Source organism: Anopheles stephensi, chromosome 3 (assembly GCF_013141755.1).
Source record: "Anopheles stephensi strain Indian chromosome 3, UCI_ANSTEP_V1.0, whole genome shotgun sequence".
In the NCBI taxonomy this organism is placed as follows: domain Eukaryota; kingdom Metazoa; phylum Arthropoda; class Insecta; order Diptera; family Culicidae; genus Anopheles; species Anopheles stephensi.
In genome coordinates, this window is record NC_050203.1 from 77,647,481 (window position 1) to 77,782,386 (window position 134,906).

At 43.2% G+C, this 134,906-nt stretch overlaps 2 protein-coding genes across 5 annotated transcripts; both read left to right on the forward strand.

The window, feature by feature from the left end:
- The first annotated feature begins 508 nt into the window (after nt 1–508).
- On the forward strand, nt 509–90,512 carry LOC118514629. 4 transcript variants are annotated; one of them, XM_036061627.1, is made up of 8 exons: nt 509–750; nt 12,982–14,338; nt 76,229–76,434; nt 78,899–79,034; nt 79,850–79,983; nt 87,596–87,718; nt 87,819–88,023; nt 88,167–90,512. In XM_036061627.1, the coding sequence occupies exons 2-8, from the start codon at nt 14,239–14,241 to the stop codon at nt 88,355–88,357; spliced, it is 1,095 nt and encodes a 364-aa protein (XP_035917520.1). In that variant the 5' UTR covers nt 509–750; nt 12,982–14,238; the 3' UTR covers nt 88,358–90,512. The 4 variants fall into 4 exon arrangements, with proteins under 4 accessions (XP_035917520.1, XP_035917521.1, XP_035917522.1 ...); XM_036061628.1 differs by having other exon boundaries at nt 509–739; XM_036061629.1 differs by having other exon boundaries at nt 509–725.
- A 39,504-nt stretch (nt 90,513–130,016) lies between these two features.
- On the forward strand, nt 130,017–130,748 carry LOC118514630 (low molecular weight phosphotyrosine protein phosphatase 1). The gene is made up of 3 exons (XM_036061631.1): nt 130,017–130,092; nt 130,158–130,507; nt 130,579–130,748. Exons 1-3 carry the CDS (start codon nt 130,068–130,070, stop codon nt 130,678–130,680), a joined length of 477 nt encoding a protein of 158 aa, XP_035917524.1. The 5' UTR covers nt 130,017–130,067; the 3' UTR covers nt 130,681–130,748.
- The last annotated feature ends 4,158 nt before the right edge of the window (nt 130,749–134,906 follow it).

Consider the following 134,906-nt stretch of genomic DNA (forward strand, 5'->3'; position numbering starts at 1 on the left):
TTCACGGGACCCTATCGACGAGACTACTAATATGAGGTTCCTTATATGAGGGCCCTTATAGGAAGTTGCTCTTGCGAACTCTCTTAAGAAGCTCCTTCGTGTGAAGCAGTCGGCAAAGTTTTAGATGATCACCAAATTCACCCTTATTTAGATTTGTCAATGCAGGTTATATTTAACTAATTACAACAACAAAACTCATGCTAAACATAAAATTCAAACCTCAAATTTTAAAATTCAAAAAAAACCTCCTTCACCACACTAGCGCTATCTAGCGTGAACGACTAAAAGCGTCATTTAAAGGTTTCTGTCCTTACTTCGAATCCCCTCCCCTTCCAAACCATCCATTTCCACACAACCCACGTGTACGACTACGAATCCTTGGCCACGTGCCGAAGGATGCACCCGAACCAAATCAAAACAATGAGGGGAAAAAGGCGCAGCGTCTGCGCAACAGAACCGTCCACACGACCGGCTGCGTACAGGATAACAACAGTCGTTGTTCGTCCGCCCGAACGTTCACGCGCCCGACGACCGTGCTGTCGTGGGCATCGGAAGTTGACATCCGCTTCCGAACGGCAGTTGCATTCGGTGATTCGCATGAATCGGTCGCACTTTAATCGGTCGTGCTCCGGGGTCCGTTTTCGATTGCAGTACGCTTCCGGTTGGATCCGCGGTTTTTGAATCGAGTGTGTGTGTGTGCGCGTGTGTTTGTGGGTGGAAAACAGGTACAGCTTTTCCAGTGAGTGAATGGTTAGTAAAGGGGATGAAAACGAAGCTTAAAGTGCATTAAGCTCGAACGCATTTTAACGAACCAACGGCAAAGTGTCACTAAAACAGTTCTACATTCCAATCAAAATCAGGTCGTGCACTGTATATCCCCCTTTCCCAGCCCGGTCTGCTAGGTCTGCCCTGCCAAGCCTCTCGGTTGAAAGTTTTGATGTGTCCACAGTTCCGGACCTGCATTCCGGCTATTCCGAAAAAAAAAAACAGGGAAAGAAAGCATAACGGCACACGGCCCACGGTCACGGGAAAGGAGAAAAAAGAGATCAAATGAAACGGTAAATGTGAAAGTTTTTCCTTCCCTTCCCCCATCGGTGGGTGGCTCAAGGGAAAGGAGTGAACGGTGTAGTGTAGAACGGCAACGGGGTGGTAACACGAACTCGGACGACCAACGGAACGACCGTCCGGCATACCACCAAATCGTTAGTTGTGCGACAGTGGTCATAATTAATCATTATTATTGCCCGTGTGTACCGTTCCTGCTGAGTGGGTGGGGGAAGGTGTGGGGGAAGGGTGGAAACTCGGGATGGAGCACACTTACGCGCTTATACGCTCATAAACGCTCACACACACACATACATCGAAACGCCGGCTGAAAGTGTGAATTAAACTCTTGTTTTATGTTTGCGCTTCAATGTGCTTTGGTTGACTTATTTCACGCCGACAGCGACCGGCCCGACCGTCGGATGCGCTTTCAGCGGGGCGGAAGGACCACCGGAAAATACGGTCACGGCTACAGTGAGGGGGGGGGAAGGGGGGGGGGGGGTTTCCCTTACTACGCGCGTGCTAGAAAGCTTGACAATGCGGACGAAAAACCCACCGATAAAGATGAAACTCGGTTGGAAAGGAAATGGAAAAGCAGGACAACCTTGAATGGTGATGTGTATGTGTGTGTGTCCTGAGAAGGAAAATTGGATAATTGATGAGCTCAATGAGGAAAGTTTAACGAAGCCTTAGCTTATCACATACCGAAGATCTTCCCTTCCGAGTCGAATTGCTTCAAATTCTCAATTTTAAATGATTTTTCTCCGGTTCTTTTTCCATAGGAAGGACTCCTTACATTCTTATTGCGAACAATTATTTAGATTCATTTGTCGGTGTGTGAAAGAGGGAGAGAGAGAAAAGGAAAACAAGAAGTGTTAATTAACTAGCTCTTAAACAACACAAGAGTTCCCACCAGGAAAAATCCCTGCCCACCCCCAATGATGAATGTACGGATTTTGACCGGCATTTATCAAACGGAGTTCACTCTTTCTATTCAACCAAGTGGAAAACCCGCTGCCACGCTTTCCACTTTCAAATTTGCATTTTTCTTTTCGTTTGCGGAGGAATAATGCCTACCGGGGGCAAATGGAAGGCCTCCGGAAAAACTGACCTCGGGGAGGTTTTTTGCTTCTACCTCACTCTTGCAATAGACAGAGTTTTGCATAAGCCTGCAGCAAGTTTCCCTTTGATGCAAATGGAGAAAATAGAAAGTGGAAAGCAACACTAGAACTAGCAATAAAGTAACTAAAACTAGAGTTTTTGTTGAGCTAAAACAAACGAAAAGGAAATAAAAATAGTAAATAACACAAACACAAAACCAAAACACACAGCGAACGATAATGAAGGTGAACATGACAACTCGAAGTACTAAAAACGGTGCCATTTTGATTGTGTGACACACACACACACACGCAAGCTGTGACTCATTAAGTGAGGGGGGTACGGGTTTGAGTTTGCCAATGACTGATGAGGACGTTTTCATCAGACGAGCTTGTCTCGAATGTTAACCCAAACCCCGTTTTTTTGCCATCTCTTTTATCTTCTCTATTTTCAACTCATCGTTTTAGTGTTGCAAAAAAGGGGCTTTTGTTGTGTCAGTTGTTTCTTGCTTTTTCTCTGTGTTTTTCTTTTGTTTTCCTCTTTTTTCGATACTTTCTTTATGTTTCTGTCTCGTTACATACTTGCTTTCTTTTCCTTTTCTCCTTTTTTACAACCTTTTTTTTTGTTTTGTAAAAAAAAAGTCCGGTTTGTCCTTCGTTTTTTTGCATTTTTTTCTCCAGTTTTTTAAACTCTCCACGAGACAAACTGTTTTTTGTGAGTGTTTGTATTAAAGTTTCTCGTTTTTTCCTGTCCTAGCCGTCCTCCTTTCAATGGGTCACAAACGACCAGCTTATTGGAGCTCTTTTTCCTTCTTTTCTGCTTCATTTTGAGATGCTTTTTTGGCACTGGAAGAAGAAGTTTACTTTTCTATCGAACCTACTATCTCGAGTCTCGTTAAAGGGGGGACTCACTGTTGTCGCCGCTGGCTAGCAAACCGCCACTGACCGGTTACGGGTTTTCCTTTTCCGTCCTTTTTTTTTGTAATCCTTTCACTTCTCGCTCGAAATGTTGGCGTCTGTCTGTTATGCAGCTTAAAAGGTTGTATTGCTGTTGATGTTTTGTTTTGCTTTCCCATCTTCATGGTTGTTCGTTCTGTATCTGTTTTACAATTTTTATTTTCCATTTTCTTACACTTTTTGCTTCCCATGTAACCGCTTTCGAAAGGTGTTTGGTAAGGATTTTTTAATCTTTCTGTGCGTTAAAGACGGACTTTCTTTTCACGAGGCTGCTCTCGCCACAAAAATGCTCCCCAGTTGGCTTTGATTGAATTTTTTGCAAACCGGCGGAGAAAGAAGGAAAAAAACAGCCAGAGTCAGCGGGTGGTTTTAATTAAATTTTTCAAAATATGCCAAAAATTGTCCCAAGCTTTTAGAGTGACTCTTGGTAGGAAGTGGATTCGAAGAAGTTTTCTTTTTTTTTGCTAGGGGCTTTCTGATAATATTAAAGGATGGTAAAGCGCAGGAAAGAAAGCGGTTCTATGAAAAAGGATATTTTTATTACCGCCATGGATTGTCTCCACTAACCCTTCAGCTCTTAAATTGCATACATAAGTAGGATAAAGATTGGTTTAATATTTATACCAATAATACACTCTACCTCAAGTACCGCTGCGCTCAACTGTGGGTAAACCGTGAACGCCTCCGCACAATTGTCGAAAATGCCTTCGGAGACTTCGCTTGGTAAATCGAAAATGAAGCCCCAGCTTTAAGTGGCCTTCTCAAACTTCGGTTCATTCGTTTCCCCTCACGAGCGTGTGGGTGAATCCTTCCAGCAAGTGGCCTAATTGACTACCCCCCGAAGCTATCTACTAGGGGGAAAGCTAGCTAGAGGGTCAGGCTAGGTTCATCTCGTTTTACGCCCATGTCCTTTCTCGTTAGCATGCTCGACCCTCTGTCCCATCCCATCACGGGTGGAACATTACAGTTTTCCACCTCAAAAAAGAGACAGAGGAGCGGAGAAAAAGCCCCGAAGCTTGGTTTCGTACTGAGTTTTTCACTTCACTTCGCTTCGGTGTGAATAATTAACCCTTTTTTGGCTACCGGTGTTGCATCGGGCCAGCTGCACCCATTCCCAGGTGGATCGGCTAGGAGCATGGAGGTTTTGTATTACACCCGAACCATCCTCACACCCAAGTCAAGCGTTGTAATCGGTGTCGCCGAAGCCCTTCTGTCCCTTACCCGATGGGTTGTCAATTTTGATGCTTATGCTTATGAAATGATGTTGCCACCTGTCGGGACCAGCAGCTCGAGCGGTCCCCCTATTTATCCAACTCAGTCCCAGCAGTTGGGCAGGTAGCCGGCCGCTTTCATCTTTGTAAATCACGAAGGGACTAATCTAATTTTCCTAGAGCAAATAAAAGAAATGGCTCATGAATTATTTACCCGAAAACACACACACACTAAAGGGTTGACGGCCTCACTCCAAAAAGTCACCCAAATCATGCTGTCCATCGGTTGTCAGTGTTCGACGGATAAAAGGCACATTATACCGGGGACCTACTCTCTCTCTTTACGATGGTACGGTAATTTTCGACCTCGGTGTGTTTGGTTTGGTGTCTGAGATCGCGACTGGCGTGCCGTGATCCTATAAGCGAATGTTATTAGCCAAACATCAGCGAGAGCTCCCACTAACGATTGCCATCTTAATGGTGTCGTGAGCACGTCCGGGACGAAAGAACCGTTCACACGGTTGGTTGCGTTCCTCGAGTAGATGTGTGTATGCCCTGTAATTGTGATAATTGGACCACATTTCGGGTACATTAGTCGGGCCAGTTGGTGGAGTGCAGCGGGACGAGTAAATTGGACGAGCATGTTGGAAGGTAATGGTAGCGTTAAGATGCTGATGAAGGACACAGGACAGAAAGTAAGAGTCGAGATTACTTTCGGCGGATTTCTCATCGTGTAGAAAGTAACGATTATCGAACAATTAGTATTGATTCAGCTCAGAGTGGCTGTTCAGGAGTGGTGAGCTAATAGCTCTTTTTGCCGTCAGGCCAGTATTTCGGATTGTCCTTAAAAACTATCCTTTATAGCTGTGCATTGAAAGGACAAAAATAAACGAATAAACAATTTTGGATGTGATTAAGCTTCCAAAAATCATCGTCCGTGCAAAAAACCCTAAAGTTTCTGTTTGCAATGGCTTTTTGAATGATTCTATTACAATGTACGTCTTGTAAACGTTCTATGGCTTGAACTCTGTCATGCCCGTTGCATACGTTTAGGCGCAACAATCATCTTGGCCGAGAAAACAGTCATTAAGACTTTTGAATCGTCTTTGAAGATTTTCCTTAGCTGTTTTTACATGCTGTTTAAAATGGAACATTGTCATTGTAACTTGTATCTTATTTTTCAGGTTTCTTTATAAAATAGTGTTGGGGGCGTAAACTGGATAAGTCTTTTTTTCTTTAAGCTTTCCCTTAAATTCCTTCTCAAATCTTCAATGTGCCATTTCAAGCTCAAAACAGCTATTTAAATAAATCTTCTGTAGCTGAAGATTCTTGGATTAATCATATGCCTTCCACTGAATTCATTTCGAAACCATAGTTAGATGAGCCCAGCATTTCAAATTTTCTTTCCATTAACACAGAACTTTGTGACAAACCAGGTTTCATTGCTGGAGGTGATATTTCTCCTTGGACACAATTCTTCCATTGTTTCTGACTGCACTACGCTTCTTTGCAGTATTGAAATTGCAATGTTAGAAAATTTCCCACAAAACCTCATCCACATCCGAACTACCATTTTCATTAGAAATTCAAGCGAAATTCCATATCGAGGATTATTCTGGTACTTTCCAAGGATCTGTCCGTTAGTCAGAAATTCCATTATGACTTCTCTTTTTAACTTAGTTCGTAAACCAATCAATCTTTTTCGACCAAAAAAAGTACCGAGAAAATGTAAGGTTTTATATTGCATCTAGCTATTAATGGTTTTAATTTGAAACGTCTTTTTTGTGCCTTAATTTTAGTTTATCACGGTTTAGTCTACTATTGATATTTGAGAAAACAAAACATTGTTGTCAGTGAATTCATTATTCCTATCAGTTCAGACCCTCTTGAAAATCGAGCATTTTAGTTGAGCTCGAAACTGCTCTTTCTTAAATAATTCAAATAGGTCTATGATGATTTCCGTCAGTTTTTTGTGTATGTTTTAATGTTTTTCGGTAAAAATATATTGACTGGTTCTGCATACAAATAAGGAAGCAAACTAGTCTATAAGACTATTACCGTTTTATCGAGCAGATAAGGCACCAATGCCAATGCAAAAGAAGGAGTGAATAGGGTCAAGGAAGTTACAGGTATTCAGAGACTCTTATCTAGGTCAAGCTAACTAGTTTTGTTGAATTTTCGTACTTTCTACTGATTCATTAAAGTTCAATTATTCTGTTAATTAACCGTCATGGCATTTACGCTCAAAACGCATATGAAATCTTACCACTAGACACTGAATAAATTTTATATTTAGAACTTTAGAAACCCCGGTAAAATTCCTACAAACGTACCTCATTTAATCCTTCACTTCGCTTTCTTCGCATCATGAGCTCTCCAACGGTGAGGCACCAAAAACAAACCCTGCAGTCTCTTCCCAGAGAAAATAAGAAAGTACGCTAGTAACCCACTTTACCACCGGTTGATTATCCTCATGAAATATTAGTCCCATAAACTCCCGGCTCAACTGGAACAGGGGTTCCCCCCCAAAAGCCTCCCCACCAGTTTGCTGGACACAAGAAAAACTACTCAATTATGTGCGCTCAGTAACGGCTAGTTAGCCACAACCCTGGCCACTGTATGTGTATGCACGGAGCCTATGTGTTGCGTGTAGCTCAATTTCGTACCAAACCACCCCCGAAAAGAGGCTTGCGGTTTTGGCCGCCCCGGTGCCGGTAACCGTTGCGAGCCTAATAATTCTTTAATTTTCCTATTACTTATTTATGCTCGAAATTACTTTCGCCCTTCCCGTGGATGGTGCGCGTGGCGGAATGCTTCACCGCTTCTATCCCGTGGATGATGACCGGTGGTCCCTCCGGAGGCTTCCGGAGGTGTTGGGTGATCTGGTGCTCTGGTCTGGGCTTTCCTTTTCCTTTTCTTTGTCTGCATCGTAGCATTATCACCAACAGGAAAGGCTGGCGTTTCTGCTGGTTTCGGTTTCAAGTAGGGGCCGAAGCCCTCCAGGCAAATCCGTGTGCTCTTCGGCTGTGGAGCAACACACTTGGGGTTGGGTTTCGAGAAGCATTTATTCCTGGAACTGTTTAGAGCAACGGATAACCGGGGATGGGCTCTATTATCTATTTCATCTGTGAGTGAGAAGGAAGAAGCGATTCTTAGTTTAAATGGGATGCTTTGTTTCTGTGGATGCTTTTATCGTAATGTTTGTGAAGGTTCAAGACAAGGTTCTGTTTGAATAGCGAAAACTCGTCTTAGGGCACTTTGAAGGAATCTTTCAGAAATTAGTTTGGTAAAATCTTTATTAACATAATTTTGATCGCTAATAAGGATTCAGATTTCACTTCTAAAAAATCCTCCTTTCAAATCAAATCGTCAATCGAATTTAATCATTAAACCAACCAAAAGTGGACCCGACCTACCGAGCTTAATTGTAAGAACAACTTTCGACTCATCCGACCACTCATTTCATCGATGTTTAATCAAAACTTTTCTCCATGCTTTTATTTTTTCGCTTACCCATTTACATCCTTACTACACGATCACACACACACACACACACTGACGAACTGATTATCCACAGGTTTGAACGAAAGTGAACAGATGGCCCCAAAACTAACAAAATTCAATTAACGCACTTGACCAACTTTTGGCCGGAGTATGTATATGTGTGGGTTGTGCGTGCCCGACGATCTCCTGGAATCACTTATCCATTTGCCATGCGTCCGTTGGCAGGTTTAGCATTCCGTAAACGTGTGTGGTCAGCGGTTTTCGGGAGGGTTTTTTTTTTTGCTTCATCCTTGCCTATCAGCTGACATTGTTGGATGGAACTTTATCGGGGTTCGATTGATGCCTGAAGGGGTGAAATGTTTTGTTTAGCATGAGTAACTCGTTCACTGTGAACTTCAAGATGGAGGAGCTAGTTGAAGCGACCGTCAGAATTGGAGGGCTTTTGTTAGTATAAAAAGAGCAAAGTAGCATCTAATCAGGTTGGAGTTTTGGAAAGCCGAGGAGGAATTGGGAGGGAAATCAATTTCCCTTATTGTAGTCGACTTCAGACAACTAAAAAGCTACGCACAATATAGATCCGTTGGTTAATGACTGAGGTTAAGTAAGCCTGAATTTATGCTTTGCATTGAGAGAAGGACTAGACTCTTTAAAGATGAAGGTGCTGATGCCCTTACAAAACTTTACACCGATATGTTCAAGGATTGCATACTTTAAGGCGTAATAATTCGGGATACTTAAGGTTTCAAATTTTAGAAATCAAAATATTTGTTTCTTAAAACAAAAAATACTGGATTTTTTAACCTATAAATCACCCACTTACAACTGTTGCTTCAGCCAATGTATTATCATTTAAACATAACACATTGAAGCAGAGAAGGCCCAAAGATTCTGGAAGATTGATTATCCTAACTGAACTATTCTTTAACCAACTCCCACCTGTAATGGAATCCTTTATTCAACTTTCCATTCTACCGGAGGTACATCACAATTGAGCAAGTAAATTGAGCTTGGAAGCGAGCTTGGTCTAGCTTCCCATCCTGAAAAATCGGGGAACAGTGTCCAAAGTCCCTAAACAATGTTGTGCAACTTGTGCAGCGTTGTTCCATTGACAACACTGATCACTCTCCCCAAAGACCCCGAAGAGAAAGGCCCAGGTTGTTTTCGAAAGAATGTGGCTTCTTCTCACCTCCCCAGCTTTGGGACGAGTGGACGAGGTTACCCTGGACTAAGAAAAAACTTGGGGAAGAGGAGAAAGCAGTACATTTATTGTAAAGTTCCAGTCGTCCTTACGTAAAAACCACGCCGACGCCGACGGACAAGATTTCGGTTGGTACGAAGAAAACCCCATTCTCTCCACGCTTCACCACTTCACACAGATGAAAGACGCAGGTTAGCTTCGTAGCTTGTGGCCGGTTTACCCTTGCGAAAGTAAACAGCCCTCGTCTCTCGCACGTCCTGGTCCCTCGGACCTGCTGTGCAAACGAACTGTGCCCGAGAGTCACCAAGCTACTGCCACCATTTGAACTACCGACGACAACGACGACGAGGAACTACCGGACGGACGGTCCAAACAATCCGACGCGCACCACACAAGGGATATTATCAAACAAAGCCGACAGCAACACCGACGACCGAGGACCTTCTGCCTCTCCCGTGGGGATCTGCTTGTTTGCATGTCGGCAATCTTCAACAAACCGAAGGACACATCACAACGCCAAAATGTGAAGGATAAGTGTGAGTGGGGTGAACGGATTATTTACATAGTGCCAGTTCCAGTGGCGAACCTGTGGCGACGATATTCCGACCCGGTAGCAACACTTCAGGAATTGATGTATCCCTAGCTTAACCCGGCACGAGTATCGTTTTCTTGCCCGGGGAAGAAACGCTAACGAGTGGCAGGAGAGTGAAGGAAAAATTGCGGAAGCTTTCCATCAGCGGTAAATTCCAACCTCTCCTTGGTTCTCTCGGTGTCGGCACGGCACGGGTAAACCGCACACACACACACACTCGCGCTACACGGTAAGCCACGAGAGCACGGACGAAGAACTGCCGAATGATGCTAAATCTGATTATTCAAATGACACTGACACGATGCTGTCTCACGGATGCTGTTGCGACCCGTTCCGAGCCAAACGGCCCTCGGTCTCTGCTCCAGCTGACAATCGACACCGAACGGTTTCAGTCAAGCTAAAAAGGGAAAACAGGAATGCAACAACAAAAAAAAAGGGGGACCCAACAAGAAAACAGCCAGCCGCAATCGTAAATTCTGATTTTCCGATGACATTGACACTAAGCGAGTTGTGCCCATCCAACGGAAGATGGTGTAACGCTGAAACCCACACACCGGTGGTGGATGTATTATAAGCAGTCTTTTCTTACCTTTACTTTTCGTCGGTGTAAGTCGAGTGAAAATCGACCAAAGATCCGTGTACGTGTTGAATGGTGTATATGTGTTTGCACGTGAAAGATGATATAAATTACATTTAATCCCTCGCAAGCGCCACTGAAGCTGACAGTCTGCTGTCATCGACGTCGCCGTCGTAGGTGGGGCTGAGTTTTGCGGAATGTTTGAGTGTATGCCAAACACATGAGCTGACACGATTCAATATGACGCGAATGCATTTGTGTGGGGTGTGGTTTTGCATAATTTTGAAATGTTAGAATTCTTTCCGGGAAATGGGAAAATGGTTCGTACTGCGAATTGATGCGAAAACAAGCCGTGGGTGCAGACCTATGGCAGACTTTTTGGTGAGGTTCCGTTGGCGTTGAGTTGAATGTTGGACGGGGAATAAAATGGCTGTCAGTTTCGTCATTTATTTCCATGAAGAACGGTATGTTTGGGGATGTTTTACAGCCTTAAATTGCAGATTTTTGGTGAAATATTTGTACGATTATTTTAGAATTTCGTTGAAAAGACCTGGTAAATCGTTTAAATGCTTCATAAATTATAAAATCTTCATTAAACCCATTAAACTGCTGAAAAATCAAGTAAAGAAGAAAGTTGTAATGCTTATTGCATACCTGCTAGGCGTTCTGATTAAATACTCCTAAATGTATGCAATATGTAAAAAAGCTTATTGTCTTTCTGCATTTTTGCGATTCTTAGAATTTATTTCAGTACCATTGTGTTTTGGAAAGTATTATAAGTAAAAAAACTCTTAAAGATTGTAATATTTTCTTTAAATTTCGTCTTTATTTATATTTTTACCATTACATATTTTAAGACTTGTTATTTAAAGCTAAACCTGCGTGTAAGCTGTAACACTTTACCTCACTACTAAAAACATCAATTTAAACCACTCATCCGTATACACGTCATCCTGTCAACTGTGACGTTCCCACTGCAAACTACAACTGCACCGGCTAACGCTCGAATTACTTTGATGTGATTGTTTACCGGTTACGTTCCATTGCATTTTTCCCATCCACTGCTCCAAATAAATCCCCAAAGCAGGGGGGTAGGATTCGCCATGCTTACACTAGCAGCGAGTGAGAAGGATGAAACCCAAGGAAGGAAAAAAAACATCGACAAATCTCTGCTCTCTGAACAAATAAAATGGATACGAGGTTTATCGATCAGCAGCAAACAGAGTTACATTGGAAGTGATTGGATCAGTCTTTTTTATGGGAGATTGGTTGGTGGGTTGAGGGAAATGATGAAGGGAAGGAAGTGATGGGAAGAGGAAGCTATTTGTTGTGCTGCTCGTATCATCAGCCAACAATCAAACCATCAGCTATCATTTAGCGCATTAATTAGCAGGAAAAGAGTTTCGATGTCCAGCGGATTGCTACCAATTCTAGGAAATATTTTAATTTCTCTTTCCAAAATCGTACCGATGGTATTAAATATGTAATTGTTTGTTATATTCAGAGAACTTAATTTGAAAAAGGAAAATACTAATTGGCACACTAACGAGGAAAAATAAAATTATCACTCTCACAAAAAACATCCAACTAATGAGGCGAATTTAAACGAAAATCACAACAGAAAAGGATTGAGGAATCACGTCAATCAACGACTTAAATCTGTTAATATAATAATAATCCCCTAATTATCATACCTAAACGAGCTGCAATAAGTTCGCCAATAAGCACTCTTCAGTCGGCTCACGTCCATCGGGCGCGTGAGATAAAAAAAAAGTTATTAAAACTCCATCCAGCAAGTTTTAATTGCGCTACAGATTACGACAGGGATTAGTATGTAACAGGTGTACAACATCGGCCTGGGTGCGAAACATGTGGAAAATTACCCGGGGTGGGGTATTTTTTTCTTTTTGGTTGTGCCTTTGGATAATCCACCAGAGCTAACGGTTTAATACTAATAATAACAGCGATGGGAACGTGCAGCATCAAGCATTTTCGGGGCTGCTTCATTAATCACTCCGATGCTCCGCTGGGTGGGAAAGTTGATGCAGAAAAGGACGCCCCTTCGTTACGGTCAACAGCAGGGAGATGCCGAGCGAGGCAGATAACAGGACCGGGATATATATATTTATTTATCTTGCACCAGCACTTTGCACTTTTACGCTCAACGACCGACCGACACAGCGAGCGAGCCTGTTGTTGATATTCAATTTGGAGTGTGCTAAATTAAAGCGGACTGCAATTAGTGCAGCCCGTGCGCAACGAGTGTAGGTGGCTTCGATGGCTCGCAGCAGCCGCCCGGATGGATCATGTTAAATTGACTCGATGTTTGCCCCGACCGACGTAGGTTAGTCAACGTGCTCGGATGATGGAGGATCCCGGCAGATGAGCGCTGCCAACTGGTCAAATCCAAACCACCCCCCCCCCCCCCCCCCCCCCACCGGAGTGCGAATACGATAACGAGCCCGCGGTGTTGCAGCTGCTGGTTTACAAAGTGCATAAGCAGTGGCCCCGTTCGGTACAGACAAGCTCTTGATAGTCGCGTTGAAGTAGTTGCAACGTCCAATCATTAACCTTAGCCAGCTCTCCTCGGTCTAGGCATTGGGATAGCGGTGCTGTACTCCACCACCGGACAAGACAGACAGACAGACCGGGCCGGGAAGATCCTCAAGGATGTTTTATTGCTCGTTAATTAATTTGCTCACAGCCAACCTCACCCCAATGTCTGTTCCCTCTGCATTGATCCCCGACATCCGGTTAATATTCTTTGGTGTTTTTCTCTCTCTCTCCCTATCAAACAGATCCCTCTTTTCCATGTAGGTCCCCTAGCAAAGGGGTTTCGCAAGTTCAACCAGGATCAAACGCGTGCGTGAGTGTGGTGCCAGAAAGAAGAAAAAAAACAGGGAAAACCCTAGTGAAGCGATAAAACTGCAGTGAAGAAAAAGTTCATAACGAAGCGTGGGCGTCACGATTTTTGTTTTCACAATTCAATTCATCCTCCAAACGCGGGGTTGAACAGCTAGCCGGCTCCTCCCGTCTCTGGTGTGTGGAAAGTGTATGTGAAAAACAGCAAGCCGGACCTGAGCAAGGGTTCACGTTCGGGGCCGTTCTCGGAAGCACACCGAAAATGAAAAATCCCTCGGTCCCGGGATAGTGTAAATAATTAAAAACGATAAATGACAATTTGAAAATAATTACGTGCTGCATTACGTGGCGAGTTTCAAAGTGAACAAGTGCATGAGTGTATGTGTGTGTGAGTGCTCGTGTGTTCTTCAATAGCTGTGTGCGAGTGTGGAATAAATTTGGTGTGAGGTTTAAAAGCTTAACCCGTGTACAGCATGCGAAGTGCACGAAGCGAATGGAAAAAGCGGGCCAAGTGTACATGTATTAAAACCATTAATCAACCGTAAATCTTTTACTGCCCTGTGCGTTTGTGTGCGTGAGCTCTATTGAAGTGTGGTGTGAAGTACAACTCAACAGGAAGAAAAGAGGAGGATAATTTTGGGGCAAACATTGAAAAATTAAAAAAAAAACGGCAAATGCCTCTTAACTATTTTGAAATATTGAAACATAAATAAAACAAAAAAAAAAACAAAAGATAAAAAATGAAATAATAGAATAAAAATAAAGTAAAACAAGAAGAGCGTTTGAGTGAATAAATTGTTCGGAGTAGATAAAAATGCAGAAAAAAGTGTTTAAACTGAAAGTAAATGGTAAAAATATGAAAATAAGAAAGTGAACATACAAAACATGCAACTACAGCATTGAAAGCAAAAAACAAAAGTGAAAGAATGTGAATAAAATATAAGAGAGAAAGGAAAAAGTTAGAAATCGCAAATGAAATAAAACAAACTAGTGAAAATCGCCAAAAATGACGAAAGCAGTGAAACACACATTCGCAAAACAATGTGCGTGAAGTGAAAAACAAGTGCAAAAAAAAAACATAACAAAACAACCATCGAACGAGTTCGAAGTTCAACGCCCCGATCGTTACGGGTTGCATTTTGTAGCTCTGTGGTCCGGTCAGGCTGAATTTGATTTGGAGCAAGGCTGGCAAGATGGATTCTCGGAAGGCCACAACAGCAGCCGCATCGAGCGGCGCTCTGCTGATTCGTGCAGGATCGATATTTTTAATCGGGATCATCATTTTTGTACCAGGTAAGGTTTACTTGGGTTAGTGTCTGTTACTAAGGGATGCATATACTCTCTGTCTCTGCTGAGTGATACAAATCGGAGAAGCCAGCATAATGATTAGCTGGAAGGATAAGTTTTGTTAAGAGAGGTTTTCCGAGAGTGAAACAGAGACGGATCGAAAGGTTAAAATACAAAACTGAAAACTGACAGGTTGAAAGTATAACTCATCTCCCCAGCTGGTGTTCATTACCACTTCTGAATATCAACAACCGATGGCCAGAAGAAGAGAACGAGTGGAGTGAATTGAATTAACTGTACGAAAGTAATCAATTCAATGTTTCGATCTGGTAATAAAATCTCCACTTTTGCTACCGGCCACTCCGATTCCTTCCTTCATCTTGCCTTAATAATTACGGTAAAACAATCAAAGCCTCATAAAATTGTAATCTACAGCTTCGATTAGAGTAAGCGCCTCGGCTGGTTTCGATTTAAGGAACATAAATTATTCCGAACCCCTCGGATGCTCCTCTGATGTGAAGAAGGCACTGGGTCACCATGCTGCTGATTCTCTGTCCCAGAGACAGGTGGTTACCTTCCTTAGACGCTTTTAAATGATTTGCTTTCGTTTACATTCCGGTCTCGGGAGTTTTGTCAAGCAAGAAGAAGAGGTCAGGTCGATGAGTCTAGCCAACCAGCAAAGGGTTGTGGTGATAGCTACAACAGGTATCTTGTCGTTCCACACTAAGGAGTGAAAGAATCTGCACCTCCACTCACTTCTGCTGACCTATTCCTTCTTCTCCAAACACATTGCAACAGACCTCGAGGATAAGACCGAGATAAGACACCGTCCAGCTGGTTGGTTTGCTGAGTCGGAATTCAAACATTCCTTCTGCACACCACAATCGAGCAAGGAAAACGGAACGCCCACCCCACTCCGGCACGAGCGACCACCTTTTTACAGAGTGAAAGATTAGGTTGAAGAAACGTGAGCCAGACACGCTTCAGCTGGGGGGGAATGTCTGAGCATGGCAGCTGTGGTTATTTTCTTCCGTTTATGAAAAGCCGGAAAAGTCACGGAGTTTTAGATGCAGAGAGAGAGAGAGAGAGAGAGAGAGAGAGAGAGAGAGAGAGAGGTGGAACGGGTGTGTCTCGAGAGCAGGTCAAGGAATAACATCAGACAGCATCCTGGCAACAGGCAAAATCTGAATCCGTTTTTCCCCGCTGCTCGATTTCCCATTCCAAAATACTTCTCTCTGACGCTCGCTCTGTGTGTGTGTGTGTGTGTGTGTGAATCAAATGTAAATAAAATTTTCAAAAGGATTCTGTTTGTTTCAAGTTTTATTTACTTTGCCAATTTCCATCCAGTGCGGGGGTTCGAAGGGGAAACGATGGGAGGGACGAGAGGTGTTCCGAATGAACACTGGTCGGTTAGCAATTGGAATGTTGTTCGACATGGTGGCAGGAGTACGGGATTTTGCTGGTGAACCGAGCCACCTCTCGGTTAGATGTTTTCTATAGCGCCGAGATGTATGCAACTTGGGTGCATTCATTCAACTATTTCAATGGGTCTAATCAACGGACGATGTTTTGTAGGAAAAGCGTGTTCTTAAAGATGGATAACATCGGGAAAATAGCAATACAAGGCTTGAAGTAGCTTAAGTTGTCTTTATGTTACACATTTCAGATTTTTGTTTAATGGCTTTTTAAGATAATTTTAAAATAATTATTTATGTTTGCAACAGTATCATCTTGCAAGAGATATTTGCTCATGATGGTTTGCTGAAGTTTATTTGCCTGCTGCAAAGTTATTCTTCCGTCATTTTTGTCTTAAAATCTTCAAAGGATATTGTTAAATTTATTTTGATATAAAGATATAAAGTTTAATAATTTAATTTATCACACTTGAAAGCCCAACATGAAACCGGCTTTATCTTAATCATACTTTCACTCAATGTTAATCTATAAATCACCTACAACCTCGAAAGGTCTCGCGTTGCCATTTCTGGCTTTCTGTGAATTGATTTTACCCGTAGCAAGATAGTCCGTCTTTCGTACGTGGTTTGGATGGGATTTGATCCCGAGTCGATCACCGATACAATCAACCTATATATCAATCTATAAATCTAAGCCAATCAACATTCAAAAATCAATTAAAAACATGAATGACGCACGGCATTGCACCTCCTTGTTTAAACCTTATAAGGCCATGTTTAAAACTATTTAATCACGTTTAATATCAATCACAAGCAGCCTCATAATTCGCCAGCTTAACAAACAATCCGCCTACAGTTTACCTTTTCCAAGAATTCTCTCACTCTACTTCAACCCACTGGTAAATAATAAGCCTACGAACGTTCAGCAAACATTCTAAATCTTTCCAAACATCAACCGACTCTCGCATGTCGGTGTCCGAAAACCCTCGCATTATACCGCCTTCGGGAAAAACTTTTCCACCAAACGAGCTGTGACGGGCGTTTTCGTCCCATCGCTGGCCACCCCAAAAATGGTGACAGCGTCTTTCGCATCGAACCGCTTGGTTGGCCAAAAACGGGAAAATGCCCTGTTTCATTAGAGGCTTAATTTTAATCATGAACCATCATCAGTGGTTGCTCTTTCGCTCGAAGCAGCTTACGTGTACGGTTACTGTTGCGTGTTTCCTGCTAGCTTTAAGACGTTCTCACCGACGAGGCCGGATCTGTTACTCGTTCCCTCTCGGTGTATGTGAGCGTTGTTGTGTGCGGTTTGTGACGGCTTAGAAAATTGCTTTAAACCTACCCCAACCACCCTTTCGGAAAGATTCTGGCCGAAGAGTTTATGTTACGCTTTTGCACAGATTCCAAGAAAGGATTCATTGACAGAAACACACACACACACACGCTCGCTTGCTTGTACGCACGCTGTCTTCATTTCACTGGCAGCAAAAGGGCTGAACGAAGTTTTTCCGCAAAAACACAAACGAATCGGAAAATTAAACCCATAGCACTGCCGAAGCATTTGGGAAGGGGAGTAGCTTGCTCTCAACCTCACTCTGTGGGAGTGTGTGTGTGAGAGTCGTTGGGGTTTGGAAAGTTTGCAAGTTTTGTGTGGCAAAGAACTCCCAGTCCACAGTGCCGGGGCCCTTTTCTACACAGGACACGTTTGCGGTGAACTTTTCGACGCCGAAAGCGAAAGCCTCAGAATGCGTTCGAAACCGATACGAAACTACAATGTGGCAAACCGAATTACGAATGAAGGCAGGCGTTGTTCCGGGGTGCCGGAAAAGTTGAGCCGGTGGTTTTGATTTCTCCGTACGGGCGAGAAGTCATGTTGACTGTGTGGTGCTCGATTTTGTGTGCGATGAGTTTAAGTAACAAATATTGCTGAAAAGTGATACATTTACACAGCAGAAGGTGAAATGTTTTAATTAATAGCTTGCATTGTTTTTTCTTCAATAGAATGTTCAAATAATTGATTTAAAATAATAAAAACTCCAATATAAAACCCGCTTAGCTTTTGCGCCTGTGGGTATGCAATTTGCAACACAAGTCGTTATAATCATTTCTTTAACGGACAAATTTACTTCCACAAAATCTTATCCCACTAGAACTGAACCTTCAGCACGGTATATCCACTACCTTAAAGGATTGTTTACCGCAAATACATAAAGTCAGCCAGACTCATTCCAATAAGCCTGAGGTCGATTCCTTTTTATAGCACCAAACACGCGTCACAAATAGCGCCAAAGGAACTGACCTCGACTACTTTCTTCGGTCCGCGTGTGCAATATTCTTCACCACAGTGCCACAACGACTCTTCACGACTAATTCACGTCATAAAAACACATGTCCCGAAGGGGCGTGCAACACGAAACACGATTGCCCTTAACGATTATTCTTGACCCACGCGTCACCATCGTTCCTACTGCTCGTTTGCCGCTACACCAAATCTGCGTCACTGAACCGCTGCGAGCTCGTTCGTTTTGTTACTGGGCGTTCGTGAGGCCCACAAGAAGCGAAAACAAAAGGGCTTCAAGTGTGCAAAAGGTTAGAGCGTAAAGTGTTGTAACACGTCAGGACAAATTGAGTGGACAGTAATGGGTGTAAGAAACTAAACCTCTGCCTTGTGTTGGTCGATTTCAAGACGTTTTGTTTGTTAATTTGCGTTTTATTTACGCTTAAAACAAATAAGAATAAAAAATCAAACTAAACCAAAAAACAGGCAATCGTTGCGCCTAAAAGTATGCTACCGCATTACGTACTCGTGTGGGCGAACACTTTACCCCGAGCGTCAATCGATCTGTGGCCGACGCCGTGCCGCTTCGTGATTTTTGTCATAAACATAAAATTTTATGCTACACGACCCGTCTTCACACCTCCCCACAGCTCATCAACCCGGAACGAGCACCACACAATGCGCCAAAAGTCAAGTGCAATCCAACAGCCCGGACCAGTGGAACGTCTGGCACGCGCTCCGGTGTAGGGTATCATTTCGAAGTCGAGCCGGAAATTACCGAAACCACAGCAAAGCACCGAATGACATGGAAACATCGAACGGTCCGGAGTAGTTGAGCGACCACACCCGAAATCCAAATCTCGGGCGGACTATTCACCTTCAGCACCTTTTGTTTTTCCTCCGCCGGTGTGGCTTTTCTTCTTATCCCATAATAACACGATACGGTGTGGATAAAGGAACCGGTAAGAGGATACTTTTCGTTGGTGGAAACGCCCCGTTCTACCGGAACTTCCCCAACACCGGATGGTGCAGTTGGCATGAAAAGGAAAATGGGTGAAAATTAAAGAATATTTCCCGACCTATTTGATGCACCAGCACACTAGGGGCGATCGCATGGGTTTCGGTTCCCTGCAAGTCGTTGGCTGGTTATTTAACTTTTTCCACCACTTTTTTTTGCTGTTCGATATTCCCGGTTTTTACACTTCCTCTCGGCACGCTTTTGTGCTCATCCTATGGAGCGAATTTTCACTCCTGGCTACTTCTACTACTGCTACTACTACTAGGGCTACCCCGTTTCGTAGAAATTTTATTATCTTCATTCCAGGCGCGTGTTAAAACTTCGGACCGGCCGCGCAAAAGGACGCGGGGCCATTTTTAATTAAATTTTCATTGTCCCAAACACATCTCTCCCGGCCCGCGTTTCGGTACAAATAACTAACAATCCCTGCAAACGCCCGAAAGTCCTTGCACTGGGCGGGCGGAAGGCGCGTGTGTGGGGAATAACCGGAAGCGATGGCAAAGAATTTTCTTATCGTGGTGAACAAGCCGGATACCGAGCTTCGTGGTAGTGGCGGTGGTGGAGAAAAAAATTAATTCAAACTCACGTCATCCGATGCACTCACGGAAACACTTTACACGCCGATGAAGAACTGAAAGAAGGTTAGGATGAAGGCCATGGAAAGACGGGAGAGAGAAACGGTAGTATTATGTGGTTTGTGGCATTATGTGGTGCTGGTAGGGCAGGGATGAGCTTAATAAAACAATTCAAATAAAGAAAGTGATTGGGGCTATCGTTTTGCGTGTCCGCTGTCAGATATGGGAATTAATTGAAACTATCATCAGTACGAGGAAAAACAATGAGTTGACGGTCTTAAAGGTGAACTTGTGTGGGCTAAAAATTGATATTGGATGCGTAACTCCATACCACCAGTTGTTTTACTGTTCTGCACTGTTTTGAAGTAAATAACACAGCTTCAAAAAATTAATTTATAAACCGTGTAAAAATTTGAAAAAATTACAATAACGCCTAATGGTATGCAATAGCAATGATTGGATCATATGAAGATCCAAGTAAGATACCAAGTAAGATACCAAAGAGACGAGGTCTCTCTTTTAGAAATTGAGGCTTTGAGGGTGCGAAGCGGCTTCTTAATACGTACTATGAATATCTGAATGCTCTTCGAAGCTCTTTTTCCAGTATAAACCTCTGGTAAGACTTTGGTGAAGCTCTGCACTGAAACGATACTCTTAATAATTATCTCTGCCCTAACAATATATAGTTCGTATTCCTGGTGAATATCCCTGTGTTTTCTTGGAGAAGAGCTCGTGTGCGTGGAGCTTCTATGAGACATTCATCAATCACGTCTCCCCCTTCGGCTTTACTCAGTTTAAGGTTACCTATCAAATGCTTAAATTTGTCTTACAAACCTCCAAACAAAAAGCACTATAAACCGCAATGGTCTTGCTACAATTGTGTTAGTTATAACACCATCAATAATTCAAAACCTGATCATATTAGAAACAATTTCTCATCGGAAAACTTTAATTGAATGCCAATACAGTCGTACCGGATTTGCAACGCAAACTTCAAATTAATCTACCAGCAAACATGGCACAGATTAACAAAACACAACACTCATTAAAACGGAAACAATACGGCGCAAAGCACTTCAAGCAATTCCATTTGTGAGCTTAAATTGATGCCATCTTCGATACACGCCAGCACAATCCGCTCCCAAGCACAAGTCGGTCGCCCATTATTATTCGGACTTAATCCTTCCCAAGCATGTGTTAAGCACTGGCACAAGCACAATGGCAATGGGATGGCTGAGGATGTCCCCCTCCCCACCGGTTTGGGTAGATGTGGGATTTATCAAAGCCATAAATTGTGTTTGATCCCTCTTAGCTTCCCTTTCCCCCCTTCGGTTAGGACGACTTAGCACCGAAAACTGCGCCCAGCGAGAGAGAGAGGAGTGGCATCGGGTACTACCGCCCAAAAATCCTCATCATCGCCATCGTCCTTGTCGTCGTCTTCAACGTCGTCGGGATAAAGTTGTAATTGGTTAAACAGCCCGAGTGGAGCGGTATAAAGCGTTTCCTGCATTTAGCAGCAGAAGCCTGGAGCAAAACCCTGCAGGAGCAATGTGGCGAACAAGGTAAAATCCCGAAAGGCATCCGTTTTAAGAAGCTTATGCTTGGCATCGGCGAAGTTCGTTGCTTGGCCGGACGGTTGTTTGGACGTAAAAGAAAACCTATTAACAATAATGAAAAACTCCGGTGCTGCAAGTTAGTGGCCTCCGGTTTTGCATCGCAGGCGAAGGTATTGCATGTGTTCGGGCTCGGGGCTGCCTTTATTTACCTTCGCTAAATGGCCTCCCTCGGAGGTGGTTTCAATGGAAAACAGGAAGAAAACCGGAGGAACAACTCTTACTATTAGTATTTTCATTTGATTTTACGATCAGGGTTAAGCCCTTTTTTGCTCTGGAAGTGAGAAGACAATGCAAACTGCTCATCAGTACGTTAGAATTCGTTCTTTTCTTTGGTTGCTCCCACACGCAAGGACAACTACAATCCCATTTACTACTACTAGAAACTGTCCAAGTAATCTCGGTATTCCGTCCCACCCAGGCTCGATCTCCTCATACTCGTTCGCTAATGGGACCAGGCTCTCTGCCTCAGAAATGGAATGGATGCAGTAATTCACAACTTCTCCATTTGTCCGATTGCAATCCGCTGGACAGAAATACGACTACGGTCACTATCCCTGCCAGCAAATAACCTTCACCTTTACTTCGGAATCGGAATGATTGCGAAAAACTCCCATGCTCATCGCCGAGATACAGCCGCTATTTCTGCCGAAAGTTATGACCTCCCGAGTAGTTTATCCTTCCCATGTACGCCTTCTTCGAGGACATCCTGCTACTACCCTGCCCAAACAAACCCTGAACTCTGGGTGAATCTGGGTAAAAAATACACCCTGAAGAGCAATTTGCATTATAATCACTCCGTACTACTCCGGCGGCTGCATCCGGATCCACCACCGGTTAGCTTGAAGGAAAATTGACGGACGGAACACGCTCGAAAAACGAGCCGGAGCCAAAACACAAGGTAGCTACTTTCCTGTTGCTGCTGACGTTGAGCTGAGGGGATAGGGAGGGAAGTCAGTGAATGACAGCTCCGGCTCTGGCTTCGAGAATCGCTCGCAGAACCTTGAATAAATTCTGAAAGCAAGAACTCTTCCGGTCCTTCCGTCCACGTGGACGCAGCTGCACGTTAAGCCAGCAACCCCATACCCACGTGGCACAGAAGGTGAGAATGACAGTGTTTTGGCTTTTGCAAATGAAAATGCACCACCCGGATTAAGTGCAACAGGCGGTGGCGTACCGGGGTCGGGACCACCGGGTGTGTCCGCTGGCCTGGGCTAGAAACAAACACAAACGCACCGATACACAACGCGACGGAAAGGATAAGCAACTGGATAAACGGATGATTATTGTCCTTTCTCGAGTGGTCTCGTGCAGTGGCATAATGGTGCAATGGCTAGCACAATCGCACAAGAATCCAAACATCCAACAGCAACGTGGACCGTGGACGCTTCCAAGAAGAGTGAATGCACAAACACATGCTGGGCGAGGCTATAAACATGGCCGTGGGTTTTATGCAAAATCCTTGGGGCTCTTTAAAATGAAGTCGAGGGCTAGGTTTAATTTGTCGTACATAAATTGACAAAATGGTGACAGTGGGCATGGGCTGGGGCTGGAATGCACGGGTAAGCTTTTTGAAAACGAGAATGCTTTAAGTAAAATTAAATATTTCGCTAAATAATTGGAACTGAAAAGAAAATTATTTTTTAATGTGAAAATTTGTACTCTCTGACTTTCTTCCTTCTACCGATTTCATTATAGAAAATTTGTATCGGTTAAAGTATATCATTTTATTCTGCCTAACGTGAATAATGCCTTGTGAGGAAAACTGCGAATAGCTTCGGTAAAAGACTCGAGAAGGCCCCCCCTAGAAGGCCCCTAGCCTTACAAAAGGCGAATGGGATATTTTTCAGTGCCAGTAGAAAATTACCTTGTAGTAGAGAGCCTAAATGTATGCAATTTTTGTAATATTTTCCTGCCAAGCGAAATCAATACGTCTTTGTATCGGTTGTTTGACTTTAGTACACAGTTTTGAATAATTCTTTCAACAAAACCGAATATCTATCCACCGAAAGGATTTTTCGGACGATCGATCGGCAATTACTGCGTTTCACCGATGAATGTCGCCGAATGGGAAGGTTCCCCAGAAGTCACCCCGGAAACAATTTCAATAATTACTATAAATCATGTTTCCAAAGCACCAAGCCAGTAAAAGAAGTTGCACCGTAAAAGAATGCAGAAAATGCTCGAAACAAGACTGTGGAATGCTGGTGCACAAAATACCAGCAACACCAAGAGTATTGTCGCAAATAGAAATACCATTCTAACGAGAAACTTAAAACAAAGCCCTTTTCGGGGAGAAGGAAATGAGAAAAAAAACAGTGAGCTTGCCTTTACCTAAATCGGTACGAAAATGGGAATAAAACTTTGGCTAAGGAATTCGAAATGGGAACAAATTTTCGAAATGACTTTTCGGTGAGCTGGGAGCTAGTGGGAAAGCACAAATCAAAACAGAAGGAGGCGTTGACATTGCAAAAGCAATACGAAAGACGATTAAAAATAGTGACGTTTGTTGGTTGTTTGGTGTTTTGTTTCGGTCTTGTTTCTCCCTCTCTCTCTCTCTCTCTCCTGCCCTTACCCTCCCGACTGTTTGTTGCTAATATTGTTGTATTTAATTAATTTTCTCATTTAGAAGTGTGGCTTACCCCTCTTTTCGTTTGCTTTTAAAGGTTTGTTGTGTTTTTCCCTTTTTCCAGTTTAGTTTTGTTGCAGCTTTTGCATTCCTGAGAGCGCTTATTGTTGATTTTGAACGTCAAGCGGCACAATTAAAAACGGCAACAACAACGCAACAACAATCGTACCAAAAGTTGTGACTAGAAATGTGGCCGTTTTGTTAGTTTCATTTTGTTTTCTAGTTTCAATTTTTCCATGCCCCAATGTGGTGGAGAGCGTGAAACAGCTGTGTGATTGTTGTTGTTAACCGATGCCACCGTCACATTTTTCATTGCCTTCGACATTCATTTCTCTCTTCCTCTCTCTCTCTCTCTCTCTCTCTCTCTCTCTCTCTCTCTCTGTTGGTCTGTTTCACATTTTCCTTTTTCAGTTTCACCACCATAGAAAGTGGATGGATTTTCCATACTTTTTTCCACCATTTTGCAGCCACGAGCTCAAGCCAACTCCGGTCTCATGTCTCACTTTGTTGTTGCGTGGGGTTTTACGCTTGTGTTTTAATTAAAATAATATTCTAATTAGATTTTTTTCCCGACTCATGTACACACACACACACTTTCAAATAAGCTTCGCATGCTTTCGAATGCAAACCGAGGCATGTCGGGCTGAATGAAAGCTGTAGCGAGCCTGCCACGCTCTGTGCGTGGTGGAGGACAGAAGGAATGTAAAATTGTGTCTAATTATCCACTTGTTTGTTGTTTGTGTTCGACAGCAGCTTGTTTTACCGATGTAGTTTTTGAATTTATTAAATTTTATTTTAAAAAAATAATAAATTTGATTTTTTTAATTCAATGTCTTAATTAGCAGACTTATCTCATCAATATAAGTGTAAGGTTAGTCAGATCAATGTTATACCTCTACTGAAATAAATTATAAGAAATTCCCAGAAAACGATTTGCAAGTGAAAACTATAAGCAGATTCACCGACTAAGCTCCAACAGCAGCAATGACCACGGCCAGAGATGATTCGTCTAAAAGTAATATTCCCCGAATGACTGTTCAAGTCACACAAGCCTCGAAGCTACTCGAAATAATCCTTCGCCTCGGGACGGCTCGACTTTTCCCCACTAATGATGTAGCTTCTTCGAGGTTGAAACAGCACTGTAACCAAGTCCAATCCGCTAGTAAACCGTCATCGATACTTAATGGCACGTTGCCTTGGTGAAGGGATTGCCACGTGATTCCCCGGGCACATGCACAGCTTAGCCCGAACGAGCGGCACGCTTGCTGATGGATATTTAACCCACGCTCGGATTTACTGTGCGGCGTTGTTTTACTTAACTGTAGATCGATAAATCACTTCATCTTCGCCCTCAAAAACTGCTGTCTGTTGGCTGTTTTTTTTGCTCGAAATAATCGCATTAAATCGAATCATCGGTTATTATCGGAATCCGCAGAGCATCATCGTTATCGCTGTGCTCACTAATGCGCGAGACTTAGCAAATGATTTACAAAACGAGGAAAAACCGCCCGACTTTAGTGATGAGAATTTTCTCGGAAAAAAGGAAAAAAGCGGAGGAGAGTACAACCGTTCTCTCCGAATAAAAAACCCACAAAGCTCAATCAGTCCGGGTGTTTATTGCTTTGATGAAATATGAATAAATCTCGTTATACACTTTGGACTAAATCAATCAATTCATCCGTTTTCGGAACCCCTCGAGGATACAGAGGATGGGTTGGTGGAAATCTCAGTGAATGGGCCGAAAACGATGCCCGGGCCCGGCTCTCTGTACGACCGGCTTCATCAGCACGTGCACATCTCACGCCGGAAGCTTTCGGGAGTGCTTTTTATGTTGTTGCGTTTTCCCCTCGCCCTGGAACGAGATGGCCTTTTCCTCTCCCCCGAAATGATGACTGATGTGAGCTAGAAACGTGTCCGAAGGAAGTGCTCCAAGGGACAAGAGGTACTACCGACATGATTCATTTGCTCGGTCTGTCTTGTATTTACATAAATATTCAATAAAAGCAAGCCCCTAGCCGGGGCTCGATGCACGAACACCTACAGATCTCGGGTAGAAGGACGAGCCCGTTCCATTAGACCGTACAAGAAAGGATGATTGAAAGATTGCATCTAGCTAGCTGTGAGCGTGTTAGGGTAGTTCATCGTGGTGCTGCTGTCCATTCACACTGGTAAATGAAGAGAGCTTTTGGGAGTTTTTATAGTGTTTTGTTGTGGGGAAAAGTGTGATAAAGGAAGTGTACAGCAACGAAAAAAAGGGTAAAATGAGGCTAGGAAAGCTGATCGTGTTTAAGTTAGTTTGCGTATGAGTAATGTATACTGTCGACTTCTATAAAAAACTGTTGCCTTGCTTGGGTGTACAAAAAACACATATGCAAAGCATAACAGTTCAACTACTCTACTTACATTAAATGTGCCTATCTATAACTCTGATATATTATATTTCATTTAAAATAAAAAGAATTAAAAATCAAAGCCTTAATTTTCCTTTATAAACTAGCTGGAGAAATTTGGCTTTATCAACCAGCAGGTTTTAGCTTTATTTGGGAAATTTTTACGGCAGGACCGGGGTTCAAATCACATCCAGACCGCCTCTCCGTACGCAGGGCTGACTTCTTTGCTACGGGTAAAATTAAGTCACCGAAGGCCAGAAATGGCAAGCCGCAATCTCTCGAGGTTGTAGTGCCAAGGAAAAAGAAGAAGAATAAGATTTGATAAGTAGGATGCTTTTTTATAAAGCAGAATTTGACTGAAAAATTCATTGAAAAATATGATAATAAAAGCGAAAAATACGAAGTGAGACATAATTATTAAAAACGATAAACATTGAAACAAAATATGAAAAGTAGAAAAAGAGACATTAACGACAAAAATGCTCAAAACCAAAAAAAAACAGACCTAACCAAGAGCAATAAAAACGAAAACTTTAATAAATTTGCTTTAAAATTTAAGCATAAAAACAAATTCAAACTAGAAAAATACTTCAACAGCAACGAAACCCCTTTAGAAGAAATAACAGCATCTCAACTCGAAAACCATACTAAAACAAAACAACGTGAAGCCGGTAAACTTCACTCAACTTCATCTCACAAACAGGGCAGCAAAATGCAACAACACTAAATTGTATTGATTACATTTTCACCATCAAACATCAACAGTGCGGCCTAGCGATACGGCCACAAACCCTGCACCGTGACGCGCCACCAACTTTGAGCGGAATAAAGGCCAGCGAAGCCTTCGGCGACGACTGCACTGAGCCGAAAGTTGGTTTTCTGTTGGATAATTTATGCACCCAGCGTGCATCGCCTTCTAGGTATTATTTAGGGGCAAGAAAACGGGCACGGAAAACCCGATGCAAAGAAGATAGTTTGGTGTGAGAAGTTTTCTTGAGCTAACATGACGCCCAACTAGCAGTGATGCTTTATCACCGCATAATGGCACACTCGGTGGCATGGGGCGAGGATTAAGGGGAAAAGAGGAGAGCAACACGCAGGAAAAACCATTTGCAGTTTCCTGCACCCACACCCCACCGGTGTATGATGCAGCAGGGCGAAAGCAACCTTCCCGATACACGCTCATGAATATGCTTCTGCCAGGAAAGCCCTGGTTGCTTTCCTGACGATGATGATGACTCTCGTTGGCCTCGATGGTTGGACACGCCCGGCACGAAAGGGAAATCTTTTGTGTATGCGCTCCCACACACACACACACAACGATTGCTCGCTTTTTTCCTGCCGCTACCTCTTCTTCTTCTTCGGGGAGGTTTTCCTTCCTTTCGAGTGCCGCTGGAGTGAGCATGCGATACATATGCAAGGCATGCCTACGATTGCTGAATTCATGATGCAGAAAATGATGCCACTGTAAGCGCTTCTGTCTGTCTGCCATTCTTCGTGGTGCTTGGGCGAACCCCTCCCTTTTCCCTCCGTGTCATTCCTTCCTTCCCTACCTCTTCTATCCGGCATGTAAATGTCCCGGAAGGGCACCAAAGGAAGCGCCATTTCTGCCTTAAGGTCTATCGCGTACTTCCACTTCGTGTGTGTTTGTGTTGGTGTTATGCTTTCCCACTTCGTTTCTTGCATTTTCAGGGCCGGATTTGGCAGCAAGCACTGGCAAGAAATGTTTCTTTATCTGCATGTCAATTCTCACCCTCTCACACGGGGTCGCCTTATCATGTTGCTGCACCAGCGCAAAACGCACGCAGATGAAAGGCTGATGATCTGCTTTTTCACTTTCACAAATCTTCAGCATTTTTTCTTCCCCCCCATCAGTTGGAAGTTGATACCGTTACTGCGAGTCAGCTTTTGAGGTTTTTACTCACACTCAATACGTCCCAGGGAAGGCGAGACACGGACACCGAGGGAAGTCGATGGTCGATATGAATATTTCATACACATCCCACGGTCTCCCGGAGAAGTCCGGATCGCAAAATGGTTGATGGTGGCCCGGGAGTTTTTTTGTGGCACATCGACCAAGGACTTGCTGCACGTCGAACCCTGAACTGTCTTTGGACTTGTTGTGGCTCCCCACTCGGTCCTAGGAATTCTCTCTCACTCTCCCTCACCACTGGTAGCTGTCCTTAAGCCCGGTCACGTAAAGCAGATCGGTAATGCACGGAAAGCAAGCGTGCAAGTTGTGCAGTTGTTGTAGCGACTACATTGCGCTGTGGTAGTCGAGTATGCAAACCGTGCGCATTTCTGTTCCGTTTTCAGTGGGAAAAAACAACATCAAACCCCGTACAACGGGTAACGCTCACGGAAGCAGGCATACGGGGTATTTTTTGTTTCTCTTGAAATTGACAGGAGGTTCTGGATAGGATAGGACGAAACGGAGAGTCAGTGTTAAGTGTTTGATGTTTCGAGTGAAGCAAAGAGGATTTCGGATTGATTTACAACCAGTTCACATCGGACTGGAAGCAATGCTTTGTAGGCCTTTTTTCCTTTTCGCTTTATGTACTACGCGCTGTAGATTAGCATAGCTTTACCAGAGATTTAAAAAAAAAGTCTTGATTACTTGGTCTTCAATGATTTTCACAGCAGCTCCGAGATTGCTACGAGTTTCATAGAGAAAGGACCGTAACTAAGCGATCGCTGAAGACGCTTCTATTTCAGCTCTTAAAGCTGCATTAACTAAAAATTGTTTCTTATTGCATGCAAATCTGCTTATTGACACTATTCACTTTGAGGCGTCGTTGCTTGTCTATCCAATATTCCAATAGCTCTGGCGAACGCATTAATGCCACGATATGGACGCCTTCTTTGCCCATTTGGACGGCTTAAAAGAACTTTACGGATCGGGTCGTCCAGCGTCATTTTCATGACATGAATAGCTTTCCGGAGCCTAGTGTTTTATGGTTTCTGTACTATATTGGGAAAATTTTACTAAGAGAGCCTCTCCCTCTTACGGCTCTTCCATTGTTCTTCCGAAGACACTGGGTCAAATTCGATTCTTCTCGGCGTCTTTCTCTTGATTGTGAATCCTCTGGTATACAGGAATAAGTGAGTTTAGACCCAAGACATGGAAAACCTTGGGTTCACTTCTTCACTAGACGGATGGAGCTTGAACTAAATAGAACATGTCTAGTCCCATTACTCACATATGCCTCTAAATATCTAGCCTCTGTACCAAACCCCAGGCTGTAAAGTCCTTTTGGGCCATCCACATGGACAGAGGAAGGCTTAATTGATTATTAGGCCTAAAGTTCGTCAATCTCCAACCTGTAGTTTTGTGATAATCCCTCGTTTCTTTGGCAAACTTTAAGGCGAGTTTCAATCCTATGACTTCTAAGAGTATACCAGTAATTTTAATAAGTACCACAGTTCTATTTTCTACTTAAATTAATCAAAATTCTCGAGCATGTTTCCAAGGTTTACTTGCCCGAAAAAGAAACCCAAACTCCAACAAAATTTGTATCATTTTCTCATCAATTTGTTTGTTCCGTCCGCCCGTGCCTGAAAACAACATTCATCCATGACCTATCGCTTTACGCATCCGTTTCACTTAAGACGAACCGATAAACCGTACGCAATATACAGACAGACAAATCAATACCAATCAACAAAAACCAACCAAGCAGCAAGCAAACAAAAAAGAACTTCCCACACACACACACACACACACACACACACAAAAAACCCTTTAATCTGCAATCCTTCCTAAATCTGATCGAATCGAATTGATACTCTTCTCTCTAGTCTCGTAGTAGGCCCTGGAAACGAATTCCTCATCCGTTTTAGGCGAGTTTTTGTCTACGCAGCAACAACGCTACAAGAAGTAAAGCGAGCGCAACGGGTACAAAATCCAACGATACACGCATACGCATCGATTTCCGCATCCGCTTTTCTTTTCTTTTTTTTTTTTTGCCCTCCCCGACTCGGAGACGATTTTCGGTGGATTACATTCGAATTAGAACTTTGGCAACAAACAACTGCTTCACCGTACCAGGTTTTAGGATGTAAATTGTCCTTCCGGACGTTCGGGCGTGCCGGCGTAGCACAAAGACTCTCGCCCATGTCTATTGGTTGGGTACGGTGGAAAATCAAATCAACGATAACATAGCCCACCCGAAAGCCAACCGGTCATGGCGTCGACTGCCGTTCGCTCGGTGTGCTCAAGTGCACCGTCAAACAGTCGCTGTGTCTCGGGTCCCGGAAGACACCGGAGGGTGAATGTGCTAAATGAAGTTGCTTCGGCCGGACTGTCTAATTGATAGTTTTTCACCCTTCTTGCAAGGGGGCGCAAGTGCGTTCCCGTGCGCCTAGAACGAGTCCGAATTGCTGGAACAGACGCCTGAACAACGTCCGGCTACGGCTGGTCAATGGATTGAGCGATCTCTGTTGTATTGGAACCCTCGTATTGGTTGTCGTTTTTATTCCTTTTTCCCTCCGTAATTCTGGCTGCTCTTATTGATGTGCCGTTCAGGGTGAAGAAGCAGGAACAAGGGGCAGGATGGTGGGTGCGTATCCAGCGGTAAAAGGGATTGTTTGAATTGCAATGTCCGTTTCATGTCCGATGGGGGTCGTCCTGCACAGCTTCGGGGTGCGCATTTGTTGGCTTGCGGTTGTTGAACTTCAATTGATGGTTGTTGACTCGGTTGCGAACGAGTGGGCGAAGGGTGAAAAGAAAATCGGCCCCTCTTTTGAAGGGGCTTTACTGCTGGCGGACGATATCGGAAATCGGTCATCGTTCATCAGGTCCGAAGATTGTGCGGTTCGGTTTCGGGTTTCGGTTCAGCATCACAGCCAAAACATAAATTATCTCCCCTAGCCCTTGCTTCTGCCACGATGAAATCTCTGGTGAGGGTGAGGGTGATGCGCTTTGGACCGTTAACACTCCGGTCCGGGCGAAACGACCAATTGACCTCTCGTTTGTCCGGGGTTGGGTTTTGTGTGGTACCTTTTTCGCTCTCCATCCGTTCGTCCCCGGGACGGACAGAGTAGATAAAACTAATGACCATCGGAGCCAACGACAGATTGAATAAACAACGCCACATGGTTTCGTTTTGGCATCTCCAGGCGGGTTTTCGGAACTGAAAATCATCACCGAACACAACAATCAATACAAGCAGCAGCAGCAGTTGGTTGCGATCCCCCTCTTTCACTTTGTGTGTGTGTGTTCATTTTGGCGGAGGATAATGTGATGAATTTTAATTTATTACCACACCAGCTTTATGATGCCTTTTTCGGGGTGGTTGAACGTGTGTATGCGTTATGATGGTTTGGGTTTATGTTGGGTTTTGTTTTTATTCTTCTCTCACTCTCTCGGCTACATCCGTCACATGTCATGTAAATGTCACACAAACACTTTCCATGATACCCCTTTCGGTCGCAAAAAAAAACAAAAACTTCGACTTTCCCCGGTGTGTTAGACTAAGTCACAAATTGTGTAGCAATCCATCAAGCCGTACATGAGTTTTATGAGGCGTCACAGCGTCAGCAGCAAAACAGCAGCGCAGGACAGTGGTTTTTAATGGATGGTGGAGAGAAAAGTTCATGTCGATCATGATATTGGAGGGTAAAAGGGATAATTTGAACCGGGGTAAAACACCACACAGTTTGAACTTGACCGAAAGCTGATGGATGCTAGTGAGACGGAAAGGGATCATACAGTGGTTTTGAAAAACTGTGATTGAATTTGTAGTCCATTTTGAATTTCGAGGCTGTGAAGTTGCTTCAAATTAAAGCTTCGGAAAGCAGGAAGGACCTATGCAGAACATTTCCAGTAGCTTACTAGCATCAGAAAAACCTGTTCAGATGTGGATAATTTTTATCTTCGATATTATTCTGACTTTCCTGGCTTAAAACCGCTTTCTGTTGAGAAATGTGTCTAAAATAGAACGAATTAAATTTCAGCGGAGAATTGTAACATTTGCGCCTACAGATAGGCAATACGCACAACACAGAATTTTAGATCACTAGCTACAGATCAGATTATGAATAGCTCTTAGTATTAGCGAAAATGTTGTAATGAAGTACCTGAATACATGTTTGCAATGAGTTTTAAAGTAAACTCCAACCAGAGTAGATGTCAATCAGAGTAAATGTATCGGAGAGCGATTCGATAAGGCTTATAAGGCTGACCATCAAAGCACAGTTTAATTGAGTATTTGAGCCTCTTAGGAAGCATGCCTCCTTTACCAACAAATAAGACATTTTAATAGGGGTATGTATGCATTTTCATTCGAATTATCTCCTACAAGAATCACGTGTAGCAGTATATTGCGTTAGGGACTAAAGTCATCTTCTGTCTCTTCTTCAAACTGTGTCAATTTGTTCTATCTTTTATAGTAATAATCTTAATTATCTCCAGTAGTTGAAAGTGGAAACTAGTTCTGAAGAATTAATACTAAATATCTTCCCAATACACTCTTCTATTACATCGACATACGCTAAAAATCAACAACCTCCATCACCATACTTCCTCTTTGATATTAAGATGCTTTCTGATTCCTTTAGCCCCAGCCCTGCTTATAAATACTTTAGCCGAAGCCAATACAAATTTTCCCTAATTTTACACAAAGTCTCCCTCTCTCTCCTTTTGGCCTAAAGACCTCTTACTCTTAGGTCTTGCATGCCATTTTTGACCCACTAGACTCATTGATACCACATAGTTGGATAGTCAGTCCTCACTGCGGAGGAACGATCCAGATGGGATTTTAAACCCGGTCCTGCCGTGTGATGATCGTAGCCGCTGCCACATCGGCCACTGGATCACCCAATACACATTTACACAAAGTAAATAATAGATTTTTTAACAAAAGTATTCGACTAATGCATCTTTTTCTTGTATTTTTTTCAGGTAAAATATTCAATGCTGAACCAGCTTTACTTCAAAACTAAGGCAAGGATGATATTGATTTTCTTAGAAAACAGTCTCGTAACATTATCTCGTCTTATCAAAAATACTTAGATTTTCTTCCGACTACAACAACCTTTTCGTTTTGGTAGCATTTTCATACTTCCTTAGCCAACCCAAACCGAACCAAATCGTTGCTACGTGTGTGGATTTTATATGCATGTTACAGGAATAACAAAAAACTGTCACATCCCTCGTTTGGGTGGTGGGCTGGAATACCGCAAAGCAAATCCCACAATTGAAACCGATAACTGACTCCACAACAAAAACTTTGCCTCAACGCAGGCTTGTAGCATCAAGATTTAACTTAAGATTTATCGACACGAGCGAATTATTGATTGAAAGTAATGAAACACGGTAGATAACGGCCCAACTGCTCCAACGTTCCAGATTGAATACAGTATTGACTGGCAAGCGAGTGGCTTCTGGCAAACCCGCGGATGGAAAGCACGAAAAACCACGCTACCCGAAGGGAAATTCAATCGACGCTAAGGACCACTCGGAAAACCCGGCACTGAAGAGACTTTCTTAAGAAGAGACACTTCATCTCGAGTGTCCTCACATTCGATACGGGCCGTTTATAGTACGGTTGTTGATATACTGTGAAGGATGCTTTTTGAAATCAAAACACACACACACACACACACTCAGAAATGGAAGGAAAAATATTGGGGAGTTGAGTTGAGGATGCTTTTAAATTTCTGAAGCTAATTGAAAGATTGATGTTTAGCTGTTCGATTAATTTATACGAGAACATTCACTCAAAGCTTAAGATAAAAAATGCTTCAACCAACGTCAGCTTTAAACTTCCGACGCCTAAACGTTAAATCTTTAAAAAAGAAACAACCGCAACAGCAACAAAAATACTCCTCCAACAGATGTCGCTAATAAAAAAAGTAATCCTGCCACGTCAATTGCACACTTACCGACAGATTTCCGTTTGTACGGGTTTCCGGTTTAGGAATTTTCTCAACTAAATCCATACCCTCCGCTCTCGTCACAACTAGTTCTCTCTCCCTCTTCCCTGTTTTTCCTTGTCGCTTCTCGAGAAAACGCCTGTAGTTTGGCATGTTATCGGCATAGTTTTCCACAACGTCAACCCTTAGCATTTGTAGCTTTACTTCTATCCCTCCAATCGTTCGGAGCATCGTGTCGGAATGTCAATGAAACGTGTTCGTGAACGTGCCGACGAAGCAGCAACAACAGTCCAACTTCCAACTCAAGGCACAATCAGTGGCCACCATTTGTATCCGTTTTTAGCTTTTCGCCTTCACAAAGTGGACGAACCGATTGATAAGAGCGGTGGGCAACCTTTTGTGCAACTGTCACAGAAGCAGTAGTCGAAGAAGCGCGATAAAGCAAAAGCGTAGTCGTAGAAGAATTCTGTCCCGTCGACTGTATGGGATTTTTCGGGGCCCACGCCACTGGCATACGAATTCATCCTCATTCCCACTTGGTCGGCAGCGAGCCGGAAAGCGAACCGAGACGGGCAACTCGATCGACTTTCGATATTTCGAGCTGTGCATGTCAATGAAATCGAGCAGAGGATCAATGGCGGAGGTTCTGGGGTCTTTTTACCGATTTTTCCTCTCAACCGGATGGCTTCGGTTGATTGATTTTTCCCGACCACTCGGAAAAGCAAACGGACGAGCAAAAGGCTGGACCAAGTGGCCTCCGACCCAGGATAGCCCCATGGTTCCGGTGAATTATTTACTACCTGTGCTTCATAAATAAACATAACATGGAAATGAGCAGGAAATGATTCAATGTGATCGGGATTTTTTTTCGGATCGGGTTTTAAACCATTTGCTGCTGCACATCTTAAATCGTAATCAGCTTTTGGGTGTGTGTTTTTTCCGGCCTTACACACACACAGGCATCGATTGTTTGTGATGGAATGTTTGCATAAGCTACTTAACACCTGTGATTGCTTTGATTTGCTAATAGAATTAATGGCTCGCACGATTAACTACAAGGGCTGACACAAAATTGCATACCTTTTGGGCGCTTGTTTACTTTACCGATTGAAGTGCGCCCCCCGAAGTATGCAATCGTTATGATAACATCTTTGTAACGCGTTACAAAACGGATCGCCGCTATTTCCTGGGCCTGTGACCGAAAAAAAAAGCCAAGGGAGAAAACCCTTCGGAGGTTCCACAATATTACCCACAATTGGTGTAATCCTTTCCCGATCGGCATTCGGCAACAAGTTAATCCCGGTGCCGATAAAATGAACAACCGCCTCTAAGCTTTGCCACACAACGGAACCGGATCCTTTGCCACCCCGAGCTTTTTCCCATTCTGTGGTTTTTCTTCTCATTTGGGAAAAAAGCTGCAAACCAACCCTTAAGCGTGTACCCGTGCGCTTCCGCGTTGTGCGGGTTGTACCGACCGCAGCTTCCGTTCGCTCTTTCACCGTGGCGATTGTTGTTTCCCGTGCGCGCCGGGTGTCAATGTTGCAAAACCGACCCAGTGATGCACAACAACACGCGCGCACAGCCAAGAAAACGGTGAAGCTCGTGTCGATTGTGTTGGCGTTGACTCTCTCGCCTGGCAGCGTGGAAAGGATGCGCGAAACGGAACTCTCATTCACGGCTCAACAGCAGGGATCAAGTCGTCGCTGTTGGGTTTGAGGTTTTGGGGAGATTGGTTGCCAAAGAAAAGGCAACAATTGTGTGTGTGTGTGTGTGTGTGTGTGTGTGTGTGTGTGTGTGTGTGTGTGTGTGTGTGTGTGTGTGTGTGTGTGGGTTCGTGTGTTTGTGTGTGTTTTCTTGGTGGTTTATTTCTGCAGCTGGTCGACACAAACGAGGATCCTTCCCTTGGGTCGTAGGAAATACGAAAACCGCTGTCAATGAACCGGCCGGGCAACAGTTGGCGCTGAGTGGTCAATGGCTTTGTGGAAAGTTGACAATAGGAAATATTGTGAAGTTGATATCGTTTGAACGAGATTTCTAAAATATACCGTTTAAATTAAAAAAGATAAATTTATTTACTGACGTGAGTGTAGTGAAAGTAGATTATTAGAAAAATTCTATAACTTATTATTAATATGAAGTAGAAATAAAAACGATTCTAAAAAAAGGGTTGTTATTATAAGGGTTGTTTTAAAGGTGTTCGACATAAAAATATTTCACTTAGTTTTAAAATATTAATACCCTTGTATCTAGCTATTTTTATATTTTTGTTGTTAATTTGCATGAATAAAAAATATATTTTTTGTATTAATTAGCGACGGCCTTAACGAAAATTTAATAATTTGTTATTGAAAAATTAACAAAAATTTAAAATATTAAAACAATAACTATAAATTGATCAAATAATTAAATTTACTTAACAAAATCACAGATAAATCATAGAACGAAATGCGAGACGAAAGAGACTGAAAGCCCAACGGCCACGGCCACAATATTCTCCTATCTCTCCATTCTTCTCACGACTATCAAACATATAATTTCACACAATTTAGCTTAAACGAGCTGCTAATGCGAGCTCCTGCTCCCACAAGGGCACACCCGCTATCCCACCGTCAAAAGAAATCGGTCTTAATTTTATCGACTTAACTCGTTCACCGAATCACAGCTGCTCCCAGCACCAAACTCGATATGTCACAAGCCTCCTGTGGGATGTGGAATTTCCCCAAAACTGTCCCGGATGAGGATCGATTCAAGGTTCGCTCCAGGAAAACGACCTCACACACTCCAGTACGATTGTGCGTCATGTGGCGCTTTTCGGTACAGCTCTTTCTTTCTCTCTCTCTCTCTCTCTCTCTCTCTCTCTCTCTCTCTCTCTTTCGCTTTTCCGTTTCTTGCTCGTAAGTTTATCAACCCAGCAGGGGTTCCATCCCACATCAATCCTCGGCCTCGTGGAGTGTGGTTCCTCTGGCTAGCCCTTTTTCTTACGCCTCCTCGCTTGACTTCTTGCCGTAGGACGTTCTGAGTGCCTTCCTTGCTATCCAAAACGTCGTCGTAGTTGTAGTCGTCATCATCGTCGTCTTCGTCGTCCGGAAGAATGATGTCATTGAATGCTACCTTTCAGCACGCAGGAAGCGGAACAAAGGCTGGGACGGTAGCTGTGTGGTGGGACAAAAATTTAATAAATCATTTTGCCATCTTGGCAGAATGAAAATTCAGCATTATTAAATAACCGAACCGGTTCGTGGGCGGCACTGCTCGGGCGGGTCGGATGGCACGCGGCCGAGTCGCATTAATCATTTGCCTGGGAATTTTATTTGAATTTCCATGGGCCCGTCCATCGTTTTTCACCGGCCCCTGCCATGCTCGGTGGCGATTTCTTCGCGGCACTGATTCTGATTTCCCCCCTCCCCCCCATTTTGCATACTTGCCGGGGCAAGAATCGGGTTCTTCAGGGCCGCTTGTCTTTCATCGGGCCCGACACTTCCGGGTTCCGGGAGCCCGAAAATGTTCGTTGGCACGCTTAAAAAGGCTTATGATTCGCTTTCCACATTCCGGGTGCAAAAATAGAGCTCGGAAAATGCTTCCCTCCTGAGAGCATCAAGCAAAAGGAGGGTGAGAGAAAAAAAATGGTAATGTGCACGACAAAGGAATCTGTGTCCGCGAGCTTCTTCGGCCTGGTGAAGGAGTTCATATTTTCCTGGCTCGATGCGATGAGATTTCCGGTGAGCCTAAGCCATTGGACCACGGGCGGGTGTTTTTCATTTCATCTAGTCGCATTTTCTTTCGAGCGTTCGCTTCTTCGGCATTACAGTTTTATCCCTGCCGTGGGTTTCCACCACACCAGCAACAGCTTTAGCGTCGCTATTGTTTGACACAAAGCATCGCTTTCCAACGCGCGCGCGCTCGGAACGGAAATAGCGATGCAACGTGCTAGCAAAAACGCGATCTAGCAGGCAACGAAACTAACGAAGGCAATCCTGTAACCGAGCAACCAAATTATTTGTTGGACAGTTTTTTTTCCCAGCCCGCGATGAAGTGAGGTCTAAACAATTTCATTGCCACGTGAAACCGAAAAAATGAAATCCAACTACTCCGGTTTGAGGTGAAGAAGCGCACGCCGCGACCGGAGCAAACGGTGCATTAAATGGATTGTTCATTTTCATAAATTTTTCGGCTAGATATTAAGATTTTTCCTAAGCCCGCTCATTTAACACCGCCGCGACGCCATCAAGTAGCTCGTTTGCGGATCGTTTGCCGATGGGTTCGTTTTCGCATTCTCCTGGCGACCGGGTAAAAATTGGTATAGCTGGTTACACCCGCACGACACAACGGTACGGAACAGTGTATGAAAGTCAAGTCAGCTTGTGCATAATTTATGCCAATGATAAGGTAGGATCAGCGGAGATTACGCACAGGGATTTCAGCTCGTTTGATTATGGTGCCAGGAAAATGGAGCCGTCCGTACTCTGTTTTGTTTTTGTGAAAGAAGCAGGAGGAGCAAAAAAGAAAATCGAGCTCCACATTGGCATTTCACCCGGTTTGCTTTGTTGCTTTGGCCGTGAGAACTTTAACCACGCGATCAAGAAATTGTAATTGAAGAGGAGCACCGAGAAGCACCCGTAAAGAATAGCACTTGAAGGTAAAGATAGCAGGGTTTGGGTGATGTCTTAAGACATCTTAAATAATACTTAGCTGCTGCCGCTGCTCTTGACAGGATGTTCGACAGGTCGTTCACAGTTTTGCGCGGTAATTAAGCGAACGAACCATGGTGGCATGGTGATGGTTTGGAAAATTAGTGCAATATTGACAAACCGATTTCAACAGGGTAATTAATGAGGTTTTTGATAAGGCGGGCTAACAAATTGAGCGAAAATGCTGTTTGAAGGTCAATAAACTTTGGGTGATTCTTCTTGTTCATCCTGATATTATGAAGTTTTGTTTTCCTCACTGAGGGCGCTGAAGGACGGCGCTTAGTATCACACAAAGCTTTGAATTCATATAACATAAATTAACTAAAGACGAATAAAAAGCATCGGCCTTTTTTAGAATTAGTCGCAGGTAAGAACTATTAACGAACACAAGAGCTTTCAGTAAATTGGAACATTGCACTTCTTTTGTTGTGAATCGCTTGCTTGTTACTGATTTAAAATTTTCACAGAATTTCTTTACTTAATTTTTATCTAATCGCTTTCCCAAACTAAATTCTACCAACCAAGCAAATCTTTTCCATGGTGTTCGCCATCCTCACACCAACCAATGCCGATCGAGAGCGAAGATAAGATTGCGATGCTTTGATTGCATTTGAATTTGAATTGAAGCCTTCAAATCCGACGGGACGACGCGTCAACAGATGGCAGATCCATGCATATGGCAGGGAACAGAGCAGAACGAATAGAACCTTATCGCGTTTATAATTTACGAACCGATTTACCCGTCCACCACTGCTTCTCTCGGTGAGTGTGGATGAAAGCATTACCCTAAACCACATGAGTCAGCGAGAAGCTCAACGAGAAACCCAAATCCACCCAGCCAATGTGTCCCATCGAATCGATGTCCGTCAAACGGCTTGACACACGCGTGTCAAGCCGAAATGGGATGGAAATTATGATTGCACACAAACAGCGTTCAGCGAGCAAAGCTTCAACGAGCGAAGGTCCTTCGAGACGCGCAGATGCCACTTTCACTCAGCGATCTTCGTTGCCGTTCGTGATGGCTTTTCTGCTGATTTCCCTCGCCGGCAAGCATAACAACAACAACAAAAAAAGGGAACGAAAATCCACCAGCAAAGGCCGAGTACAGTCAACAGTTGGCATGTACAACGATTCAATCCATACGCCCGGGGCTCTTCCTACGCCACGATTAAGATGTCGCTTCTTGTTGCGCTTCGCTTCGCTTTGTGCTCGGATGGGCATCGTTATCCGTCGCCAGCCATCTTTCTGCCGAGCGTGTGAGTGACGCACTCGCTGGTTGAAGGGACAATCGACACGGCGTTTTTTTTTCTTACTCGGGGGATGTGCCCAATTCAGATTGCGTAGCCTTCATCACCGTCGAGGATGGTCGATTTATTTGCATGTGCCGGCGGGTGACGGTTTTTCCAAGAATTCATGAATCCTTGATCGGGTTACACGTAGTTTTACATGAATTCTACGTACGCCCCGGTTTGTCCCACCGATGGACATCCGTTGGGTACGGGCTACGCCGGCTGAATTGTATCCTTGCCGAACCTAAAGCTAAAGAACATTATTCCATCCCACCTTGCCGAAAAGGATCAGCACTTTTCTTCGTACGGTTTAGAAGCGAAGGAAAATAGAAACTCCGAAAAAGATTGACTTTCACTTTCACCCTAGGACATCAGCGATTCCCCCGGCTCCAGCCGCTTGGGTTTGGTTGTGCGGGTCACTTCTGTGAAGGCTTTAAATTGAATCTCTTACCATATGCGTGCCCCAGCATTGGTCGGAAATGCATTCATCAGCACAAAACGGAAGGATGTTTTGATGGCTTAAGCGTATCACATACTACAAAAACTGATTGATAAGATTAGGGTTTAGGGAGATGAGAGGATGAAGCTGATGCTGGACAAGTTTATCGTATCATATATCGGTTGGAAGATGATTTATAAGAGTGTCTCTCAGTTTAAAATTGTTATAAAAACGATCAGAAATTGAACCTGATGTGGACCTATCTCCTGGTGCAATTCAATCCTTTTTATCCACAACATACCTCAACCTCAGGAGAACATCAGAACACCTGACAACCCGAGCTCATATCCCATCCTGTCAAGCGCGAACCATTTTTTAATTTTAATTATCTCAACCAACCTTGACCACTGTCCAACCCAGGTGGCACGCTAATGGCATTTGAACCTTTCACCTCCAGGTCCAGGCCCCTTTCCGGTTCCGATTAAAACAGTCCAACGCCATTAAGTGGCAAAGTTTGTTTTTCTCCTCTTCCCGGTCACTCGTGTTCTAAATCACAGTGAAAGAAAGATCTCGTTTCCAACACTCTTTTATCCGCTCGCCATTTTATCTGCACACGGATGCAAAAGCGTCCCGATATTAATAATCTTCCACGGGTCACACGAGTCCACCACAAAATGACGATGATAGCGGTTTCGACCGCAGGCACCTTTCCCGATGTGTATGACATTGAAGCGGAGCAACGGAAAAAAAGATAACCTTGGCGAGTTGACTTCGCTGCCATGGTCCACTGTGGTTCGGCGGTGTCCTGAAGTTTGGACTCCCGCCGACTCAGGGTTCTACCCTCCTGAGAAAAGTAATTTATGGCCATGCTGCTCGAATTTCCACTGAATGCATACTTACACACACACACATACGTTTGGGATACTCCCTAAGGGTTCTTACATGTGTGTAAGGTGAAAATGGTGGAAAAAATAAACCCAGCGCAACGCAACAACACCTTTACGTGGTAAATCATCGTCCACTTACTGCCAGGGTAGTAAACGGAGCGATGAAAAATGAGATCAGCATGTTTTGGTTTGTGCTTTTGGAAGTTGCTACATTGAGCATTACACATTTCCCTGTGAAGATAAAGAGCTTCGGAGAGCTACCGCTGGTTTGCACCAGATGGCTCTGTCTGTTATCTGTCAGTGAGTAAATCACAGATTCGTAACGTCAAAAATGACTCGTTCATGATGCGAATGTGTGTTCATCTTTACTTTGATGTAGTATAATTGTACTACTATGCTAGGTTTAGGGGAAAAATTGATAAAATTATTTATAAGTTTAATAGAAAATAATAATGCCAATGAGATAAAATTTTAAAATCCAGAAGGAATTGTCTCATTCAAAATTGGAATTCATCCATGAATTAGTCTCGGATTCAAGAAACTATTTTAAGTCTTAGCATTACAATCGCTTCAGAACTGAAAGATTTCTTTCGAATACGATCGACAGAAAAGGGCTCAGTACGTTTGGCTTTGGCCCAGTATATGTTGAAGGACCAAAGCTGTCCAACGATCTTATCACAGTCCAGCGATTAAGATTCGACCCAAGCCAGATGACATGTCATGAGAAGAGCACCGGACAACCCATGCCGTGAAGTCTATTTGGGACATCCAGGGATAAGATGTTGTGGGATGGTATTAATGCGTCATGCTTTAAGGTCGGAGAGTTCAATTTGCAATCATCTCTCAACTCTTACTCAGCTCAAAAATCATATCTTAGAATGTCTTAAAAGTGTACAAGAACTCTAGCAATTTTTGTTTCATTATGATGCTTGTATTCCAGGCCCATTTTGGAGCTTATTGAGGGCCGATCATCAGTATAATTAGAATGTTAGGCTGCTTCTACTCAATCACAGCTACATGGTGACACTCATAAGATATCAGAAATTGCTTAAAGATCGATTTGCATTTACCAAACAACACTGTCACATGCAAACCGCGAACAAGATTCCGCTTTAGTTGAGCGTTCAAAATAACCGCAGCAAAAGACGACAAAATTATGCAAAGAACGTGCACGCGACAGTGTCCGGACCGGGAACCATCCGGCACTGGGTCATAAAACGATACGATGTAACGGTTATGGAATTTCTTCCTCGTTATACAGCTTGGGGACACAGCATTCAACACGCTCAGGATTCCGCACGTCGTCTTCGCTCTCGTCGTGATCACCGTCAACCTCATCATCATGTTCGCCATCGCGTAGGGGATGCATTCACACCACGGTCACCCGGTGAAAAGTGTGACTGTCTCATGCACGGACACCCATCCCATCCCCGCCACTGTCACACCGTTTCCAATTCATTCGTCAGCTTTGCGGTACAAATTAGTCACGAACGCGTGCTACCGTCAGCGGTCGCTCGACCGGCGGCTCGCACCTGTAGCGCTGTGTGAAAAATGTGTAAAACTCGGCACTCGGCACACCAGAACACCAGTTTCCCACAGGACGACGATAAAGACCAACCAGTCAGTAGCGCTGGTGTAATACGAGCCAAAGCGAACATACGAACAGGACGCCGTTTGGCGGACTATTGCTCCTTTCGGGGATTTTCCTGGGACTTGCAGGGACGGCGAGTGGCAGTAGCAACGTGGATGGGTAATGAAAGATGATTACGCTCCGAGCTATCCGGAGGCGGACGCCAGTTGACGTTGGCGTTGTTTTGATGTTGTTGTGATAATTATAGCTTTCCAGCTGTAAATGAGTGCAATCAACGTACTCGCGCGGTGTACGGTGATGTCGCGCGTCTGTCGCGACGGATGAAAGCACAACTCACCCCTGGATCTTTTTCGGTTGCCGGCTGCACAGGATGCGAACCGATACTGGAAAACTGTTCGGAAATGGTAACCGAAGCTGAAGACAGGAAGAAAGAATGTAAAGCGGCGGCCTCGGACGCTCTCGGCGGATACACTGCTGGGAGATAGTTTTCCTGGTGATAGTTACCTTCACTTCTCCTTTTCGAGGACATTCGATGTGTGCTTGTGTGTGCGGTCCTTAAAGCTACAGACAGATCCGAGGGGAACGCTACCAGGGAAAAACCTAGCAGAAGTAATAGTAACGACAGAGTGTTGGAACGTTCGAGAGTGCTGGTAGCAGCCGAGAAGCCATACGTAGCTTATGCATGATTAAAATTTTTAATTACCACTTTTTGCTGTGTGTCTCATTCGTGCGTTGGCCGGACAGTGGGCTTTATTTGTAGGTTACGTTTGAGGCGGAATTTTGTCTTCCTTGAAGCTTTAAGAATGTGTGTCCGTCGTGTGAACTTGATGACTGTTACATAGAGAAAACAATTCAAACTTTTGTTTTGTTTGCATGTTCTTGATGTAAGCGAAACGTCCCCAATTTATTAAGAAGTGAAATTAAAAATTTAAATTTATTTCACAACATCACATAATCAGTAGAAAACACATGAAAGACACATTCACAGCGGATCGAGATTATGTGAAAAAGAGAAACGTAAAACCTATCAACCAGTATTTAAAAATTCATATTTTTCACACACATTGCATACCTTCAGGCGTATTGTCCTTATAGAGCTTTTTTTCTCTTGGATTCTTCGAGTTCTCGTCAGACAGTTGGTAGTTCTACTTATGGAAGATCTTTTGGGCTTATGGTTTTCACCTGAACTGGGTAAGCAGGAGTTATTAGTATTAATGAAAATGCTGAGCTGTGTCTTACTTCGAACTGGATTATTAATTTGAGTGAATCGGTTTGAATGTATTGTAACAACGCAGGACATACTATTCAGCTAGGGGAAAATCAATCAGAAATGCCTTACCAAGACCTCTCGAGATTGTAGAGCCAATCTAGAGGAACACTATGCAAGAAGAATTCCATAGAAGCAGACACAGACGCAAACGCATTCCAATAGGCTTTATTTTGTAAATAATCGAAAATTGCAATCCAAGAACACAAATATTTGCCCAACTTCAGGCGTAATACAATATTATTTCTATAAAAGTTATCGAAATACATTAATTAAACTGTTTCCATTAACCATTTAAGAACTTTGTATATTTAGACAAATTGATCGCTCAATTCAGTGTGCGCGCCTAAAGGTATGCAAAGAGGTGTTTAAATCAATAATCGTCTTCCTTAAACATTGTCAAACCGTAATTCAGCCATCAAAAAAAGAAAACATTGTATCCTTCACAAGTTTTCATCCAATTTCAACTTCAAACAACTGTTGTTATAGATTTATTTTCTCACCCAATCATTTTTCTGCATAAATCTTACCCACTAAAACAAAACACCTAATGTCTTAGCCCAACATCTTGATTCGTAACAGGTTTCTACATCAATCACTGCTGCTGCTTCTGCTGCTGCTGCTGCTGTTACCGTTCACTCACTAAATTTTCACCATTAGTGTCGTAGAAGCAAGCGGCCAAGCAGCTTAATAGCAACGCAAAACTCAACCATTTCCGGCCCATCATACCGGACCGGAAGCCGGGCCCGACAGCACATCGTTCGTCTTCGATAGGCTAACCGTGTATTGCTTTAATGTACACCATCGATTAGCGTTCACAAGAAGGGGCAAAACAAAATCGAGAAAACAGAGTATGGCCATTTCTTTGTGCGTAGGCCCGGTGGCGGCCAAGCCCGGTGTGACATTTTGCTTGGCTGTTCAATTTGGCTGCGACCGTGTAGGTTGCGACACGAATAATCGATCGGGCCGATCTTGTTGAAGTGTGTGTACCGTGCCGATTAGTAAATGTGAACCATAATCAACTGTTCACTTTAGATTAACAAATAGATTTAATCTAGCAATTTCTAGGGTAGGACGGAAGGTTTGCAGAGAGCGAGAGAGCTAGCGGCTACTCATTGGGAACAGGGGCGAAATGCGTATGCAGATCCCAAATAGCATTCTCCATACCACTCTTGGCGACAGCAAAAAAAAAGGGACAGGTAAAATTATGCACCACCAAGCACCCGGGGCGGAAGGTTTCGGGTGGAGCCGTGGGGCCGTGTGAGTCCACGCCATGCGAGTGGTTCAGCATAATTAGCACGAAAATAAACAGTCCCATTCATTTATTCAGCACATTTATTTATTTATTTAATTCTTCTCGGAGCGAGTAGGGACGGGAAGGTTTTTTTTTTCTCTGTTTGGTCTGTCTGTGTGTTTGTGTGCGCCATATTTAGGAGTGACCTTTTTCCGCGAACCAACCAGACCACTTCCGCTTGTGTGAATGCTTTTTTTTTCTACCTCGACTAGAAATGAACCGGATAAGCTCACAGAAGAGCTTTGCCTTTTTCGGGGACAATATTCAATAGCTTGAAGGTAGAGGAACCTGTGCTCTGTGTTTTCTTTTTGCTTATTGGTTTTTGGGTGGTTGTGGAAATTTGGGAGGTGTTTTCTTCCCCCCTTTTTGCCCCCCCCCCTCCTTTCCTCGAGTTCAGGTATCGCTTGTTTGTTCTGTCGATTTGCTGATTTCATTTCTTATTCATTCGGCTAATCTATGCTGAAAATCGGTAAATTAGAATGAGTAGTACCTGTGTCGTGCCGGAATGGGGCTGGCCAGGCTCGCTGGTGCATGTTTATGCGATGCGATCGGTTTCGGCACGAATGTGTCTAACCTAGTTTGTCGATCGAATCGCGGGTGCCCGTTGGGTTCGGGTGATGAAAATGGCAAATAAATGCAGGAAGGATAAATGCATTAGAAGGGATTAGCTTTGCAGAGGAACGTCCCCAACACAATGCAGTGAAAAATTTATAATTATTTCGTATTTATAATAATAGTTCAATTCTCAAAGTATATTCTCTCTCATTTATGCTACTCAAAGCTTGAAATAAAATTCTTAACATCATATTATGTTCCCTATGTTCAGATCAATTCTTCAATGTGCATCGGATTGCAAAATGTATCGACGTAAAACTCGCGGTTTGCGTTGCATTGGTGCAAATTCTACAACCGTTTTTATCCAATCATCATCCTTCCACATCATCAGCTCGCGGCGAGTGAGAACGCACCGGTGAGATAGTGCGATTAGCAACGGGATTTAGCTTGTTAATCTCATTAGCACATCATTGAGCCGGCTGATGATCTGATCGTTCGGGGCGAAAGGGGTGTAAGGAACTAGGGGGAAGAGACTCACCTGGGGTAGATTAAAACTGACAATCGTCCGGTTCATTTGTTAATCGAAATAACCCGGTGAGTTATCGACCTAAATGGTGAAACACTGTGCACACAATATTCGAGTGCAACGGGCACCAAATTAAGTTGCCAGTCGGTTCGGGTCCAGGATGCAGTAGTATTGCCCTGGTGTGCAACAAAACTGCACACACACACACACACGTTACTGCACGGGTGGCCCAAAAGCACATGATTGCACACACACACTTGGAGCTGCACCAAACCAAATTGGATGCAGTTGTTCTTTCACGGCGTATTGTTCGATCAGGAGTGTTCGGACCCATGCTCCGGCAATACCCAGCACTGTTTGGTGGCTACATTTCGATCCGATCCCCACCGGTCATCGGTATGCATGGGTTGGTAAAGTGCATTCGCTCCCCTCTAACCCATTTCCCTCCCAAAACAACACCCGATCCGATCTGGCTGACTGAAGGAAACAAAGAAAACACACACAGCGACAGCAGCAACAACAAAACAAAAAACGGGGAGGAAAAAATTAGCATAGAAATCATTTTATTACCGAGTGAAATTGAACAGAAACATGGTGGAACTATTTTCCGAACCCACTCACCTAGCTCGGTTTTACTTTCTAACACCTAGTGGCCAATCGGGACGTGGGAAAATTGTGTTGGGTTGCAAAACCTGTACTGCTTGCCTGGTGGAGGACCTGCTTTCCCGAGGGAGAGATAGAAATGTTGTGCGAGTGTGTGTGTGAAGCAACATACTGCACAACTGCAAATCGGATGTTTGATCAGGGATCGAGTATTGGATTTTTTTCTCCCACCCTCTCTAGCTGTACGGATTTCCCCTTGAGGCTGTGCTGGACGTGGCTTCTGATGCATCCGATAGTGGCAGACGGGATTTAACAGGTTGCTGGGAAGCTGAACTTTCAAACGAGATGAAGTTTGCTTATTTTCTTAAAATTTTTGACAGCAAAAAAAATATTTTGGCAAGCGTAAATTCAAAAACTTGTTTAAATGGATTGTATGGTGCTTATTATGGATTTGCTTAGCAAATTGCATAATTTTAGGCTTATAATCGATTGCTCTGAATGAAGCAATTTACGCGGTTAGTATTTATAAACCGTTTGAATCTCCGCAGCTTTAAAAATATTGTTGCCACCTGGACTGTATAAAATTAAGTGGAAAACCTCTACGCCTGAAAGTATGCAATTTTAACATTAACTTTATTTATGAAAAAAATAGTTCTCGAAATTGAAAGATGGTAAGTAATTAATTTCAATCAAGCTTTACTTTTAAAGAGTTTTCGATATAAATAATTTAAGTTAGGTATTTTAGCCTTTTTAAATAGAAAACAAATTTCAAATATTAGTTTGATAATCACTATTGTATGGTTTTACAGAACAATGAACATTATACGAAAAAAAATTACTTGATGGGATTTTTATAAGTTTTTGAATCGTATTTCAAAAGCTTTACTTTTTTACTAAAAAGGGTTATATAGAACTGTTTGAATTAGTTTTGTGACTCAAATTGCATAACGTTGTGCTTAAAAACTCTAGTCACTTAGTCAGAATGAAAAATAAGAAAATTTTAGAATAATTAAGCAAAGTTTAAATGTTGGAACTTGATTTTCGTAATACCTGTTCGTACCCACGAACAAAAATCTTTATTCTCAATCTTAATTCAAACATCAATTTCTTTAGTGCAACCCGTTCAAACCAACCTCAACATAATTAATCAAACCCGTAACACCGGCTGTCTAGACCTGTCACATGCACATGAGTGTTTGCGGATGGATAACATGACAGGTGCCGTAATGAAACGCAACAACATGTCGGCTGCCACATATTGTGCTGAAACAATCACCACCCTATGGCATGAAGAAGCTGGGACACTGCTGCTTTAGTCTTCCCATTCAGTGTGTGCCACAATGCATCAAAAGACCAGACATCGTGTACTGTCCTCGAAGCTTCACTACACACTGTTCTATTGTGCACGCCTTCTGAGCACGTAATTGAAAACTACTGGCTGAGAAAGTGTGTGTCTCTTTCATCAGTAAACAGAACAACGTGATGAAACTAGTTTCACCATAAAAATGGCCCCATTACCCATCCCGTGTTCCAATGTGTAGCTGGAGACGATCGTCTAATTAAAAGAGAGAAGGAGTATTTTTTTATTAACTCACATGTCGTCTTGTAAGGAGTAAAGCAGCTAAGCCGGTTGAAAAACATTTTATTTATCGCGAAGCAAATATTGCATTCGATGGAATATTTTCAAGCGGATTATAGCTTATTTTAATTCGCTCTAATTAAAACACTTTTAATTGCATAACTTCAGGCGCAGATATTCGCTCGGATCGGAAAACTGCATACCAACGCACTAGCAATCGCTCAAAACGACGCAACAAAAAATCGACGAAGCGTTCCAACATCAAGCTAGAAGCAACATGGCTCATTAGGTTTTGTCTTATCGCGCGTTTTAATCACACCGATTTTATTTGCAAAATGCAAATGCCGTACCGCATGTTTTACCATTTAAGTAATTAGTGCTGCTGTTCTGTCTCTCGGACTCGCGTCGTGTCGTCGATCGTTCCCCATTCGTTCGTTTGAGCAATAAACACTTGCTGGACTGTGAAATGAATCTTCCAACCTTAGCTTGTTCTAAGGATTCCCCCGTAGAGTACTATCTCAAGCGAATCGAGCTCGAGAACCGTGTCGATTGTATTTTTCCACTTTTTCTTTACTTTCGTGAGGGAGAAAAAGGAATCGCAATCAGTTTTAAGATATTAAGAAGTGATTAAAAAACAGAAGAAGCGAATTCATACCAAGTAAAATAAAACGCGCTCAAGTTCGAACGGAATACATAACGACCATCTTGGAAGAGATCGCGGATTTTTTTCTCTGTTACGCCTTGGTGCAAATGGTGGTCATCTTGCCTTAACCATCCGGAACGATTCCCAGAGGAGCTACTTCTTCCAGTTTGCTATGGGACTTTGCTTTGAACCACACCAAGCAAAGGAGTTGAAAGTAGAACTTTTTTGCCTCTTGGGAAAATAAAATGATCTCTATCGGGACTTAAGTTATCAAGCCTTGAACATCAAAATACAAGACTCGTTGTTTGATTAAGTGCTCCTTACAATAAGCTAAACACACAAGCAAACGCTTCATAATTCCTTCCAAACTACAATCATACGCTAATAATGTAATGCCCTATTTTTTTGCTTCCCTCCAAATTTCTTCACACAAAACGAAACATTCGCCGCACTTTGATATCTTCTCGCCAAGCCACCCCACCTCACTGTGCCACTCTGGCTGTCACTTTAATTTAACTTTCGCTCGGGAAAAACCCGTTAATTTGCAGTTCGTCAACTACTTTGCACCACATTTCGTACCGAGGGAGCGATACTACAATTCCTTCGCTTTGGCCATTTCTTAGTCGTTTCCTTCGCCTTTTTTGCTGCCCAGCATCACTTTACAGCGACAACATTCTTGTACTAATTTTTCTCCGCTTTCGCACAATTTTCCGACGGACGGAAAAGTTGTGATGCGACATTGAGACCGGGCAGGGAACGACATCGTAGGAAGTATTAGCGTATCTTGCTGCTACACCCCAGCAGAACGGAAAGTGGCAATGGCAATGATGATGGAATGGTACGTTTTTCTGCTATTTTGTCGCAAAACGAAGGCGTCGCGATATTTTTCTCCTTTTAGTTGTTGTTGTTGCTTTCCGTCCATTCTTTCACTGGTATGTTTGTTCGGATGGGTTGGATGGAGCTACTTACGCTATTACGATATTACGCTGAATTTCGAACAGTACAGAAAATGAGCCAATGTAAGGGCTGTAATGTGATTTTGCTGGCTTTTTCGCCTGAGAGTAAACTTTTGTAAGAGTTTTAGCTTTTTGGGAAGTGTTCGGTTTATTCAGTTTTACATGTTTGTTAGTGCACTCTACTCAGTATAAGACAGCATTATTATTTTTACACTTAATATTCTTTTGAATAATTTTGAATAACTCTACAATTATTTTAATTATATAAATAGGGATCAAAGTTCTTCTATAATAAAGCAAATCTATTTATTACATAGCTGAAAGCGAAAAATAGTAGATCTACCAGGTAAGTAGCAAATGAAGCATTGAATTGCCTACCTTCAGGCGTAGCTTACTAGATCAGTTCAACCGGTTGGAAATAGCTCTATAGGGATAAGCTTTAGGAATCAAATAAGTCAATTAATGCTGTGGATCTTACTTTTCTAGGCAAAACAATTGAAGAATGTACTGACAAAGTCTCTAGAACATCCATTTTCCAAAAGAATATTACAACTTTATAGCTCTTTTGCTACAAAGTCTCAGTAAGCCCAACTCTCCCTACAAGCAAAAAAGTGGCTATTAACTTCCACTTACGAAATTTTAATTAAACTAAGGTGTGCTCCACCAGTCGCCATGAAACAGCGCACCAGGCCCTCTTAAACTCCCTTGCCGTGCGTTACCAAAAAATATCCATTAATTAGTCAACAGACAGAAGTTGAAAAAATGAAATTATCTCATCCGTTCCTCACCGGTCGCTGCAAAACCCAAAAAACCACAACCTTTAACCTCCTAAATCCATGACCTGACCACCAGGCACATCCTCCGGGGAGAAAAGTCTGCCTGGTGTGTGGCTGCTGTATTGTTTTCCCATTTGATGTACATTTCTTTCATCGCTGCAAACGCTGTCGACAGGAGCAGGCAAAAAAAACGGGGAGAAGAAAAGAAAAGGTTAGCAGAAAACTTTCCTTACCGACCTGTGCCCAGGGATGGAACACAGGCAGGACGGCAGCTGGTACGGTTCGGTCTGGCCACCAACTGGCCCGCGATGAGCCGGACAATAAGTTTTGCACCGACTGGAAGCGGCGCTAATTAATCACATTACCAAGAAGTGCGGTCACGAAAGTATGAAGTTCTTCAGCGGGTGCGTTCGTGCTGTTGTTGCAAAAATTGACGTCTTTAATTTGATGAGACCATCACCGGGTGCTTCTTTTTTGCCAGTATTGCTGCCAAACTCATCATGAAGCTCTTCCCACACGCGTTTCCAATATGCCGATTGGACTGATACTTCGCATGCCAGAGTTCCAGAGTTTTCTAAAGTGCAAGAGCCATGCAAAACCGAACAACACCTTCCCCGAAGCAAACACCGATGGTACTCCCGCCGGGAGTCTCAACAGCTAGACGGCACGTCAACAACGCACGTCAGGCACAGCAACAACAACAAGTTGACGAAAGTTTTGCAGAGCTCTCCCTTGGGGGGAAGGACCCGCATGCTGTTGGACCACAGTGGCTTACAAGGGTTGAGAGTAATTTGATTTATGAGATTAATAATAAATGCATTAGCCCCGGCAGAAATGCTCCGGGTCGGTCGGTTGGCGCTGAGATGGTCTGCAACAAGCTGCTTAAAGTTTGGCTGAGGCTAAGAAGAGGGCATTGTGGTTAAATGCCTCCGACAGTGGCTTCTTTTTAGGGACGGTCGAAACACGATACACTCATGTTTATCTGTCGGTCCATACAGACACACCCCGGGATCGTAATTAATTAACGTAAAGTGAGCTGATGCTGCTGCTGGTGCAACTGTTGGTGGGGTGCTAGAGCGTGAAGAGCGTTGAGAAAATGTTTTCCTTATCAGCACAAGTACTTTAGGCCTTTATAAGCATAGACATTTCGATTCTCTACTATTGATATGAGTAAAACAATATTTTTGAGCATAAATGCTCTTCCTTTCACGAAAATTACTTCCACTAATATCACAGTAAAACGACTGCTTTCTCACTAAATAAAATCTAAACAATCTCGAATCATCCTCCCAAAAAGTCGTCCTCCTTAAATGAATGTGAGCAACCTTCCATCACTGTTTACCTGTTTACCTTCTCACTTGAGTTAATCTGTTAAACAACCCGAAGCTGCTCACTTCGGCATGCCCCAGCGGGTTGTTCCAAACCAACACCAAACATCCGGAAACAAGCATCCGGAATTCCGGGCTGTGCTCGACTGTCAGACTGTCAAGGACCACTTTCCGCACCAAACCCAATAGAACGAGCAAGGTGCGTGTCGAGTGGGATAAATAAAATGGTACGACGCGACCCGTAAAAAGGTGCTCTCCTGTGACTTGAGGTTGCGTGAGACGTGTGTTTGTGTGTGTGTGTGTGTGTGTGTGTGTGTGTGTGTGTGTGTGTGTGTGTGTGTGTGTGTGTGTGTGTGTGTGTGTGTGTGTGTGTGTGGTTTCTTTGGTTTGTTGAGCATTCGGTTTGCTTACGCTATTTGTTGTGTCTATTTAGGGTGGAATAAACAAAACCTGTATGATGTTTCTATTTGTTTAAACACGTTTAAAAGAAATGTTTTACTTGTGGGCTAGAAATCGTGTTGTAGATTGCATAGTTTCAGGCGTAATATTTTTGGCAAATTTGAAACAGTTTGTAGGACTTGATTAATTTAGCACTTCTTTCTTGAATTCTTGAACTAGAAATCAAAAAAAAAAATATTTATTTCTAATAAAAAGCGAAAAGTGAAACGATTAGTGATGCGACTTGCATAAATTAAGGAGCTATATTGATAATATATCTAATATATCGAAAAATATTGATCTTAAAATAACGAGTTGACTGTAAATTAATTAAAGTGGCTTACATCTCAACCCTACTTTAAATTCTCGCTGCTCAACCTTCTCTGCAAGGGTAACTAAACTTCTCCGTTCAGCTCCAGCTTCGCCGGCACACCAAAACTCCAAAGTTCAAATTAAAATTCGAAACTCCTCACCAACGCAAAACCTTATCCCGCACAGCTCATTGACTAAAGCACCATCAGCACAACCCACTTACGTACGGGCACACCGTCACAAATGAATAGCTCCATTTTCAAACAGCTCCAAACCTCCAACGCCTCGGCGAAAGCCCCCGCTGGCCCGGTGTTGTGCGGAAATCAAACTAACGATTTCGGAAAATCGAAACCCCCGATGCCAAAAGTGAATCGATCCTTAATCAACCGAAATTCCACCACAAAAGGATCGATGCTTCATATTCACACACAACCGCTCCCCAAACACCGACCATCACACACACACACACACACACACACACACACACGAAGTAACATAATTGTGCGTTAGTTCTGCTGTGGAAATTGAACTTTTCCCGAGAACTAGCCTCAACCCGGGAGCCAACACATGGAAGGTGCCCGTACCGTACACAAATTCATTCATTGCTTTCGTCAGGACTCGTGCACCCACGCTCGATCCCCCCCCCCCCCCCTTTTACTGACTACCATCCGAAAGTCATTCGTAGACCGTAGAACCATCAGAAGAAAACCTCCGAACCGGGTCCGAGTGCGGTATTTACCTTTCGGTGAACCGCATCTCAACCATCGCGCCGCTCGAGCACTTCCAACCAATTTGCACTTGACACCGAACTCGTCCTTTTTTCCGTTCGATTACAACGATTTTCCTCCCTGTCCGATGGTCGGGATCGTTAGCCGACTCCCTGTTTCGACTGACGGCCCGAAAGCCGAGGATGCTGTTTGTTTGGTGACCCTCAAACGGAACGGGATGAAAATACGCTTTCTCGTTACTTCGTGTGGTTTCGGTGGCGTCGTTTCCAACCGATATTTAATCACACCTTCGTACGGTCACGTTTCTTGTGTCCCATTTTCCTTTCCTTCGTTGGAACTGGAGAGCATACGGAACTGAGAAGGGTTATGAGAGGGAATAGTACTTCCAGGGAGCTGAGTATTTCCAAGTGGCGTTCAAAGTGGTACAAAAGAAGAGGTAGCAGAAGAGTTCTGCATCCCTCCTTAGAAGCTGCTCAATTGTGGGAAGGAGTCAGTCATCATTTTTATCCCTGTTGAGAGAGTTCCCTTGGAGTGGAGTGGAGTGGTCCTATTGTCATACTTATGTTTTTAAGCGTTTTTATGTGCTGCGAGGGTTGCTTGAGACAATAGAATTCATGTTACACGAGTTTTAATATCATGCTTTAACCAGAACTATTACGGTCCTTCAGATATTGGGAACCGTGTTTGACATTGATGGTACCGCCATAGCATCGAAAGTATGATCTGAGTGGCTGAACATCGGGTAGATCATACAGACAATGTTTGGAATTACTCCGTCTCTCTCTCCATCTCTCTGCCTGTTCTAGCGACCTCTTAGATCGTGCCTGCTATTTTTAGATTATTAGACTCAATGATACCTCGTAGTTGGATAGGCTAGTCCTCACTACGTTGCACTTTGGATCTACGTCATGAGCTTAATGAGCACTTCTTTAAGTTTTCGTCTTTTTTTCAACATGGCTACATAAGTACATATCTTATGATGCTGAATTATTCAGCGTTGTGTAGTTGGGCATTATAATTCCAACAGCCTTTATACTTTTCCTTGAGATCAATGTAAATTCTATTCTAAGATAGTTGTTCTATCGAAATTGATTTCCTGATCCAGACTCCCTCAGACTCTGATGACCCAGCCAATCTAACTCGTCGATTGAATTCTGCTCAAAACCATAATAATAGTTAACCCTGATGCTGCCAACTTTCTCTCTAATCTATTCCCTTATCAATATCCCATATTAATTCGTGCTTTATCGAACATAGTAAACACAAGGTTGAACAGGCTTCAAAATTTCCATACAAAAACAAACTTCAGCTTAAGTACACAAAAAATGCAATTTGTAATCCAATGACGCTCACCGAATGCTATAATTCTGCATACCAAAAATTGGAACATTTTCATGTTCGCGCTCTCTCTCTCTCTCTTTCTCTCTCTCTCTCTCTCTCTCTCTCTCTCTCGTGACCCATACCACTTACCCTATTTTACCCCTAATAATATCCCGCGCTTTTCATCATCGTTATTATGAATACATTTATGCAAACATTCAATCGTTTATTCATATCGTTCCATTGCTTTTCGGCGGTTCCCTGCTCGAAACTTCATTTGCGCTAACTCACACACATACATAGAAACGCGAGAAACGTTCGAGTAGATTAGCTCTAACCAACCAACCAACCGGTCGTCCTTTTTATGGTTCCCACAAGAATCGTTTCGATGGACTTCAATTATCATTAAATCATGTCATCTTCATGTCGACGTTGCTGGCCATAATAAGCAAACGCCTCTCACCCGAAGAAAAACAACCGATGGCGTTATGAACCGCCAATTTAGATAGAGTTGGAGGACACTGAAGGGGAAAAGGAAAAGGGGGACGCGGGGGGAGAAAATAGATAGCCAACGGAAAAGGCTACCAAACCAAAGCCAACGCTATCAACATTCCTTCGCTGCAGTAGTCCCAACATTCCATCCAAATTTAATCACTCCGAAGCTGACGAAAAATTCTGAGCGGATACATCGAGTGGGCGGAATGCTTCGCGCTCCAAGGATCGGCCCGGACGGCATTGGCTACAATTCTCCGATTTTATAGCTCCCTCGATGGCGTCCCGATTGGAGAGGTGCTTCATCTCCATAAAAATGCGACCAAACCGTGGTGTGGTGTAGAGTTACGGTGGAGTCGTGAGGACACAGTGGAGCAAATAAAGCCACCCATTTACTTTCGCATAAATCATACGCCGGCAATAAACACGAGAAAGCAGCAACCGTAGTAGAGTTGGCAGTGAGCGAAGGAATCGTATCTTATCTGGCTTAAGTTAAGCTGAGACCCGCGAGTTTGCAGAGGTGGATTGTAACGAGTGTTCCTTGCGCAAAAAAGGCCCTCGTCAGGAGAGGCCACAAGTTTATGCTTGTTTGTGCGTTTTTTTTTTGTAGCAATGCCATCAATAAAAATGTCGTTAACTCCTTTAGCAGGACTTCCTTTAGGAGAAGCGATAACATTGGAAATCCTAACCCGATCCTTAACGATTAGCTTTTTCGCATGGTCAATTTTCGAATCCATTTTTAAACAGTCACTTGTTGCCACTGCTTTTCCTAAGCTCGTTTGGACCTTCAAGTAATTCGATCCGAGTACCTCCTTCTGAAGACTTTGCCAAGGATAAGCGCAGCAGGTAGAAGACAAAAAACCTCCCAAAACCCCTAACTAGATGCAGCGGAATGAAATGTCCTTCGGTACCATTTTGTGTCATTTCGAGCAAAGGATTCAACCCCCGTTTTCCCCCTCAATGATCGTGCCGTTCTTGATGATTGGCATTATTTATTCATACGCCCTTTTACGATTCACCCCCTGTGTACGGTAGTCAGGTGCCGAGCCTTGTGTCTGGGCGTCTGATTTGTCTTTAGCAGACTTGCTTGCTCGCCTGAACACACCCGATTTAGTGTTCGACCACATCCTGTTTAGTCGTCATAATTTTCCGCTCTACTTCCGAACGCCATTTTTCGCTTCTTGCTCTCTTAACCCGAACGGCCATTTTCCAACCTGGCTGGCTTGTTTTTTTTTCCAAATGCTGGTGAAAAGGGCGAGTAAGGTTCCGTGTGAGAGGTTGGTAGCTCGTAAATTTATCATCGTAAAGCATTATTATGTTAGTATGTCAATAGTCAATAAAATACGGCACAAGATTCCGATACATTCGATCACCGGGATTACCCCGGCGAACGTTGGCCCGATAACCTTGCCTTGGTGCAGGAGCTTTTTTTTTGTTTCGGAAGGTTAGCAATGAATGATGGCAAACAAAACACGATTCACCGGCTCGTACTCGGAACAATCAAACGGACCGAAAACTCACCCCTGCGCGTGTGTCACATCGACACGTGTCTTTTCGTGCATCGAGGACCAACTACAGGCAGACCGCATTTCACTCACTAACACACGGGGGAAAAAAACAAGCGGGCACAAACGGGGACACAACGACACGGGACACGTCGGTCGGTGGTAAATTTGGTCAAATTTTCTAGCTCACGTCAGCGACAACCAGCCTGGGTTCGCTGTTATTGAGCTGTGTACCGTTGTGTAGTGCGCAATTCTGCATCACTCCGGCGGTCCTCGTCCGGCCGGGCGGGCTAACCCAGGGATCGTTATGCAAATCGGTACCAACTTCAAATTGCAGCGGTGACACTGATCACCCACAATTGGGCTACCTTCAGCCCGGGGTTCGGAGAGAGAGATATTCATGGTGCAAGTACAACGACGACGATGATGATGATGATGATGATGATGGTCCGGACAACACGCTCAATAGTGCTCCTTCACATCGTTGAAACGCGCCCCCGGATGTTTGTGGGGCGAATAGATACGTTGGAGAAATTCATAGCTGGTGCGCAGACCGACGGCTCTTCTGCAGCGTTCGTTGCTTGTTTACCGTCTGATTGATGCACTATGAACGGAGGAGCGGGCAGTTTTTTTTTGTAGGTTGAATCTGAAAAAAAACAGCTGAAACTTCAAATACAATAGGTTCAAGTTATTCCAATAAAAGAAATAGGTGCGAGATAGGTTTGCAGTTATTTGTAGGCCGATGCCGTTCTGCATTGAGCAAACAAACAAGAACGAATGTTGGAAAGGTTTATTGAAACTTATTGCTTTCCTTACAAGTTTGCACGATAGTAATATGGCCCTACCAGGCCCCATCATTTTTGTGAGGAGAATTTTTAACATTCAAGGTTTATAGTTCTTTTCTATAAACTTTCAATTAGTAAATTGTCTGCTGACAGTACTCAAGCAAATGTAGATATCCACTTAAAGTTGATGAAGAGAAGAAAGAAGTCCGTAGCTCAAAGTCTTTAAAGCTGTCTAACTAACCAACCATTTAAATTGAACTGAAAAGTTTAGCCTGAAAGTATGCAATTTGGGGTGCGTTTCTCCAAAAGTATTCCTAGATAATATCGGTCATCATTACAATACGGCGTCATGCCGTTATACTGGAATTATAAATAAATAAATAAATAATATCGGTCATCAGAAATACCATCAGAAAAGAGATGAATGTATTTTTAAAAAATCCTGGTTCTCGAAAAAATCGCAGCATAATGCCCTATTATAATTTAATTCTTTTATCATGGTAAAAAAAGACATTTTAACTTAACGTAAGCCTTTGTAACGCCTAATTGTATGCAACGACTAATTATTTGGGACAACCTTACAGCGAAAGGATTGAAATTATGGTTAAAAGTTGTCAGTCTTTTTGAAAAGTGTGAGTTGGCTTCAGTGCGTCCGAGGTGTGAACAGAGCTAGTCATCACACAGTAGGACAAGGTATCGAATCCTGTTCGGCTATCCCTATCAATATACGGCAATGAGCAGCTAGGAATGGCAGACCTAGAACTCTAAAGGCTGTAGAGCCAAAAAGGCAAGTTGGCAAGTAGAAGACAAGTTGGCCATGATATTTATTAACAACCAATATTTTGTTCCTCACCCTAAACAATTATTAATAATATTTGAATAAAATTAGCTAAATGTTTACTATGAAGAGAAAAACTCAAAGAAACAAATCTATAGCGAACCATTGAGGAATGAGATTTTAAATTTTTCTAGACAAAATTTTGGACTTCTCACCTCATTCATTCCCATAGTTCATGCCTCCATCCATGACCATCGACAATCAAGCCACTAACACAGTTTTGTGATTTTCTGAACACCCACTCCCAGTAGTTCGTGTGGTAATGATGATACAAAAAATAATCATAAAAGTAATCACATTACATAATTTATTCACCCGTAATATGTCTATTTGCATGGCAGAGCTTCACGTACCACATTGATACCACCCGGCATGGCATGAGTGGTGTGTGAGTGTTAGTGTACCGTTTGCAGTGTTCGTGCCATTTCATGCTCAGCTGTTAAGGACCCGCATAAAGAATAACAAAACCGGTGAGCGTTATACTTACCGGGCATAATTTAAAGCTCCCGAGAAACTGCATTGTTTTGCGGAGAATTTAGAGCCTACAGTGACAGTGGTAAGCACCGAATACGAGACAGCTCTCAACTGTCTGGTGAACATGACTGACACATACACACACACACACACACACACACCCCGGGCTAGTATATTCACTACCGGAAGTGCAGTCGCATATGCTAGGCTACTGCCTTCCCGTTCGAGGTACGCACTTTTGCGTCCCTTCACTAGCTCGTAGCTAGCAGTAATAGCTCACCTCAGTAAACGTTTCAGTGCTAACCACACGCACCGATGCGTCTGGATGCCATCAATCGTAAACCCCATCGAGCAGCATTATTGATCGTCTTCCGGCGAAGTAAATCCTTCGTCCCGAGTCAATCTGTGTGACGGCAGCGGGAAGATTGATGTGTACGGTTACGGCTACTTTCGTGATGCGTGCGTGCGTGTGTGGTGTACGTGGTCGGGTGGTTCAAATTTACGATCGCCTCTCTTTTCAACGGTTAATTGAAATAATTGGCTACGGTGTTATGGTGTGTCACATGTGCGCAAATGATTACCATACGATGGCGTCGTTAAAATGTGGGTTCATAAATCGTGCCCAGTGCGGTCGGGCGGGCGTATGTATGGGTGTGTGAGTGTAAGGAATTCGATGAATATGATGGTAAATTAAAACGGGTTGAATACGTTCATTAGGCAGTTTTAAAATGCCTATCGTGCAGTAATTTTCTGGCAGATGGCGCTAGTGGTAAATGTCAAATTTAATTGCTAGTAAGGTTCACTAGGCGGTTCGATTGACACTACTTTATTTTAGCTATTCATTCATTAAAGGTATTTTTATGCGCTTCTAAAATATCTGTCAGATGGCGCTACATGAAAATACCACATCAAAATGACAGAAATATCACTTACTTTCTTAATGACTCAAAAAATCCAAATGGTGGAAATGATGAGGACTCATCGACGCTAGACTCAAGTATGTTAACTATTTCTCTGTCTTTAGGCTCATATTCTAACATGGCCTAGAACTAGAACCCAAATGTCTCGTTGTAATATGCTACAAGATGGCGCTAGTAGTAAACGTCAAATGAAATTTACTGAGGCGTCAAAGAGTGATTTTAACGCACCAGATGGCGCTAGAGAAAAAAAGTCAGCACAATATAACGGAACGTCACTTAGCTCACTGTACTCTATTTATTGATTAGTCATAAGTTAACAATTAAAGATTAAATTTCTAATAAAATCATTCACATGGCATCGATTTTTATCGTTTGCAATATGTCACCATCATTCCCAAACTAAACACTAATTCGCAAAATAAAACCATCAATAATTTCAATTACGAAACAATACGCTCCAACACGTGGTTTCACGGTTGAAGCTGAAAAGCAATGGTCCCAAAAATCTATCCCCAATGGCTGCAGTTCACATCGTTCACCAAAAACCCGGCCTTAGAGGCTCTTGCCTTTCCCGTCGACAACTTATCGTGCTTCACATTTCATCTCTGCCATCCGGTGACCAATTCAATTTGCACCGAAAACTTTCCCCCAAAGGCGGAGGTGGTCTTGGACGAAAGTTTTCCTTCACCGAACCACGTCCTGGGAACCGTTTCGGGAAGCAATGTCCGGTACCGCAAACTGCATCAAATTATCATTCGTACCACATCTTTTTCTGCTGGATACTGGATGGGATAAGGCTGTGGTAGCAGTAGAAGAAGCAGTAGGCAGCAGATGCCAAACACCGGCACGATACTTCCGTTTTAGGGACCGATTGCTGGAATTCGAGCACACTTCAAGCACACTGCCCCTGCCCCCTGCACGGCACCAAGGCACACCTGCAAAACATCTCCGCCATGAGCCACGGACACGGACGAAAGAACTCGGCCGTTGTTTTTATTAACTGTGGCTTTGTTATTTCCAATTAGCGTTCATCTTTTCTTCTGCACTTCGTACACGAGCGGACCCGTGTACCACCCAAGACGTCCGTGCCCATTTGCTTCAAGAAATTCCTCAGACAGACCGTCTCAGGTTCCGGTTGGTGGGTGAAGTTTTGTTCGGGACGTGAGATAATTTTCTTCTGCCTCTACCCGACAGTCCTCCACTGCCTGCTCCCTGCAGCTGACCCGTGAAGACTTCACTTCATTACGGCGACCACTCAATTGCGATGCCATTCCCGCTAGATGGCGGCACCACGGTCAGCACAATCACCTGCCTGGATTGGTGTGAGTGGAAGGCTCAGTGCACCATTTGGTGGTCGGTTTTATTACGCTCTACGCAACCTCCCCCCCAAGGAACGAACGAAACGGAACGAAATTTGGCACGAGAAAGTTCATCAACCGTAGGAAAAAGCCGGGGGAAGACACGCTTCGTTGCCCTGGCTTCGTAGCCAGGGAAAAAGGGGCTGCAGTACAGGAATATTGTACGGTTCGTTTGTGTTTGTTTTGGTGTGCGTCCTCCTGCCCGCTTTCACTGCCGATGACGTGAACAATTTTCGCCCTTTAACCGCTTCCGCTGCCGGTGGCTGGGAAGGTGTCACTCGTATCCCTACTAACAGCCCGATATAATTCATCCGAGATCCGGGGCCGGAACGGTTCGGATCGTGTTCGAGGTTTGTTGAGAGGTCCTCTCGGCAGGTCGCGCTACGTCAAACTTCATCTTCATCGCAGTAGTTGCGAGCAGCGTGGAAAAGGAATTCGAAACGCTGCTGTCTTCCAATGTACCCCAAAACCGCAAACAAACTTGCACATACCGAGGAACAGAGACAAACAAGCAGCGTGGAGACATTCTGAAGGACCCTGCTTGGAGTGTTGGAGCTTCTCCCAGTGTGTTACAAATCCACTCCGAACTCTACACCGCGTACGTGAATTTAATTAATAAAAGCAAGTGTAGTGTGCGAAGTTGTTTGCAGTTCCCGGTGCAGCGCGTAAAAGACAGTCGTGCAGGCGTTCGTCAGTTTCTGCCATAGGTAAGTCAGTGAGTGTGTGTCGAAGCTTCCTCCCGGACTTGTTGGCATGCATGGCTCTTCATTACGGTGCACGCGTCATAATTAATCATTGCATCATTACCGAAGGAAAAACGACACGCCGTATCAAGAGCAAACGGTGGCTTGATGTGCTAATAGGTGGAAACTAGGCGAGAAGAATCGCGTACGTTCTGACTTCGCTCGGTAACGGGAGAGCGTTTACACAGCAGCAACACTCGTTAGCCAAGAAAAACTTTGTGTTGTGAGTGAGCGAAGGAACTAGTTTCTTGAAGGTGTGGATTTTTTTATTTGAAGTGAGTTGCTGAACGAGGTAGATTAGTTACAAGTTTGATACAAAGGAGTACATTGTAGCATTGTCCTTTGCATCTATTTGAGTAGCAAAGTAGTTATTTAGGAAAATCTTGAGCCTTAAGACTTATTTTATAATTTGAAATGGAATTTTTGAATTCATTCTTTAATGAATTTTAAGGAAAATACTATTTTCAAATGCATTGTATTAGTATAAAAATGTAAAATCGATTTTACGCCTAGAAGTAGGCAATCTGATGAACAAGACGCAAGAATTTGCTTTTTAGCCTTGAAACTTCATGACTTTAATTTACTTTTATGCTAAAATAATCCATTTAAAACATATCTTCACTAAATCCCACTTCTTAAAGTATAAGCTCACTTTAAACCAACCTGCATGATGGGCAAATCAACAAAATGTGCCTACAAAATGCGTCAGATTTGAGCGATGAAAACAACTGCATTCCTTGTTGTGGTGTGGAACGAAATCACCGTCCCATCGATCCTTCGTTACGGGTTTAATCAGATTTTCCGACGTTGCCCACACATCCCTTTCCCTTCCCTGCCATCCATCCTCTGGTCGATCCTTGGTGCGTTATTGAACGTTAAAGCACCGTACACAAACTCCTCCCGTGTCGACCTCTTCAAACGATATCGTCCCGTCGAAGGTGAAGCCTTCTGTATCCAGCTCACGTCCTGGCGCCAACCACCCGGCATCCGGTGCACGATTTGTTGGGCCGTGTTTTGGTGTGTTTTGCGCCAAAATGAAAAAGGAAAGACCCCTCACACTCCAACACACACACACACACCGCTCGATATGTGTCATGTACGCCCATCAGCTCTCCTCTTATTACCATTCTTGTTACAGTGAGAAGCACAGCCGCAAAAAAAAATGCCTTGAAAGGCATAAGCCCGAAAACGCCGCTACGCCACTACTAAATCCGAGTACGAGCTTCATTCATCGAACATCCGGCAAGCGTTCATCCAGTTGGTTAGTGGTGGTGTACGGCCCAGAGTCCGCTCAGGAGAAAAAAAAAAGAACCCAGTGAGCAATAATCAGTTCCAGAGCTTCCATAGCCACAAGTTCTCGAGCTGATAGCGAGAAGAAGCAGGTCTGATAAGCAAACTGCCAACAGAAACGCATGTCGTACAACAGCAGCAATAAGAAAAAAATCCTTCCAGAATTCCAGCACACCACTACCACACGCATCATCATCCCACTGCTAACCGGAAACCTCAACGCAAGCGGGAAGAAAATGGGCAACCCAAAAAAAAAAAGGTTCTCCACTACTCCCTGTCTGTTGCGTGAAAACCCTGGCCAAAACGTCCCTCGGTGTTGGTCTTTGAAATTTGATCCTTGTGGCACCTCGATGCATGAGGTTCCGTTCCCCTGTTCGGTTCCGTTCCGGTCGACACGTGCTACACGTTTCCAAGCCGGTCAAAATCGTTGTACCGTTTTCGAGCAACACCTAGGCACCGAGCAGTTCGCTTTTGGTTTTGAAAACACCGCTGTCGATTTCGGAACCTTTTGTGCGATTTCTGAAGCGTGCAAACTGCGGGGTTTACTGAGTTGGCTTCCTGAGTACCGGCCCGTTTGAGGCAGGTTAGTGTCGAGCGATGGTGCTTTCTGTTGCTGGTGGTGTTGCTTATAATTTTAGCCACACAAAACACAGTTAGTGATTTACTTACTTGGCTGGTTTCGTTGCCCGAGGTACGACAATCAACGGACAAATATTAACCGAACGCAAACATTTATTGTCGCATTATTGTCCACCATGGCCAACCGAGCGAGTGGTGAGAGTATATTTTTGGACAAATTATATTTCCCACCGGTGAGCAATAATTAACTTTGTTAGGCATTCGTTTCGGTGCTTAGCGTTCGAAGCGCCTGAAAGTATGCAATTAGTAGTTTGATTTCAATTACAAATGTTCTACTGAGCGTAGTTAGTTGGTTGATACTTGCCATTGCATACTTTCAGGCGTTAAAAGAGTTAAACCGACTAAAATCAAACTTTCTGAAGCCCTTTTCAATTTTTTTAATACTCTTTTTAACATTGATTTTTACCATGCTTCCCAAACAAACAATAGCTTCGCAAGCTTTGCGGATACAAATAAAATTTCCATCGTAGCCAATATTGTTGTGACGGCTTCGTTCAGCTTAACGCGTTGAAACGCACCTTAACCTTTCTTCATCCTGCCATAATATGTGACCTTTAAGCTTCTCCAAACACATCAACCCACCACCTCAATCCACCCCGACACCGCACTGCTGTCAAATGGCACTCAAGTGCAAAACGTTCATCATCCACCCGACAGCCAAACAGCCCGTGACAGCCGTCCGGTGGCGTGAGAATATGATCCACCGAGCCAGTCAACACCTGCCGCCTGGTTGGTGTGAATTTGAATGATAGATAAGGGAGAAATTAAAACATCGCCTGACGCTCGCCCGGTCGCTTCGCCAATACACCGGTAGAGCGTGAATGATTTATCAGCAGTTGACGCATATGCTTACCTTACTGCCGCCTCCCCTAAAACAACAGGTAGTTTCAATCTCCCAAAAAGTCGGAGCTTGCGAACAGGTTAAACGCTTGTCGAAAACTTTCCTAGTGAGCTGCCGAGTGACCGACACCTGAAGGCGTCGACCGTGTTTTGGTTTGGGTTGGATCGGTTTCAACGAGTTAAAAGTTGATAATTTTATAGTGTCGTTGTAATAACACAACCGATTAAAAAGAGGTTGGGAGGGGGTATTAGGTCTTGAGAAGTTGGGAATCGAGAGCGGGAGAGATTCTTTGCCAAACAGTTTTCGGTAGTTTGGCAAGTGTTAAGTTATCGATTAAGGGATTGGGTTTTGTGCTGAGATGAGGGAGATGGTGAGCGAGCGTGTTGATGAGATTGTGCTAATAAACTATTAACGCTGGTTTGATGATTGTTTTACAGTGCTCTTGATACGATGAGCTTGTTGGACAGGTAGAAGAGGTGTTTTCTTGGCGAAATTGAGACGAATTGAGGAACAGTTGGCTTATGGGGTAATCATGTAATTGTGAGATTCTTGGAGGATCTTTGCTTTGAAAGACGTGATACCTTTATCGGGAGGACATGAATATCGAAGTCAGGAAGTGCCTTCAATACCAAACTAAACTTTTATGACTTTAAAAAGGTGAAGCATTATTCAGATATAGCTTGAATCCAGAGTTTTTCTGCATTGGCCTTCTCGTCTTGGGATTCTTAAACCTGAATTTTAAAGCTTTAAATTTAAACTCCAAAACTCCACCTTATCGAAAAAACCTTCTTCTTCAACAAACTTACAGCAATAAAAAGTCGCCCCTCGCTTCCACGCAACAGCTTTAAGCAAAGCTTCCAAAGTGACTCCTAACAAGCAAATCCAGCTGTCACTGACCTAGCCGGAACTCCGCTAAGACTTTTTAATCCCCGTATTCACCAGCTTGTTCGCGCTGTTCCTTCCCGCCGAGAGTTGCGGATTCTCCAGATCCCCAAAGTCCAGTTCCAATTACCAAAACCAAAATCACATCATTTGCCAAAGTCCATGAATAAATAAGTGTCAACTCATTTCGGAACCCGGGACACATCGCTGCCCCCCGATTTCCCCAAAGGGAAGAAGGTATGAGTGGTTCGCGAACTTCGAAGGGACGAGCAGCAGCTTAATGACCTGTCGTGGGATAAGGACACCACAAGGAGGACAAAGACTCACTCGCACACACACACCCACACAAATCACAAATCGCTTGCCTTCCGCTGGGTCCTTTCGTGGTGCGAATAAAAATCTCATAATCCAAGCGCTTCGCTTTTAAATCTAGCAATTATCATTCTTCCTTGTCCCTTGTTTTGGTCCGTTCCGTCCAGAGCCGGATAGGAACGAGCACCCGAACGTTCACTACAAGAGAGAGAGAGAGAGAAGGAGAGAGAGAGAGAGAGAGAGACAACACGAAAAAGCAAACCTTCCGAATGTCGTTTATTGGAGAAACTTTTCAGCCATATAAAGCAGGACATTCTACAGCACGCAGTGCTTCTGGTTGACGGTACGGGCTTCCTGGCTTCCTCCCTACGGATAGCGAACACGAAGAAAGATGATCTTCCACGCTCTAACGACAGCCAATTAAATCCTTATGATTTCACATTAAAATTATATTACAACCTAATTAGTAATTTACGAGTTGAAAAATGACGTTCGGTTCGGGGAATGCTACGGGACATCCGTGGACGTTCCATTGGCTGACAATAGAGCTCCGGAAGACACGGTGGAAGCACGGCAGGCTGTTGTCGTCAGCGTTGTCCTATCTTGTTTAAGGATCTGCTTCAATTGCTTCCCCCAAGAAGAAAGGACCCGTTTTGGTGGTTCACTCTGTTCCTGCTCTGTTAAAATATAATTTCTCATCCTTTTCACCCGTTCGCTCGGAGTTCTCTCGGCAGGCCTCACAAAGCCTTTTCCCATTTTCGCTGCCTTTCCCTCCTCCCCCCAGAACGCTCTGGAAAGCAGTTAACAGAATTAAAAACAATAATGAAGGAGCGACGGACGTGCAAAGCCTTTCGGCGCTACACCCACCAACGTCGTTACTGTCACGCCACGTCGTCGGCGGACAGCTTTTTGGACAACTTCGCCGGCAAAACAATCGTAACAACTTGCCGCGCGTTTGTCTATCCTTTAAGCTGGCCTAGAAAAAAAAGGCTGGATGAAAAAAGGAGGGGAAAACTTTCCACCCTCAAGACCACCGGATCCGGTTGAGCACGGATCAAAACAAGCTGCTCGGCTTCTCGGGACGCTCGGGATAAGCTTGCGCGTGTGTACCAGAAGCACGTAACATGCCTGCACGAAGCGAACGTTTTCACAGTACTTCTCGGACAAAACGCGACCGAGCGGGCTAAAGCTTGCTCGTGCTGCACAACCCGGACAGACAGACAAATAGCGTAAAAGAAATTGTCATCTCAATTGGTTCGCAAACTTTCGTGCTCCCCACGTCTCTCCTCCCCCCCCACCTCCCCCCCCCCCTTCTTTCCTCCTCTCGCCGCAAAGGAACGCAATCCCCACCCGGTGTGTTGGACGGTTATTTACGGCCCCGTCAGAAAATGAGGCAGATTATAACTTTGGTCGTCCCCGGACCCCGGCACCCCGGGTGACAACTTTTCAATTGGTTTCCGGCTTTTCAATTACGGCCTGATGATGGAGGTGCGCGAACAGAGCGCGAAGGGCAGTGCTCGGGTTTGGGGGTGCGTTAAAGTGAAGAAATGTTACGAAAAGAAGCTTCTTTCTTCGCGATCGCTTTGGTGTTTGGGTTTACCAACAAAAGCGAGTGGGTGTTGGCTTGTAAATGAGCAAATTGGAAAACAACAAGAGTTGGTTGTCGTGAGGAAAAGCAGGTAAAGAAGGGGTTCGGGAAATGAGGTGTGACTTTTACTTCTGGGAAAGTTGTTTTTTAATACAGCCCGGGAGAAGATTGATGCTGGATAAACGGGTAATACAATTAATGAGTCGTGTTGGTTTGCAGATTCGTGGTAAAGATGAAAAATTCTTGATTTTTTAAAGGAGACCGTTATGAATTCCTTGTAAACAGGTGGCTCGTTAATAATATGATTATTAAGATTGAAACGTCTTCATGAATGTGTATGAATATAGTTAAAATGCTTGATTGCTTCACATATAGATGGCGCTATTTATCTCAGTAAAGAGCAATTTTTTTTAGCTAAATAAGCTCTGCTGGGCCATTCTTATCGTACCTGTGTAACTAGGGAAATTTTGTTCAACGAGAATCACCTAAGATAACATTTATATAGGAGTTTAAAACAAATTGTAAAATGACGTAAACCAATCAGAGGCCTCATAATAACTTCTATTTCCTTGGCACTAACGCATCGAGACGTATAGGCATTTCCAGCTTTCTGTGATTTTATTTTACCGGTAGCAAAGCTAGTCAGCCCGACGTACGGGATAGCGGTTCAGATGAGATTTGAACCCCATTCCTGCCAAGTGAAGACCGACGCTCACCGATGATTCAGAAAAAATACTTTTTGCACACAAGTAAAGGAAAAAATGGGTTTTTTTTATATGTATTAAAAAACAACATTAATCGGTAATTTTACAATTACAACACATCTTGTTTGTGTAAGCAATTGGAAAATCATTTACCCAATTGGCATGATTTAAAACCAAACCCACATGCTGATTAAATACCGTCGAAACAAACACCAGACAAACGGGTTCGCTCCCGTTTTCGGGAGGAATCGAATTATGTTAATGCAATTTCCAACGCCAAACCGAATACAATGACTGTTACGGAATGCGCCCAAACGCCCGTGCAACTCTGGTGGGGGGGGGGAGGTTGTTTTTCCTTCTTTTTTCAACCGTTTCTTTACGCGGTTCGAATGCATCCTTTTCAACCGTAACCCGAAGCGAATGTAACTCAATCAACGCTCGTTACAGACCTTCGCCGAACCACCGAGCAGTTGTTTAAGGAAAATTCTTATCACTTTCCATCACGGCAGTGTGTGTGTTTTGGGGAGTTTGTCCCGCCAACACCAGTGCGATGTGGTGAAGGCGTAGGGCGCGAAGCGTGCAAATAAGATTATCGCCCTTAAAACAATTCGACGATGGTGTTGCTGGTGAAAATTAAATCGCTTCAATCGCTTGCTGCCGTCCTGCCGCTGTTTTTTTCGGTGCCATACGAAGTGGCAGACACGTCCAGGAACATTCCACCTCGGAAGTATCGGTAGTATGAAGCTGCTTCCGAAGACGCAAGCCGACGGAAAGCCATGTCACACGGAAAAGATTTGCGTAAATAATGATCCAAACCTGCAACGCTTCCGAGTACAATTTCATTCGCACTTGCACGCAACCCAAACAACATCCATTTGGATAATCCACAAATTTGTGCAAATCTTCCCGAATCGGAGCACCATTTTCGGTACGGATGGCTCCTTTTGCCTGCCAGCTGTTTTTTCCTGTTCCTCTCTCTCTCTCATTTGGAATTCTGGCAGGTCGGGAAACAACATCGTCTTGACGGTGCGAATGCTAATCGCATAATTGAAGCCGAAGCCGGGGATGTTATTTTCAGCGAATTTTCAATTCATCAGACAATTTGAAAGAGATGGAGAAGGGAGCAAGCGTGTGCGATTGGAATTTTGTGCCTTATTGAGAAATCTATTTCCTAAGCCAGCTCTTCGTCGCTGTAGACTTGTAGTTGAGGAATTCGGACGAAATAGCATGCCATTTTTAAACATGACAGCTGGAAATTTATATTAAAGTTTCGATACTCGGAAACAAAATATTGGATTTATTTTCAAATACCTCACCATCAATGTCAGATCAAAATTCTTACCTTATACAGAAGATAAGATACTAATCAGTCAAAAGTCACTCTTCGTTTGCGCCTATTAGTATGCAACGCGTAATACATGAACCCTAAAACATATCTTTCTTTACCTTTACTCAATCTAAACTCTTTGATTCCGATGTAATTTCATCGTGTAACTTCAACCACGCTTCCGACAGTTGTCCAACCTCGAGTGCCTCAACAAGCCCGGAAGGAAGGTGAAATGTCAATGAATTATTTCACATTAGTGCAGCCCGTGACAAACAAACTAACGCGTACATTCCGGTCGTTGAGAAATTTCCCTTCTCATTCCAACGACACACATACACACGAAGTTCACTTTTCCAACATCATGAACGGGAAAGCGTCGCTACCCGGGGCTCGCTGCTAATTCCACTTTAATTGAATTATTAATGTTTTCCTCGGTCACTTGCCGAGTTGACGACGTTCGTCGCGATCCGGTTTGCTCGTGGTCAATAGGAAAATCGGTAACCGTGTGTGTGTGTAAGTGTGTGTGGGTAGATCAACTTCCGCACGCTACGCCAACAATTCTCGTAGACAATTTGCTTCATTGTCCCAAAAATAGATCTTGTACGTGTACGTGAAGCAGCGCAAGAAGCGGGCTGGCCGAAAACATTAGAATCGCTTGTACCGAAGCGTTGTCTTACGTGCTTTGCAACTACTTGTAATGTGAACTGACTTGCATAAATTATTCACCGCGCAACAATTCCGTTCCACTTCCACTTCAAACCAGGCCCAAACGGTCACTGGTTGTTCGAGTGGATTGTAGGCTACGTTTGTGTGCTAACGTGCAGCTTCGTCGGGAGAAGAATCTTGCAACGGCGCTCACCGTCGGATCGACCGAAACTCAAACACGTTGGAGAAGTGGCGAATGGGGCGAGGGCGTACAGTGTAAGATTGAGTGCTCGTGGAACGGCAGCATAAGTAGGCGACTGTATAAATCTTGTCACACGGACCGGTGAGTGGCATGAAATTAATCAAAATCACTAGTACCACCGGCCGCAAGCCACGACGAGCTGGAGCTTATGCTGCTGACTTCGCCGGACATTATCGAAGAAATCTGGCTTGAACAAACATTTCCTGTTAAAAATGGATTTAAAGTGGTTTGCTTTATCAAGTTTGTATTTTTATATTAATTTTTAAAAAAATCACATAAAATGTTTTTCTGAAATGGCAACGCAACGTCTAAATGTATGCAATTTTTTAAAAATTATGATCAATTTATACGTTGACTTTCGAATATTGCATAGATACCTCTTCATTTATTTCGCTCAGCAACATGCTTTCAGACATGCTTAAGAGAATCCTAATCACAAATCCAAGAACGCTGGAACACAAGAATTCCATCGTGTTAAACTGATGTTCTTCTTCTAGAAAGGTCTTGCCGTTGCAGGTCTCCTTGATTTGATAGTACACGGGTACCAACGGTCAAACCGGCGTACGGTCCGAATGGAAATTCAATGCCCTATTCTGTTGAAGGAAAATTCAATAAGGGTTTTTATATAGCCTTATATAAAAAAAAACTTTTTTAAACTTCGATGTAAAGTTTTTTGCTTTACAATTTCTCAATTATCCATACCCAATTCAATGAAGGCCTAGAGGATACAATGATTTGAATTAATGGGACTTATATACCATATAATTGCATACCTTTGGGCGCTGTATGCTGATCAAAATGGATCATGAAGATTCTTATTTAATTCTTCTTCTTAATTCAATTATGTTTGTGTTTTCTAGAATTTGTAGTTGATTTGACAATAAATTAAGTTCTACAAAAAGTCTATTAAAATAAACGCTTAAAGTTATGCAAATATTAAATGCTCTCTTCAATATTTCAATACAAGTTTTTTAAGAATATTAGAGAAAAACTTAATAACACTAAAAGGGAAGCTTCTCTACAAGACAATTCCTCGCCCGAATATGTAACGGCTTCCTCATGTATGAGAATGAACATCATTCAACAACAAAAAAACCTTACCCTTTTGTGTTATACTTTTTCTTTTCCAACCGCCCCTAAACAATGTGATTAAAACCACGAACGTATTCCAGCAATTGTCTCCTTTTAGGACAATGCGCACATCACCATATCACCATTATTCCACTTCAGATAAACTCAAACACGGTGGCCACATTACGAAGCGTACATTTTTAGAAGTCTTTTTGTATCTTTCGCTCGAATAGAGCGCAGCAAAAAAAAATGAAGAAATACACGCACACACACACCGACCCCATTTCCAGCAAACGAATGCTCGACATGGGTTTTCTAATTTCCTTACCAACTGCAACGGCCACAATCATTCGTTTTTCCCGCCCACCTTGTACACTGTCACACGGTTTGACTTGACTTTTCACATCATTACAGTCACTTGAATAGCGCAAGCACACACACACACACACACACACACACACACTCCTTCCAGCAAGTCGGCACTGGGTTTTGAAAGGCTTTCAAGTTGTGGAAACATATTTGTAAATGAAGAATAACATCCTCTTTCGGGTTACGGTTATGATAACGCCTGTCGCCCTCGATATAGCAGCAGCTCAACAGCACGTGGAGGTTTTTTTTCGCTCTCGTTCAGGTTCTTTGGGCTCTATGGTTTATCATAGACGCGTACGGATTACATACCAGAACAATGATAAGAACACAAAACCCCCATCGAGATCGGGCAGAAGGGGGGACGCGGCAACGAAGGCGGACAGTTTCTTTCTTTTCGCCTGCCTTTTATAAACATTAGCAGTCGTCGTCGAACAAAGCGAAAGCGACGATCCTGGTACGAGCCGGCCTGTTGGCTGCCTAATGCTGCCTGCAACAATTGAGCATTTTCAAACCATCTCAACACCCAACCGTGCGGGGGGGGGGGGCGAATGAGCCTGGATTGCTATGATGAGCCGGAAAAGGTTGACACTGAAGATGAGCCACCTTTTGTGTGTATGTGTGTTCTTGTGTGTGCCGAAGCTTTCACCGGGAGGGAGGTGAGTGTATTATGACGACCTCTTTGACGGTCATTAAAAGCCATCAGCAGACGGTAGCTCGACGCTCTAGCTGCGTACCGCAAACTTATCTAAGTCGATCTTTCGGTCTTCCACGGTGCCCTTTTGGCACGCAAAAACAGAAACCTTCCCATCCTTCCAACTAGCAGCAATAGCGGTAGGAGCTGGGACCGCCTCAGCTGCCATTGTGTGCCATGTTGATGATTTGCCAAGCCAGGAGTACCACGTCACCTTCATAGAGCCTAGGAATGCCATGGAATGAAAAGAGCATTATGTTTCCATTCCGTCCGCTTCGTGTGTGTGTGTGTAAACGTGGAGAGTTCTTTACATATTCTTGACGTTCAACGTCATCGTTTGCCAACCATCGCAACCAAAACGCCCCATTAACAGTGAGCCAGCAACGAACGAGTGAGGTGAACCTCACTAGGTTTTGGGTCGGTTTTGTTGTGCAAACACGTCCATGAGCATCAAGCTGGCTGGAAGCCTGCCCGGTTGGGTTGGTCGACATTTTAGTAAATGAATTTGCATCTGCCCGTTCGTTGCCATCCATCTATCAATGTGCATCGTTCATTCTTTTCTCCGGAGCGCTTCAGAAACCCAGCAAACCGTGGACCCAACCGAGCAACACGCTCCGTCACGTGTATTCTTTTGATACTCGGTACCGGGCAGAAAGCTGGAAACAATCACACATAATAAGGGAGTCCAAAGCGGGAGGTTGCGCACCAGAACAACCGTCAAACCGACGTACCGCACCGCAGCAAAACGTTAGGCTATTATGTTGTTTCATGCTCTATGGCATTTCGTTGTTTTAAGTCTGTTTGACCCCGGCTTTTTTTTGTTCTGTGCTGTTTGTGCCTCGCATCTTTATTTTTTCCTTGCTCCTGACACATACATTAAGATGCTTTTTACTTTGGTCTTTCAATAGAACACCCAAAGAAACAAACCCAGGCAGCTCTCTGTGTGGTATGCGTTGGTGCAACACAATAATAGTGTTTCACAATGGTGAAGAATGTTGTCCCAAAGAAATTCCAGTGCGAGGTAAAGAAAAAGCAGGAGTAGAATGCAATGAGGTGCATTTTGAATTATTTTTGCCCAGAAAATGGTTGAACATGGAATAGGTATACAGATAAATGTACTTTTGCATACATTCAGGCGTTGATTTTTATTTAGCTTTAGAATTGTTCTAAATGTGCATACATTCAGGCGTTAAGATTTTCATATTGTGAAATGTATTTGAAAAGTTAATAAAATATTTATTCTTTTGGGCATGTTTGTTAACCGATATCGGCTTCAGAAGCTACCAATCAACTCTATTGATAACGATTTTTACAATCATAATATTACAACGCCTCTAATCGGGTTTTCTACAACCCACTGCTTCGCACTGGTATAACAACCAATTTAAAAATCACGCACAAAAAAACCAGCGCAAATCCTTCCTGCGTTTCGCGTCTAAAAATTATCCAACGCAGCACGTGATGGCGTACCTTCATTAAGGCGTCGCTTGCACGACGGGTTAATGAAATTACCGGACCAAAGCCAAATCCTTTCTCTCGGCGAACCATCGAATGCTGGCTGGCAAGGCCTCATCGAATCTGTCACCAACCGGGATCTGGTGAGGCCTGATCCTCAACAAAAAAAACCGGCACAGATTAGCACAAACGTACGCGGACGACAAAGGCCCACCACTGTCCGGCACTGCTGCCAGCAAATTCCGACGGGGCACGTGACGGAAATGTTAATGTCCCAAACCGCTGGCGCAAGTGCCAAATCCATTCTTCAAAAAGGTAAAATTCTGTGGATTTTACTCGCCCCTCGGTGAATCCTTTTTTCAGTTGCTTTTGTTTGACATTTCTACCTTCCGCGCGTACGAAAACGGGCACGAAATCAATCGGACCTTTGTTCGTTCGGTTGAATCTTCTAGTAGCAAAAAATAACCGTATTGCTCCGTGTACTTCGAGGTGGAAGGATGTCTTTGAAAGGAAATGAGATTTCATGAACGCACTGCGCCTCACGAACCAGCCACTGATTAGCTTCTTCGCTTTGGGATTGTGCGAGATCGGGTTTCCCTTTTTTATTCGGTAGGGATTGGATGTTGAGGCCAGGTTTATTGGGTCCCTGCTATCCTGGTCATGTTATTAGGCTATAAGGTGATTATAATGACCATGACGTGCGGAACTGACGTTTGAAACATTTAATTACAGCTTCCGAGCAAAGGTTGACTAACAAACGGAAAACGGTTGGTTTAAGGTTTGAATTATTCTTTTAAGTCTTTAATCTTTTGAAATTATCAACAGTAAATACGCTAAACAAACAGCGTATAAGTCGTAGGACAATTTCTCCCAAATTAAATCATCCACAGCAACAGGAAAATAATTCGTCACCCTCATTACTCTTCTTGTAAATAATTGTTTAAAACTTTTGCTTTTTTTTCACAAAATCTCCTCCAAATTGCTCAATGAACCATAAAGAACACCAACAAAAAGCAGGTGTTATCATAGACCACTCTACCCAGCTCAAACAACAGTAAAGTCTCACGCCGTACAATGGTGCTGCATAACTTCAGGCGCTATGGGGTGATCTTTGGGCGGGTCGGTTTTGTTTCACTCGCCGCAGCAAAGGTAAACTCTCCCAGTTGGAGAGTGTTGTGTGCTCGTTGAGAGCTGGAGAAAGTTTGGTTGATTATAAAATACTTTGAGCAAGCTACTTATCAACAGCAGCCCTGCTGTCCACAGGCTTTCTCCCTCCTCTTTTTTCGCTATCGATGACTAACTTTTTGACTTGCTCACTGTGGTGCCTGTTCACTAGCTGCTACAGGATGTTTTCCCTCATGGTGAGTCTGATGCAAATTTATGCCTTGTGGGAGACTGGGGATCGAAAAAATGAACTTCACTTTCCGTGAAAGGTAAACTAGTAAGATAACGGGGAGTGTGAAGCTCACAGAAGTATTTTAATTGAACGTAATTTATTTAAAATATAAGTCCTTATTAAATTTATTTTACAATCCCTCACAAAGAAGAGCCAATTCCTTAACGAAATTCTAACACCTTGCTATCAATCTTTCATCACCAATCAAGCCTTCCCTAATTAACGATTTACCAGCGAGCTAATTATCGTCTTCATTCGTGCGTCTTTTATTTCCCGCTTTCCACGGCTCCCCCCCAGTGATAGCGGCCCTGCGAGACGTCCAGGTACAGGTGCCACCTGCCGTGCAGCGAGGCAATCCAGCGACCCTGCACTGCTACTACGACATGGACGGGGAAAGTTTGTACTCGGTCAAATGGTACAAGGGACGGCGCGAGTTCTATCGCTACACACCGAAGGAAAGCCCACCGATGAAAATTTTTCCCGCCCAGGGAGTTCAAGTTAAGGTGAGTGCAAGAAATAGGGGCGGGACGAGGGGAATTTATTTTGCATCTGATTTATTTATCTTTAATTAGCTGAGCACAGCGAAATCCGCAAACGATTATTCCCACTCAGCCCAATCGGTGCTGAGTTTATCAAAGATCAAAGGCTACTTCCGGTATTCCGGCTGGTGGGAAATTAAAAGTACTTCTAGCGTGAGGTTATGTTTCTAGCTCGGTACGCATACTGTATCCGAGCGAAAACTTCAACCCTGGTGTGGTAGAACATTTTTCAATTTCCCAAAATTCTAACCCGCTCGATTATTAAAACGCTTCGCTTCTTCAGCGGCACAGGATGGCCTTTCTGCTTCAGCTGCTGCTGCTGCCACTGTTTGCTGGAAGTCGTCCCCATACCCGAAAACAAGATAAATGTTGAAAATCAGTAAAAATCACATGATAAAAGGGCATGCCCGGCTCGGTACACGAGAACAAATTTATCTTCCCTTCGAAAGTCCCTCGATAATTCATCTAATATTCGCACCGGGAGCATAAGAAATGGTATCCAGCGTCCGACCCGGGATGCACAACAAAACACACATGCCCCGTCAGACACACAGACACTTCTGATACACTGTAAACTTGTGGATCGTGAATCTGAGAAGCGGTGGGAAAGGCGGATCGCAACGGAAAGCTATCTGCTCGGTATCGAGTTAAAACCGGAACCTCTGGCCAACATACGGACGGGTACAGAACATGTCCGAAACCCCCCGAAGAACTGAAACCACAATGAATTTATGCTGTTAGAAACTAGTCTCCGGCCCAAACTCCCTCTCTCCCATTCCAGGAAAACTCTTCGGGCCTTTGGATCATCCATCCAGTTCAAGCTGGCAACAAGCCACTCAATACCCGGTGGTTCACTGAAGGAGAATAAATGTATTTGACTAAGAAAACTAACCCTGACAAAAAAACGAAAACCCAAGCAAAAACGGGGCTGCTGCTGGTACCATAAAGAGCTTAGCCTTTTTTTTCTCCTACCCACTATTATGAGGCTAGACCACATATTTCTTTCTCGTGCCAGTGTCTGCCCACTTTTGGGGGCTTTTTGTTTCCCCGGCTTCTCTTACTCCGGAACAAATTATAAAACTGACAAAACTGTGTGAGCGTGTGTGTGTGTGGATGTGGCTTTGGCTGCTTTTGAAAGCTGAAGATCAAACCCCAGAAAACTTCCTCTCTCCCACGTTTTTTTCTCCTGTGGCGGTTTTTTCCGAAGGAGGAGAAGGGATAGTTTTTGAGCCAAAAATGTGTGCTTCTCCAGCAAGAATTATCCCACGCGCTGTAATGTGTGGTTACGTCCCGGTACGATAAATTGCACCATTTGGTGAAAGTTGCGCAACTTTGCAATGCATACTGTTTTGCTTTATCCGGGGAGTTGTTCCGAAGAAGTCTTTTTGTGGAAAGCATCATTTAAGCACAAGTTTATGCTATTTTACTATTAAAAAAGCCTTTCAGTATGAAGCGATCCGATAAGAACGTTTAAGAATTTACTTTTTCTGTAGTGTTAAAGTATTTGAAAAGACTTACAAATGCGCTGCAAAAAAAGTGCAACGAACAAAAAGTTAAACAGTAGTTTTGATAAACTCACTGCATACTTTTAGGCGTTTTTTGGTGATTGCTTTGAATGGAAAATACAACTAAGTGTTTCCTTATCAGGAATTTTTCTCATCGATTTTATTACGATGAGAGCTTTCTTAAAGCCTCATATCTCCAATACTTCATGGAAAATGCATAAGCACTAGAAAAGAGTAAGACAACAAATTCAAACCATTTCATTTGTACGGTTATTATCGTTGCTGAAGAAATATTAATGAACAATGAATAATTGATGGACAGCATAATAAAACTGGTCAATGATAATGAGGACCAACTGTACAACAATTTGTAATTGATAAGTCTAGTGAGATGGCCAACATAATCTAGGAATTCGCTTAACGAAGCATTAAGAATACAGACTCATCGTGATATTATACTTGCATACTTTTTGGATACGTATTTATCTTACAATTTCTTGTGCAGAAATAAGCAAATTTCCACCGCAACTATCATAAAAAAATTTAAGGATTCAATGCAAATTAAATCATCAAACAAGAGCAATAATGCTAGGCCGTATTATTAGAATTAAAATTGTCGTAAATAAAGCATTTAAAGAGGATTGCATAGCTTCAGGCGTGATCAAATACTTAAACAATACTAAAAACCTCAAACAGATTGCATAACTTTAGGCACCGCACTGGAATTGTTTCAAATTAATCGAAGGCCTCTTTAAATTTAACAATAAGCCGTTCAATATAAGGAAAGTTTATAATTATATTTCAAATGAGTAGGCTTCATCTAACGATTGAAAATAATGATTCATACAATTTAATTTGTTTTTATTGTCTGTTATAATTAATGAAGAATGCCGTTTTTAATGTGCCATTTTATCCATCCACAGCGTTCCGCTTCCAACGAAAGTCAACTGACGCTGCTCGGACTGTCACTGGCCTCGTCCGGCAAGTATAGCTGCGAAGTGTCAGCCGATGCACCATCCTTTCACACAATGATCGTGACCGGCGATCTGGAAGTGTGCGGTAAGTTTAGCGTCCCCGCCCCGATGCTTTAATAACCTAAATGCATTAATTTACGTCCGATTAAAAGCACAAATGTAACATTCAGACCACATTCGAAAACTGTAAAATTATTACTCAAAAATTAACCCCCGCCTTCCTCTTTCGATTGAACTCTTTAATGTGCGCTGAAAACCCGGTGCCGGTCATAATTAATTCCCCGCGTTTTTAAACTTCAATTGTCCGATCGATCCTTTACCCTTTTGATGCTTGTCACTTGTTATTTATTTTTGCCCCCTCTTTTCCCACCGATTACATTGCCGGGTTGCATTCATTCATGCACCGCGGAATTAATTATGTCCTGCACGCCGAACCCCAACCGGTTGGTTGGTCCCGTTCAACCTCGTTCACCAATAAAGCGGTTTATCATAAATTAAAAAACAATATTTGTACCACACCCACACACTCTCAGACCAGTAACCTGGGAGTGGAAAACGCAAATGTGCAAACAGAAAATCGGTGAATTATGATCCAGCCGTCTTTTTGATAAAATATCCACACTTGCCCGCACTCGCGAACCAGGCATCCGGAATCCATCATTAACTTTGTCTAGATTGCTAATTAATGAACATTTTACCTGACCAGTATTGCAACAATTGCATCACCGCAAAATGGGTTTCCCCGCTTTTTTTTATTTCCGTTCTTCCGATTCATTTATTCTCCCAAATTGAGTTCGTGATGTAACCCATGCTTCAAGCGAGATGTGAATGTGACCTACCCTTTTACCTCTTCATTAATGAACCTTTCTCTCTCGCGCCCTCCACCTCATTCCCACACAGAGGTTCCGAAGCATATGCCCTCGATACATGGTATGCGATCGCGGTACCGGGTCGGTGACATCGTCCGTGGAAACTGCACCTCGCACAATTCGCGACCCCCGGCCAACCTTACCTGGTACATCAACGAGGCGCAGGTACGTAAACGATATCAACCCGAACCGGGTGCGGGAGAATAAATTTCAATTATTGATGAGGAAACATTGCGGCTCATTAGTTGCGGCCCGAAACGGGATCGGGCTTTTAAACTCAACAGCTTATGAAATCACACGCCCATCCGACAGGCCAAACATAATAGATCACTTATTTCGTTACGCGGGCGTCAGCGTAATCATGTGCATATGGAATGAATTAAACCTCTTTCGCCCTACCGGCCATTAATGCGGTCCCAGTGTCGCTATGGTGCTAGCCATATTGCTTCGAGTGACTTGAATGACCTGAGTGTAAATAATGGCACCGAAGGAACGTGTCCTTATCTGTTCTCCCTGGTCTTCAACATAAGGCATTGACACGAAAAAGAAAACCGTCCTTACACACCAAGAATCTCGGCATTCCTTAAAGAACTGATCTAGGAGTATTAGGCACATCGTACCGCAAGGCGTCAGAGTGTGTGTAATAATAACAACCATATGAATATTTAACCACGAAGAAGCTGCTACAGTGCTCCTATTAGATTCCGGTGCTTGCACACACACACACACACATGTACGGACCGGAAAGCTGCCTGATGATTGATTGGTCCCCGGAGGACAGTTTGTTACATGATAAGGGTTCTTGCGCTGCTGCCGGTGTGAACACCATACTTGCCGGGTTCGAGCAGCATCGAACATGGACGTGTTTGGCTGCAGAAAGTCCTGGCATAAAGTGGAACGTTTGTGGAAATGGGGCCAAATGCGAGCACTAGTCGCGTCTGTTGGCATTTTTCGGGTAAAGGTGAAACATTCGACACGTTAAATGAAGAAACTAAAATCCAAATATGTCGCTTAGTCCTTTAAAGGTTTACTTGGAAGATGTTAGTGTCCGTTCTGTTTATCCTTTTATAGACTACAGACATAGGCAGAACTAGACTACACCTGCAATATTTTTTATACAATATTAAACCGTCCTTTTGACGAAATCATTCCACGGAACTCCTGAGTTTTAATTGTCCAACAGTCTATCTACCTTTCTGTTGAATCTGTAACATCTCCTGCGCAAGGATCTTTCCACCTAGACGACATCCCAGATTTCTTCGAAGTTCTAGATCAAGCTCTTTTATTATCTTGGAAGAGCTGTCTCAGAACACAAATATATTGATAGGTTTCTTCTTCTCTTAAATACTGATATGTTTTATCTGTTAGCTTTCAAAATTTCAATTATGTTCACAGAACCTCTTAATATCTATAGTTGAATCTCCGATATTTGAACATTACATGTACTGCCATCACACCCCAGGATCTTGCATACAGTCTGGCGTAGTGAAGTGGGATTCGGGACTTGAACGATTACAAGATCCAATCCATAGGGAGATTCGAATCCAATCGGATCCTATATGAACGATTCAAATACGATTCGGAATCAATAAGTATCTTCATCTGATTCAATAAGGATTCAAATTGGATCGGAATCCGGTTCAATCCAATTTTGATTCGATTTGGATTCCATCGTAATTCCATTGAGATGCCATAGGGATTCCATTGAGATTCTATTGGAATTCGATTGGAATTTGATTTGGATTCCACTGAGATTCCATTACAATTCCTTTGAAATTCTATTGACTCATCTTCTTCCTCCTTGGCGCTACAACCTCGAGAGGTCGCAGTCTGCCATTTCTGGCTTTCTGTGACTTAATTTTACACGTAAGTAAAGTAGTCAGCCCTGGATGGGATTTGAACCTCGGTAATGCCATGTGAAGACTAGCGCCGTTGTCGCCTCCTACACCGGTCTTACTTTGATACTTTGAAAAGCGCCATATAGGAGTAATAGGATAGGGTTTCTCTAGGTTCTTTTTCTAGACTTATCAATCACCATAGCTAAAGCTGATATGAAATTCACACCCGAATTGCAATGGTTTCTTCATTCTGTTTGAATTCTATTCAACATCATTCATCGGAATATGCCATCAACTTAAACACACCAATTGATCGTCAAGTTTTGTTCCACATCATCACCCTTACTTTACAGTTTGGACTTATGTTTGAACACAAAAACCTTGTCATCAACAAACAAAACAAGATGACAACGGGAAAACCAAAAAAAAACATAAAACTTTCTTCCCCGTTTTTTTATCGTGTTTGTTTCCCCCAGAAATCAAACTCACTGTCATCTTTAAAAAAGCTTCATTTTCTTTTCTTTCGCCACACAAAAAAACAACTACCACTGTTTGCTAAACTTTTCTGACAGCGTGCTGAAGTTAATGTTCACCGGGCAGAGGAAAGTTTGTTATCATTCCCACCCCCTCCCCCCCCTCCCTCCACCCCCCTCCCTCCACCCCCCCCCCCAACCACATTCAACCAACTCGCTCGGACACAGTGAACTACGCACAGTCTCGGAGACTCAATTTCCATTTCCAGCGACTCGGTATCGGTCTGCTTACCGTGCTTGCGCACTATTTCCTTCCCGCAAAATCCTACCTCTATCAAAATGTGCACAAACGATGAGAAAGAGAGGTTTTTTTGCTCGTCCTGCACTCATTTGCGTTTCAAGGGTGAAAGTAAGGGGAAAGCAAAACAAAAAAACTACTCACTCCGATCCCGTGCACCATTGAAACAATCCAACCAATCGAACCAAATCTTATTTCACCCTTCAGTGGCTTCACCGATCAGATTTTTCGGACGGAAACTCCTTCGGCTATCGACGTGGAAGAGCTGTTTTTTTTTGCCTCTAAGCTTCCATACCAACCCGCCCTTTGGCCTAACTCAACTTCGGAAAGCAGCGGCAGGCTTTGTTTGCTGCCCCAGAATATGAGACCTGTGTGTGTGTGTGCGGTGGCCCTTGTGATGTTTGATGCATAATCTATTCACGGCAAACCAGTGAGGCGAGAGTGAAAATTATACACAGCCTCAAACTTTGCCCAACTCCCGTGGCATGGAAAATCCATCGTTTCGATGAATTCGTTTCTTGAACTTTCTCCCCGTGCAAAGGTCCGTTGTTTTAAGATACAACTTTCATATTCACTCGCACAGCTCGCTGATGATTGTTGGGGTTTTGCTATTATGGGAGTTTCTTTTTTTTGCTTCTTCTTCCGAGGGAGTTGTTTCGAAACAAAAGCCCTCCGCTTATCAAAACTTGTCAAAGCTTCGATGGATTTTTGGATCCGTTTTGCATTCAAACGGTGGAAAACTGATTTGAGCAAACTTCTCAAGCAAAACATCATGGGGTCAAACACGTCCAAGAAGAAAAAAAACGAGGGAGCTAGAAGCCTTATTCAAATTCAGAGATGAAACTATTAGAAAGATACGCACTGGACAAGTTCCAACAAAATAACAACAGTCCCCATTTAAAATGTTCAACTTTTTTTCCTGGGAAAAGCTCAGAGAATCTCCTTAAGGGAATTTCCGCCCCCCCCCCCCAAAAAAAAAAGCCTGCAGACTTTCAAGGATCAACCACTGAAGTGGGCATCAGAATGCCCAGCCCAGCCACCGGGCTGACCCGTTCAAAGAGTGATAGCATATTTTCCCAATAACCAGCATTTTTGTCAAACACACAAAAATGTGCGTGTGTGTATTTGTGTGTATTTGTGCAAAAGTTTTGGATTTCTTCCCCTTGCAGGGACACCCAAGGGAAGGACACACAGGTAGTAAGGTTTTGTGGAGTAAAATCTAAAAAAAGACTCAACAACATCAGAAGGCTCAGGGCGTATGATCGGCTGTGGCCCAAACCGCACAGCCTTATGCGCCAGGTCTGGGCAAGTTTTGTCTAATCCGGTGGGAAAATGTTTCGCTGCTTCCAAATTCGCCTCCGGAATAGAATGGAATTCTAACTTTTCTTTGATTTTTGGCCACCGGAAACTGTTGGCCAAGGAAAGGTTGCCTGTGGTTGTAATCGTAAGTTTTATTAGTTTGGCCGGTGAAAAGCGGGTGGAATTTGTGGTGCTATGGGGAATGGCCAGCTTGACCAGGCTGGGCAGAGCCTGTGGTTAAAAGATTTGGATAAAGATGTCATAATTTTTGAGCCTGCCCAGCCCAAAAAACTTTCACCTGGGCACAAAGGTTCCGGTTGGTATTTGATTGAGTTATGGTCAAGTAATACTTGTCGGCGTAGGGATAAGTGGACACAGATGAGCGTAGATTCATATTTATCCATTATCAAATTTTGCTCCCAAAAGGCAAAAGACTAGGAGCTATTTTTAAGTTAAGGCAGGGTATCGAAAAATTCCTCGAACGACACTCACATTGGTTAGAGCAAAAGTTAAATTGTTTTCTAACCCCAATAAGAATTTTCCATTCTCAAGCAAAATCTTACATCACCCTGAGGCGCTCCCTGATGAGCATTGGGCCGCATAAACAAACGGGCGTCCTTCTCTCGAAGTTGGAGAAATATTTTCTTAACTAAATGCTGCTCCATCATACTCCAGAAAAAAAAACCCTTCCCCACCGGGTCCTCAACTTCTGCCCAACAAACGCAAAACAACCGGCAACTCTGACACACAACACCTTTGGGTCAAAAAAAAGGGGACCATCTTGGTTACGCATGACTTCCTTCCCGGTGTTTCGGCAGACCTTTTCAACAAAACGTATTTGCATGCGCATCATAATGCCTAACTGTAGAGCGCTCAAGAGGAACCCAAACCCAAGAGTAAGAGAGAGAGAGAGAGAAGAAAAAAATGCCATTGGGTGACAGTTTACAAAGACAATCTCCGGACCTGGTTAAACTTTCGTGCAAGTTTTTCCATCTGTGCTTCGGGGAGGAAACATACACGTCCGGTCGGTAAAGGGATCGGCACCTGGTCAGGTCAGGTGTTGTTTCTAGCTCCGAAAAAGAGCAAGTCGTGCGCGAACACCAAACAAAACAACTCCTTTGCCAAGGAGTGCGTGTCCGAGAAACCTCTTCTGGTCAGCTTTCAAAATGTTGCCCACTCATCATGCAAACAAACATACGGAGATACACACAATAGCTCACAATCATCTGACCGTTTCCAAGGTGTTTTTTTTTGTTTCTCTTCCTCTTGCCCATCAAAGGGATCTCGGATTACAGGCTACTCGTGGTGGGATATCCCTTGTGAGAGTTGAAACCCCGTGGGCAGATCTGAACTTTTACCAAACGCCTTTGCCTTTGCCCCAGCGGGAACTGTGCCCGGGACCTCTGGTAACGGAAGGATCCGGTTCACTTTTCAACAATTTGTTAATAGGATCAAATACGTTTTTTGGATATCACTTCGGGGCTAATGGTCGAGCTAGGTGTACGTGTGTCTTGCTTCTGGTGGGCTTTTTGTTGAAAAAATGTGGAGCAGATGTGTTGGGGATTGGATGGGCAAACGGCATGTGCCAAAAGTTTGCTTACTATCCTTGTTCGAATGAATTCTTCGTAGGTGACCGATTAGCTGGGAGCTATTTTCCTGTAGATCATATAATGTTTTGTTTCCTGGAGTGTAATTTTAACTCATTGTGAAATAGATTTAACCTTTGTTGATGTAACAAAACGTTCATTTGTTCATCGGCAATCATCTTGTCTGGTGCTTAGTAATTATTTCAAATTGGTCCTTAAAACGCTATTTATTCAAATGAATTTTCTTTTTTTGATGATATATTTTTTGCTAGAAAATTTCTTTTAAATTTCATCCATCAGTTTTTAACGAAAAACTTATTTTCCTTGTACTAATTTTGCTTCTCTATTCGCCTTATTATGGTATTATTATGGCTCTTCATAGTACCTCTTAAAAAAAAGCTTTCACACCAAACCATCCAGCTAACTAGCTTCCATCCCGGTCCCTAATTGCTCTGATGCCAGTGAATCAGCATTAAAATGTAAGCTGCATTTTATTGCCGTCCGCTGCAAAGCAACACAACGCATCCATCCAAATAAAACCTACACTGCACGTTACGAAGCCTGCCTGCCCGGAACTGCCCTCCCGTCTACTGCTGCCTTTGTCAGCGCGATCTATTTTAATTTGTTGCTTCTAATAAGATTATTCCACTCACATCGTACTGGACGCGCTCACACCACCTCGCTTTATCCGCAACCGTGAGTGCGAGCAATTAGACAAATGCGGTTATGCTTTTCGTAATCACAGCCGAAGAAGAGTACGAATGTTAAAGAAAAAAAACATACCCTACCGGAAACAAACATGAGCATCCGACACGGTACGGGTTGGGCAGGGGAAGCCGGGAAAAACTTTTCCCAAACACCACCAGAAAGCATGCCGCCTTACATCCGCGATGGTTGTTATCCCATTTTTTTTTCTTTGCGCCGTTCTCTACACACACACACACACACACACACAGCTAGGGAGCCGGAAAGTGCTGGCTGGCTTTGAGCGTTCGCCGCCAACCGAGGGCAACAGTGCAACAAATCATGTTCACCCTAATCCTTAATTTTCCTAATGCACCATGAAACCGGAAACACGTTACACGGGTCGGGCGTAAGCTTGCTGGACCAAACCGTTGGTGGGTGGTTCTAATCCTTTTGGAGCAGTCATTGGTTGGTTGAAATCGTTGGTGGCATGTAAAGAGAGAGAGAGAGAGAGAGAGAGAGAGAGAGAGAGAGAGAGAGACAGGGAAAGACAAGTAGAGTTCTGGCGGCTTGTAGCACGGATACGCTAGAAGGTGTTGCTAACTGTCGCGCAAAGCATTTATGTATGGCTTTTATGGGGTAAGCGGCTTAAGCCGGTTGTGAAAGTGTAGGACAGGATGTAATTCTTCTAATGATCGATTATAAAATATCGATCTTTTTTTGTTTGCTTCTTTAAAAACACTTTGCTGTACATACATTTAAGCGTCCAGCAAATGCGCCTCGTAGTATGCAATACGCATTACAAAAAAAATGATTCTATAACGATTTTTTTGTTTTACATGATTAAATTCACGAAATATTTAGGAATCTTAGTAGAAAATAAGGTTTTAAACAGTTTTATATTAAAGTAAATAAGTGTTTACCTCACAACGATCACAGCGATACGATTAACTGCTGATTGTTAATGCGAAAGCAACTTGAAAGTCCTTCATGGTCTTCAGCTTATATTTGGGTCAAAATTGTACGCTTAAAGGAGTCTTAAGAGCTTTGCGAATTATTATAGATCAAGTCTATTTGTCCGGGAATACGCAACTTTGCTGATGCTCTTTTGAGGACATTTCTTTAAAAAGGTCCCTTCAATGATGCTCTGTTAAAAAAGCTTCTTTGAGGAGGCACCTTTGAAGACTGCAGAAACCTTTTGACTGTTGTATCTTAGACCATGAAAAGGTGATTTTTTTTGTGAAAAACTGTGAGCATCCATTAACTCGACTCTGATAGTAATTAAGTTCTTTAAAACTGATTGCCTCAGAAGACTAAGAATTGAAAGCTTCAAAAAAGAACAAAAAAGTCTAAGACTCACATCATTTTCATTAAAAACTTTGCTTGAGTCTATTAGAAACAGGTCCCTTACGCACTCTAAAAAGGGGTTTCAATGACAGGTTTTTATCAACTCAAAAAAAAAACAATGATATAGGCCCATAATTGTGTCCTTTACCGGTTGTTGGTGTATGATCCGACCGTTTAGTACAAACAGGTTACACATTCGTGGTTTACCACCGACGGATAATCTAACGCCTCAATCCTTTAATCCGCTTACAGGCTAATCCATCGTACATCCGCACACACAAACCGTTCCGGGAGCGAAAGAACGATTTCGAGACATCGCTTGCCGGCATACACTTCGTGGTGGGCAGCCACCATTTCGTGAACGGGAAGCTAAAGGTATGCAGAAGCAGAAGCCGTAAATTGCTGCTTTATTTTAATCATTTTTGATTGTTGTATTTTGGTGTGCAATGGGGTTTTTTGTTTTGTTCCTTTATAGATCCGTTGTTCAGCAAGAATTCATGACATCTACATACAGTCGACGGAGCGCTCGATTGACGAAGATCGACCGAGGGTTATTTCGGCCGCGTCCTCCGCAAACAGCAATGGCAATGGTGTGAATGGAAATGCGGTACCGTACGATCATTTCCCACCGTACGCTGAGAACGAGCTCGACCGGAAGGACTACATGACACATCTTCAGGGTGAGTGACTTAGTTTCGTTGTAATTATTTCTTTCTTTTCAACGCTCAAAGATTCTAAACATCAATCATTCGACAATGAAGTGATTGAAAGCAATATCACTCTAACTGATGTCCATCTTTGAATTCAAATTCCATCCCTTAAGGTGATATGGCCGCTTCGGGGAGTGCTCCCGCTGCCCGTCCACCCGTAACACTCGTCAGCTTCGAACATGCCCGGCAGCTAACCATCAATCACTACAGCTGGACGTACAGCCCGCTCATCGTGCTGCTTGTGCCGCTGATTCACCCGCTGCTCTGTTCGCTTTTCCACCGGGCGTTATCCCAGAGAGCATGATTTCGGGTAGACGAGCTCAAATCACGACCTGCAATGTGAGCGTCAAAGTGATCAAACCAAGATCAGAGTGCTTCAAAGTGGCCGTCTCGATGTAGCTTAATTCATTCCCTTTAATTCAACGTCGTCGTGTCGTCGCAACCTGCCTGGGAGTCATCGTTGTCTGTGTGAGTGGCATACAGGTATATCGTAGAATGTAACTTCGGGTGGGGTGATTCAAAGTGAAACCGAATCCCAAAGAAATGAAAAAAAAGAAACCCACACTCTCCAGCATTGTAAAACAAACCCCCCACGGAAAAGTAAATGATATATTGATAAAAAAAGACTTTTGCTAAACGCAAACGCAATGAGCCTCAACGAATAGTGCGAGTAGCGTACAGACGCGACCATGGGTCGGTAGCAGATAAGAAAGCGAACCCGGGAAGGTAAGTGGTAACGTGGGTGTGTAATGTGTATTAGTAATGTTAAGGTGTAAGATGATCGTTGGCTATTGATCGAAACAGCAGAGTCTAGCTAGTGTTATTGCATTTGCACAATGGGATGCAAAATGCGACAGTCTGTTCGGTAAGCTGGATGATAATATAGGTGGATGGGTGTCGCAGCAACGGAAAACAAAAAACAGGAGAGAAGGGTAAGGATTTCTATTAGAGTTACTATAAATAGAAGGTGAAACCTTGTGAACAATCTTCGCGATCGCCGAGATCGCGCTCTAAGCTCAGTAGTGCTCACAAAACTAGGCCATAATATGAAGCAAATATAGGTGGGAGCGGATGGTTATATGTGTCTGTGTTTGTGTGAAATGTCCGTCAGCTTGAATAAAAGCTCTTGTTTTCGTTTATTTTTACTGTCAGAATGATTAATACTGTTCTTCACTAGTTTTCATTCAAAAACAGAATCTTCCAACGCTTCGTTCTCCTAATTGCATAACTTTAGGCGCATTCTCTTAGTCCGATTGCTGAGCGTCCCTGTGAGAGAATTTTCTCTTTGTTCGTCTCCTGCAATTATAAGAATCCTTTAAACTGTCTTTCTTAATCATTTTTATCATTTTTATTTTACATAAAAAATATTTATTGTGTAAAAACTTTTCCTTCCAAGCGTCATTCGCTCGTTGCAAGTTTTGTGCAACTGTTTCTCTGCCTCCTGTAAAACCTGTAACAAAAATTATTTTTGAAACCTAAAAGAAAAACAATCTCAAACCACACACACGCACAACGCAATGCCCTTTTCACATTTATGCACCGACTTTTACTAATGAGAATCCTTCCAAGAATATCCTCCGTCACAACGAAACAAACCTACCCCGTGGGCGAGTGCAAAGCCGGTCAAGCGTTGCTAACGTCAAACGAATTGTATTTTATTTTCTGCTATTTTCAAATCTCTATCTTATGTTTTTTCTCCCCATTTTGTCATCAAGTTGTTAGACGATTTTCATTGTGTAAATAATCTAGTCGAAAGTAAAGGTAATGTAAGAGCGGAAATCCGGAGACATTGTTTCTGCACGTGCGTATATTCTAGAGAGTGCGTCCCGAATGATCGAGAGTGCACACTTTAGACAAATGTCATTTAGATACAAGTCTAAAGCCATGCATGAATATCTAAACTGTAAGATATTTTCCGCCGATGATTGTACGATAAACATGCACCAGACGAGCGTGGCAACAAAGGGATTTGACGGCTAACAATTGTCACTGCTGGTGCGACAGTTATAGCAAAACAAAAAAGCCCCATTTTAAGTGTGATAAGCGATAAGTGTGGTGAAGGAAAAGAGGAAAAGAGAAGAGTTTCAAACAAACAAACAAAAAACTATTGTAGAACAAAGAACAGAAGTTGATTCACATTATTCAGCTTTAGTAAGTTTCGAGGGAGAAGAAAAATGAAAATCAGAGGGAAAAAATAATACTTTATCCTTACACTGTCTATAAGGATGCGTCAAAATGGTCAGAAAAAAAAACATTTATTTCAAACGAGCTGAGATGTAAATGTGAGCAGAGTATTAGTAAACTAAAGAGGGGATCGAGAGAGAGAGAGAAAACAAAATGCGCGTCACCTTGTCCAGAACTGCTGACTAATTGAATTGTGTACCCCTGCGGGGGGAGCCCGGGCTGAAGTGGCACGCGAGACAGCAGCTGGTGAAGAATAAAATCTTGAAGAAACGGAACATAATCAAGCTTTTCAATCAATTCTTTTTACGTTTTACCTGCATCTAATTTTGGTGAAAGAAACGAAAACAAACTCTCACAGGAAGCGTAGCGTCAGAAAGGCAAATAAAGCGAGCCATTTTTCTTCCGTCTGTTTGTTAGCCGGCACAGTGTTGGCTGGCACGGTGCATAATAAATTTGATTGGTTTCATCGAGTGGCACAAATAACACTTCCGCACTTCCGAAGTTTACCATCGCCGATAATAATAATGAAGTCAGCGAGGTAAGTAAAAACCCTGAACCTATTCTGCACTGCGCTCGCGAACCAACCGATGGAAAGGATGGAAAGAAATGCTTGATTCCGGTTAATATCTGGGCGGGGGAGAAAAACTCTCGCCACAGCCGGATATTCTTATCCCAGATGAAGGAAGTGGAAAGGCGAAAAAAACTTCATAAAAACCTCTTACACCGGCACATAATTATGAGATATTGGTCCGTGGAAAATGCGTCCTTCTGCGTTTGGTTGGGGTTGGGCAACAAAAAAAATAGATGTCGCGACGAATGCCGTAAGGAAAAATACCACGCACCAACGCGAGCTTTTTGTTTGTTCGTGTGTCCTCGCGCGGTGCACGGAAAAACTATCCAGCAAAAGAGCACGTACAGCTGGTACCCACTGGTTGAATGGGTGCCTTAAAACGTGACATAAATACACTCACCGCGGATTAATGCTCGGCTTTACAGCCATTTTAGGATTTTCCCTCCTGTTCCCTCCCTCTGTGTACTTTTGAATTGAAAGAAAATTACTATTTAATTGAAACAGTGTAATGAGACTTTCCCCCGAGGGCGCCTTGTGACACATGGAGGGGCCCGAGAAAATCCGTTCTCATCTATAACAATCGGCCCTAGGTTGCACGTGTGAAAAACAGTCAAAAACAAAAAGTCACCGAACCGGAAGGAACCAGCAACCCACAAACATCAGCCCACTGTTGGTGTTTTTGTCCCCCCTTCCCGGTGGCTTTTCGCACGCAATTCCACAAACACACCGCATATCCTGTAATGTCCCGGGATGCTGCGATTGGGGATGCAAAAGCGGCAGCGAACAAAAAAAATACTGGCCCACAACAAAAGGAAAATAATAAAAATTAATTATTTATAAGCCTTGGATTATTAAACAAGATATTAATTATGAGGATGGAAATTAATGAGTCAGTGAAGCACCTTCAGGGCAGGTTGGTGCGTTTTCAGCTTTCTTTGCCTTCCTCCCCGGTTGATCTCATCCTGAGCAAGTAGATTGGTGGTGGGAAGCTTTTTTTATTATCGTAGAGGCCCGCGCAACCAGTCACGATCGCGTTGCGCTTCGGGGCGGATGAATGTGCTTACTTTGTTTTTGTGGACGCTAATGGACGTCACGCCCGTGACACGCTGTAATGATGGCACAACAGTGTCAATTTGAATGAAACTTCGTGATGTTTGTTTTATTTTATATGCCCATTATGATGAGTATCGATTGCAAGGTGGAGCAGCTCGTTTCAATTTTCCGTATCGAAATTAACATAATTCTTCATAAAGGGAATTTTCTGTTCTGTCGGATTCAATTACTTATGGCAAATTACATCGACAGCACGAAATTTGAGAGTTTTGCAGCTCTTTTTAAGATACAAAAGACAATTTTTTATTTAATGGTTCTACAATTTTCATATTATTCACGTTTATTATGAATTTCTCTGTGAAAATCTTTTGGTTTCCAGAAACCTTCATTGAAAAAGATTGACAAGCACGAATAGGTATCATCTTTACTGCACACTGCAAACCTTTTAGTATTCCTCTAAGTAATTGTGAGATTCTTGCAATCAGTACAAAAATTAACAGATAAACGAACAAAAATTCTTGGTCTAGCAACAATTTTATTATGAGAAAAATAATATTTTGCACGTAGCTCAAGCCTTAAAGCCCAGAGTCGCTATCGCCTCAGTCCCCAAAAATTAATTTAGTTTCACCTTATTTGTTCACATGTGCATGATTAAAAGAAAAAATAAGAAATTGACTGAGATTAACTGATTAAGAAATCAAAAAGGGAGGCTTAGAAATTATCAATCAATTATCAATTACCATATTTTTTAACAAATATTTGCTCATGACATGTGATTATTCATTCTTTAAACCAGGAACAGACATTTAGGCAACAGTACGACCGAAGCAATACAGCATATTGCATACCTTTCGGCGCAATTCCCAACCGTTGTTTGTATAACCGACCAGAACGCCATTTAGAGCCCTGTTTGATTGTACGTCTTCCTTTTCTCTCTTCGATTACTGCTGTTTTCAATAGGTGGTAGAACTTATTTATGATTTTTAAATTCAACTCCACGTTATATTGCGCTTTAAACTTATGCTTAAAGCATTCGCTTATTTAAATACGAACAACCAGCGCCATTATTCATACCGTAATCTTATCTGTAATTAAACACATTTGTCTACACCTTATTTTCTTTATTGAAGCATAAATAATCTCTTCTCACGGGCAACTCCCATACACGCCATCGTGAACCACACCGTTTCACAATCTGAGATAAGGCAATCACGGCAATTGATTTATAGCTTTTGTCGGGGGGGGTGAGCTGACTTTTCCACCCACCGTCTAACGTAGGAAGATGGCAACAGTACGAACGAGCACAAAACACAATGCTCTGTATGTATGACTGCGTGTGTACCATAAGTCATCACCACCGGCACAGCAAGATTTTCACCTTTAAACCGCCCATTTCTTTGTGGCTTTTTCTTTGGCCGTTCCATCGCCAATGCCGTGTGATTCACCGAACTCAACGAACCTATCAAGTTGGCAATCAAACAAAAAACCTTCGCCATTGATTCTCCTTCCCTTCAATTGCCCCTATCGACCCCCTCAATGAGATGTAGCCCCCCCCCCCTCCCCTCGGCCAGCCTCAATTACAGTCGGGTTCAAATGGTTTCAACGATCCGGGATCGGTGGGTGGTTTGTACGGTTTTTTGCAAAACTTTTTCACGCCGCAATTAAATACGAAAGAAGGTCATCGATCAGAAGTAAACGTTCTTTTGTGGATTTTTTTTTTCTTGGACTGTTCGATGACCATTGTGCCTTACAAAAAATGGAAACATGGAAACATTGTTGGGCGTTTGTCTCCGCCTTGCATCACAATATGCAATAGCAAAAGCTACTTCGATTGACGCACAAAGCAACGGGACGAGAGCCTTCTAGTCCCGAATGCCTACCCACTGACAGATTTTCACCCAAAAAGCCTAAAAGTCATCATCGGCGGACGGCAAATAAAATCGAAGATGGAAATTTTCCAAACGATTTGTTCGTTATTCGGATGCTTCAAACTGGATTCTGTCTGTCAGTCCCGTCTTGTGTCCCGGATGTTGGATTTGGAGGCTGCTTTTTTGTTCTGTTGCTTAACCGTGTTTTTTTTTCCCCCGAAGAACAAAAATCATCCAACAGTCAACATTTCTGATGAGCGTTTCGGGACGGTGTTCTACCGAAGCGTTTTCTCGCTCGTCCCAGATCTACCTTCTATTTTATTTCCTTTGATTGAATCACTTATCTAATCAAACGCCCTTTGGCAAACCGTGGCAGCCGTCTGAAGCCGATTTTCGAACCGTTTTCGTTTTCGTCGCGCTATAAAGGTAGGCAAGGAAAATCTTGCTTCTATTTTCCTCTTACTCACCCAACAGCCTTAAGAACCTTGAAAAACGAATCGGAAACCTGGAACAGAAATCTGTTCGGATACAAACTCACCGGAAACGCGCGAAAATGAAGGGTGTGATGATGTTGAATGTAGAAAAAAGAAGGGAAAAAACAACCCCCCCTTCGGGAACGCCATTACAAGAGATGAAAAATCAAATTGCACAGAAGAAGTCGTTATTTATCCAATCGATTATGGAGTAATACGGTAAATACCGATTTGTTTTAAGGGGGAAAACGGGGCGTATATTGACTTTTTCCCTCCCTCTGTCTCTCTCTCCCTATCTTTCGTGGTGTTTTGATGCTTTTTTCTACTTCCTGTTTCAAGTATTTATTTTTACTTCTTCGCAACAATCTACAAGCAAGCGTAAAGCTGCTTTTTGAAGTTCTTCGACAGCTTAAGGCAATGCAAAACCGGGGCGACAGAACGAGTGAAAGGAAAGAAAAAACACACGCCACCCAGACAAACATCAAGCAACAAAGCTCGAAAACGTTCCTGCTGATCGTTAAAAAGGTGGAAAAAAAGAGCGAGAATAAATGCATAAACGAGTGATGGCAGCAAGGGCAAAAGCTCCGGAAAAGAGACAAAAAAAACACAAACACTAGGGGCAAGTACCAGGAACGACAAAAATCGTTTGCAAAATTCATCAAACCGTTAAACAAATCGACACCGGCGTCACAGAAAGCGGGATGGAAGAATGAGACGATGAACCGTTTGTGAGTAGCAGCAACAGCACAAAAAAAATCAAGTCGAGGTTAAAGAAAACAAAACAAAATGGAACATTGGGGAGAAAAAAAACATCCCCACCATTCAAACTTAAGCAGGATCTGGCCCGTTTTCTTCTCGTTTGATTCGAACGATTGCTGACTGTTTTTTTGTATCTTCTTTGCAACTGAGAGGTCGTTTTTTTCTTTCTTCTTTGTTTCTGTCTCCATTTTCAATTGAGAAAACTTTCTCTCCCGTATTGTTGTCTGGAGTGTAAGTTTAACAAACGATTTATTTCAATCCATGGATTGAAGTGTAGAATTATTACAACCATGAAGTGAAAATAATCGACCCGTTTGAAGAAAAGTCTTGCGTTGAACTTTTGTTTCCATGTTGAGGAAAATCGTTTTTCTTGCAACTTTTTCCTCCATTCTGGGCCTTTGTTTCTTACGAGTAAATAATTTAAATTCGATCAAGCTTATGCCTTCGTTGGGTTAAGTGATATATGGATTTTTCGTTCAGTCTTATGTAACTAACGAATCGCCTCATGAGGTAGTTAATCAATAAATCACTCTACTAGGAACACATATCATATCGTTTCCATGGAAGGAACAACACTTAACAGCAGTAAAACAATACTTATCACTTTCATCTAAAGGCAAGCTGATTTATACCAGGCAGAACCTTTATTGGGTAGATCGAATTGCACTCCTAACACTACCTACTCCTACTCGTTCAGCAGCTCTATTGCTGTGTTCAATTAGCTTACGATATAACTTATCCGTACCGGTTGCATCACACCTCGGACAAAATTGGCTTTCGGGAGAGGAATAATAAGCTAAATAATTCCATTCCATGCTTGACACGCTTCCGCATCGTGCTACCGATCCCTGCAATAACATAATCCTTCCCAGCACGGGAAATCGGAAAGAAAATATCTCAATTCGTACAAGCGACCAGGCGTCTCCATTTACCGCGGGAAGGAAAGCTCTCCCGAGTAAAGCTCCCCAACTTCATCATCATCACCCTTGAACGTGTGTGTGTGTGTGTTTTCTAACACATTTTCTCTCTGTTTCTGGTCCCATGTCCTCCACGAAATCGATTGACCCTCAATCGACCCACACACCGATGGCAAAGGTTGACCGAACAGCTTGATAACGTCATTTGACCCCCGTTTGCCCACCCCGCCGGGCAACCATCCTTTTCCCCCTTGCTTTTTTCTGTGTGTGTGTCGACCTTTTTGATCATTCGATCCTGTCGAGTGATATCTTATGGAAATCATAATCGTAACATCGGTGAACATATCGACTCCTTGCCTGCTGCCTGGTTTGACGGGTAACCCCAGCAGGAGGTTGCCAGCGTGATAGAAACATTCGGGAAGCAGCTTTTTTCGATTTTTTTCCTCTTCTCACGCTTCCCACTGATACGATTTCCCTAACATTATCCAGCTCACCAGGAATCTCAATCCTTAGAAGAACCATGGCTGTACGAGGGCACATACACACACACAAAAAAAAACAAAAGAAAGCGAACCGCTCCAGCGAAAGAAGGAAGGAATCGTAGTCGAATTTTGACTCGAGGCACATTCTCTTCACCTCCCAAGCACAGGTAGCACAATTTTCGTTGACATTTATTGTTAATAAAAATCATAACTTTATTCCGCTTCGGTTCCCCCCTTCGGAGCTTCCGGGCGGATTGCTGCCTGGCTGTGGCTGATGTTTCATTTGCCCGATCTGCCGTGGCACGCTTTGAGCCGAGCTATCTTTGCCGTTTGTTATCTTTTTTCCTTGCTGGGTCTGTCGCCATGTTTAACTTCTACCCCGGGTGACAAGCAAGTACCCGGAAGTACAATTGTGTTCTGAGGGAATGGAGAGCTTCCAGGCCCAAGGTCGGCGTCGAAAGTCCGGGAAAAGACCGATGAACCTGAACAAAGCCAACGATGAAAGTCGCGCTTTTGCTAATGATCCATGAGTAGCATTTTCATTTTCTCTCACTCTCTCTCACTCTCTCTCGCTCACCCTTAAGTGTTTCCGGTGTGTTCTTACCATTCCACTTCGCGCAATGAGTGGCTCGTCGGTATGACGATCTTTTGTTAATTTGAAGTATGTACTGGCCTTTAGAATGAAAGCTCTTCAAACGCTCGCAGTGCGGTTGAAGCAGTGCAGGAAGCACCGGAAACATTAAGCTCGTTTTGGAGAAAAGAGACACCGCCAGAAAACCGCAAACATTACACTACACTCGAGTGCGGGTTTTCCCGAGAACCGGTAACGAAATCGAGCAAAGTAAATAAATCAAGCAAATAATAATGCTTTCTGTGGGAGAAGTGGAAATAGTGGAGACTTTTCTTGGAGGTGAATTGTGAACTTCTCGAAAGACTTTATGGAGATAAATTGAGGTCTTTGTCGTCGCTACCTAAGGAACGGGAGGCATAGAGCAGTAAAAATGTTTAAAATAGCATCAAACATACAGGTATTATAAGACTAAGGATAATTTATAAGACTCAATGTGTTTCTAGCTCTAGTTACAAGAGATGTGTTCCTGAGTGCTTTTTGATATTCAAATAATTCTATTTTTAAATTCTGCTGCTAATACTATCCTCATAGACTAATCCCATGTAATGCGTATTGCCTACATTAAGGCGCACTCACAATCCTTCACTTTAGAGCATAATATCCCTCAGGCAATCATTCTTATTTGAAAATCGTCTTCAATTCTTTCAGCAACACATGAGAACGGTAACAAAATCAAACACACGCTGCATTAATATTCCTTAACAATCTCCGGTGGGAAATCAGCTACCGTTCAAACAGCGAGCACTATTGCACGGAGGAAAGAAAAACGCATCCAACGAATGAACTATGCACTCGAAGCAGCTACTTTAGCTGTGAGAACTATAGAAGAGAGAACGTTCTAGCTAAGATCAGTAAAATTGCGATCCTTTTCCACGATTTCAAGGATATAGGAAAAAGACAATCATTTTTCATAAATAAATTGAAAAACCAAAGCCACTAATAAGCTAAGAGCTTATTTTAGCAACTTTCTCATGAGCCTTTCAATCCCATTTCTCCCGCTCTACATTTTCAACAACGCTACTTATCATAAATTACTTTGCAATTTTCAAATCATCCAATCACTTTTAACCATCATCCATCCTTTCGCTGGAAGGCAACCCTTTCAAGGACTCTTCTGTCCCCAAACCGCCCGATAGTTCATTGCAATTTATCTCATTTACTTATTTATCCCATCCACCTGTCCTCACTCGACTGTTTCCCCTACTCATTCCACTGGTTAAACAGAACCCATCTCCTCACCATTCCAAGCTTCATTATATTGCTTGACTTTCCTTTTGAGTTAATCGAACAAAATTGTCTTCGTCGATCCTGATGCGGACGGGAATTTCTATCCCCTCACGAGCAACCCAGCAATATCATCATCCCTCCCCGAACCGAAAGCAATTGGACAAGCACAAACGATTCCAGTACTAGTGAAAGGTACCTCCGTGTGTGTGTGTGTTATTTTTTCATTATGTTATCACATCGTTGGCTAATGCTGGCCTCACCACAATTGGCTTTACTCCATCTCCAGCGCCATCACCTTAACCAACCCGGCATGTAAGCGACCCGGTCTTGCTTCCCGTGGCGTTACTTCGCCTTCGGGAATAAATCGTAAGTGTTCCTCAACCAAACAAGATAACACACGCACACACACAACGTTACAGTGCAGTACAAAATGGTTTTGATGCTGCTTCCGTAGCTAATCTTACTTTTTGCGGGCGAGAGAAGCATACCGAGTGTTTTCATACCGATATTTGTGTTTGCACAGTGATCCCCTTTGGCGTCTTCCCAGTGTAGTCGAGCCCGAGTTCCTCGGTGCACTGCGCGTTGTGTGCACTGCAATGGAAAATGTCGTACCTGCGTACAGCCGGCCCGGCCTCTTTTACCCAGGACTTGTCTTGCTGTTTCAAACGAAACTGCATTGAACGGTTAGCCGTCGACAGTTGAGGATCATCTTCAATACGGCTGCTGGTGCAGCCCAGACACTACTACCTGACTGCCAGGGAGTTTGTGAAAGGATCAAATGGATTGGTCCCGTTTGCAATCGAATCTAGTGAAGTGCATCCAGCTGTATCATTCAGTTTGAAGCCAAAGGGGCTTTAGTTTAAATTAAAGGAAATGAAATGTGTAGCCCTCCTTCTTGAAGGAGACCAATCCCTCTCTCTCTCTCTCTTTCTCCCTCTCTTACTCTCTTTCTCTCTCTCGCCGTTAACCGCTAGCTTGGTTGAATGGATTATCTTGCTGGGCAGCTACTGTTTAGATCTGATTGTTTTCCCGTAAGCTTTTGTTGCTGTACGCCCGCAGGCGGCACAAACTGAGTTGCTCGAGACGGATGCAACAAATCACTTGCACCCGGAGGACACTAACGCACACACAACAGCAAACGGACACGAATGCAACAAGATCTTGTTTCTTTACATTCAGATTGAAGTGTTTTCGGTGGGTTAGGGTGCAATTTACTTTGGAAAGTTATCTTTACCCATCTTACTCGGAACACGGGCAGCAGCATTGCAGCTCAACAGCAGTAATAGAGCGTCAAGATGGAAACAGGATTAGCATGAGCTGCTTTGCTGGTTTGTAAGGCGCAAAGGGGATGGAGTTAATTTAATTTATCAAATGAGTTAAACTTTTGCAGTATGTTTTTCACCAGGTTGAATAATTTTTATCCTTTACAACATACAGAAAAACATAAAATAAATGCTGATTTATGCTGACATCTTCAATTTCAATAATTGCCTACAACAAAATTCCTTAATTTATAACGAATTCTTGCATTACGACGACGACATTAAATTGATTCCCATGATGACAAAAAGCAAAATTTAAGCAACAAAAAACACTAATGACAACCTCAGTAATAAACCACCCCTAACAAGCTGCACAGTCAGCATCATTAAGCGACCAACTTATAATGATCATGACACGATCCATAAGCTCAACCCTCATCCCGTTCACAAGCAATCAATCACAGATAGAAACTCCAACTCTAACTGCAGATGCACACAAAACTCGCTCCCCGAACGCAAAATAAGCTGCTCCAAATCACTTGCACTCAACAGAACGCTTAAACCAGCAAATTACTTCACTTACTCGACGAATCAAAAACTATGAGCAGAATTATGCAGCCAAAAACTCCTCACTGCCCACCACACATCATTTAGGATGGGGAAAGATCCACCAGACTGTGCTGTAAAAATCGCTTCTACACTAATTCGCCTACAAAATGGTGAAAGGACTTTCGGTTGGACTCTTCCCTTTTCCCCGAGCTGCAGTGCTGCGAGTCGTCACACGTCGAAAGCGCTGGCTGCACAAATAACATCCAACGGTTGCCTTCGAAACGCTGGCAGTGGCACGATAAATCACCCACGACAGCGGACGGCAGTGACGAGAATGCGCGCGCGTATTCCGAAAAAAAAAGCAAACCCAGTCCGAAGGAACGACAATTATTCGCTTAGCATTCCGGATTGTCCGGCCCTTTTAACGATTCAGCCAGAGTGGTCCATTCGGTCCGGCTGGAGCCTTCCGTCTGACGGTTACCGCAAGTGAGTTGGGAAAAAAGAACAGCCGAGGACACCGACGCTGCTAATCTCATCTCAGCTGCTCAAATTCGTCGTCTTCTTCATCATCATCATCATCATCATTATCAAGCGGTCGCTAATACGGACCCACCAGCAACGGGTAGCACGGGCAACAGTGTTGAAGGCGGTTTGGGTGGCAAACATTAAACTAGCAAGCGGGGAAAGAAAAACGGGAAAAACAACCACCATTTTTGCCCCGGCAAGCGTGTGGTCACTGGGACGGCACGAAAAATAACAGTTCTCGATGCAAAAGCTGACGGATCAGCATTATGATGTTCGGTCGTTCGCGGTAGTTCGGTGTAGTTTCCGTACTTCCGCACCAGATTTCCACCGATTTCCACCCCAAGACACATCGGCAGTTCTGGTTTGTGAAGTGAAACTGAAGCTGTCGCTTGACTTTGGCCCTGACAGTGCTGTGGATGTCATGCACATGTAGGAAGCATTTCCTTCTCCGGCGTTTTTCCTTCTTTTCACCCTCGTCGCGAGACAAAAGCAGTTCATTTTCCTCCATTATGATTCACGCCACCTCATGCACCCCAAAGCCGGCACCCGTCTAGGTTGCCGTTCTAGTTCTTTTTCCCCCCGGTATAGACGACTCTTTTTTCTCTCCCTTTGCGCTCTCCGGTTCTCCGGATGAGGAAAAATCCGTGGAAAATTTGTGCCTATTTCCCTAGTTGCCAGGGGGTGAGGGTGCGAGCTAACGCGACACAGCATTCGATTGTCTTCCCAAACTGTCCGGAAATACTCCTATTCCGTAGATGTGGATTCGGGTGCTGATGTTTTCATTTTTAGGAACTTTAGTGCTGCTGCTGCTTCTTTCCTCTTCCTATCCGCTCATTGTTTTGCCTCTTTTCCTCTGGATACGCTTATTTATTTGGCTGTGCTAGCCGTGGCGCCATCGTGTCGCGTGGTGACCTTAAACGTGGGAAGGGGAGATGCGATGAGACCGAAGCGTAGTGTGGAGTAGCGTGAAAAAGAAAAATCCTCAAATGCTCACGGAAAATATGTCCACGGCATTCGAATCGCAGCTAGCAGTGCTATGGCTTATGATGAAAACGCGAACCGGGAAGCACTGTTCACATGAACATGATGGTTCATGTTCACGGGGAGAGGTTTAAGAGACAAGCCAGCACTTTGCTACTATTATTCTTACTAATAGTGCCATTGATGGAGTGGAATAATTGTTAAGAAGGAAATGGTTTACTACACAATACTGGATCTGATGCGTAGTTATATCAGTTCTATTACTGATGAAATCTGTAATTTAAAAAATAGTTTTAATGAATTAAATTCTACTGTCCAAAGGATAAAATATATTTTTTGTCTTTTTTATCTCTCAAATCAGATTAATTTTACAGCAAAAGCATTTAATTTTCATCAATTGTGATAATTATTTTCCCCACACGATATTTAATGGAGGAGGCGCCTAGTACTTCATAAAAGTGGGATGATTTATGGTTTGAATATTATCCTATTCTTTTCATAGAAGTAAGGAGATTTCTGAGACATTTTTAAACTCAAAGTTATCTTTTTTGTAAACGCATACTGCATATGACTGTTGCTAGCTCCGAGTTTGAGATTTAAATAAGTAAAGCTACAGACTCATGCTAACTAAACAGCTCATAATAAACAATCTGCCATTCGTCCCATCAACAACTGAAACCTATCTTTACGATCACTTAAAAATGCCTTAACATAGTCAAAACCTTTCCTGGCCATTTTGCTGCATGAACATAAGTACCACTTTCCCTACATGCAATTTTCAGCATTATAACGACACCGACTTAAGCGACATGTATGCGTCTTTATGGTCCACATTCCCCAGCAGCTAGCGCGATAGTTTCCACCATTGCACTGAGACGGGCCCGACACCGAAACACTAACCACACAACCCCCCACACACAATGTCCCCTCCATTATCCGATGCTTTGCAGGTTAGTCGAAAACTGGTGCCAAATGGAGGACCGCTCGCCTAAAGTGCTTTCCACGGGCTAAACGCAACCATCAGCGAGCTGGAGCCCCGGTATTCAACTATTCACATACACACACAAGCACACAGCGAGTGCCGCAGAAAGCCATCAATGTAGAACAACTTGCTCCCAGACAAGACAGCGCCAGCCAACCCCATGCCAACGCCAGCATTGCCCAGTCTAGACGGTGCAGACGAAACGATAAATTTATAGATTTTGTTTATTTCACTTCCACACCGGGATGCCAACATCCCGATCCAGCATCCAGGGAGTGGTGCGAGTTGGACAAAAACAACGCCACGCTATCGATTGAGTGTGTGCCGTCACTCCGATAGCTAGTGGGAAAAACTTTTCATCGAAGGAAAAATCGACATCAAAACTCCACCGATCCTTCCTTTGTACCGGAAATGGATCCCACACACCGATCCGAAAAGACGCGCCTCATAAACACGCATGAATCGCGGATTGCTTCGGGCGCAATTGTTCCATCCGGCCATTTCGGTAGTGTGCGGGGTTGCTATGATAATGTGGGCAGGATGGAATTTATTATTGCACATGACACACGACGGAACCGCACGATGGAGCACTTTTCCAATTTTCTAACCGTGGAGCCGCAGTTCCAGAAAACAGGATTTGAGTGGGGAAAAAACAAAAGCTAAATAAAAATCCACCATCGCGGAACGTGGCGCTTTGTTTTGCATCGGAATGGGATCGAGGTGGATTTTTATAGTTTTCGCACTGGTAACGGTGACAGCATCACTTTTCATAACAGCTTTACGGCCTTGGGAATGATGTTTGGCTGGGTGTGCGTAGAAACAAAGACGGTGAAAACACAATCGGGCTGTGTGACGCTCACTGTGTTGTAGAATACAATTTAATTCGTTTTGGCTCCAGCAAGACGGAAGAAGGGAAGATAGATGAGTGATGAGCTGGGTGATTTTTACGAAAGTATTTAACATTTGCTGATTGTGAAGATGATTTGATTATAAATTGATTAATTCTGTTTTATCCAGTATCATGACTGCATTAACACACTCTTTCTGTTGAAGAAGTTATCTGAATTACTAACGATAAAGCGCCCTCTTGTGTAAACAATTTATTCCGGGCTTTTTGGCGACTACAATCCAAGTCATCGATTACTCTCTATTCGAACTCCTAGCACCTCTTGGCTCGTCTTAAACTCTGAGAGGTTATCCCTCGCAACGACTAGGGAATGATCGTGCACTAGGGAATGATCGTGGTTAAAAAACCAGTAAAACTTATTTGGCTACCGGCAGCTTATGCCCATCTGTCCTGATAAAGATACATATACACTCATTGGATTTAATATTTTGAGGGCTTTCGATTTAAACTGAACATAAACTGTCCAAAATTATAAAAATCTAGTCATATGATTTTTAAGAAGGGTTTTTGGTCCTGTAGACGCCGATTCCTGCAGAAGACTTGGCCTGTTAAGTAAACGATAGTGATATCATAAATATAAGACTAGTACGCCTATCAAGGATCCAGCTTTAAAGAGGAGCAAGAAACGCCACGTCTAATTTTATTCTACCTTTGAGTTGTTCATTTATTATGAATCTTTGCAACATTCTTAATAAGACGAATAACTTCATGACAAGGTATGAATGTAAAAAACCTTAAGAATTGTTTGTGTTCTCCAAGGAGTAACTTCATGGCAATATTATGCGATTCTTATTGATATCTCTAAAGGTCTTAACCCGTAAAACAAGACTACCTTGATTTGATTTCCTTTGCTGGTTCTCGCGTGTGAAAAATGCCCTGTTTATCCTGATTTCACTGAGTCGAAAATTTTCATCAAAATCAACTCTTCTCTTCATTCTTTCCATTGTGCTCTACCAATCAAGAAAAAGTCACTCAAACAAATTAAAAGCATCGCGCCAACCATGACAACAGCTCAATCTGTTCCCGATCGACTATTCGCCTGTACCAATTTATCGTCAAATATGACCAGCAATCCTTCATTCCCACGATAAACATACGTTACAGGCTGGGTTAGCAGCAACAATTGCCATCATCACCATCACACCAGCAACTTGACGGCCGTTATGAAATCTGGAAAAATCAAACCCAGTCAATCATCGCTCAGGCAAACGTCCTACGTCAACCAACACGTTGTGTCCATGGACGGGACAGTATCATTACACGGCCCCAACTTTTCTGCCCATGGATTAAGCTTTCTATTTTTGTGCTCCCTTACAACAAAAAACAGCATCACCGCTAGTATCAACTTACTTTTTACCATTTTTTCCTTCCGATTTGCACAGACAAAAAAAATCCACCACCAGCGTATTAGCTTTTGCTTAGGGATCCTATTGCTTTGAGATCGTGTGCTCATCGGCGGTCGAAAGTTGCCTGCTCGGTTTTTATTTCGTGGCCGGGCGTGCCATGTCCCACACAAAGCCATCCATATCAGTCCGGGGCTGACAACGAAATGACAGCAATTTATTCGCATCCATCCATCTCTAACCTTCGGTGAAGCAGGCAGCAGGCATCACTGACATTGCCATCTATTCAGCGGCCCCGAACAAAACGGGAGGACCATCCCGCCATTCTGCTCGGTACGGCTTCCACAGAAGCTCGATTGGCTTTGGTGAGGTCGGTGTTTTTGCAGCCCCGTCACCGGTTCGGTTGTAATTTCAACAAGGAGGCTCAATTTTCCCACCAACACACACGGTACTGGGCGCCTCCATCGTCTTTGATGGATTTTGAAAAAAAAGAACGGTATTCGCCCACTTCGAATGTCGCGCAATTTCACTAAATGGAGCATGAAACAGTGTTGAGCTCCGGGGTGCATCAAGCGAAAAGTCACGCTTTGACAACCGTGTAAATGTTCCCACACTGTCCCGTGTGTTCTTTTTCGTTCCTCCCAATCACCCGCATTCCGAAACGGTGGAGTACAATTTCAAGCCCGGCAAAAGACAAACACGAATCGTGTGAGGCCAAAGAGCAGCAGCAGCAGTTGCATCCCTACCCGTTTTGCTCTCCGTCTCACCCAAACAAACGCCAATGTGTCAACGTGTTCGTATTGCAATACAATTGCCATGTGCCATGTTCTTATCGCGCTCGCTTCTGGTTCGCAGGGTTGGTCAAAGTTCGAAGCAAAACGACAGGCTACAAAACGGCAAACACCGGTTTCAACGGATATTTTTTAAAACGAACAAACAAACAGAAGGTAGCATCAAAAACTATAGCGTACTGGCGGTGGAAACAACCAGAGTGAAAGCAAGGCACCAAAAACTCACAATTACACTGCAACCCTAGTAAGGCCCAATGACCAAAATATGGCTGGCGGTTTTTTGTTTTTCTTCATCAAGCGTGTTGGATGCAAAAAAGAAAATAAAAACAAAACTCTTTGAAATAAGAACAACACATTGGAACAAAATGGTACGATGAATTGAGAAATGAAACTAAAATTGTTCACAGCTACACAGCGGGAAATGCGAAAACACGACACCCGGGAACGTTGAGAGAAAAAAAAGCACGAAAACACGACCAACAGACAGCAACGCGCTAGAATTGGGTGTTATGAAAACTAAATACAGCCAGTAAAGATAATTAAAGTTTGTTGCGCTATATGTTTTTTGGGACACATTTTGGGAACACGAATATAATGTTTGACATTTCTAGTTCTAAGCTCGCTGATAGGCCTCAAAAATAATCAAACAACATAGAAAGTTGATGTTACGAATATTTAACACATTATTTAAAACTCAAAATGCAATTGTTATATATTTTTTAAGATTTTTCAAAACAGGATGCAGAAATGTTAAACATGTTGCATACTTTTAGGTGTTTATTCATTTTATAGCGATTTTATACTTAGCAATACGGCCAGGCCGTTCTTTATGAATAAAAAAATATATTTGATACTTATAAAGCGATGAGTGTATTTTATAATACTCTAGCATTAAATATTCTCAACTCACTGACTAGTTCAAAGCAGCCCTTCAGTATAAAAAAGTCCTAAAAAACCACTCAATTCGGTCAAGATTTGCATTCATTCAAACTTAGTTAGCCGTATAAATAACAAAAACATATGATATCCCATCCCCTAAACTTAAGTTAAGTTAAGTTAAGTTAAGTTAAGTTATTGAAAAATTTAAAATCGATCAGAAAGAATGAGTTGAACAGTTTATCATATAAACAGGTTATATGAGACACTCTAGAACAAGGATCGATTATGAAATAACATTTTGGAAATCATGTTTTGTGATCACAACCACATTGAGAAGGAATTCAAGCCCACTATTGCATACTTTTAGGCGTAGCAAGTACTAGAAAACTTCCATGAGTAGTAATAAGAATCTTTATTGACTGAAATACTTAAATACAGTTGAAAAACTTCAACTTGAAATAAAAACCCAACCATGCAGCCTTAAAATACGACACACAATGTATCTTACATGCGGTTCAGCAATCTAAATTTACCACTCAGAAAGTTAATCAAATGAATTGATGCACTGGGATGAAACAAACGAAAAAAAGAAATTGCAACCAGTCGGCTATGCTATCCATTTTAAAACGCAAACTGAACTTATTTTATTTACGCACTTGTTATACAAGCGTACGAATAAAATAAATTCAATAGCCCGACCCAAAACGAAATAAAACCCCCTTCGAATCGCTACCTACTGCACTATACACACTGGTGTGTGCAAGGAAAAACGCATGAAAACAAGTTCTCTTTTTGTGTTTTCTGGTTCCACATTCTCAGTACACAATACCCACCAACGGTTCCATCGGTCATACATTCAGTAGCGTATGCGTTGTTTGCCGTGTGAAGCGGATGCAGTTGGTAATGTATGGAAAAGAATCGGAAGGATTCTGGTTTCTGCCTGACTGCCCCTCGCGAAACAAACCAAATTCGTAACATCAACGGATTTATTTTCTTTTTTTAAATTCATCCGATGCACGCAATTCTAAAAAGCCTGAATCGATGCCGAATCCGAACACAATGTCAGCTCCCGTGGCACAAAATCTTAATTGGATATTCAAATTATTGTATTGACAAATTAACAAACTACTTCACCGAGGTGACAGTGCGAGAGATGCGTGCGGTGAACAACAGATGCATTGTATCAGGCTTCAAATTATGCTGCTTATTGCTGTTTTTTGTGAGGCAGTAATTGAAGTTGGTAGGATTATATTTAAAAATAAATAAAGCAAAAAACTTTCTTATTCTGCTAGAAATTATGCCCATAAACCAACCTATAAACAATGATTTAGTTTTCAAAACCCTTCAACCAACCGGAACCACCTTCGCAGCTCATCCCACCGCATTATCCCACAGACGATTGCCACTCTCATTTTATGGAAGCATTTCTTTAAATTACCCTCCTTTCAACCACGGCACGAAACGATTGATCTACATTCGGTCGGCTTGCGCTTGGCTTTTCATCATCACCATTTTGGCTCGTGCATCCGGCAATCGAGGATTATGTTGCAGTAAAACTTTTCCAACTAACGTAACTTTCCGGCGACCGGCGATGCTTCCACCAGTCGCAGAAGCGCACTGAGTCATCGAACCAATTTCGGGATGCTCGATCGACCAATCCACACGGTAAGACGGTACCACTCCGTTCGCTTCAGTTCCACAGCTTAACCTCATCATCTTCTTCCGCGTATCGCCGAGGATTTTTGTTGAGTTTCCGAAAGAGAGAGGACAACGAACCCTCACCTCGCCAGCACCGGGATGCTGGCATCAATTGCTGGCTTTTCCGGAGGAAAACAGACAAACTTCACACACAAACAAGGAAGGAGGTTGGCAAACGGTTCTGTTTCCACTGTCGGCGCCATAACCATCGAAGGTGGCGGTGGTCGTGATGATGATGCTGCTGATGATGTTGCCGACAGGATGGCGCCGCCAGTCTTCGTCACCGGTAAGGGTTTTCCATTGAACGCATTGTGACTGTGTATGTGTGTGTGTGAAAAAACTCCAACGGAACAGTCATGGCTGTCACCCAGTTTGTCGACCGTTAAAAAATTGTGGGACGCACTGGACCGGTTTATGCAGCATAACTCCCTCTGCTCCCGGTACAGTTCGAGGGAATCCTGCGAACGAGATGCCGAACAAACGCAAAAACTATTCACCCCAAAGACGCACCATTCTGTGTGTAGGTGAAAACATTAGGCCAAGCCTAAGAGCGAGTGTGTGTGTGTGCGTTTGTTTATTGTGTGCGTTGAAGAATAAAGAATGTGAACCGCTTTCTTATTTGTTGAGGCGTACAGTCGCATTCAGGAAACGGGAAGAAGTCCCCTGGAAATAATAGGGACAAAAACTAGGGTGCAAAATTCGCTTGCTAATCCTCACTGCTAACACGACATGCCCGCTACACATACAAGCAGAGCCAAAGTCCTTAGTTTCGCAGTCACTTAGTCATCGACGAAAAACCATTGGCCACGTCAAGTTAGTGGCCCACTAACGTTCGAAACAAACACCGTCAACCGGGCTCGAATCTTTCGTTGTTTCGTTGTGTTTTGATCCCAGCCCGCTCGTCATGGGAGGTGGGATAGTAGATGATAAAAAGTAGCATCGGGGTATGAAACATGATCCACTGCTACCCAAACGCACAGTGCGTAGTAACTAACGACAAGGCTTTTTTTTCTCAGACTGTGAGAAAAAGGTCCTCGATTGACCTCGATTTCGGTGACATGATGCAAAGGATGATGGGATGACCGTGATAAGTTGAGGGTTTTTTTTTCTTCGGGGAGACTCGTATCAAATTTCAACATAAATTCTTTCTTTCCTTAAAGCAAAACGAATGCGCATTGAAGATTGATTCAAACAACATTATTGCGCCTAACAGTATGCAAAACCACTCTTTATTTTTCATGAACTCTTTATTTTTCTTCATGAAGAACGGCCTGGCCGTATTGCTCAATGTAGTCTTTACATTTTATATTAAATGTACTCTTCTCCATTAGCATTACAACCTCGGGATATCTTTGTCTGTTTTTACTGGCTTAAACATCGATTTGCATACTCCCGGGCGCTTGCTGAAGCATTCATTTAAATGGCGAATTAAATAAAATATTGATTGATTGATTGAATTGATCGAATAAAATTCTAGCTCTTCAAACGCTTCTTCTTTTCCCATACAATCCAAAAGCGATATTGTTACTTAACATAATCTTATTTACAACGTTAAAACACAAACACGAAACAAACAATGAAATACCTTTAAAATCGCGATTAAACCTACCAAAAAAAAAACGTTTCCTGTACACATTCAGGACGCAGCTTTAATCGGAGGCCGCTAACCTGCGCCCGGAAAGTAGATGCATTAACCTTTTATTACAAACCACAAAACCATGCATCCGTGAAACATGATCCTTCTCACCGAACGGAAGCGGATGAAAAACAGGTGAGAGGGGACGTGCATTCCTCTCGTGTGCCACCACAAAAATTTCCCCGCTTTTTTGGAGTGGAGTTTTTGGGAGTCAAACACGAATCGATCGTTTTAAAAAACGCAGTAATGGCTGTTATAGAACAACCGTGCCGTACGCAAAAATATATTTATTTATACACAAAACACATTCTACCCGCCACGGAGCCCCTCACACACACACACGTGTTTGCTCGTACGATGCTTTCAAGTTCATGCATAAAACTTTCCTGGCAGAATAAAACCACACACTGTACAGAGTTTTGAACTTTACTGCTTCCTTTTTTTTCTTGGTTGTACTATTATGCAGATCATCATCCTCTCTCCCGGTCGGGTTTGTTGCCCAACTACCACCATATTATCAACATATTTCTATCGAAGCGGAAAAATCTCTATAAGCATATGTATATGAGACCGGGCACACTACTACCAACGCCACCGCACCGAACCTGTACGCTAGTTCAATGTGCGTCATCCGTTTTACCCGATTTGCGAGGTGGTGGGGGGTTGGGTTTTTTTGTTTCTCACTCAGCCCGGCCATCGCCGGGCATTTGTGGCTTTAGGTCAATGCTGTGCCTTTATATCGAAATATTTTTCGGATTTGAGTAAAGCGAATAAGTGAAAGAGTAGAAAACACAACCAAAATCCTCTCCATAGCTGATGAAAACTATATCCCTCGGATGTACACCGTATGCACGCGCGTGTGTGCGGATTCCATGGCGCGGATTCGATACAGATCGCCGGTATAGAAAATGGGACATAGTTTCGCCGGCATAGCTCAAACCCATCCATCGCAAACTAACGATCAAGCTCGGGGCTTTGGGTATGGAATTTTTGCCAAACAGCAACAAATATCCAAACAAATACTAAGCTATACGGAGCTGTGTGTGTGCGTAGTTTGTTCAACGAAATAAGCGATAGCATCACTAAAATGCAAGAAGCGATTCGATCGGACACAGCCGATCTCATTGCTCCCATTCCTTTCGGGTGAGGATATTTGATTGAAAGGAACACACACAAACACACACGCGTGTGGACATGTCCATTCCGTGGGACAACAATGTTTGGCTTGTCGTATGTACGTGAATGACGTCAAAGCCGGTCCGATTGGAGGGAGCTTAGCGTGGACACACGCATGCCTGTAGTGGAATGCTTAAGCCAGGTTGGAGATGGTACAGCTCAGTATTTTAAAATATTTCACATACTATATCAGATTATTTAGTGCAGTCAGCGCTAACGTGTGGAATGTTGCGAACGAGGGCGCACGTATCAGCGCCATCTGGCGGGAAATTAAACAAGCACGGCTACTTATCTCACCCTTTCGTTAGTGTCACTCGGAATAAATTATTTCTATTTTATTAGCACAATGTCTGCTTCTGGAAAGCATAAATTCATCCAATTACATACGGCAACACCAAAATTACCAAGAATTAAGCCAATCCATCCCCCAAAAACCAACCAAGCAGCAAAAAGCGGGATCAAAACGCTAATGGGTCTTTGTTTGTGGTACCGTTTATCATTCGTCTTATGATTAAGCATCGTCGGCAGCGTAACCGGCGCGTCGCGATCGTCTCCCAACCATTATGCTACACCGCTAGGAAGACGTGTGTGCAAGATGAAATGTGTCTCGAACCGGATGATCAAATTTATGAACACGATTCGTAAGCGGATAGCAAATATACATTCCATATCGGCAATACACAACCCATGACCACCACACCGAACGATGTTTGCACACTAAATGGAAACTATACCAAAATTCGGTACCAATACTCGTGCCTCACGGTTGATGAGAGCTTTTTCCGCCTAATCCATTTATGTGTGTTGCCAATGAAAGGTGGCAGAAGGTGGCATTGCAGATTAATCATGTTAATGATTTGTGCTAATGCTCTGTGCGAGGTCTTTGCGTTTTGCTGGGGGTTCAAATTAAATTAAAATGTTTACCAATGGTAATGTGCTCGGGTTTGGTAGTGGTACCGAATTTTCGGAACTTCTAATTAAGTGCGTTTGTCAATATATGCGGCAAAGAAAATTCGGAAGGTTCGATATGAAATTCGAGGTAAAAATAAATTCAAAATAATTTATTAATTAAATCTATGCTACACACTCGCTTGACAACTCAGCTTGATTTATATATCTTCAACTCCGAAGTCACAAACGATATCTCTCTTTTCCCCTTTACTACGCAAAGAAGAATTGATAAGTCAACTCCCAAACCAAGCTGTACTGTACGGCGTGAGTCATCGAAGCCAACCCATCAAATCTTCAAGTTCTTTATCACTCACCGTACACAGCTCAGCCCTTCTCGGTTGATTTCCCAACCGTAGCGGTTCAATTGTTCGATTCGCTTCCCGCAGTTCAACATCAACTCCCACTGTCACCCTCGATGAAGACATTTCGCCGTTCGCCGTTTTTATCCTTATCGTCATCCGCCCCATGCCACAAAGGACATCTGCATGCGTTCCGCTGCGGTAGATTCGGTTGACATCGTGAGTGTGCCCTCCTGCAGGACATGTCGCACGTTCCAACCCAGAAACCCCCGAAACGTGAAGTTTCATCTCGATCGTTCCGCATTTATATCTTCATACAGCAATAAATATCGTCTTTTTATGATTTTCATCTTTATTGTTATGATTTCTTTCTCTCTCTCTCTTTCGTTTTCTTCTCATCCACTCAACTCTCATCTCTACTCTGTTCGCCTTTGTAAACAATGTCTTCTTTGGTTGAGCAAGCGAAAGGAAAGCATTTCTATCTTCTTTACCCCAACACACACCCAACTTACAAACGGATCGGGGAGGGTTCTTTCACTCTATCGAAAGTCACCACAAGTGTGCTTGTTTGGCGGGGAACAAATATTAATCGATGGCAAGGGATTGCAATTTATTTCGTGCCGTTGAAGGGTGGTGTAAAATCACAATTTTTCGCTCGAACAGTGGCAACACAGACAACAGGCTAGATTGCCAAATAGAGTCACGGTTTTGTAACCGGGTCGCATAAAACATAAGCAGTGTCATGCGACGGGAAAAGAAGGGAAAGAAGGAAACCGGTTGCATCCGTGCGATAAATAGTGGTTGTATCAATTATGCTTTGTGGTTTGTGTATTTCTTTGTATGATGGAACTTTTGGAATTACAATGGAATAATAGCTGCGATGCGATGGAATAAAAAAGCGGAGTACGGCTAGTGTATCTGATTTATTGCAAATTTATTTTATGATGCATCGTGCATGACGCATCTCAACTTTGCACTGGTTTTTGAATTTATTCTCTTTTTGTTGATTTTTTTTCATCATCTCATTATCTCATCGGAAAGCATTTAACGTTTAAAAACCACAATTATAAACATTATTATTTCATATCAGTTAACACGATAGTAAATTATTGCGAACAAAGAACTAACAAAACGCCTGAATTTATGTAAATTAAAACATTGTGCGATTTATAGGAATTTTTTTTCAATTTGTGACTTTTTTGGAGTGCAAAAGGAATAAGTTATTTTCACATCAGAATTAAATCTATGCTGAAAGCATCAATTAATTTAAAAAAAAAAACACACCTAAAACTAAGTATTTTTGATTCATGAGTACAACGGTATGATTAATAGGTTTAAAACGTGCCTAAATGTATGCAAAACATCTTTTTTGTCAGAACAATGTATTTTTTTATTGTCTTTAAAAAACTGTACAAACAAACAAAAACTGAACTCATTCTCATCACTGACCACATTTCCATACTAGTCACTGAAGCAAACTAATGTTTTAATTCATGTTTGCGTTGTGCCATACATTTCAAGTAATGATTTTAATAACCTAAAATGGATGAAAAATTATTCACAAAAGATTTTTTAAATAATCAGCTCTACTTCCCAAATCAACAGCTAACGCTAACTAAATTAATTATGGAAAGTAAATAAAGCGCTTAATTTTATGCATACTGCATCCACATTCGTTTGCATTGGACAAGCAGTAAACATGCTTCATGAAAGCCTTTAAAAAAATCTAATTTGTACTTTAACCAACTTTTAAACTTATTTTTAAATATGAACGCAAAACTAAATGTACTTCTCCTAATCACTAAACACTGTGAGAGAAACACAAGCGGACTATTTTTGTTTTACCAGCATCGCTAGCTAAACAAAACTAATGCAACGAAAGCGTAACAGAAAACATGCAAATCGACTGATACAGCTAAAAATAAACAGACCACTTCAAACAAGCTACAACAACACAGACAAAAACATTCAAAGAAGAAGAACAAAAAGTGCAAGACTACCGAAAACACATCGCGCAAACAATAACTTGACCCACCGGACCACGACAATGCTTATCAAACAAACAACTCAATTGCCAGTCCCATTTGTCATTTATTTTTGGCAAATAAAAGCATTCCCGAAAACATGCCGCGCTGTCCCAACCACGGCGTCACACTAAGCAAATTGTTTTCACTCGTTACCGAATGCTGTGAAAACAAACAGCACACACACACACACACACAAAGCATACGGCTTTGAATGGACACAAACGGAGAATGTGGCTAATGTTGCACCCATAACACATAACGCCGGCGACAAATGTTTACATTTATGCTTCCGTGTTGCAGCAAAACGTCGTTCACACCTTCTCACCAAAGGCACAGGACTAATCCTTCCAGCCAAGCGAGCGAAGCAATAAGAGATATCGAAGTCGACATTTCGACAAACAAAACAAGTGTATTGTTTCCACGGTTTCTGTCCTGTCTTTCAGATCCCTGTTCCGTGAATGCTCATTCATCGGCACGAACATTAAAGTGATTTGCCGCTGTTCTTTTCATCGACCGCCGGACATTGTGCACCATAATTGAAGTACAAACATGCGTAAGAGCATCATGTCCAGGGCAAGTGTGGTTGTGTCCGCAACCGTTGGGCTTGCGTTCGGAGTTTTCGACAGGGACGACCCGGGATGGTTTGGAGTGTCGTCCGTTTGGTGGTGAGTTTATTTATTTATGCAATGTCAAAATGTCACACTGCCAAATTCATAATTCAACATTTGAGCAAGCCATCGGTGAAACGCCATCGAAGCCAACTGCATCCGATGCACCGGCGGCGCGATGATCCGAGCCAAGATCCTTCCGTCCGCAAACGTTGTGAGCACGTGTGTACAAATCGCGATACCACGCGTACGGCTAACCGAATCACTGTGTGTGTGTGTGTGTGATCTGAGGCTACAAGCCCGCACGGGGGAAATAAATAAGATCCAAACAGCAATCTCCTGGCCTGGTGGTACATTTGCTTCCGGTACGGCTGCAATGTCACGCGCCAGGCGATGGATTGTGGTGGGTTGTTGTGCATTTTGCGCCACTAACCCGGCAAGGAACGTATTTGTTTTGCGGTAGGAAACCCTTCGTGATGAGAGCATTTATGGGCTGTGGTTGTGTGTGTTTCGGTCTGAGAAGAGCCGGAAAGGTAACAGAGGTTTGACACATACAAATCATTTGTTTGTTTCTCATTTACAAACATTATCGTACTTTATCATCTTTCTACCTTGAAGGGTTCAAACCTGTCATGTTAAATTAGTTTTTAAAACGAAAAAAAATTCAAACACTCTATTAACCTTTAGTTCATCAAAATTTGAACGTGTCTAAATAAATTGAATACTTTTAGGCGCTTAAAATCATTTTCGGATTATTCTAAGAATCAGCCAGTTTCAAATGCACTCCAAGCTAATCGAGAAAGGTCAGTTATTTATTTTCAAGCTAAAATAGACTTCAAACAACCGCGCTCCATCATCATACGCAACATCAAAACCCCCAGTTTACCAAGAATAAACCCCACTGGAGAAGATTCAAGCTCATTCCAGCAAACGTGCAATTTGGGCGTTCCCGTGCACTGCACATACCAATTGTGCCACCAAAATGTCCTTTTAACCTCCCGAAACCAATAACATTAATGCGAAACCGTTAACGGATTGTTGCCGGATCAACAGAGTGATTATAATTTCAACGAACCCTAACCAACAGGCTTCGGTGGAAAATTGAAACTCATCGGAACGCACGGTTTTGCCGGCACACGCAGTGATAGTTGTTCTGCTTAAACCATTCCTTTTCCAACAAACCCGATCTGCGTATGGGTCTGGGATTGATTCGGTAGGGTTTCTGGTTGCATTGGATGATAGCTGAGCGTGTGCTCTGGGAAATTGTGGGCATGTGTCTGTGTCGATTTCGGGAGCAGCAATCCTTGTTGTTAGTAATTAAGATCATATACAGTACTAACAAATTGGTTGCGACAAGTGAACAAACATGGTAAGAAAACAAATACACTCTAATCTTCCCACCAAAATCTCATTGTGTTCCTCTGAAGTGTGGTTAAGATTTTACTTCACAGATAGTCTTGGGTATTCTTCTACGACAAAAGGAAAAAATATTAATACACTCACACGAGTAGATTATCACGAACGAAACAAAATGCGCATGCTGCTGTTTTCCAATATTTTTCCCACTTCACACACACACACACACTCAAACAAGTGCAAAAACCCCCGAACAGTACGGAATGCAACGCGTTCGTTAAATTGCACACGTCGAGATTCTTTATCGCCCTTTGCGCTGGTACATTTGTGAAGTTTGCATTCCAATTAGAGCCGTAACACACACTCACACATGCGATCTCCCTGGCTCTAAAGAGTGGAAAATGTAACTAAACATGCCCAGAAGATGGCTTTCGTACGACAACATCCAGCAACAAACAGCGACGCCATCTCCCATCGGGATCGGCTATAGATGCTGGCTTGCATACAGGTAATAGAGAGCATCCGAATGATATGGAAATCGCGCACGATAGAGTTCTGCTCAGCGGCAAGCAATACAGCAACACAATAAAAACGGGAAAACGCTTTCCTCGCGCTTATCCTTCCTGCAAGCGATGCTGGTGCTTGCCCAACTTTTCGATTAACTTTACGCTTTCGTTAATGGAGTGCGGTTTGTTGAGCTGCTGCTTAGAATATGATCAGGAGGATAAGCGCGAAATCTCCCGTAGCGTATCGCTCAAACAAGCGTTGAGAAGTGAGTGAAAATACCACAAAGGCAAGAGCTTGCTCATCAAGTTAGGAATACCGAAATTTCAGGAAAAATCGACAATTTGTTCAGGGATATTCGAAAACAGTCTTCCGTACATCATAGTAGGCAAGAAAACCATGAAAATTGCATACATTTAGGCGAATTCAAATTGTCTTTTCGCTTTAATATTATTGAGATCCCAGAAGCTCCTTGATTGAAGGTAAAGGAAAATTAATTGGACGAAATTAACCGAAGAGATACATCAGAAGCAGCCACGGTTGCAGCTGGCTACCATTTAATTATGAAGTACTCAACGTCGAGAGAGACAAGCTCTGGGAGAAGGATTTAACTGGGTAGAATTACGGTATCCCTGCCTAGAACTCTCACCACTTTTCCCCCATTCGATGGAAAGGCCTCTTGTTTCAAGCCGATATTAATTAAGATTTGCATACTTTCAGGCGAATTAAGAAGAAAATTAAAAGACCCCTAAAATTATGCATTTTGCATTACTAAACATAGCTTTTTCTTCACTTCTTCCATAATTTTGGTAGCTGTGAGAAAATACATCATGTTAAAATAATAGAACTTCAACATTTTCTTAGCTTGAGGTCAGTTTTTCCTGCAAATAGAACGGGAAACTCCTCTTCGACATTCGGTGAAATTCAACCGATGAAAGCTACCTTCATCAAAACAAACGCTAAGCTCTCCATATCTATTACAACCCTGAACGCTCCTCATCACCATACCAAACTCGTTGTACAAAATTCATTTAAAATTGAATATCTAAATTTCATATTAAACTTACCAAGCAGCAACGTGCAGCTCAAAGAAAGTGGACATATTTTTCCCGAACTTCCCAACATTATCTGCCTCAACGCACCCCTCGGGGGTTTCTTCCCGTTCCGCTAACTCTTCACTGCGAGAAATGCACTCGGAACGGTCGAACTCGCTCCCGAACAATGTTGCAGTGCCCAGCAGTAGGGCAACATCGTTTCACGCCCCATTTCAAGTGTCTTTTCTGTTTCCCGAACGGTCTTTTGCACTCCTTCGCACACGCTAAGCGCGACCGCACATCGTCGGCTGCACATTCAAACGACCGCCAGGACGACTGCCAGCACGACAAACAATGGTAATAAAAGCATGCAGCTAAGCACACGTCCTCCTGCTGCCTGGAACCCACCGAACGAAGTTGACCACAAACGAAGCTACCGAGCCAGCCCAAAAAAAACCGTAAATGCTGACATTTTCTCTCTAAACGTAAGAAGTAAGTGCGAGGGGAAAAAAAAGGAACAACTTTATCCCGTTGTTTTTCTTTTTGTGTGTTCTCCTCGTTTCATTTGCACCTCACACTCCCGGCTGCATTGTTGCCAACAGTGCAACAGACAGAAGTGCAAAGCCCGAAGAATCAAAGAGAAAATGGGTGCACAAACGGGTGAGAAAACCGGTGACTTCTTCCCATTTGGAAATGATACCGTGGCACGGCGGTGCCGGGTGACGACAGCGCCGAACGCACGCCCGGATAAATGCAGTGGCAAATGGCAAACCGTTGCTAGCAAACTTTTCAAATAAATGAATGCATAAATAAGCGTTAGCGGGTGGGATGAATAACTTCTGCGATGGTGTGTTTGTGTGTGCTCGCTTCAGGTTGAGTGTGAGTCTTGTCTTATGAAAAGGTACCCGAGCCAGGATGCATGAGTGGGATGAAAAACTCATTCCAACTCCGAGAAGTCCGGGGAAAAAAAAAGGCACACTCGGCTCGACCGGCTCGTGGGTATAGTTGTGGCGCGTCATAGTTACAAAAACTAGGAAGAAAAGCAATGAACTTCATCTCCTCCCTTTCTGTCGAACCCTTGCGTTCTCTTTGCCATGGAGGAAGTCACCGAGAAGCTTGGCTTCAATAGAAATGATGACGCTGGAGCGTAAAGGGAACGACGGAAAGAAGCTGAGAAACGGACGAGCGCAGGAGAAGCAAAAAAAAACATCACCAAGAGAATGTTAAGTGAATCGTCTGTCAGTTTGAAACTTCCTGCCACAAGACAGCGTCCCGAACGATTCTGGAACCATCCTCCGCGTCTAAGTCCGCGTCTAAGCCCGTGTAACAACTGAGCAGACTGAGGCAGTCCAACTGCAAAAGATTCCCGCCCGACGTGTGCATTCAACAAATAGATGATCTCATCCTTTCCACGGGTTCCCGGCGGCGATTTCCTTCCGTCGAAAATCTACGCGTCTTCAGCATCATCGAAGAGGTTGGACCACGACCCATTCCACCCGAAAGCAGCGGCGAAGGGTCACGCAGGTCGGTGCGCATATCGGAAGAAGATCCCGGACGATAACTGTTTCTGCCGAGTCACTCCTACTCCGTTACGGTACAACGATGCCAACAGCAACGACGACCACGACTGAAAATCGTACATCCTCCCGGACAGGGACCACGGCCGGAACTGGGCATTCCCGTGTGCAGAAATGCTAGGGAGGGAACCGAGATTTATGTGCTGTTTTAGCATAAAATTGTTTTATGGCTTTGGCAGTGCAAATGTTTAGAGGTTATTGACACCGGCTGCGTCTGCCGCTGCTGCTGCGTGAGTAACGAATCGCACTCGGTCTGTAACGCGTGTTTCGGAGGGTCGTCGATGAACTCGCGTTTGCTTGCTTGCAAATGCAAACATTGAAGGGGATGGTTTTTATTTTTCTTACAGCATCTATTGCATTAGTTTCATTAGGAAAACGCAAGACCGAATTTTGGTGGACAAGTTGAAAGGGAGATAAGTAGACTTTGTTAAAGAATCAGCAGTTTCGAACAACAATCGAAGACTTAGGAGGATGGATTGACATTTGTAATTCAATTGTGGTTTACTGATTTATGAATTCATTGGTGTTTTAATAAAGTTGTGAAAGAATTGTTCATAGATTTTTTGAACAGCTATAAAAAAATTCTAGCTCTGGTTGTTCGTCCTTCGCATATTCCCCCAAAAGTATGCATTCCGTAAACCGAAATAGAGTTTAATGGATGTTTTGAATGACTAAAATCAATATTTTTAGGACGTTTCGATTTTTTAAGGGATAAATATTGTAATCCCAACAAAGACTCTAACAGCCCTACCGTGAGAAGACCAACGCCGTTGTTTTTTCTACCACCGAGCTACCCCTCAAGAATGTTTTAAGATGTCCAAATAGTTTGTGCCAAGAAGGAAATCAGAAATAGGAAGTCAGAACCTCTCGAGCTTCTTAGGCTTTAAAAGAAGAAACAGATCTAATTAACTCGTATTTTAACTATTATCATCACAGATCTGATAAACTTCGTGTTTTGCAGACCCTTGAGGTATGCAATCAGCAAAACAAAAGTTTCCTGTCACTATCAATTAGCTTTATTCAAAGCAATTCATCGTACTTTCTCTTTTCTCTTCTATATTTAATGCCAAAGTGTTAACTATGTTCGAAAAGAAATAAAAACGATACTTGAACGAAGCCGTGTCTTGCAAAGTGCATACTTTAGGGCGTCTTATCTTTCTGTCGTAATTTTACTATTATTTTTCAGTTTTATTAATCCCCCATTCCTGTCATTTCACAGAAGATGACTTATTTGTTTTTGTCCGACCACACGACCTTGAACTAAATTTGCATTTACGCGAAAGGATCCACTCCACTTATCTTCCAATGTTCCCCCAAAACGTTCCTCGATCAACCGTTGTCCATGCATATTGCGACTCCTTTCACTTTATTACCCATGTTCCCGCGATGCGCAAAACAACTTCTTTACGCACATAAAATTTCCATTTAATCTCTACTCTGCTGGAAACTCAATTTTTACCTGCCGCTGGGTAAACTACACGCCACATTCGCCCTTCCTTTTCGCCCACTGTTTGGCAACCAAAACACACCAGCACAAAAACAAAAATAGATAATAATTCTTTCCCGCTTACCCGCGGGGAGTCACTTCCACTAAGTTGTTGTCGTTTCGATAACAGGCCCCAGCCCCATACGGCAATATCGGATCGCCCCAAAACTGGCTGCCAACCCTGGACAGCGAGCTGCATAAAGCAAAACGGTTTATGATCCAATTGTGCCATGTGCAAGCTTCCGAAGGAAAAAAAAAATGCCTCGTAACAAACTCACAAGTGCCGGAATAGGTCACCGGGAAGTCACATAATATGTGGGAAGTTATTTTACTGCTAAGCATGTTTTTCATCGTACGGAAAAGAAGAAAAAACCTAACCCAATGGAAAAAAGATACGATAAAAGAAAAGGAGTAAAACACACCGAAACCCATCGTGAGAAAGTCAACCCCAGGTTAGAAACGTGTTTAAGAGAGTAAGTTGGAAAATAACACAAACACGTGAGGGAGTAAAAATAATATTAACGATTCGCTTTTGGATAACAAACAACTTTCAGGCTCACATCTTACTCGCCGTATCGGCACCTATTTCGTCTACCCCCCCTCCCCCCCCCCCCCCCCAAAATTTGGCCACAGCCGGTGCTGTTGTGAGTGCTTTCCCGACCAATCACGCACCCAACGCGATGCGTGTTAAGAGGCCAAAGTTTATGGAGATAAAGAGGCAGAAGGCCTCCCCCGGACACAGATATGGCGATGATAACATTCGAATGAAAGGATCGCAAAGTATACTGCTGCTCGAGACCGCAGGGTGTTGTGTTTTCCTATCTATCTCCTATAGCGATTGCCCCAACCACAACGAGGCCTATCCGCCGTCACGCACAACGTGTATTAGTGAAACGCATAAAGCTCATGTTTACATCACTGTTTTCACACCATATTGTCGGTGTCGATTGGTACACGCTCGCTGCTCAGAGAAGCGACCTTTAATTATGGCGGGAAGGATGAGAGCATGCTTGAGAAACATCTAAACCCATCTGCACTCAAGTGCCATCGAAGCATTGGGTGAAGTGACGCGCCAAATAATAAGCCAGCGTTTGGGTTGGGTTTTGGGAGCAGAGCAATAGAGCTATTCAGTGAATAGATTTTGCCTTTTATTACTAATGTTAAATGCGTCGTAAAACTAGTACAAAAGGAGTTATTTTTATGTTTATATCGAAGAAGCACGTTTAATTCCTTCATTAGCTGCTTTACGCCTACAGCTATGCAATCCGCAGAGCATCACTTCTTCTGTTTTAAATCCGTTTCTCCCCTTCCCTCCAGAGTTTGAAATTAATTTTCAATCTAGCAATCTTTGCTTTGTAAAAATCATCACATCCATCTCCATCCCATTTACCCTACACCGTAAACATCTCCTAAATTAAATTACTTTATAGTTCCGCCATAAATCTGTTTCCCAAAATTACACACAACTCCTAGAGCAACAAGAGCCACATCCTCCAGGGACTTGAAGACCAAAACAAACCCCTGGGTAGGAAAAGTAAAACGGAGTCCTGCAATGTCCTCCACCATCGAATGGAGGGAAAATGTTAATCTTCTAAATCGAAACCACATCACATCTAATGGCTCAATGGTTGCGCTCTCCTGCCGAACACACACATGCAGGCTGACGTTGATTTTGAGATGTCGCCCGATGAAAACGAATGGTTCCCAAATGGATGATTTTTCTTGTTTTCCCTTGCAAGCACCTAAGCGATGGGGTGAACAGAGGAAAAATCAACAAATAAAAACATACTGTACCTCGAGGATCATCCCTTTCTCCGGGACAAAAAAAAACCCTTGAAAAAAAGGCTACCTGACAAATGGAAAATAAGATGGAAAATTTGCACACTCCACACCAACCAACCAATCGACCTGCTTGGCACCTCTTTTTTTTTCACTTGTCGCTTTATTTTGGTTGCCGTTTTGTCGCTGTCACCAGCGCCTCGGTGTGAGCCTATAAATTATTTGAGTGCGTGCGTGTGTGTGTGTATGCGTGTGAAAGGCAGGCTACAAAGTTCCCGCCCCTAAAACGGTGAAGAGGGTTTGACATTGAATTGGAAGGATGGTTTTGTCTGACAAAATGAACAAAACACAAAAACACACACTCACTCATGAATACACGCATCCTTAACAGTGGTGTTAAATACAAAAGAATGTCGACATGCGTCGGATGTGGTCGGCGGTGGGAATCCGTGGGAGACCATCCTATTCATGACAGCATTTTTCTTTCAGCAAACGGGAAGCCTTAACATGGCCACAACAATGCGACCGCATGCAGTGACATCATTTCATTACGCACATGTGTGACTGTACTTTTGATTAATGAAAATGGAAGCATTAAGCAAGCAAGCAGGCAGGCAGCCTCTGTACAAACGCACAACATTGTGTTGTATGTTCGGTGTTCGAGCAGCACAATCGAACAATATGGGAGAGCTGAGCATTGATTTAAAACTTTTAAATTATTTGGGCCCAATTATTGGATACAACCATCACAATCATTGTAAATAATGTTTATCTTTGAGCAAAACAGTTTTGCACGTACAATTATTGAATTTACTCTTTGAATTAAAGTGCCTCAACGGAATTTAATAAATGAAATACATATTTTTGCTATTCTGATGGCATACTATAGGGTGCACTGATGATCGATCCCTAAAATATTATCGATCAAGGTGTATTGTTGATATGATGAGGCCGATCCTCATTAGCCAAAAAGTAGTTTATTTTCAAAATTTTATTAAAACATTGAGACTTGCTCCTCATGTTAGTACGAATATGGATGAACTATGGAGCTGATTTAAAATACCACATGGAATGAACTTAGTAAAAACTGGAATTTGCATACTTTATGGCGCTCAAATTTTAAATTTTACGCCATGTCGTATCTTATTTGAGAATAGAGTACATTTTAAAGGAAAATCTCATGTTTTTTTTTTTTTTTGGCGTTAAGGACGGTCGTATTGCTTTAAATCTTATTTCAATAAGTTTTGAAGAGATTTATACCAGATAGGGCACTCTTCTCAAAAAAGAGCCAACGTGCAGCAAAACTGCATACTGAAAAGCGTTTTAATTTTAATCTGATTTAAATGTGCATCAAAACGACTGTACCATATTCAACCCACAACATTCTCCAGGACTGTAATTAAACCAAGCCATTCACTTCTAAGAAAATCAGTAACATCAATGCATTACTCCTACTGCTTACAGTTACATCCTAAGCTATTAAAGAACAGCTTCACCGCTCAAAATCTTATATTCGACCCAGTGATTCACAGACATCCCACACACTGCCGTGACTCCTAAGATGGCCGAGAAACGACGCCATCCAAACGCCCTCCAAAATGCATCCAACACAAAGCATATCCGCCATTTAGAGGGTTTCAATTCCATTTAGAACTGCCAGTTTCCCGATACGGAGCTCCAAGCATCCACTCCAAAATAAAAAAACAACGAGAGAAGGCACACCAAACGGACGGTACAAAACTTTTCCCATTATCTGGCGGATATCGGGCACATCGCTCGGATGTATCGATTACCCCAAAGCGTGCGCTAAAATCGAAATCGACTACGATGTGGCAAAGCAAAACGGGAAAGCCGGGCTCCCGGTATGCCATTGAAAATGGTTCCGTTCAGTTACAGCAGAGGACAAAGGTACGCGACTTCCAGCGAGTCGTAATGCGTCATCGATTGTGCACTTTCTCCCGATGGGGTATTTTTTTGTGTCAGTCTCGCTTCTTGCGCTATATTTTACCACTTTAATGAGTTTCTAATAATATAATTGACTTTTATTTCGCCATTTTTCTGCACCGTTTGTCGAACGGATTTCTTTTTCGGTGCGAGCTTTTTCGTTTCCTCACTTAGCACGCGTTTTTTATAGCTCCTCTTCACCAGTGCGCTATAAATTAAGACATTGCACAACCACACACACTCATACTGGTCAAACATCGCTTTGATGGTGAAGGAACATTGGAAGCGGAAGAAAGTCAATCTCCAAGAAAATGTTGTGTATTTTTGTAAGTAGAACAGTTTTTCCGTCTTTCCCGGAACGTGTTCTCTGAGTATGGTCCCAGCCATAAAACCGAAGATACTTAAGTGAAGAATTACACCTCAGTAATGCTGGTAAGCAGGGTATTTGGAAAAGCTTTTCGCTGTTCTACACATTCCAACAAAATGGGTTGTTTTTGTGTTTGCTTCGTTGAAACAAATCTTTGCAAAACTCTAGCGGAACAACAATGCACCATTAAAGGTGGGCAACACCAGAAAAAAAAATCCCTGCGAGATGATGCTATTATAGCACAAACGTGGTGTATTTGGCTTCTTAAGGAAGTTTTTCTGTGGGGATAAAAAGTAAACATTCTTCGTCCAGGTGAAACAAAGGTTGCAGTGTTTTTATGCTTTTTTATTATTAACGAAGTAATTTGATACCCTATTCCATGGTAAAAATATAAAAATTGAGGGCTTGAATGCGTATGGAAGCTTCTTAAGAGTCCTTAAAGCTTTCCCCTAAACACGCTACACTCGTGATTCATTCAAAGCAGTCAGACAAATATGACTCCCTGTGAAACAAACCCCCAAACGCAACAGCGAACCATTTCAAACAAAACTCATTTAAGAATCACATGGATAATACATCAAAACTATGAACAAAACTGGTACTCCGGGCTCTCTCCCGAGCGCCCGACCAGTCAAACAGCAGAAAGTAATGACAGCGATGAAGAAACGCATTTGTTCTTCGTCCTGGCCGCCCGTTCTTCGCTGGCCCAGATTGGTCCCGCCGGAGCATTCCCTTAATAGAAGCATCCATTTGTGCAGCTGGTTGCACCGCATTGGCAAAAGTTCCAAAACCCCGGCGTTGAGGTTCTTCCGGCTCTCCTCTCCAAAACTGCATCATTCGCCCGTACTTCAGTGCTTGTGTCATCGGTAGAGACGTTTGTAGTTCGCCTTATTCCCTTCTCCTTCGTCTTTTACAATTCTTCATCATTTCAAGACCCCCGAGTGTGTCTGTGTGTGTGTGTGCTCCAAACCGAGCACAAATATATTATTGCAGTAGAACAAATTTATGGAAAAACTTTCCCACCGTGACACTGCACGTATGTTTTGTACAGATGTTTCTGGAGTTTTTTTTTTTGTGTTTCGTTTTCTACCTCCTTAACTCAAGCTCCAATTTGTGGCAAGACGAATAAGGACGCTGCTCAGCTGTCTGATGGTGAATCTGTTTCGCCGCGTTTGTTTCCCCTCTCCCACAATGCATTCGGGGCCGCCACCTCACGCCTGTGTCTCTAAACTTTCTAAGCCAGGCGACTCACATTGTTGCGTACCGTGTGCAGCCAGCGCCGGCAATCTGTTTCACTTTTCCGTAACTCTTCCTCATCCGGGTTCACAGTGGCATTGTCTGGGGCACGGAGCATTACCGATGATGAAAATGGTTCCCCACCTTTCTATCCTTAAAAAAATGTGTCAGAAATTTTTGACTTCTTAATCGGTGGGTTGCACTCTAAGTCTTAAGGTCGAAGGATTACATGTTCTTAAATACTGGCGATCCTTTTCTCTAATAGGTTTACGTCCATAAATTGTATTTAAGACGATTTTCTAAATTTAAGAACCAATTGTTGTCCCCTAGTAGATGAGTAACTACTACAACTACTACCAGAGCCATCTAGCGCAAAGCAGTGAAACTAAATGTATGATCTTATGTTGTGTCATTCAACATCAATCAAACTAATCAATGGAGATAGCCATTTTTAGTAAACCGGTTTTATTAAAACTTCTATCCAATTCGATGCAAAATTATTGTAAATCATTGTTTGATATTTGAGAATTATCACTTACGAGCAAAATGAACTTGGGAGCCAAAGAATCATGGAACCCACCCAGGGCAAAAGGAGAGAAATAATTTTGTACGAACTTGTCGGATCTTGGGTTGCTACAATAATCCTCGATATCGCTCACGTTCTTGCGCCGTCGTCGGGGAATCTATAATGTCGGCAGTTCTGGTAGGCGCATGAGTGCTATCACTCCTTCACAGTCGGAGCCTACCACGCATTTTCTGTCCATGTGAACGGCCTAAAAGGATTTCACAGGCTGGGTGATCCGGAGCCATTCTCATGACATGACCAACCCCCCGAAGCCTTGGCAAGTCTAATCCCCTGCATGATGGTAAGATCACCACGTTTTTCAAAGAACTTGTCATTGTTGCGGCTTCTGCATTGTTTCAGGGGTCAGTTGGGAACAAAGTCCATATCTCAGAAGCATATGCGAGTACAAGCACTATAAATGTTCTGTACAGTTCTAGCTTCATCCATCGCAGCACGTGTTTTAAGCGAAGAAGTTGCCTCAGGCTATATGACTGGATGGCAACCAGTGCCCTTACGCGTAACTCAAGGTCTATGTTGTTGGCAGTGCTCATTTTTTATCCCAGATAGTACACTTAAACTAATTCTCTCTATAATAATGTTCTTCTATATGCTTCCGTATGCTTCTGCTGATAAAAATAATTGGTTTAAAAATAATGCTTATGCTCGATAAATAAAGTTATTATTCAATTTAATTATGATTGGCATATTTTTGGATAAAAAAAACAGAAGAATTTCAAGCTTACACTAAGAACTGGACCAATTTTAAATAGTTAAGAACTGTCTTTCACTAACAAACTGACAACTGCCATCGGAGCCATCTAGCGTAAAACGCTCGAATCAATTCCAGGAACTTCCCTTCAGCTCGAACTTGCCTTTTCCATTCACCCACAACTCATACAGTTTCACTTTACATTGCAGCACATGAAAGAGATATAAGCCAGCCCCAAAGAGAAGTAAAAAATAGCACACAGAAAAAGTCTGACACCCTCCCGAAGCTACTTTACACTACCCCATTTAAAGAAGCGAAAAATAGCAACCATCATCCACGAACGCCTTCACCCATCCATCTGTGTTGCAACACTAGCAGCAGGAGCTTGCCCGACCTAGTCAAGCAAGCCGGAGTGAGTTAGAGTGGAAAACTGTTGAAAAACTTACTTATAAAAGTGCGCTCCTCGGTGGCGGATCGCGTACGGGCAACAGCAGCAGCGCGCAAAGAAACGCTCTCGATTCTTCAGCGAAATGCCAATTTATCTTAGTTTCACTTCCGGGTTGCAGGGCGGCGAACCGGCGAAAACTATCGACAAGAGTGAAGCGAGCGTTCCCCCCCTCCCCATTTCTTTCCCAGGAAGCGGCAAATTCCGTTGCGTTAACTTCTGCGAAAAAGTTTGCTAAAATACGCCTGGCATTATGCAATTCCATGGCATCGTTTTGCAAGACCCGACAAGACGTTCCGTGCTGTTTATCTGTTTGCTCGTTTTTACGGTGCAAAATTCGCTAGCGAATATATTCAAATGGGTATCGCTTTTCCGTTTGCCTTTTCCATTTGCCAACGAATCTCTGTGCCCGTATGGTTCCTGATCTATCTGCACAATCTACAACGACGAATCGAAGCGAGCACCTTGACGACGCCCAACGGCGAAGCTCTCGAACAGCAACCACAAGGGGGACACTTCGGACGGGAGCGTATTGTAGTAAACATAATTTTATTAGCATTATTGCTAAACGAAATTTTATTTACCTGAGCAAATTTACCGCTGTCCAAATCCAAATGCCACATCGAGGCACGAATCCACGTGCCACGTTCCAATTTTCCATCACGCTACCCTTCCCTATGTTTCTTTTTACTACTCTGCACCAATACGTCGTCCTAAGCTTGGGACGGCTTCCTCTTCGCAAAACATTTGCAAATCCATCACAAAGACTTAACTACGTCCACGTCCACACCGGCCTGGGTAGCATTCTGTTTGACATTCCGGGAGGTTTGTCCGAATATTCATGACTTTCATAGCGCGTGACGTTCCCTACACGGGAGGTCGTCATCACACGGTGGAATTCTCCATTTTTTTACCATCCACTGTCAGTAACTAACCACTGAAGGATCCCACCTAGAATTCAGCAACGAAAGGGACACACACCTACCTGTCTCCTGTCACATTCCCTGTTACTGGTAAGTGATCCCCCATGAAAGCCAATCAAAACCGAAACATAACCTGTGACGGGAAGCAGATATAAAACAACCACTTTTACGACCACCTCAGGTTCCTCCTAAAAATCTGTAATCGGCCAAAAATTGATCGCCCTCGTCCGTGTTAGCGGTTTTCCCTTCAAACTTGAAGGTCGGTAGACGTAAACACCGGGCTCCTAGTGTGCGCTCGCGTACGCTCTAGCGGCACTATTTACAGCCGTAAAGGCGAATGTCCCATTTTTGTTTTTGTTTTTTTCGAACGACAAATAGCCTGCTCCCGTACGACAGTCGCGTTGTTGATTGACAAAACTCGGGTTACACGGGGTACTTGCCGAATGTGCAGTGTCTTGTTTTGAAAATTACTCCACCGCTCGTAAACCGAAACGAAAGGATTATTATTTATCGATACACAAACCATAACTGGCTGGTGAAACTTAGCTAGCGTTCAGCTAACAACGAGAGCCACGAAAACAGCACATTCGGGTCACGAGCGAGGGTAAGTAAAAACGCGACCAAGCGGGTCATGTTTGTTCGCGTTCGTCGTATAATTTTTCGATTTCAAACCAATTGATGAAATGGTTATTCGATTTGCTTAGGTTAAGCAGTGGTGCATAGAGCGGGGTGAGGTTTTGCTAATTTTGGATGCCTTTAGGGAGAAACTATTCAAAGTTCAAGGTTAAAAACAGCCATCATTGGGATACTGAGCAATTTCACTGTATGGAAGGACAGCATTTTTTTATAGCAAATGCTGCTATTATTCTGAGATCTAAGTATTCATATAATTACATGCTAAGTTGCTAGACCCTCAGCTCTACATTTTTTTAAACAAAGATGAAAACAACCAAGAAAATTTATATTTTTTGTAATTCACAGTCAGATCGTTTGTTACAGCTAAACAAAGCAGATTATAAGAAAAAGATTTTTATAGAACCTAATTTAAAAAAATCGAAAAGAAACCGCTTCAGAGTAGTTTGACTCACCAGCGATTTAATTTAAAACGCCTGCAAGGTATGCAATACACTCATCTCCACAGCACGATCATCCAATCCGACTGCGCAGCCGCCAACGAAGATTCTGGCGTCAAAGCGAAACTGTTTGCCAACAAATCGTCTCCCTAAAAATAAAGTCGCCCTCTCAGCTGATAGCACAAACCGTCAGCCAGTCAGTCTGTCAGTGTGTCATTGCCGCACGCAACCCCCACGATGAAGATCCTCTTCGTTTGCATCGGTAAGCTCGCTCGCGTATCTTTTCATTGTGCAGCAACTAATCGATCACTGGATCACATCCAACAGGCAACTCGTGCCGCTCCCCGATGGCCGAAAGTGTGATGAAAAGTCTGGCCGCACAGCACAACCTCACCGACTGGCACGTTGACAGTGCCGCATTGCGCGAGTGGAACGTTGGCCGACGGCCGGAAGACCGAGCGCTCGCCGTACTGGCCGAGCACGAGCTCACCTCCGATCACATCGGCCGGCTGATCTGCTCGGATGATTTCCGTCAGTTTGATTATGTGTTCGGGATGGACGAGTCGAACGTAGCCGATCTGCTGCATCTGGCGCCCGTTGACGGAAGGGCGAAAATCGAGCTGCTCGGCAACTACCGGGGCCGTGAACTGGACCGCATTATCATCGATCCGTACTTTGTGAGTAGCATGGGCATGATTGGTGTTCCAGCTTTATGTCACTGCGTACTTAGAATGATTCTTTTTACCAGGAGCACGGCATACATGGGTTTCGGCGCTGCTTCGATCAGATTCTGAGTTGCTGCGAAAATTTCGTCAAAACACACGGACGTCCGGTATCGAGAGAGCTGTAGTCAGAGTTCGCGAGGAAATAGATTGTGTGGTTAAAAGCTTTTTCGCATAAAATATTTATTGAAACGTACTTTCGACAACCTTTATACGAACTTAAAACGAGATATTTGTTCGATTTGACTAATTTACGAGAAAAAATCATCATAATTGCTCCGAAACCGTCATCGTTTAAAGCGTTTTGGAGGAACCTTTGCATTGAAATTGCATACATTTTGGCGTACGAATCACATGCTTGGTGAAGCAGAATGGTAAAATAGCATTTTATGAGGGATAGCTCGAAGAATATAGGATTTTCACGCTAACATTTTCCCAAAATTCACAGGAAAACCGATAATAAAATTAAATCTCTGCCTATTACTTCGCGCTACACGGGCCTAGCTTTCAGTGCGGTAAGCTCATCGTAACCAATATTTCTTACTTATTTCATTAGTCAATTAGGTAATAGCGCTTTTCGAATAAATACTCCCGCTTAACAAGTGCAATTTGCATTCGCAACTAGAATCGATTCCGCCAGTGGTGATCAGACCGTTTGCCAATTCGACCAGCGTATTTAGTGCCACAATCTAGCCCCATATTAAATTATTTACCCTGTATCGTACCATTTAGCCGTAGTTCCAGGTTGGTACACACACACATAAATTGCTTCCATTTAAAATCAATTTGCACAGCTCTTACCACCTAGAGCGCTCTCTTTCTCTCTCTCTCTCTCTCCGGTTCCCTCTCGAGCTTAGTGCCGCAACATTCAAATCGAACTGAATTTGACCATAACACATCCCACATACCTGACACCACAAGCCATAAAGAGGTTTCCCTCTCTGACTACCATTTGCCCCTAGCTCCCGCAGCTTCCTGGAAGCAAACCACCGTGCTGCACGAAGTTGTTTGTAGCCAAAATCAAGTTTTCTCACGTTTGGAATTTCAGATTTCTGAAGCATTTCCGTTCCAGTGCTCCGGTACTTCCGGAGGGTGGAGAGGAACCTGATCGACACAGAAGCGTCCAGCGATAACTCTACCAGCTCGCAAACATAAAAAAAGAAGAGCTTCCAAGATGGGAGCTTTTGTTTTTCCCCCCTGTTTGCTATGCAGCGTATGCACACGGCTAAAGCATCCGATTCCGGTCGTAACTTCCTGTTATTGCCTCGGGAAGTGCCATTTGCCGGGCGCTGTATGTGTGTGAGTGTGTGTGAGAATCACAAATCCTAATGAAATCTCTTTCTGCTGTTGTGCCCGAAGTTGCGGCAACGATGCGGCCCGGTTAGTGCCCTTAAAGCATCGGACGTGCTCCTATTCCGGGCGAGCTGTCACACAGTTAGAAAACTTCCTTCGGCCACCACAATCGACGATCCGGGTGGCCGGTGGTGGTGACGTGCTCCAATTCTTCGACTAGTTCCGAGTAGCAGGTACGAGACAGCGGTAATAATATTCGATTATGAGCCATTCAAGATTTGTTCGGGAAAGTTTGCCATCAAAGCGAGAACTCCCTTCCCGGAATACTTCCCGATACCCGGTTAACCGGTTAGAAAACAATAATGGTCAACGAACGGACATAACACTTCCCGCAACGAGGCAAACCACCTTTATGGGCAGTGCTACCATTATTTTATTGTCGAAACAATTGGGAAACCGTACCGTATGCAAAACCGAAGGTGTCCAGTAGTCTTTTGCCTAAGCTACAGAAGACAATGGTTTGAAGACACGATCCACACACACACACACAGTCCACCAAGTCCGAAAGTTTCTCCCTTTTCCTGGGGAAAAAGCTGCCAGGACTTGCGGCACACCTGACGCTCCGTTGTGCCAGAAAACAAAACTCCGGCGTGATTTGATTATTTCCCATCCGGTCCACTTCACAATTGCAAATGTAGTCCGTCGATGTGGGCCCGCTTCCTTCAGCACGGTTGCCCGCGTCTAGTTCAGCAAACTTGAAGGACTGAATTTGCTTCACAAATTTTCATCCACAAAGTTCTTCTTAGCTTCTCCGAAAATTCATCCCCAAAGAAGCAAAAACCTGGAGGAAAATAAATAACCATCCTCCATCGGTCAGGTTCTTGAACCATCGGACAAACAGCGAGGGTAGCTAACCCCGAGCCAGCCAGCCTGGCCGAGTACAGTGCAAGGTGTGCTGTCGCTCCCAACTCTCCAGGGTGGTTGGAAATTATAATGAGAAAATCATTTCCAACTTCCGAAATTGAATTTTATCTTGCGACCATATTTGGGCCAGGGACAGCGGCGAACGGAAGCTGTGCCGCCATGCTTGTTGTGTGTTTGGGAATGAGGATGGCCGGGAAAACATAAGGCCTCCTGGGTGCATAATTGATGTATCAATTTTGGGGGACAGTTTCGGCAATCGAATTTACCTGCTTTATCATACACTGAGCTTGAATAAATTTTTGCTGACGAACTCTTCAAGAAATTCCCGCACATTGGTGTGGTCTGGGTCGTGTCTACTTTAGGAGCAGATATCCTGATCTGCCTTAAATGCTCCTCAGCGAAAGATACCATAAACTGGAAGCTAATGATCCTCGCGGTAATAACGCAACTCGCTTTGAAACAACGATACGACACATTCGCTGTAAATCATAATCCACCTCAACAAAAAACAAACGGCCCGTTCGGTTCGGGTTCCCGCTATTGCAAAGCTCCAATCATAAATGCAACCTCACCAAAAATTCAGCTCCAACAGAGCTCAAGCACTAGCTCCCGAACGACATAAATCCATAATCCTTAATTCCATACGTTATAAATTTGACAAACGATATTTTATCCTCCGCTACGATTACGCGTCGCCGTCGTCGTCGGTCCTTTGGCAACATAAAAATAATTCGTTCTAGCTCGTGTCCGCAAAGCGCTCGATTTCTGCAAATTCTGCCCCAGGAAAAATCATATAACACTACCGATAAAACATCACCCTCCTCCCCCAGCTCGATGAAGATGTTCTGACAGGACATTTCGCACCGACAGCAAAAACCGATACACACACCGAATGGGTGCTCGCGCGGGAAAGTATGGAAAGTACGCGCCGAAAACCCTACTCGGAAAACCATCTCAGTAATAATTCAAATCACTTTCCTGCTCCACATCTTCATTTTGCCTTTTTGGCTTTTTTTGTCTTCTTGAACTTCAAACCAATAGGAGCCAGCAACAAAAAAAAACCGCTCCCAAAAGCCTTTAGTCGTTACAGTTGTGAATAGCTGAACAGCTACACGCAACGCCACGCAACAGCCTCCGAAATGTGCAACAATCTTCCTTCCGAGGAAGTCTTTGAAGGGGTCAGGGGTTTTACGAGGAGAGTGAGGGAGGAGACAGGAAGAGCATGGGAAGGCAACGGGACCGTCTAATGCTTTCTATCCGGTTGGTGGTAATGGTTGGGTCGTAAAAAAAGGATTTTACATTCGAAAGGGCCCCCTTTTGCTGTCTGTGATTTCTCGGCTACCGAAAACTGTCGACACACGACAGCCGGATAGCATATTTTTAGGCGCTGAATCGCTGAGCGATTCGAATTGGATTTGCGTACGTACAGCAGCGCACACAAGGGAAAGCAAATTGAGTTGAAGCTGTCTTCGAGATGTTTTCGGTTTCTTTGATTTGCCTTCTTCGTTTGCCGAGTGTAAATGTGTATGTGTGTGTGTGAGAAGCGTGCTCCTTCCGGTCCCAGCACGACTTAAGGGCCGTTACGTCACGGCGCAAGGTTGTCATTAAGTGATTTAAATTTTAATTCCACTTTTCATTCAAATGATTCTGAGATCCTGGGCCGTTCTCCATTTTTTTGTGCTGTCCCTTTCGTCGAATCTTTTTCACACACACACGCACACACACAACTTCACGCTCGTTCTTTTCATCGCTGAGCACTTCCTTGTTGCTTCCCACCCGTCTTAAGCAAGACAGCCACCTCGGTGAAAGAAAAAAAAATGCCTCTCAAACCAACTTGGGCGATTTTATGAGGCCTTTTCGCCCGGCTCGTCGTTCCCCACCCGGCCCGAGCCAACTCTGGTGGAAAATTAAGCTCGCAAGCGAAATCCTTCCCGGTGGAATTGCATCTTCACAGCGAGCCCGGTTGTGCGACATTGGCGCTAATGCACGCCAACCTGCGAAGGGCGGATCTGCGGAGCTTTCACAATTGGGCTCGAAAGAAAATCAAAGAAAGCACCATAAAATGATGACTATTTGGAGCGCTTTTTTTATTGCTCTGCTTCGCACTTTTATGGACCGGGTGGAGGACCTCGCACCC

What these genes read in the sequence shown, in the direction of transcription:
- LOC118514629 (XM_036061627.1), top strand. Translation starts at nt 14,239, where the DNA reads ATGGATTCTCGGAAGGCCACAACAGCAGCCGCATCGAGCGGCGCTCTG. An exon ending in GGTACATCAACGAGGCGCAG is followed by an intron (nt 79,984 to 87,595) that starts GTACGTAAACGA and finishes ATCCGCTTACAG; the next exon opens with GCTAATCCATCGTACATCCG. An exon ending in TCGTGAACGGGAAGCTAAAG is followed by an intron (nt 87,719 to 87,818) that starts GTATGCAGAAGC and finishes GTTCCTTTATAG; the next exon opens with ATCCGTTGTTCAGCAAGAAT.
- LOC118514630 (XM_036061631.1), top strand. Translation starts at nt 130,068, where the DNA reads ATGAAGATCCTCTTCGTTTGCATCG. An exon ending in GATCCTCTTCGTTTGCATCG is followed by an intron (nt 130,093 to 130,157) that starts GTAAGCTCGCTC and finishes CACATCCAACAG; the next exon opens with GCAACTCGTGCCGCTCCCCG. An exon ending in TTATCATCGATCCGTACTTT is followed by an intron (nt 130,508 to 130,578) that starts GTGAGTAGCATG and finishes TCTTTTTACCAG; the next exon opens with GAGCACGGCATACATGGGTT.